We start from the raw sequence: 144,179 nt of genomic DNA on the forward strand, positions 1-144,179 counted from the left end.
TTTATAGAGAGAGCGGTTTAGATATTTCATATTTATACAGATAGCGGTGTAGATATTTTCATGTGTATACAGATTGCGGTGTAGATATTTCCGTTTATTCAGATGACTGTCTAGATATTTCCATGTTTTTACAGATGGCAGTGTAGATATTTCAATGTTTATAGAGATGGCGCTGTAGATATTTCCATGTTTATAGAGATAACGGTGGAGACATTTCCATGTTTATACAGAGAGCAGTGGAGATATTTCCAGGTTTACACACATAGCGGTGTACATATTTCCATGTTTATAGAGACAGCGGTGTAGGTATTTCCATGTTTATAGAGATAGCGGTGCAGATATTTCCATGTTTATTCAGATGCCTATGCAGATATTTCCATATTTATACAGAGGGCTGTGTAGATATTTCTATGTTTATACAGATGGCAATGTAGATATTTCCATGTTCCTACACATGACTGTGTAGGTATTTCCATGTTTATACAGATGTCTTTGTAGATATTTCCATGTTTATAGAGATAGCGGTGCAGATATTTCATGTTTATACAGATAGCGGTGTATATATTTCCATGTTTATACAGATCGTGGTGTAGATTTTCATGTTTATACAGATAGCGGTGTAGATATTTCCATGTTTATACAGACTGCAGTGTAGATACTTCCATGTTTATAGAGATAGCAGTGTAGATATTTCCATGTTTGTACAGATGGCGCTGTTGATGTTTAGATCTGTACACAGATTGCCGTGTAGGTATTTCCATGTGTAAACAGATGGCATTGTAGATATTTCCATGTTTATACAGATTGCAGTGTAGTTATTTCCATGTTTATACACATCGTCGTGTTGATATTACCATGTTTGTAGTGATAGCGGTGCAAATATTTCCACATTTATACAGATAGCGGTGTAGTTATTAGCATGTTTATACAGATAGCGGTGTAGATATTTCCATGTTTATACAGATGGCAGTGAAGATATTTCCATTTTTATAGAGATAGCGGTTTAGATATTTCATATTTATACAGATAGCGGTGTAGATATTTCCATGTTTATACAGATAGCGGTGTAGATAATTCCATGTTTATACAGATGGCAGTGTAGATATTTCGAGGTTTATAGAGATAGCAGTGGAGATATTTCCATGTTTATACAGATAGCGGTGTAGATATTTCCATGTTTATACTGATCGTGGTGTAGATATTTCCATGTTATAGAGATGGCGGTGTAGATATTTCCATGTTCATAGAAATAGCGGTGTTCATTTTTCCATGTTAATAGAGAGAGCTGTGTGGATATTTCCATGTTTATACAGATAGGGGTGTAGATATTTCCATGCTTACAAAGATGGCGGTGTAGATATTTCCATATTTATACAGATCACGGTGTCGATTTTTCCTTATTTATACAAATAGCAGTGTAGTTATTTCCATGTTTATACAGATAGCGGTGTAGAAATTTCCATGTATATACAGATGGCAGTGTAGATATTTCCATGTTTATACAGATGGCCGTGTAGATATTTCCATATTTATACAGATGTCTGTGTAGATATTTCCATGTGTTTACAGTTGGTATTGTAGGTATTTCCATGTTTATACAGATGGTGGTGTAGATATTTCCATGTTTATTCAGATGACTGTGTAGATATTTCCATGTTTTTACAAATGGCAGTGTAGATATTTCAATGTTTATAGAGATGGCCCTGTAGATATTTCCATGTTTAAATAGATAACGGTGGAGATATTTCCATGTTTATACAGACAGCAGTGAAGATATTTCCATGTTTATACACATAGCGGTGTACATATTTCCATGTTTATGGAGACAGTGGTGTAGGTATTTCCATGTTTATACAGATAGCGTTGCAGATATTTCCATGTTTACACAGATGCCTATGCAGATATTTCCATATTTATTCAGAGAGCTGTGTAGATATTTCTATGTTTATTCAGATGGCAGTTTAGATATTTCCATGTTGCTACACATGAATGTGTAGCTATTTCCATGTTTATACAGATGTCTTTGTAAATATTTCCATGTTTATAGAGATAGCGGTGCAGATATTTCCATGTTTATACAGATAGCGGTGTATATATTTCCATGTTTATACAGATCGTGGTGTAGATATTTCCATGTTTATACAGATACCGGTATAGATATTTGCATGTTTATACAGACCGCAGTTTAGATATTTCCATGTTTATAGAGATAGCAGTGTAGATATTTCCATGTTTGTACAGATGGCGGTGTTGATGTTTCCATCTGTACACAGATTGCCGTGTAGGTATTTCCATGTGTATACAGATGGCATTTCAGATATTTCCATCTTTATGCAGATGGTGGTGTAGATATTTCAATGTTTACACAGATGACTTTATAGGTATTTCCATGTTTATACAGATGGCAGTGTAGATATTTCCATGTTTATACAGATAGCGGTGTAGATATTTCCATGTTTATACAGATAGCGGTGTAGATATTTCCATGTTTTTACAGATATCGGTGTAGATATTTCCATGTTTACACAGATTGCGGTGTAGATATTTCCATCTTTCTACAGATGTCATTGTAGATATTTCCATGTTTATACAGATGGCGGTGTAGCTATTTCCATGTTTATACAGATGGTGGTGTAGATATTACCATGTTTATACAAACAGCGGTGTAGATATTTCCATGTTTATACAGATTGCGGTGTACATATTTCCATGTTTATACAGATAGCGGTGTAGATATTTCCATGTTTATACAGATAGCGCTATAGATATTTCCATGTTTATACAGAGTGGAGGAGATATTTCCATGTTTATACAGATAGCGGTGGAGATATTTCCATGTTTCTAGAGATGGTGGTGTAGATATTTCCAAGTATATGCAGGTATCGGTGTAGATATTTCCATGTTTATAGAGATAGCTGTGTAGATATGTCCATGTTTATACCGGTAGCGGTGTAGAAATTTCCATGTTTACAGAGATATCGGTGTAGATATTTCCATATTTATACAGATAGCGGTTTAGATATTTGTATGTTTATTCAGATGGTGGTGTAGATATTTTCAGGTTTATACAGATAGCGGTGTGGCTATTACCATGTTTATACAGATGGCAGTGTAGATATACCCATGTTTATACAGATAGTGGAGAAGATATTTCCATGTTTATAAAGATAGCGGTGAAGATATTTCCAAGTTAATAGAGATAGCGGTGGAGATATTTCCATGTTTGTACACATAACGATGTAGATATTTCCAAGTCTATGCAGATAGCGGTGTAGATATTTCCATGTTTATAGAGATAACCATGTAGATATTTCCATGTTTATACAGATAGTGGTGTAGACATTTCCATGTTTATAGGGATAGCAGTGTGGATATTTCCATATTTATACAGATAGCGGTGTAGATATTTCCATGTTTACACGGGTAGCGGTGTAGGTATTTCCATGTTTATACAGATAGCGGTGTAGTTATTTCCATGTTTGTACAGATGACTTTGTACATATTTCCATGTTTATACAGATGGCGGTGTAGATATTTCCATGTTTATAAAGATAGCGGTTTAGATATATACATGTTTATACCGATAGCTGTGTAGATATTTCCATGTTTATAGAGGTGGCAGTGTAGATATTTCCATATTTATACACATAGCCGTGTAGATATTTCCATGTTTATTCAGATGGCGGTGTAAATATTTCCATATTTATACAGATAGCATGGTGGCTATTTCCATGTTTATACAGATGGCAGTGAAGATAATTCCATGTTTATACAGATAGCGGTGTAGATATTTCCTTGTCTATACAAATAGCGGTGTAGATATTTCCATGTTTATACAGATAGCGGTGTAGATATTTCCATGTCAATACAGATAGCGGTGGAGATATTTCCATGTGTATACAGATGGCGGTGTAGATATTTCCATGTTTCTACAGATGACTGTGTAGATATTTCCATATTTTTACAGATCGCGTTGTAGATATTTCCATATTTATAGAAATAGCCATGCAGATATTTCCATGTTTATACAGATAGCGGTGTAGACATTTCCATGTTTATAGAGATAGCGGTGTAGATATTTCCATATTAATACAGATTGCGGTGTAGATATTTCCATGTTTATACAGTTAGCGGTGTAGTTGTTTCCTGGTTTATACAGATAGCAGTGTGGATATATCCATTTTTATACATATCGTGGTGTAGATATTTCCATGTTTATACAGACAGCGGTGTAGATATTTCCATGTTTATGTAGATAGCGGAGTAGATATTTCCATATTTACTGAGATAGATGTGTAGATATTTCCATATTTCCACAGATTGCAGTGTAGCTATTTCCACCTTTTTACAGATAGCGGTGTAGATATTTCCATGTGTACACAAATAACGGTGTAGATATTTCCATTTTTATACAGATGACTGAGTAGACATTTCCATGTTTATAGAGATGGCGGTGTAGAGATTTCCATGTTTATACAGATAGCGGTGGAGATATTTCCTTATTTATAGAGATCGTGTTGTAGATGTTTCTATGTTTATACAGAGAGCCATGTAGATATTTCCATGTTTATACAGGTAGCGGTGTTCATATTTCCATGTTTATACAGATCGTGGTGTTGATATTTCCATTTTCCTCTGATGGCAGTTTAGATATTTCCATGTTTATACAGATGGCGGTGGAGATATTTCCATGATCATTCAGAAGGCGGTATAGATATTTCCATGTTTACAGAGATGGCGGTGTTGATATTTCTATGTTTATAGAGATAGCGGGGTAAATATTTCCATGTGTATAGAGATGGTGGTGTAGGTATTTCCATGTTTATAATGACATTGGTGTAGATATTTCCATGTTTATTCAGATAGTGGTGTAGGTATTTCCATGTTTATACAGATGTCGGTGTAGATAGTTCCATGTTTATGGAGACGGCCATGTAGATATTTTCATATTTATAGAAATAGCGGAGTAGATATTTCCATGTCTACACAGATAGTGGTGTAGATATTTCCATGTTTATACAGATAGCTGTGTAGATATATCGATGTTTATACAGATTGCGGTTTACATATTTCCATGTTTAAACAGACAGCTGTGTACATATTTCCATGTTTACACAGATAGCGGTGTAGATATTTCCATGTTTATACAGATAGCTGTGTAGATATTTCCATGTTTATACAGACAGCGTTGTAGATATTTCCATGTTTATACAGAGAGTGGTGGAGATATTTCCATGTTTATACAGATAGCGGTGGAGATATTTCCATGTTTCTAGAGATGGTGGTGTAGATATTTCCAAGTTTATGTAGGTAGCGGTGTAGATATTTCCATGTTTATAGAGATAGCGGTGTAGTTATGTCCATGTTTATACAGGTAGCGGTGTAGATATTTCCATGTTTACAGAGATAGCGGTGTAGATATTTCCATGTTTACACAGACAGAGTTGTAGATATTTCCATGTTTATACAGATAGTGGTGTGACTATTACCATGTTTATACAGATGGCAGTGTAGACATATCCATGTTTATACAGAGAGTGGAGTATATATTTCCATGGTTATGAAGATAGCGGTGAAGATATTTCCAAGTTTATAGAGATAGCGGTGGAGATATTTTCATGTTCATAGAGATAGCGATGGAGATATATCCATGTTTGTACAGACAACGATGTAGATATTTCCATGTCTATGCAGATAGCGGTGTAGATATTTCCGTGTTTATGCAGATAGCGGTGTTGATATTTCCATGTTTATAGAGATAGCCATGTAGATATTTCCATGTTTATACAGATAGCGGTGTAGACATTTCCATGTTTATAGGGATAGCGGTGTGGATATTTCCATATTTATACAGATAGCGGTGTAGATATTTCCATGTTTATACGGGTAGCGGTGTAGGTATTTCCATGTTTATACAGATAGCGGTGTAGTTATTTCCATGTTTATACAGATGACTGTGTATATATTTCCATGTTTACACAGATGGCGGTGTAGATATTTCCATGTTTATAGAGATAGAGGTGTAGATATATCCATTTTTATACAGATAGCTGTGTAGATATTTCCATGTTTATAGAGGTAGTGGTGTAGATATTTCCATCTTTATACAGATAGCCATATAGATATTTCCATGTTTATTCAGATGGCGGTGTAGATATTTCCATATTTATACACATAGCGGTGTGGCTATTTCCATGTTTATACAGATGGCAGTGTAGATATTTCCATGTTTACACAGATAGCGGTGTAGATATTTCCAAGTGTATAAAGATAGCAGTGTAGATACTTCCGTGTTTATACAGATAGCGGTGCAGGTATTTCCATGTCTATACAAATAGCGGTGTAAATATTTCCATATTTATACAGATAGCGGTGTAGATATTTCCATGTTTATACAGATAGCGTTGGAGATATTTCCATGTGTATACAGATGGCGGTGTAGATATTTCCATGTTTCTACAGATGACTGTGTAGATATTTCCATATTTTTACATATGGCGGTGTAGATATTTCCATGTTTATACAGATAGCGGTTTAGATATTTCCATGTTTATTCAGTTAGTGATGTAGATATTTCCATGTTTATAGAGATGGCTATGTAGATATTTCCATGGTTATACAGATGGCAGTGTAGATATTTCCGTGTTTATACAGATAGTGGTGTGGATATTTCTATGTTTACAGATGACTGTGAAGGTATTTCCATGTTTATACAGATGGAAGTGTATATATTTCCATATTTATAGAAATAGCCATGTAGATATTTCCATGTTTATACAGATAGCGGTGTAGACATTTCCATGTTTATAGAGATAGCGGTGTAGATATTTCCATATTTATACAGACAGCGGTGTAGATATTTCCATGTTTATACAGATAGCGGTGTAGATGTTTCCATGTTTATACAGATAGCGGTGTAGATATATCCATGTTTATACAGATCGTGGTGAAGATATTTCCATGTTTATACAGACAGTGGTGTAGATATTTCCATGTTTATATAGATAACGGAGTAGATATTTCCATATTTACAGAGATAGATGTGTAGATATTTCCATATTTCCACAGATTGTGGTGTAGATATTTCCACCTTTATACTGATAGCGGTGTAGATATTTCCATGTTTATACAGATAACAGTGTAGATATTTCCATCTTTATACAGATGACTGTGTAGATATTTCCATGTGTATACAGATGGCAGTGTAGATATTTCCATGTTTATGCAGATAGCGGTGTGGCTATTTCCATGTTTATAGAGGTAGCGTTGTAGATATTTCCATGTTTATAGAGATGGCTGTGTAGATATTTCCATGTTTATAGAGATGGCTTTGTAAATATTTCCATGTTTATACAGATGGCAGTGTACATATTTCCACGTTTATACAGATAGTGGTGTAGATGTTTCCATGTTTATACAGATGACTGTGTTGCTATTTCCATGTATATACAGATGGCAGTGTAGATATTTCCATGTTTATAGAGATAGCGGTGTAGTTATTTCCATGTTTATACAGATGGCAGTGTAGATATTTTCATGTTTATACAGAAGGCGGTGTAGACATTTCCATGTTTATAGAGATCGCGGTGTAGATATTTCCATATTTATACAGATAACGGAGTAGATATTTACATGTTTATACAGATCGCGGTGTAGATATTTCCATGTTTATGCAGATCGTGGTGTAGATATTTCCATGTTTACAGAGATAGAGCTGTAGATATTTCCATATTTGCACAGATTGCGGTGTAGATATTTCCATCCTCACACAGATTCCGTTGTACATATTTCCATGTTTACACAGACAGCTGTGTAGATATTTCCTTGTTTACACAGATAGTGTTGTAGGTATTTCCATGTTTATAGAGATTGAGTTGTAGATATTTCCATGTTTATAAAGATAGCAGTGTAGATATTTCCATGTTTATACAGATAGCGGTGGAGATATTTCCATGTTTATACAGATAGCGCTGTAGATATTTGCATGTTTATACAGATAGCGGTGTAGATATTTCCATGTTTATACAGATAGCGGTGTAGGTATTTCCATGTTTATACAGAGAGCACTGGAGATATTTCCATGTTTATACAGATAGCGGTGGAGATATTTCAAAGTTTATAGAGATGGTGGTGTAGATGTTTTCAAGTATATGCAGATAGCGGTGTAGATATTTCCATGTTTATAGAGATAGTGGTGTAGATATTTCCATATTAATACAGGTAGCGGTGTAGATATTTCCATGTTTACAGAGATAGAGGAGAAGATACTTCCATATTTATAGAGATAGCGGTGTAGATATTTGTATGTTTATTCAGATAGCGGTGTCGATATTTCCATGCTTATACAGAGAGTGGTGTAGATATTTCCATGTTTACAGAGATAGAGGTGTAGATATTTCCATATTTACACAGATTTTGCTGTAGATATTTCCATCTTCACAGAGATTGCCGTGTACATATTTCCATGTTTACACAGACAGCGTGGTAGGTATTTCCATGTTTACACAGATAGTGTTGTAGGTATTTCCATGTTTATACAAATTGCAGTGTAGATATTTACATGTTTATAAACATAGCGGTGTAGATATTTCCATGTTTATACAGATAGCAGTGTAGATATTTCCATGTTTATACAGACAGCGTTGTAGATATTTCCATGTTTATACAGAGAATGGTGGAGATATTTCCATGTTTATACTGATAGCGGTGGAGATATTTCCATGTTTCTAGAGATGGTGGTGTAGATATTTCCAAGTTTATGCAGGTAGCCGTGTAGATATTTCCATGTTTATAGAGATAGCGGTGTATATATGTCCATGTTTATACAGGTAGCGGTGTAGATATTTCCATGTTTACAGTGATAGCGGTGTAAATATTTCCATATTTATAGAGATAGCGGTTTAGATATTTGTATGTTTATTCAGATGGTGGTGTAGATATTTCCATGTTTATACAGATAGCGGTGTGGCTATTACCATGTTTATACAGATGGCAGTGTAGATATATCCATGTTTATACAGATAGTGGAGTAGATATTTCCATGGTTATAAAGATAGCGGTGAAGATATTTCCAAGTTTATAGAGATAGCGGTTGAGATATTTCCATGTTCATGGAGATAGCGATGGAGATATTTCCATGTTTGTACAGATAACGATGTAGATATTTCCATGTCTATGCAGATAGCGGTGTAGATATTTCCGTGTTTATGCAGATAGCGGGGTAGATATTTCCATGTTTATAGAGATAGCCATGTAGATATTTCCATGTTTATACAGATAGCGGTGTAGAAATTTCCGTGTTTATATGGATAGCGGTGTGGATATTACCATATTTACACAGATAGCCGTGTAGATATTTCCATCTTTATACGGATAGCAGAGTAGATATTTCCATGTTTATACAGATAGCGGTGTAGTTATTTCCATGTTTGTACAGATGACTTTGTACATATTTCCATGTTTATAAAGATGGCGGTGTACATATTTCCATGTTTATAGAGATAGCGGTGTAGATATATCCATGTTTATACAGATAGCTGTGTAGATATTTCCATGTTTATAGAGATAGCGGTGTAGATATTTCCATATTTATACAGATAGCCGTGTAGATATTTCCATGTTTATTTAGATGGCGGTGTAGATATTTCCATATTTACATAGATAGCGGTGTGGCTATTTCCATGTTTATACAGACGGCAGTGTAGATATTTCCATGTTTATAGAGATGGCGGTGTTGATGTTTCCATGTTTATACAGACAGCGGTGTAGCTATTTCCATGTTTATAGACATAGGGTGTAGATATTTTCATATTTATACAGATAGCGGTGTAGGTATTTCCATGTTTATACAGATGGCGGTGTAGATATTTCCATGTTTGTAGTGATAGTGGTGTAGATATTTCCATCTTTGCACAGTTTACGGTGTAGATATTTCCATCTTTGTACAGATGACGGTGTAGATATTTCCATGTTTATACAGATGACGGTGTAGATATTTCCATGTTTAAAGAGATAGCGGTGTAGATATTTCCATGTTTATACAGATGGCTGTGTAGATATTTCCATGTGAATATAGATGGCTGTGTTGCTATTTCCATGTGAATACAGATGACATTGTAGATATTTCCATGTTTATACAGATGGCAGTTTAGATATTTCCATGTTTATAGAGATAGTGGTGTAGATATTTCCTTGTTTATACAGATGACTGTGTAGGTATTTCCATGTTTATAGAGATGTCAGTGTAGATATTTTCAGGTTTATTGAGGTAGCGATGTAGATATTTCCATGTTTATACAGATAGCGGTGTAGATACTTCCATGTTTACAGAGATAGAATTGTAGATATTTACATATTTATACAGATAGCGGTGTAGGTATTTCCATGTTTATACAGATAGCAGTGTAGATATTTCCATGTTTATAGAGATGGCGGTGAAGTTATTTCCATGTTTATAGTGATAGCGTTGTAAATACCTCCATGTTTATAGAGATGGTGGGGTAAGTATTTTCATGTTTGTAGAGATATCGGTGAAGATATTTCCATGTTTATACTGATAACGGTGTTGTTATTTCCATATTTATACAGATAGTGGTGTAGATATTTCCATGTTTATACAGCTCGCGGTGTAGATATTTCCATCTTTATACAGATGGCAGTGTAGATATTTCCTTGTTTATACAGATAGCGGTGAAAATATTTCCATGTCTATAGAGATAGCGGTGTAGGTATTTCCATATTTATACAGATTGCGGTGTAGATATTTCCATGTTTATACACATGGCAGTGTAGATATTTCCATGTTTATACAGATAGTGGTGTAGATATTTCCACGTTTATACAGATGGCGGTGTAGATACATCCATGTTTCTGAAGATGGCGGTGCAGCTATTTTCATGTTTATAGACATGGCGGTGTAGATATTTCCATGTATATAGAGATTGCAGTGAAGATATTTCCATGTTTATACAGATAGTGGTGTAGATATTTCCACTTTTATACAGATGACGGTGTAGATACATCCATGTTTCTGAAGATGGCGGTGTAGATATTTTCATGTTTATAGAGATGGCGGTGTAGATATTTCCATGTATATAGAGATTGCAGTGTAGATATTTCCATGTTTATAGAGAAAGCGGTGTACGTATTTCCATGTTTATAGAGATAGCGGTGTGGATATTTCCATCTTTATACAGATAGCGGTGTAGGTATTTCCATGTTTATACAGATGGCGTTGTAGATATTTCCATGTTTATACAGATAGCGGTTTAGATATTTCCATGTTTATACAGATATCGGTGTAGATATTTCCATGTTTATACAGAGAGCGGTGAAGATATTTCCACGTTTTACAGATAGTGGTGTAGATATTTCCATCTTTATACAGATAGCGGTGCAGATATTTCCATGTTTACACAAATAGCCGTGTAGATATTTCTATGTTTCACAGATAGAGTTGCAGATATTTCCATGTTTATAAAGATAGCGGTGCAGATATTTCCATCTTTATACAGATAGCGGTGCAGATATTTCCATCTTTATACAGACAGCGGTGTGGGTATTTCCATGTTTATACAGAAAGCGGTATAGATATTTCCATGTTTATAGAGATGACTGTCTAAATATTTCCATGTTTATACAGCTTTCCGTGTAGATATTTCCATGTTTATACAGATAGCGGTGTAGATATTTCCATGTTTATACAGATAGCTGTGTAGATATTTCCATGTTTATACAGACAGCAATGTAGATATTTCTATGTTTATAGAGATAGCGGTGTAGATATTTTCATGTTCATACAAACAACAGTGAAGATATTTTCATGTTTATGGAGATAGCGGTGTAGATATTTCCATTTTTATAGACATAGCGGTGTAAATATTTCCAAGTTTTTACAGATAGCGGTGTAAATATTTCCATGATTATACAGATACCGGTGTAAATATTTCCAGGTTTATAGAGATAGCAGTGTAGATATTTCCATGTTTATACAGATGGCTGTGTAGATATTTCCATGTTTATAGAGATAGCGGTGTATATATTTCCATCTTTATACAGATAGTGATGTAGATATTTCCATGTTTATACAGATGGCGATGTAGATAGTTCCATGTTTATGGAGATGGTGGTGTAGATATTTTCATGTTTATACAGATGGCGGTGTAGATATTTCCATGTTTGTACAGATTGTGCTGTTGATATTTCCATGTTTATACAGATAGCACAGTAGGTATTTCCTTGTTTATACAGATAGATTTGCAGATACATCCATGTTTATACAGATGGCTGTGTAGATATTTCCATGTGTATACAGATGACTCTGTAGTTATTTGTATGTTTACACAAAAGACGGTGCAGATATTTCCATATTTATACAGATAGCGGTGTAGATATTTCCATGTTTTCAGAGAAAGCGGTGTAGATATTTCCCACTTTGCACAGATTGCCGTGTAGATATTTCCATTTTTACACAGATAACTGTGTAGATATTTCCAAGTTTACACAGATAGATGTGTATATATTTCCATGTTTACACAGATAGCGTTGTAGATATTTCCATGTTTATACAGATAGCGGTGTAGATATTTCCATGTTTATGCAGATAGCAGTGTAGATATTTCCATGTTTATAGAGATAGCGGTGTAGATATTTCCATGTTTGTACAGATGGCGGTGTTGATATTTCCATCTGTACACAGATGACCGTGTAGATATTTCCATGTTTATGCAGACGGCGGCGCAGATATTTCCATGGATATGTAGATGACGGTGTAGATAATTCCATGTTTATACAGATAGCCGTGTAGTTATTTCCATGTTTATATAGATAGCGGTGTAGATATTTTCATGTATATACATATGGCTGTGTAGATATTTCCATATTTATACAGATGGCGGTGTTGATATTTCCATGTTTATACCGATAACTTTGTAAGTATTTCCATGTTTATACAGATGGCGTTGTAATAATTTCGATGTTTATAGAGATTGCTGTGTAGATATTTCCACGTTTATACTGATCGTGGTGTAGATATTTTCACGTTTATAGAGATGGCGGTGTAGATATTTCCATGTTCATAGAGATAGCGGTGTTGATTTTTCCATGTTTATAGAGATAGCGGTGTGGATATTTCCATGTTTATACAGATAGGGTTGTAGATATTTCCATGTTTATAGAGATGGCGGTGTAGATATTTCCATGTTTTTTCAGATCACGGTGTAGATATTTCCACGTTTATACTGATCGCGGTGTAGATATTTTCATGTTTATAGAGATGACGGTGTAGATATTTCCATGTTCATAGAGATAGAGGTGTTGATTTTTCCATGTTTATAGAGATAGCGGTGTGGATATTTCCATGTTTATACAGATAATGGCTTAGATGTTTCCATATTTATTCAGATGGCGGTGTAGATATAACCTTGTTTATACAGATCGTGGTGAAGATATTACCATGTTTATACAGATAGCTGTGTAGATATTTCCATGTTTATACAGATGGTGGTGAAGATATTTCCATGTTTATACAGATTGCGGTGTAGATATTTCCATGTTTACACAGATCGCAGTGTAGATATTTCCATGTTTATACAGATAGCGGTGTAGATATTTCCATGTTTATACAGATAATGGCTTAGATGTTTCCATATTTATTCAGATGGCGGTGTAGATATAACCTTGTTTATACAGATCGTGGTGAAGATATTTCCATGTTTATACAGATCGCGGTGTAGATATTTTCATGTTTACACAGATCGCAGTGTAGATATTTCCATGTTTATACAGATACCGGTGTAGATATTTCCACGTTTATGCAGATGGCGGTGTAGATATTTCCATCTTCCTACAAATGGCTGTGTAGATATTTCCAAGTTTATAGAGATGGCGGTGTAGATATTTCCATGTTTATATAGATGGCGGTATAGATATTTCCATGGATAGACAGATGGCAGCAGAGATATTTCCATGGATATGTAGATGGCGGTGTAGATATTTCCATGTTTACAGAGATATCAGTGTAGATATTTCAATCTTTGCACAGATGGCTGTGTAGATATTTCCATTTTTACACAGATAGCTGTGTAGATATTTCCAAGTTTACACAGATAGCTGTGTAGATATTTCCATGTTTACACAGATAGCGTTGCAGATATTTCCAAGTTTATACAGATAGCGGTGTAGATATTTCCATGTTTATACAGATAGCAGTGTAGATATTTCCATGTTTATACAGATAGCGGTGGAGATATTTCCCTGTTTATACAGATAGCGATGTAGACATTTCCGTGTTTATAGAGATAGCGGTGTAGATATTTCAATGTTTATACAGATGGCTATTTAGATATTTCCATGAGTGTACAGATGGCGGTGTAGATATTTCCATGTTTATACAGAAGGCAGTGTAGATATTTCCACGTTTACACAGATAGTGGTGTAGATATTTCCATGTTTATACAGCAGGCAGTGTAGATATTTCCACGTTTACACAGATAGTGGTGTAGATGTTTCCATGTTTATACAGGTGACTGTGTATCTATTTCCATGTATATACAGATGGCAGTGTAGATATTTCCATTTTTATAGAGATAGCGGTGTAGTTATTTCCGTGTTTATACAGACGGCAGTGTAGATATTTTTATGTTTATACCGAAGGCGGTGTAGACATTTCCATGTTTATAGAGATAGCGGTGTAGATATTTCCATATTTATACAGATAGCGGAGTAGATATTTCCATGTTTATACAGATAGTGGTGTAGATATTTCCATGTTTATACATATTGTGATGTAGATATTTCCATGTTTACAGAGATAGAGGTGTAGATATTTCCATCTTCACACAGATTGCGGTGTACATATTTCCATGTTTAAACAGACAGCTGTGTACATATTTCCATGTTTACACAGATAGTGTTGTAGATATTTCCGTGTTTATACAGATTGCGGTGTAGATATTTACGTGTTTATAAAGATAGCGGTGTAGATATTTCCATGTTTATACAGACAGCGGTGTAGATATTTCCATGTTTATACAGGCAGCATTGTAGATATTTCCATGTTTATACAGAGAGTGGTGGAGATAATTCCATGTTTATTCAGATAGCGGTGGAGATATTTCCATGTTTCTAGAGATGGTATTGTAGATATTTCCAAGTTTATGCAGGTAGCGGTGTTGATATTTCCATGTTTATAGAGATAGCGGTGTACATATGTCCATGTTTATACAGGTAGCGGTGTAGATATTTCCATGTTTACAGAGATAGTGTTGTAGATATTTCCATATTTATACAGATAACGGTTTAGATATTTGTATGTTTATTCTGATGGTGGTGTAGATATTTCCATGTTTATAGAGATAGCGGTGTAGTTATTTCCGTGTTTATACCGACGGTAGTGTAGATATTTTTATGTTTATACAGAAGGCGGTGTAGACATTTCCATGTTTATAGAGATAGCGGTGTAGATATTTCCATATTTATACAGATAGCGGAGTAGATATTTCCATGTTTATACAGATAGTGGTGTAGATATTTCCATGTTTATACATATTGTGGTGTAGATATTTCCATGTTTACAGAGATAGAGGTGTAGATATTTCCACCTTCACACAGATAGCGGTGTACATATTTCCATGTTTAAACAGACAGCTGTGTACATATTTCCATGTTTACACAGATAGTGTTGTAGATATTTCCGTGTTTATACAGATTGCGGTGTAGATATTTACGTGTTTATAAAGATAGCGGTGTAGATATTTCCATGTTTATACAGATAGCGGTGTAGATATTTCCATGTTTATACAGGTAGCATTGTAGATATTTCCATGTTTATACAGAGAGTGGTGGAGATATTTCCATGTTTATTCAGATAGCGGTGGAGATATTTCCATGTTTCTAGAGATGGTATTGTAGATATTTCCAAGTTTATGCAGGTAGCGGTGTTGATATTTCCATGTTTATAGAGATAGCGGTGTACATATGTCCATGTTTATACAGGTAGCGGTGTAGATATTTCCATGTTTACAGAGATAGCGGTGTAGATATTTCCATATTTATACAGATAGCGGTTTAGATATTTGTATGTTTATTCAGATGGTGGTGTAAATATTTCCATGTTTATAGAGATAGCGGTGTGGCTATTTCCGTGTTTATACAGATGGCCGTGTAGATATTTCCATGTTTATACAGATAGCGGTGTAGTTATTTCCATGTTTATAGAGATAGCGGTGTAGATATATCCATGTTTATACAGATAGCTGTGTAGTTATTTCCATGTTTATAGAGATAGCGGTGTAGATATTTCCATATTTATACAGATAGCCGTGTAGATATTTCCATGCTTATTCAGATGGCGGTGTAGATATTTCCATATTTATACAGATAGCGGTGTGGCTATTTCCATGTTTATACAGATGGCCGTGTAGATATTTCCATGTTTAAAAAGATAGTGGTGAAGATATTTCCATGTGTATACAGATAGCAATGTAGACATTTCCATGTTTGTACAGATTGCGGTGTAGATATTTCCATGTTTATGCAGATAGCGGTGTAGATATTTCCATGTTTATAGAGATAGCGGTGTAGATATTTCCATGTTTGTACAGATGGCGGTGTTGCTATTTCCATCTGTACACAGATGACCGTGTAGATATTTCCATGTTTATACAGACGGCGGCGCAGATATTTCCATGGATATGTAGATGGCGGTGTAGATATTTCCGTGTTTATACAGATAGCGGTGTAGTTATTTCCATGTTTATATAGATAGCGGTGTAGATATTTCCATGTATATACACATGGCTGTGTAGATATTTCCATGTTTATACAGATGGCGGTGTTGATATTTCCATGTTAATACCGATAACTTTGTAAGTATTTCCAAGTTTATACAGATGGCTGTGTAGATATTTCGATGTTTATAGAGATAGCTGTGTAGATATTTCCACGTTTATACTGATCGCGGTGTAGATATTTTCACGTTTATAGAGATGGCGGTGTAGATATTTCCATGTTCATAGAGATAGCGGTGTTGATTTTTCCATGTTTATAGAGATAGCGTTGTGGATATTTCCATGTTTATACAGATAGGGTTGTAGATATTTCCATGTTTATAGAGATGGCGGTGTAGATATTTCCATGTTTATACAGATCACGGTGTAGATATTTCCACGTTTATACTGATGGCGGTGTAGATATTTTCATGTTTATAGAGATGACGGTGTAGATATTTCCATGTTTATACAGATCATGGTGTAGATATTTCCATATTTACACAGATCGCGGTGTTGATATTACCATGTTTATAGGGATAGCGGTGCAAATATTTCCACATTTATGCAGACAGCGGTGTATTTATTAGCATGTTTATACTGATAGCGGTGTAGATATTTCCATGTATAAACAGATGTCTGTGTATATATTTCCATGTTTAAACAGATGGCGGTGTAGATATTTCCTTGTTTATAGAAATAGCGGTGTAGTTATTTCCATGTTTATACAGATAGCGCCGTAGATATTTCCTTGTTTATACATATAGCGGTGTAGATATTTCCATGTTTATTCAGACCACGGTGTAGATATTTCCTTTTTTATACAAATAGCGGTGTAGTTATTTCCATGTTTATACAGATAGCGGTGTAGATATTTCTATGTACATACAGATGGCTGTGTAGATATTTCCATGTTTATACAGATGGCTGTGTAGATATTTCCATGTTTATACAGATGACTTTGTAGGTATTTCCATGTTTATACAGATAGCGGTGTAGATATTTCCATGTTTATAGAGACAGCTCTGTAGATATTTCCATGTTTATACAGATAGCGGTGTAGAGATTTCCATGTTTATACAGATCGCGGTGTAGATATTTCCATGTTTATACAGATCGCTGTGTAGATATTTCCATATTTATACAGATAGCGGTGTAGATATTTCCATGATTTTACAGATATTGGTGTAGATATTTCCATGTTTACACAGATTGCGGTGTAGATATTTCCATCTTTCTACAGATGGCATTGTAGATATTTCCATGTTTATGCAGATGGAGGTGCAGATATTTCCATGTTTTTATAGATGGTGGTGTAGATATTACCATGTTTATACAGATAGCGGTGTAGATATTTCCATGTTTATACAGATCGTGGTGAAGATATTTCCATGTTTATACAGATCGCGGTGTAGATATTTCCATGTTTACACAGATCGCAGTGTAGATATTTCCATGTTTATACAGATAGCGGTGTAGATATTTCCATGTTTATACAGATAATGGCTTATACGTTTCCATGTTTATTCAGATGGCGGTGTAGATATAACCTTGTTCATACAGATCGTGGTGAAGATATTTCCAGGTTTATACAGATAGCGGTGTAGGTATTTCCATGTTTATACAGAGAGTGGTGTAGATATTTCCATGTATACAGAGATAGATGTGTATATATTTCCATGTTTGCAAAGATTGCGGTGTAGATATTTCCATCTTCACACAGATTGCGGTGTATATATTTCCATGTTTAAACAGACAGCTGTGTACATATTTCCATGTTTACACAGATAGTGTTGTAGGTATTTCCATGTTTATACAGATTGCGGTGTAGATATTTACATGTTTATAAGATAGCGGTGTAGATATTTACATGTTTATACAGATAGCAGTGTAGATAATTCCATGTTTATACAGACAGCATTATAGATATTTCCATGTTTATACAGAGAGTGTTGGAGATATTTCCATGTTTATACAGATAGCGGTGGAGATATTTCCATGTTTCTAGAGATGGTGGTGTAGATATTTCCAAGTTTATGCAGGTAGCTGTGTAGATATTTCCATGTTTATAGAGGTAGCGGTGTAGATATTTCCATATTTATACAGATAGCGTTGTAGATATTTCCATGTTTATTCAAATGGCAGTGTAGATATTTCCATATTTATACAGATAGCCGTGTGGCTATTTCCATGTTTATACAGATGGCAGTGTAGATGTTTCCATGTTTATACAGATAGCGGTGTAGATGTTTCCATGTGTATACAGATAGCAGTGTAGATATTTCCATGTTTATACAGATAACGGTGTAGATATTTCCATCTTTATACAGATGACTGTGTAGATATTTCCATGTTTATACAGAGGGCAGTGTATATATTTCCATGTTTATGCAGATAGCGGTGTGGCTATTTCCATGTTTATAGAGGTAGCGTTGCAGATATTTCCATGTTTATAGAGATGGCTGTGTAGATATTTCCATGTTTATACAGATGGCAGTGTAGATATTTCCACGTTTATACAGACAGTGGTGTAGATTTTTCCATGTTTATACAGATGACTGTGTAGCTATTTCCATGTATATACAGATGGCAGTGTAGATATTTCCATGTTTATAGAGATAGCGGTGCAGTTATTTCCGTGTTTATACAGATGGCAGTGTAGATATTTTCATGTTTATACAGAAGGCGGTGTAGACATTTCCATGGTTATAGAGATAGAGGTGTAGATATTTCCATATTTGCAAAGACGGCGGTGTAGATATTTCCATCTTCACACAGATTGTGGTGTACATATTTCCATGTTTAAACACACAGCTGTGTACATATTTCCATGTTTACACAGATAGTGTTGTACATATTTCCTTGTTTATACAGATTGCGGTGTAGATATTTACATGTTTATAAAGATAGCGGTGTAGATATTTCCATGTTTATACAGATAGCGGTGTAGATATTTCCATGTTTATACAGACAGCATTGTAGATATTTCCATGTTTATGCAGAGAGTGGTGGAGATATTTCCATGTTTATACAGATAGCGGTGGAGATATTTCCATGTTTCTAGAGATGGTGTTGTAGATATTTCCAAGTTTATGCATGTAGCGGTGTAGATATTTCCATGTTTATAGAGATAGCGGTGTAGATATGTCCATGTTTATACAGGTAGCTGTGTAGATATTTCCTTGTTTGCAGAGATAGCTGTGTAGATATTTCCATATTTATACAGATAGCTTTTTAGATATTTGTATGTTTATTCAGATGGTGGTGAAGATAATTCCATGTCTATACAGATAGCGGTGTGGCTATTACCATGTTTATACAGATGGCAGTGTAGATATATCCACGTTTTTACAGATAGTGGAGTAGATATTTCCATGGTTATAAAGATAACGGTGAAGATATTTTGAAGTTTATAGAGATAGCGGTGGAGATATTTCCATGTTCATAGAGATAGCGATGGAGGTATTTCCCTGTTTGTACAGATGACAATGTAGATATTTCCATGTTTATGCAGATAGCAGTGTAGATATTTCCGTGTTTATGCAGATAGCGGTGTTGATATTTCCATGTTTACAGAGATAGCCATGTAGATATTTCCATGTTTATACAGATAGCGGTGTAGACATTTCCATGTTTATTGGGATAGCGGTGTGGATATTTCCATATTTATACAGATAGTGGTGTAGATATTTCCATGTTTATACGGATAGCGGTGTAGGTGTTTCCACGTTTATACAGATAGCGGTGCAGTTATTTCCATGTTTATACAGATGACTGTGTACATATTTCCATGTTTACACAGATGGCGGTGTAGATATTTCCATGTTTATAGAGATCGCGGTGTAGTTATATCCATGTTTATACAGATAGCTGCGTAGATATTTCCATGTTTATAGAGGTAGCGGTGTAGATATTTCCATATTTATACAGATATCCCTGTAGATATTTCCAGGTTTATTCAGATGGCAGTGTAGATATTTCCATATTTATACAGATAGCCATGTGGCTATTTCCATGTTTATACAGATGGCAGTGTAGGTATTTCCATCTTTATAGAGATAGCGGTGTAGATATTTCCATGTGTATACAGATAGCAGTGTAGATATTTCCATGTTTGTACAGATTGCGGTGTAGATATTTCCATGTCTATACAAATAGCGGTGTAGATATTTCCATGTTTATACAGATAGCGGTGGAGATATTTCCATGTGTATACAGATGGCGGTGTAAATATTTCCATGTTTCTACAGATGACTGTGTAGATATTTCCATATTTTAACAGATGGCGGTGTAGATATTTCCATGTTTATACAGAGAGCGGTTTCTCTATTTCCATGTTTTTTCAATAGCGATGTAGGTATTTCCATGTTTATAGAGATGGCTGTGTAGATATTTCCATGTTTATACAGATGGCAGTGTAGATATTTCCGTGTTTATTCAGATAGTGGTGTGGATATTTCTATGTTTATACAGATGGCAGTGCAGATATTTTCGTGTTTATACAGAAGGCAGTGTAGATATTTCCATATTTATAGAAATAGCCTTGTAGATATTTCCATGTTTATTAAGATAGCGGTGTAGACATTTCCATGTTTATAGAGATAGTTGTGTAGGTATTTCCATATTTATACAGATAGTGGAGTAGATATTTCCATGTTTATACAGATATTGGTGTAGATATTTCCATGTTTCTACAGATTGTGGTGTAGGTATTTCCATGTTTACAGAGATATAGGTGTAGATATTTCCATATTTGCACAGATTGCAGTGTAGATATTTCCATCTACACACAGATTGCCGTGTACATATTTCCATGTTTAAACAGACAGCTGTATACATATTTCCATGTTTACACAGATAGTGTTGTAGATATTTCCATGTTTATACAGATTGCGTTGTATATATTTCCATGTTTATACAGACTGCGTTGTAGATATTTCCATGTTTATACAGAGAGTGGTAGAGATATTTCCATGTTTATACAGATAGCGGTGGAGATATTTCCATGTTTCTAGAGATGGTGGTGTAGATATTTCCAAGTTTATGCAGGTAGCGGTGGAGATATTTCCATGTTTATAGAAATAGCGGTGTAGATATTTCCATGTTTATACAGGTAGCAGCATAGATATTTCCATGTTTACAGAGATAGCAGTGTAGATATTTCCATATTTATACAGATAGCGGTTTAGATATTTGTATGTTTATACAGATCGTGGTGTAGATAATTCCATGTTTATACAGATAGCGGTGTGGCTATTACCATGTTTATACAGATGGCAGAGTAGATATATCCATGTTTACAGATAGTGGAGTAGATATTTCCATGGTTATAAAGATAACGGTGAAGATATTTCCAAGTTTATAGAGATAGCGGTGGAGATATTTCCATGTTCATAGAGATAGCGATGGAGTTATTTCCATGTTTGTACAGGTAACGATGTAGATATTTCCATGTCTATGAAGATAACGGTGTAGATATTTCCGTGTTTATGCACATAGCGGTGTTGATATTTCCATGTTTATAGAGATAGCCATGTAGATATTTCCATGTTTATACAGATAGCGGTGTAGACATTTCCATGTTTATAGGGATTGCGGTGTGGATATTTCCATATATATACAGATAGCGGTGTAGATATTTCCATGTTTATACGGATAGCGGTGTAGGTATTTCCATGTTTATACAGATAGCGGTGTAGTTCTTTCCATGTTTATACAGATGACTGTGTACATCTTTCCATGTTTACACAGATGGCGGTGTAGATATTTCCATGTTTATAGATATAGCGGTGTAGATATATCCATGTTTTTACAGATAGCTGTGTAGATATTTCCATGTTTATAGAGGTAGCGGTGTAGATATTTCCATGTTTATAGATATAGCGGTGTAGATATATCCATGTTTATACAGATAGCTGTGTAGATATTTCCATGTTTATAGAGGTAGCGGTGTAGATATTCCCATAGTTATACAGATAGCCGTGTAGATATTTCCATGTTTATTCAGATGGCGGTGTAGATATTTCCATATTTATACAGATAGCAGTGTGGCTATTTCCATGTTTATACAGATGGCAGTGTAGATATTTCCATGTTTATACAGATCGCGGTGTAGATATTTCCATGTGTATACAGATAGCAGTGTATATATTTCCATGTTTGTACAGATTGCGGTGTAGATATTTCCACGTCTATACAAATAGCGGTTTAGATATTTCCATGTTTATACAGATAGCGGTTTAGCTATTTCCATATTTATACAGATAGCGGAGTAGATATTTCCATGTTTATACAGATAGTTGTGTAGATATTTCCATGTTTATACAGATTGCGGTGCAGATATTTCCATGTTTACAGAGATAGAGGTGTAGATATTTCCAAATTTGCACGGATTGCGGTGTAGATATTTCCATCCTCACAAAGATTGCGGTGTACATATTTCCATGTTTACACAGACAGCTATGTAGATATTTCCTTGTTTAAACAGCGTTGTAGGAATTTCCATGTTTATAGAGATTGAGGTGTAGATATTTCCATGTTTATAAAGATAGCAGTGTAGATATTTCCATGTTTATATAGATAGCGGTGGAGATATTTACATGTTTATACAGATAGCGCTGTAGATATTTGCATGTTTATACAGATAGCGGTGTAGATATTTCCATGTTTATACAGATAGCGGTGTAGATATTTCCATGTTTATACAGATCGTGGTGTAGATTTTCCATGTTTATACAGATACCGGTGTAGATATTTCCATGTTTATACAGGTAGCGGTGTAGATATTTCCGTGTATACAGAGATAGCTGTGTTGATACTTCCATATATATATAGATAGCGGTGTAGATATTTGTATGTTTATTCAGATGGCGGTGTAGATATTTCCATGTTTATACAGAGAGCGGTGTAGACATTTCCATGTTTATAGAGATAGCGGTGTAGATATTTCCATATTTATACAGAGAACAGAGGAGATATTTCCATGTTTATACAGATATTGGTGTAGATATTTCCATGTTTACACAGATAGCGGTGCAGATATTTCCATGTTTATACAGATGCCTATGCAGATATTTCCATATTTATACAGAGGGCTGTGTAGATATTTCTATGTTTATACAGATGGCAGTGTAGATATTTCCATGTTCCTACACTTGACTGTGTAGCTATTTCCATGTTTATACAGATGGCTTTGTAGATATTTCCATGTTTATAGAGATAGCGTTGCAGATATTTCCATGTTTATACAGATAGCGGTGTATATATTTCCATGTTTATACAGATCGTGGTGTAGATTTTCCACGTTTATACAGATACCGGTGTAGATATTTCCATGTTTATACAGACCGCAGTGTCGATATTTCCATGTTTATAGAGATAGCAGTGTAGATATTGCCATGTTTGTACAGATGGCGGTGTTGATGTTTCCATCTGTACACAGATTGCCGTGTAGGTATTTCCATGTGTATACAGATGGCATTGTAGATATTTCCATGTTTATACAGATTGCGGTGTAGTTATTTCCATGTTTATACAGATCGCGGTGTTGATATTACCATGTTTGTAGGGATAGCGGTGCAAATATTTCCAACTTTATACAGATAGCGGTGTAGTTATTAGCATGTTTATACAGATAGTGGTGTAGATATTTCCAAATATAAACAGATGTCTGTGTATATATTTCCATGTTTAAACAGATGGCGGTGTAGATATTTCCTTGTTTATACAAATAGCGGTGTAGTTATTTCCATGTTTATACAGATAGCGGTGTAGATATTTCCATGTATATGCAGATGGCTGTGTAGATATTTCCATATTTATACATATGGCTGTGTAGATATTTCCATGTTTATACAGATGACTTTGTAGGTATTTCCATGTTTATACAGATGGCGGTGTAGGTATTTCCATGTTTATAGAGATAGATGTGAAGTTATTTCCATGTTTATACAGATAGCGGTGTAGATATTTCCATGTTTACACCGATCGCGGTGTAGATATTTCCATGTTTATACAGATGGCAGTGTAGATATTTCCATTTTTATAGAGAGAGCGGTTTAGATATTTCATATTTATACAGATAGCGGTGTAGATATTTTCATGTTTATACAGATTGCGGTGTAGATATTTCCGTTTATTCAGATGACTGTCTAGATATTTCCATGTTTTTACAGATGGCAGTGTAGATATTTCAATGTTTATAGAGATGGCGCTGTAGATATTTCCATGTTTATAGAGATAACGGTGGAGACATTTCCATGTTTATACAGAGAGCAGTGGAGATATTTCCAGGTTTACACACATAGCGGTGTACATATTTCCATGTTTATAGAGACAGCGGTGTAGGTATTTCCATGTTTATAGAGATAGCGGTGCAGATATTTCCATGTTTATTCAGATGCCTATGCAGATATTTCCATATTTATACAGAGGGCTGTGTAGATATTTCTATGTTTATACAGATGGCAATGTAGATATTTCCATGTTCCTACACATGACTGTGTAGGTATTTCCATGTTTATACACATGTCTTTGTAGATATTTCCATGTTTATAGAGATAGCGGTGCAGATATTTCATGTTTATACAGATAGCGGTGTATATATTTCCATGTTTATACAGATCGTGGTGTAGATTTTCATGTTTATACAGATAGCGGTGTAGATATTTCCATGTTTATACAGACTGCAGTGTAGATACTTCCATGTTTATAGAGATAGCAGTGTAGATATTTCCATGTTTGTACAGATGGCGCTGTTGATGTTTAGATCTGTACACAGATTGCCGTGTAGGTATTTCCATGTGTAAACAGATGGCATTGTAGATATTTCCATGTTTATACAGATTGCAGTGTAGTTATTTCCATGTTTATACACATCGTCGTGTTGATATTACCATGTTTGTAGTGATAGCGGTGCAAATATTTCCACATTTATACAGATAGCGGTGTAGTTATTAGCATGTTTATACAGATAGCGGTGTAGATATTTCCATGTTTATACAGATGGCAGTGAAGATATTTCCATTTTTATAGAGATAGCGGTTTAGATATTTCATATTTATACAGATAGCGGTGTAGATATTTCCATGTTTATACAGATAGCGGTGTAGATAATTCCATGTTTATACAGATGGCAGTGTAGATATTTCGAGGTTTATAGAGATAGCAGTGGAGATATTTCCATGTTTATACAGATAGCGGTGTAGATATTTCCATGTTTATACTGATCGTGGTGTAGATATTTCCATGTTATAGAGATGGCGGTGTAGATATTTCCATGTTCATAGAGATAGCGGTGTTCATTTTTCCATGTTAATAGAGAGAGCTGTGTGGATATTTCCATGTTTATACAGATAGGGGTGTAGATATTTCCATGCTTACAAAGATGGCGGTGTAGATATTTCCATATTTATACAGATCACGGTGTCGATTTTTCCTTATTTATACAAATAGCAGTGTAGTTATTTCCATGTTTATACAGATAGCGGTGTAGAAATTTCTATGTATATACAGATGGCAGTGTAGATATTTCCATGTTTATACAGATGGCCGTGTAGATATTTCCATATTTATACAGATGTCTGTGTAGATATTTCCATGTGTTTACAGTTGGTATTGTAGGTATTTCCATGTTTATACAGATGGTGGTGTAGATATTTCCATGTTTATTCAGATGACTGTGTAGATATTTCCATGTTTTTACAAATGGCAGTGTAGATATTTCAATGTTTATAGACATGGCCCTGTAGATATTTCCATGTTTAAATAGATAACGGTGGAGATATTTCCATGTTTATACAGACAGCAGTGAAGATATTTCCATGTTTATACACATAGCGGTGTACATATTTCCATGTTTATGGAGACAGTGGTGTAGGTATTTCCATGTTTATACAGATAGCGTTGCAGATATTTCCATGTTTACACAGATGCCTATGCAGATATTTCCATATTTATTCAGAGAGCTGTGTACATATTTCTATGTTTATTCAGATGGCAGTTTAGATATTTCCATGTTGCTACACATGAATGTGTAGCTATTTCCATGTTTATACAGATGTCTTTGTAAATATTTCCATGTTTATAGAGATAGCGGTGCAGATATTTCCATGTTTATACAGATAGCGGTGTATATATTTCCATGTTTATACAGATCGTGGTGTAGATATTTCCATGTTTATACAGATACCGGTATAGATATTTGCATGTTTATACAGACCGCAGTTTAGATATTTCCATGTTTATAGAGATAGCAGTGTAGATATTTCCATGTTTGTACAGATGGCGGTGTTGATGTTTCCATCTGTACACAGATTGCCGTGTAGGTATTTCCATGTGTATACAGATGGCATTTCAGATATTTCCATCTTTATGCAGATGGTGGTGTAGATATTTCCATGTTTACACAGATGACTTTATAGGTATTTCCATGTTTATACAGATGGCAGTGTAGATATTTCCATGTTTATACAGATAGCGGTGTAGATATTTCCATGTTTATACAGATAGCGGTGTAGATATTTCCATGTTTTTACAGATATCGGTGTAGATATTTCCATGTTTACACAGATTGCGGTGTAGATATTTCCATCTTTCTACAGATGTCATTGTAGATATTTCCATGTTTATACAGATGGCGGTGTAGCTATTTCCATGTTTATACAGATGGTGGTGTAGATATTACCATGTTTATACAAACAGCGGTGTAGATATTTCCATGTTTATACAGATTGCGGTGTACATATTTCCATGTTTATACAGATAGCGGTGTAGATATTTCCATGTTTATACAGATAGCGCTATAGATATTTCCATGTTTATACAGAGTGGAGGAGATATTTCCATGTTTATACAGATAGCGGTGGAGATATTTCCATGTTTCTAGAGATGGTGGTGTAGATATTTCCAAGTATATGCAGGTATCGGTGTAGATATTTCCATGTTTATAGAGATAGCTGTGTAGATATGTCCATGTTTATACCGGTAGCGGTGTAGAAATTTCCATGTTTACAGAGATATCGGTGTAGATATTTCCATATTTATACAGATAGCGGTTTAGATATTTGTATGTTTATTCAGATGGTGGTGTAGATATTTTCAGGTTTATACAGATAGCGGTGTGGCTATTACCATGTTTATACAGATGGCAGTGTAGATATACCCATGTTTATACAGATAGTGGAGAAGATATTTCCATGTTTATAAAGATAGCGGTGAAGATATTTCCAAGTTAATAGAGATAGCGGTGGAGATATTTCCATGTTTGTACACATAACGATGTAGATATTACCAAGTCTATGCAGATAGCGGTGTAGATATTTCCATGTTTATAGAGATAACCATGTAGATATTTCCATGTTTATACAGATAGTGGTGTAGACATTTCCATGTTTATAGGGATAGCAGTGTGGATATTTCCATATTTATACAGATAGCGGTGTAGATATTTCCATGTTTACACGGGTAGCGGTGTAGGTATTTCCATGTTTATACAGATAGCGGTGTAGTTATTTCCATGTTTGTACAGATGACTTTGTACATATTTCCATGTTTATACAGATGGCGGTGTAGATATTTCCATGTTTATAAAGATAGCGGTTTAGATATATACATGTTTATACCGATAGCTGTGTAGATATTTCCATGTTTATAGAGGTGGCAGTGTAGATATTTCCATATTTATACACATAGCCGTGTAGATATTTCCATGTTTATTCAGATGGCGGTGTAAATATTTCCATATTTATACAGATAGCATGGTGGCTATTTCCATGTTTATACAGATGGCAGTGAAGATAATTCCATGTTTATACAGATAGCGGTGTAGATATTTCCTTGTCTATACAAATAGCGGTGTAGATATTTCCATGTTTATACAGATAGCGGTGTAGATATTTCCATGTCAATACAGATAGCGGTGGAGATATTTCCATGTGTATACAGATGGCGGTGTAGATATTTCCATGTTTCTACAGATGACTGTGTAGATATTTCCATATTTTTACAGATCGCGTTGTAGATATTTCCATATTTATAGAAATAGCCATGCAGATATTTCCATGTTTATACAGATAGCGGTGTAGACATTTCCATGTTTATAGAGATAGCGGTGTAGATATTTCCATATTAATACAGATAGCGGTGTAGATATTTCCATGTTTATACAGTTAGCGGTGTAGTTGTTTCCTGGTTTATACAGATAGCAGTGTGGATATATCCATTTTTATACATATCGTGGTGTAGATATTTCCATGTTTATACAGACAGCGGTGTAGATATTTCCATGTTTATGTAGATAGCGGAGTAGATATTTCCATATTTACTGAGATAGATGTGTAGATATTTCCATATTTCCACAGATTGCAGTGTAGGTATTTCCACCTTTTTACAGATAGCGGTGTAGATATTTCCATGTGTACACAAATAACGGTGTAGATATTTCCATTTTTATACAGATGACTGAGTAGACATTTCCATGTTTATAGAGATGGCGGTGTAGAGATTTCCATGTTTATACAGATAGCGGTGGAGATATTTCCTTATTTATAGAGATCGTGTTGTAGATGTTTCTATGTTTATACAGAGAGCCATGTAGATATTTCCATGTTTATACAGGTAGCGGTGTTCATATTTCCATGTTTATACAGATCGTGGTGTTGATATTTCCATTTTCCTCTGATGGCAGTTTAGATATTTCCATGTTTATACAGATGGCGGTGGAGATATTTCCATGATCATTCAGAAGGCGGTATAGATATTTCCATGTTTACAGAGATGGCGGTGTTGATATTTCTATGTTTATAGAGATAGCGGGGTAAATATTTCCATGTGTATAGAGATGGTGGTGTAGGTATTTCCATGTTTATAATGACATTGGTGTAGATATTTCCATGTTTATTCAGATAGTGGTGTAGGTATTTCCATGTTTATACAGATGTCGGTGTAGATAGTTCCATGTTTATGGAGACGGCCATGTAGATATTTTCATATTTATAGAAATAGCGGAGTAGATATTTCCATGTCTACACAGATAGTGGTGTAGATATTTCCATGTTTATACAGATAGCTGTGTAGATATATCGATGTTTATACAGATTGCGGTTTACATATTTCCATGTTTAAACAGACAGCTGTGTACATATTTCCATGTTTACACAGATAGCGGTGTAGATATTTCCATGTTTATACAGATAGCTGTGTAGATATTTCCATGTTTATACAGACAGCGTTGTAGATATTTCCATGTTTATACAGAGAGTGGTGGAGATATTTCCATGTTTATACAGATAGCGGTGGAGATATTTCCATGTTTCTAGAGATGGTGGTGTAGATATTTCCAAGTTTATGTAGGTAGCGGTGTAGATATTTCCATGTTTATAGAGATAGCGGTGTAGTTATGTCCATGTTTATACAGGTAGCGGTGTAGATATTTCCATGTTTACAGAGATAGCGGTGTAGATATTTCCATGTTTACACAGACAGAGTTGTAGATATTTCCATGTTTATACAGATAGTGGTGTGACTATTACCATGTTTATACAGATGGCAGTGTAGACATATCCATGTTTATACAGAGAGTGGAGTATATATTTCCATGGTTATGAAGATAGCGGTGAAGATATTTCCAAGTTTATAGAGATAGCGGTGGAGATATTTTCATGTTCATAGAGATAGCGATGGAGATATATCCATGTTTGTACAGACAACGATGTAGATATTTCCATGTCTATGCAGATAGCGGTGTAGATATTTCCGTGTTTATGCAGATAGCGGTGTTGATATTTCCATGTTTATAGAGATAGCCATGTAGATATTTCCATGTTTATACAGATAGCGGTGTAGACATTTCCATGTTTATAGGGATAGCGGTGTGGATATTTCCATATTTATACAGATAGCGGTGTAGATATTTCCATGTTTATATGGGTAGCGGTGTAGGTATTTCCATGTTTATACAGATAGCGGTGTAGTTATTTCCATGTTTATACAGATGACTGTGTATATATTTCCATGTTTACACAGATGGCGGTGTAGATATTTCCATGTTTATAGAGATAGAGGTGTAGATATATCCATTTTTATACAGATAGCTGTGTAGATATTTCCATGTTTATAGAGGTAGTGGTGTAGATATTTCCATCTTTATACAGATAGCCATATAGATATTTCCATGTTTATTCAGATGGCGGTGTAGATATTTCCATATTTATACACATAGCGGTGTGGCTATTTCCATGTTTATACAGATGGCAGTGTAGATATTTCCATGTTTACACAGATAGCGGTGTAGATATTTCCAAGTGTATAAAGATAGCAGTGTAGATACTTCCGTGTTTATACAGATAGCGGTGCAGGTATTTCCATGTCTATACAAATAGCGGTGTAAATATTTCCATATTTATACAGATAGCGGTGTAGATATTTCCATGTTTATACAGATAGCGTTGGAGATATTTCCATGTGTATACAGATGGCGGTGTAGATATTTCCATGTTTCTACAGATGACTGTGTAGATATTTCCATATTTTTACATATGGCGGTGTAGATATTTCCATGTTTATACAGATAGCGGTTTAGATATTTCCATGTTTATTCAGTTAGTGATGTAGATATTTCCATGTTTATAGAGATGGCTATGTAGATATTTCCATGGTTATACAGATGGCAGTGTAGATATTTCCGTGTTTATACAGATAGTGGTGTGGATATTTCTATGTTTACAGATGACTGTGAAGGTATTTCCATGTTTATACAGATGGAAGTGTATATATTTCCATATTTATAGAAATAGCCATGTAGATATTTCCATGTTTATACAGATAGCGGTGTAGACATTTCCATGTTTATAGAGATAGCGGTGTAGATATTTCCATATTTATACAGACAGCGGTGTAGATATTTCCATGTTTATACAGATAGCGGTGTAGATGTTTCCATGTTTATACAGATAGCGGTGTAGATATATCCATGTTTATACAGATCGTGGTGAAGATATTTCCATGTTTATACAGACAGTGGTGTAGATATTTCCATGTTTATATAGATAACGGAGTAGATATTTCCATATTTACAGAGATAGATGTGTAGATATTTCCATATTTCCACAGATTGTGGTGTAGATATTTCCACCTTTATACTGATAGCGGTGTAGATATTTCCATGTTTATACAGATAACAGTGTAGATATTTCCATCTTTATACAGATGACTGTGTAGATATTTCCATGTGTATACAGATGGCAGTGTAGATATTTCCATGTTTATGCAGATAGCGGTGTGGCTATTTCCATGTTTATAGAGGTAGCGTTGTAGATATTTCCATGTTTATAGAGATGGCTGTGTAGATATTTCCATGTTTATAGAGATGGCTTTGTAAATATTTCCATGTTTATACAGATGGCAGTGTACATATTTCCACGTTTATACAGATAGTGGTGTAGATGTTTCCATGTTTATACAGATGACTGTGTTGCTATTTCCATGTATATACAGATGGCAGTGTAGATATTTCCATGTTTATAGAGATAGCGGTGTAGTTATTTCCATGTTTATACAGATGGCAGTGTAGATATTTTCATGTTTATACAGAAGGCGGTGTAGACATTTCCATGTTTATAGAGATCGCGGTGTAGATATTTCCATATTTATACAGATAACGGAGTAGATATTTACATGTTTATACAGATCGCGGTGTAGATATTTCCATGTTTATGCAGATCGTGGTGTAGATATTTCCATGTTTACAGAGATAGAGCTGTAGATATTTCCATATTTGCACAGATTGCGGTGTAGATATTTCCATCCTCACACAGATTCCGGTGTACATATTTCCATGTTTACACAGACAGCTGTGTAGATATTTCCTTGTTTACACAGATAGTGTTGTAGGTATTTCCATGTTTATAGAGATTGAGTTGTAGATATTTCCATGTTTATAAAGATAGCAGTGTAGATATTTCCATGTTTATACAGATAGCGGTGGAGATATTTCCATGTTTATACAGATAGCGCTGTAGATATTTGCATGTTTATACAGATAGCGGTGTAGATATTTCCATGTTTATACAGATAGCGGTGTAGGTATTTCCATGTTTATACAGAGAGCACTGGAGATATTTCCATGTTTATACAGATAGCGGTGGAGATATTTCAAAGTTTATAGAGATGGTGGTGTAGATGTTTTCAAGTATATGCAGATAGCGGTGTAGATATTTCCATGTTTATAGAGATAGTGGTGTAGATATTTCCATATTAATACAGGTAGCGGTGTAGATATTTCCATGTTTACAGAGATAGAGGAGAAGATACTTCCATATTTATAGAGATAGCGGTGTAGATATTTGTATGTTTATTCAGATAGCGGTGTCGATATTTCCATGCTTATACAGAGAGTGGTGTAGATATTTCCATGTTTACAGAGATAGAGGTGTAGATATTTCCATATTTACACAGATTTTGCTGTAGATATTTCCATCTTCACAGAGATTGCCGTGTACATATTTCCATGTTTACACAGACAGCGTGGTAGGCATTTCCATGTTTACACAGATAGTGTTGTAGGTATTTCCATGTTTATACAAATTGCAGTGTAGATATTTACATGTTTATAAACATAGCGGTGTAGATATTTCCATGTTTATACAGATAGCAGTGTAGATATTTCCATGTTTATACAGACAGCGTTGTAGATATTTCCATGTTTATACAGAGAATGGTGGAGATATTTCCATGTTTATACTGATAGCGGTGGAGATATTTCCATGTTTCTAGAGATGGTGGTGTAGATATTTCCAAGTTTATGCAGGTAGCCCTGTAGATATTTCCATGTTTATAGAGATAGCGGTGTACATATGTCCATGTTTATACAGGTAGCGGTGTAGATATTTCCATGTTTACAGTGATAGCGGTGTAAATATTTCCATATTTATAGAGATAGCGGTTTAGATATTTGTATGTTTATTCAGATGGTGGTGTAGATATTTCCATGTTTATACAGATAGCGGTGTGGCTATTACCATGTTTATACAGATGGCAGTGTAGATATATCCATGTTTATACAGATAGTGGAGTAGATATTTCCATGGTTATAAAGATAGCGGTGAAGATATTTCCAAGTTTATAGAGATAGCGGTTGAGATATTTCCATGTTCATGGAGATAGCGATGGAGATATTTCCATGTTTGTACAGATAACGATGTAGATATTTCCATGTCTATGCAGATAGCGGTGTAGATATTTCCGTGTTTATGCAGATAGCGGGGTAGATATTTCCATGTTTATAGAGATAGCCATGTAGATATTTCCATGTTTATACAGATAGCGGTGTAGAAATTTCCGTGTTTATATGGATAGCGGTGTGGATATTACCATATTTACACAGATAGCCGTGTAGATATTTCCATCTTTATACGGATAGCAGAGTAGATATTTCCATGTTTATACAGATAGCGGTGTAGTTATTTCCATGTTTGTACAGATGACTTTGTACATATTTCCATGTTTATAAAGATGGCGGTGTACATATTTCCATGTTTATAGAGATAGCGGTGTAGATATATCCATGTTTATACAGATAGCTGTGTAGATATTTCCATGTTTATAGAGATAGCGGTGTAGATATTTCCATATTTATACAGATAGCCGTGTAGATATTTCCATGTTTATTTAGATGGCGGTGTAGATATTTCCATATTTACATAGATAGCGGTGTGGCTATTTCCATGTTTATACAGACGGCAGTGTAGATATTTCCATGTTTATAGAGATGGCGGTGTTGATGTTTCCATGTTTATACAGACAGCGGTGTAGCTATTTCCATGTTTATAGACATAGGGTGTAGATATTTTCATATTTATACAGATAGCGGTGTAGGTATTTCCATGTTTATACAGATGGCGGTGTAGATATTTCCATGTTTGTAGTGATAGTGGTGTAGATATTTCCATCTTTGCACAGTTTACGGTGTAGATATTTCCATCTTTGTACAGATGACGGTGTAGATATTTCCATGTTTATACAGATGACGGTGTAGATATTTCCATGTTTAAAGAGATAGCGGTGTAGATATTTCCATGTTTATACAGATGGCTGTGTAGATATTTCCATGTGAATATAGATGGCTGTGTTGCTATTTCCATGTGAATACAGATGACATTGTAGATATTTCCATGTTTATACAGATGGCAGTTTAGATATTTCCATGTTTATAGAGATAGTGGTGTAGATATTTCCTTGTTTATACAGATGACTGTGTAGGTATTTCCATGTTTATACAGATGTCAGTGTAGATATTTTCAGGTTTATTGAGGTAGCGATGTAGATATTTCCATGTTTATACAGATAGCGGTGTAGATACTTCCATGTTTACAGAGATAGAATTGTAGATATTTACATATTTATACAGATAGCGGTGTAGGTATTTCCATGTTTATACAGATAGCAGTGTAGATATTTCCATGTTTATAGAGATGGCGGTGAAGTTATTTCCATGTTTATAGTGATAGTGATGTAGATATTTCCATGTTTATACTGATAGCGGTGTTGGTATTTCCATGTTTATACAGATAGCGGTGTAGATATTTCCATCTTTATACAGCTCGCGGTGTAGATATTTCCATATTTATACAGATGGCAGTGTAGATATTTGCATGTTTATAAAGATATTGGTGTAGATATTTCCATTTTTATACAGTTAGCGGTGTAGATATTTCCATGTTTACGCAGGTAGTGGTGTAGAAATTTCCATGTTTATACAGATCGTGGTGTAGATACTTCCATCTTTCCAGAGATGGCAGAGTGGAAATTTCCATGTTTATACAGATGGCGGTGTAGATATTTCCATGTTTATACAGATGGCGGTGTAGTTATTTTCATGTTTATACAGATGGGGGTGTAGATATTTCCATCTATACACAGATGACCGTGTAGATATTTCCATGTTTATACAGATGGCGGCGCAGATATTTCTATGGATATGTAGATGGCGGTGTAGATATTTCCATGTATATACAGATAGCAGTGTAGTTATTTCCATGTTTATATAGAGAGTGGTGTAGATATTTCCATGTATGCACACATGGCTGTGTAGATATTTCCATGTTTATACAGATGGCGGTGTAGATATTTCGATGTTTATAGAGATAGCAGTGGAGATATTTCCATGTTTATACAAATAGCGGTGTAGTTATTTCCATATTTATATAGATAGCAGTGTAGATATTTCCATGTATATACACATGGCTGTGTAGATATTTCAATGTCTATACAGATGGCGGTGTAGATATTTCCATGTTTATACAGATAACTTTGTAAGTATTTCCATGTTTATACAGATGGCGGTGTAGGTATTTCGATGTTGATACAGATAGCAGTGGAGATATTTCCATGTTTATACAGGTAGCGGTGTAGATATTTCCATGTTTATACTGATCGCGGTGTAGATATTTCCATGTTTATAGAGATGGCGGTGTAGATATTTCCATGTTCATAGAGATAGCGGTGTTGATTTTTCCATGTTTATAGAGATAGCTGTGTGGATATTTCCATGTTTATACAGATGGGGTGTAGATAGTTCCATGTTTATAGAGATGGCGTTGTAGATATTTCCATGTTTATACAGATCACGGTGTAGATATTTCCATGTTAATACAGACCGCGGTGTAGATATTTCCATGTTTATACAGATCAGGGTGTAGATATTTCCATGTTTATACAGATCGCGGTGTTGAAATTACCATGTTTATAGGGATAGCGGTGCAAATATTTCCACATTTATACAGATAGCGGTGTAGTTATTAGCATGTTTATACAGATAGCGGTGTAGATATTTCCATGTACAAACAGATGTCTGCACATATATTTCCATGTTTAAACAGATGGCGGTGTAGATATTTGTTTGTTTATACAAATAGCGGTGTAGTTATTTCCATGTTTATACAGATAGCGGTGTGGATATTTCCATGTATATACAGATGGCTGTGTAGATATTTCCATGTTTATACAGATGGCTGTGTAGATATTTCCATGTTTATACAGATGACTTTGTAGGTATTTCCATGTTTATACAGATGGCGGTGTAGGTATTTCCATGTTTATAGAGATAGCTGTGTAGATATTTCCAAGTTTATACAGATAGCGGTGTAGATATTTCCATGTTTATACAGATCACGTTGTAGATATTACCATGTTTATACAGACAGCAGTGGAGATATTTCCATGTTTATACACATAGCGGTGTACATATTTCCATGTTTATAGAGACAGTGGTGTAGGTATTTCCATGTTTATACAGATAGCGGTGCAGATATTTCCATGTTTATACAGATGCCTATGCAGATATTTCCATATTTATACAGAGGGCTGTGTAGATATTTCCATGTTCATTGAGATAGCGGTGTAGATATATCCATGTTCATAGAGATAGTAGTGAAGATATTTCCATGTTTATACAGATAGCAGTGTAGATATTTCCATTTTTATACAGATAACGGTTTTGATATTTCATATTTATACAGATAGCGGTGTAGATATTTCCATGTTTATACAGATTGCGGTGTAGATATTTCCATGTTTATACACATAGCGGTGTAGATATTTCCACATTTATACAGATGGCGGTGTAGATATTTCCATCTTTTTACAAATGGCAGTGTAGATATTTCCATGTTTATAGAGATGGCGGTGTAGGTATTTCCATGTTTATATAGATGGCAATGTAGATATTTTCTTGTTTCTATTGATGGCATTGTAGATATCTCCATGTTTAAAGAGATGGCAGTGTATATATTTCCATGTTGATGGAGATAGCGGTGTAGATATTTACATGTTTATAGAGATAGCGGTGTAGTTATTTCCATGTTTATAGAGATTGCGGTGTAGATATTTCCATATTTCTACAGATGACTGTGTAGTTATTTCCATGTTTGTACAGATGGCACTGTAGATATTTCCATGTTTATAGAGATAGCGCTGTAGATATTTTCATGTTTATACAGATTGGGGTGGAGATATGTCCATGTTTATACAGATAGGAATGGAGATATTTCCACGTTAATACACATAGCGGTGTAGATATTTCCATGTTTATACAGATAGCGGTGTAGATATTTCCATGTTTATACAGATGGCTGTGCCGATATTTCCATGTTATACAGAGTTCTCTGTAGATATTTCCATGTTTATATAGATGACAGTGTAGATATTTCCAGGTTTATACAGATGACTGTGAAGATATTTCCATGTTAATACAGATAGCGGTGTAGATATTTCCATGTTTATAGAGATAGTGGTGTAGATATTTCCATGTTTATTGAGATAGCGGTGTAAATATTTCCATATTTATACAGATACTGGTGGAGATATTTCCATGTTTTTACAGATAGCGGTGTAGATATTTCCATCTTTATTCAGAGAGTGCTGTACATATTTCCATGTTTATACAGATCACTGTGTACATATTTCCATGTTAATACAGATAACGTTGTAGATATTTCCATCTTTATACAAACGGTGGTGTAGATATTTACATGTTCCTTCACATGACTGTGTAGTTATTTCCATGTTTATACAGATGGCAGTGTAAATATTTCCATATGTATGGAGATAGCAGTGTAGACATTTCCAGGTTTATACAGATAGCGGTGTAAATACTTCCATGTTTATCCAAATCGTGGTGAAGATATTTCCATGTTTATAAAGATACCGGTGTGGATATTTCCATGTTTATACAGACTGCAGTGTAGGTATTTCTATGTTTATACAGATAGCAGTGTAGATATTTCCATGTTTGTACAGATGGCGGTGTTGATATTTCCAGCTATACACAGATGGCCTTGTAGATATTTCCATGTTGATACAGATGGCAACACAGATATTTCCATGGACATGCAGATGGCGGTGTAGTTATTTCCATGTTTATACAGATAGCGGTGTAGATATTTCCATGTTTACACAGATGGTGGTGTAGATATTACCGTGTTTATACACATGGCGGAGTAGATACTTCCATCTTTATGGAGATGGCAGTGCAGATATTTTCATGTTTATAGAGATGGTGGTGTAGATATTTCCATATTTATAGAGATAGCGGTGTAGATATTTCCATCTTTATACAGATAACGGTGTAGAAATTTCCATGTTTATACAGATATCGGTGTAAATATTTCCATGTTTATACAGATCACGGTGTAGATATTTCCATGTTTATAGAGATAGCGGTGTATATATTTCCATGTTTATACAGTAGCGGTGTAGATATTTCCATGTTTATACAGACCGCGGTGTAGATATTTCCATGTTTATACAGATTGCGGTGCAGATATTTCCATGTTTGTACAGATGGCGGTGTTGACACTTCCATCTATACTCAGATGACCGTGTAGATATTTCCATGTTTATACAGATGTTGGCGCAGATATTTCTATGGATATGTAGATGGCGGTGTAGATATTTCCATGTATATACAGATAGCAGTGTAGTTATTTCCATGTTTATATAGAGAGCGGTGTAGATATTTCCATGTATGTACACATGGCTGTGTAGATATTTCCATGTTTATACAGACGGCGGTGTAGATATTTCCATGTTTATACAGATAACTTTGTAAATATTTCCATGTTTATAAAGATGGCGGTGTAGATATTTCGATGTTTATAGAGATAGCATTGGAGATATTTCCATGTTTATACAAATAGCGGTGTAGTTATTTCCATGTTTATATAGATAGCAGTGTAGATATTTCCATGTATATACACATGGCTGTGTAGATATTTCCATGTTTATACAGATGGCGGTGTAGATATTTCCAAGTTTATGGAGATAGTGGTGTAGATATTTCCATGTTTATTGAGATAGCGGTGTAAATATTTCCATATTTATACAGATACTGTTGTAGATATTTCCATGTTTTTACAGATAGCGGTGAAGATATTTCCATCTTTATTCAGAGAGAGCTGTACATATTTCCATGTTTATACAGATCACTGTGTCGATATTTCCATGTTAATACAGATAACATTGTAGATATTTCCATCTTTATACAAACGGTGGTGTAGATATTTCCATGTTCCTTCAAATGACTGTGTAGTTATTTCCATGTTTATACCGATGGCGGTGTAAATATTTCCATATTTATGGAGATAGCAGTGTAGATATTTCCAGGTTTATACAGATAGCGGTGTAAATACTTCCATGTTTATACAAATCGTGGTGTAGATATTTCCATGTTTATAAAGATGCCGGTGTAGATATTTCCATGTTTATACAGACTGCAGTGTAGCTATTTCTATGTTTATACAGATAGCAGTGTAGATATTTCCATGTTTATACAGATAGCAGTGTAGATATTTCCATGTTTGTACAGATGGCGGTGTTGATATTTCCATCTGTACACAGATTGCCGTGTAGATATTTCCATCTTTATACAGATGGCGTTGTAGATATTTCCATGGATATGCAGATGGCGGTGTTGATATTTCCATGTTTTAGAGATAGCCATGTAGATATTTCCATGTTTATACAGCTAGCGGTGTAGACATTTCCATGTGTATAGACATAGCTGTGTAGATATTTCCATGTTTATACAGACTGCGGTGTAGCTATGTCCATGTTTATAGAGATAGCGGTGTCGATATTTCCATGTTTATACAGATGGAGGTGTAGATATTTCCATGTTTATACTGATGACAGTTAACATATATACATGTTTTCACAGATGGCGGTGTAGATATTTCCATGTTTATACAGATAGCAGTCTGGTTATTTCCATGTTTATACAGATAGCAGTGTAGATATATCCTTGTTTATAGAGATGGCTGTGTAGATATTTCCATGTTTATAGAGATGGCGGTGAAGATATTTCCATGTTTATACAGATGACTGTGTAGATATTTCCATGTTTTTACAGATGGCGGTGTAGATATTTCCATGTTTATACAGAAAGCCTTGTGGCTATTTCCATGTTTATACAGATAGCGGTGTAGATATTTCCATGTTTACTGAGATGGCTGTGTAGATATTTACACGTTTATACAGATGGCAGTGTAGATATTTCCATGTTTATAGAGACGGTGATTTAGATATTTCCAAGTTTATAAAGATAGCGGTTTAGATATTTCCATCGTTGCACAGATTGAGCTGTAGATATTTCCATCTTTACACAGATAGTGGTGTAGATATTTCCATGTTTCCACAGACAGTGGTGTAGATATTTCCATGTTTACACAGATAGCATTTTATATATTTGCATGTTTATACAGAGAGCAGTGAAGATATTTCCATGTTTATACAGATAGCGGTGTAGATGTTTCCATGTTTATACAGATAGTGGTGTAGATATTTCCATGTTCATACAGATAGCGGTGTAGATTATTCAATGTTTATACAGATATAGGTGGAGATATTTCCATGTTCATACAGATAGCGGTGTAGATATTTCCATGTTTATAGAGATAGTGGTGTAGATATTTCCATATTTATACAGATGGCTGTGTAGATATGTCCATTTTTATTCATATGTCGGTGTAGATATTTCCATATTTATACAGATGGCGGTGTAGATATTTCCTTGTTTATACAGATAGAGGTGTAGATATTTCCATGTTTACACAGATAGCGGTGTAGATATTACCATGTTTACAGAGATAGCGGTGTTGATATTTCCATCATTGCAGAGATTGCGGTGTAGATATTTCCATTTTTACACAGATAGCGGTGTACATATATCAGTCGTTGCACAGATTGTGCTGTAGATATTTCCATCTTTACACAGATAGTGGTGTAGATATTTCCATGTTTACACAGACAGCGGTGTAGATATTTCCATGTTTACACAGATGCCGTTGTATATATTTGCATGTTTATACAGATAGCAGTGTAGATATATCCATGTTTATACAGATAGCGGTGTGGCTGTTTCCATGTTTATACAGATAGCGGTGGAGATAGTTCCATTTTTATACAGATATCGATGGAGATATTTCCATGTTTATACAGATTGAGGTGTAGATATTTCCAAGTTTATACAGATAGTGGTGTAGATATTTAAATATTTTTATAGATAGCGGTGAAGTCATTTCCATGTTTATACAGGTAGCGGTGTAGATATTTCCATATTTATACAGACAGCGGTGTAGATATTTACATGTTTATGCAGATGGCCGTGTAGATATTTCCATGTTTATAGAGATGGTGGTGTAGAAATTTCCATGTGTATACAGAGAGCAGTGCAGATATTTCCATGTTTATAGAGATGGTGGTGTAGATATTTCTATGCTTATATAGATGACTGTGTAGCTATTTCCATGTTTATTCAGATAGCAGTGTAGCAATTTCCATCTTTATAGACATAGCGGTGTAGATATTTCCATATTTATACAGAGCGGTGTAGATACTTCCATGTTTATACAGATGGCGGTGTAGAGATTTCCATGTTCATAGAGATGTCGGTGTAGATATTTACAAGTTTATACAGATAGCGGTGTAGATATTTCCTTGTATATACTGTTACTGGTGTAGATATTTCCATGTTTACTCAGATAGCGGTGTAGATATTTCCATATTTGCACAGATTGCGGTGTAGATATTTCCATCTTTACAGAGATAGCGGTGTAGATATTTCCATGTTTACACAGATAGCTCTGTAGATATTTCCATGTTTACACAGATAGTGTTGTAGATGTTTCCACGTTTATAGAGATAGCGGTTTAGATATTTCCATCTATCTACAGATAGCGGTGTAGACATTTCCATTTTTACAGGGATAGCGGTTTACATACTTCCATGTTTATACAGATAGCTGTGTAGATATTTCCATGTTTATACAGATAGCGGTGAATATATTTCCTGGTTTATACAGATAGTGGTGTAGATATTTCCATGTTTATACAGACCGTGGTGTAGATATTTCCACGTTTATACAGATAGCGGAGAAGATATTTCCATGTTTACAAAGGTAGCGGTGTAGAAATTTCCAAGTTTATACAGATCGCGGTGTAGATATTTCCATCTTTCTATAGATGGCAGTGTAGATATTTCCAAGTTTATAGAGATGGTGGTGTAGATTGTTCCATGTTTATACAGATAGCGTTGTAGATATTTCCATGTTAATCTGATGGCGGTGTAGATATTTCCATGTTTATAGAGATGGCGGTGTAGATATTTCTATGTTTATAGAGATAGCGGTGTAGGTATTTCTATGTTTATAGAGATGGCATTGTAAGTATTTCCATGTTTATAGAGATAGCAGTGAAGATATTTCCATCTTTATACATATAGCTGTGTAGATATTTCCATGTTTATTCAGATAGCGGTGTTGGTATTTCCATGTTTATACAGAGAGCGGTTTATATATTTCCATGTTTATACAGCTCGCGGTGTAGGTATATCCATCTTTATACAGATGGCAGTGTAGATATTTCCATGTTTACACTGATATCAGTGTAGATATTTCCATCTTTATACAGATTCGGGTGTAGATAGTTCCATGTTTATGGAGAGAGTGGTGTAGATATATTCATGTTTACAGACATGGCGGTGTAGATATTTCCATGTTCATAGAGATGACAGTGTAGATGATTCCATGTTTATAGAGATGGTGTAGTAGATATTTCCATGTTTTTACAGATGACAGTGTAGCTATTTCCATGTTTATGCAGACGACAGTGTAGATATTTCCATGTTATACAGATAACGGAGTAGACATTTCCATGTTTACAGAGATAGCTGTGTAGATATTTCCATCTTTGCACAGATTGTGGTGTAGATATTTCCATCTTTACACAGATAGCGGTGTAAATATTTCCAAGTATACACAGACAGATTGCTGTGTAGATATTTCCATGTTTACACAGATATCATTGTAGGTATTTCCATGTTTACACAGATAGCTCAGTAGATATTTCCATGTTTATAGATATAGCAGTGTAGATATTTCCATGTTTATACAGATGGCTGTGTAGATATTATCAGGTGTATACAGATGGCAGTGTAGACATTTCCATATATATAGACATGGTGGTGTAGATATTTCCATGCTTATGCAGATGAGTGTGTAGATATTTCCATGTTTATACCGATGGCGGTGTAGATATTTCCATGTTTATAGAGATAGCGGTGTAGCTATTTCCATGTTTATACAGATAGCAGTGAAGCTATTTCCATGTTTATAGAGATAGTGGTGTAGATATTTCCATATTTATACAGATAGCAGTGTAAATATTTCCATGTTTATGCAGATGGCAGTGTAGATATTTCCATGTTTATAGACATGGCGGTGTAGAAATTTCTATGTTTATACAGATAGCAGTGTAGATATTTCCATGTATATACTGATAGCGGTGAAGATATTTCCATGTTTACACAGATTGCAGTGTAGGTATTTCCATCTTTACACAGATAGCGGTGTAGATATTTCCATGTTTATAGAGATAGCGGTTTAGATATTTCCATGTTTACACAGATAGCGGTGGAGATATTTCCATGTTTGTACAGATAGCGGTGAAGATATTTCAATGTTTACACAGATCGTGGTGGAGATATTTCCATGTTTATACAGAGAGTGGTGGGGATATTTCCCTGTTTATACAGATGGCGGTGTAGATATTTCCAAGTTTATAAAGATAGCGGTTTAGATATTTCCATGTTTATACAGATAGCGGTGTAGATATTTCCAGGTTTATACAGATTGCGGTGCAGGTATTTCCATGTTTATAGAGATGGCGGTGTAGACATTTCCATGTTTATACAGATGGCTGTGTAGATATTTCCATGAGTATACGAATGGCAGTGTAGGTTTTTCAATGTTTATACAGATGACTGTGTACATGTTTTCATGATTTTACACATGGCGGTGTAGATATTTCCTTGTTTATACAGATAGCGGTGTCGTTTTTCTATGTTTATACATACAGCAGTGTAGATATTTCCATGTTTATAGAGATAGCTGTGTAGATATTTCCATGTTTGTACAGATAGCGGTGTAGATATTTCCATGTTTATACAGATATCAGTGTAGATATTTCCATGTTTATACAGATAGTGGTGTAGATGTTTCCATGTTTATACAGATAACTGTGTAGGTATTTCCATGTTTATACAGATGGCGGTGTAGATATTTCCATGTTTACACAGATAGCGTTGTATATATTTGCATGTTTATACAGGTAGCAGTGTGGATATTTCCATGTTTATAAAGATAGCGGTGTAGATATTTCCGTGTTTATACAGATCGTGTTGTAGATATTTCCATGTTTATACAGATAGCGGTGTAGATATTTCCATGTTTATGCAGATGGCGGTGTAGATATTTGCATGTTTATACAGATATTTGTGTAGATATGTCCATGTTTATACAGACGGCCTTTGTAGATATTTCCATGTTTATTCAGATGGCTATGTAGATATTTCCACGTTTATACAGATAGAGGTGAAGAGATTTCCATGTTTATACAGATAGTGGTGTAGATATTTCCATGTTTTCAGAGATAGCGGTGAAGTTGTTTCCATCTTTGCACAAATTGCGGTGTATATATTTCCATGTTTTCAGAGATAGCGGTGAAGGTGTTTCCATCTTTGCACAAATTGCGGTGTAGACATTTCCATGTTTACACAGATAGCTGTGTAGATATTTCCATGTTTAAAAAGATAGCTGTGTAGATATTTCCTTGTTTACACAGATAGCATTGTAGATATTTCCATGTCTAAACAGATAGCAGTCTAGATATTTCCATGTTTATACAGATAGCGGTGTAGATATTTCCACGTTTTTACAGATAGCACTGTAGATATTTCGACATTTATACAGATAGCGTTGTAGATATTTCCACGTTTATACAGATAGCGTTGTAGATATTTCCATGTTCACTCAGATAACGGTGTACATATTTCCATGTCTACACAGATAGCGGTGTAGATATTTCCATGTTTACACAGATAGTGTTGCAGATAATTCCATGTTTATACGGATAGCCGTGGAGAAATTTCCATGTTTATGCAGATGGCAGTGCAGATATTTCCATGTTTACGCAGATGGCGGTGTAGATATTTCCAAGTTTGTAGACATGGCGGTGTAGATATTTCCTTGTTTATAGAGATAGCGGTGTAGTTATTTCCATGTTTATACGGATAGCGGTGTTGATATTTCCAAGTTTAGAGGGATAGCCGTGTAGATATTTCCTTGTTTATTCAGATAGCGGTGCAGGTATTTCCATGTTTATGCAGAGAGCAGTGTAGATATTTCCACGTTTATAGAGATGGCTGTGTAGGTATTTCCATGTTTATACAGATGGCGGTGTAGGTATTTCCATGTTTATACAGGTGGTGGTGTAGATATTTCCATGTTTATAGAGATAGCTGTGTAGATATTTCCATATTTATACAGAGAGCTGAGTAGATAATTCCATGTTTATACAGGTATGGGTGTAGATATTTCCATGTTTATGCAGATCTCGGTGTAGATATTTCCATCTTTCTACAGATGGCAGTGTAGATGTTTGTAGGTTTATAGAGATGGCGGTGTAGATATTTCCATGTTTATACAGATGGAGGTGTAGTTATATCCATGTTTATGCTGATGGCGGTGTAGATACTTAAATGTTTATAGAGATGGCGTTGTAGATATTTCTATGTTTATAGAGATTGCGGTGTAGATAATTCCATGTTTATAGAGATGTCGGTGTAGGTATTTGCATGTTTAAAGAGATAGTGGAGGAGATATTTCCATGTTTATAGAGATAGTAGTGTTGGTATTTCTATCTTTATACAGATAGCCCTGTAGATATTTCCATGTTTATACAGATATCGGTGTAGATATTTCCACGTTTATACAGATAGCGGTGTAGTTATTTCCATGTTTATAGAGATAGCTGTGTAGATATTTCCATGTTCATACAGATGGCTGTGTAGATATTTCCATTTGTATACTGATGGCAGTGTAGATATTTCCATGTTTATACAGATGGAGTTGTAGATATTTCCATGTTTATACAGCTGACTCTGTAGATATTTTCAAGTTTTTACAGATGGCGGTGTAGATATTTCCATGTATATACAAATAGCGGTGTCGCTATTTCCATGTTTATACAGATAGCAGTGTAGATATTTCCATGTTTCTAGAGATATCTGTGTAGATATTTCCATGTTTATACAGATTGCAGTGTAGATATTTCCATGTTTATACAGATGGCAGTGTAGATATTTCCATGTTTATACAGATAGTGGTGTAGATGTTGCCATGTTTATACAGATGACTGTGTTGCTATTTCTATGTTTATACAAACGGCGGTGTAGATATTTCCATTTTTATAGAGATAGCGGTGTAGATATTTCCATATTCATACAGATAGCGGTGTAGATATTTCCATGTTTATACAGATAGCGGTGTAGATATTTCCATGTTTATACACATAGCGGTGGAGATATTTCCATGTTTATACGGATAGTGGTGTTGGTATTTCTATCTTTATAGAGATATCTGTGTAGATAATTCCATGTTTATAGAGATGTTGGTGTATGTATTTCCACGTTTTTAGAGATAGTGGTCTAGATATTTCCATGTTTATACAAATAGCGGTGGAGATAATTACATGTTTATACAGATAGTGGTGTTGTTATTTCTATCTTTATACAGATAGCGGTGTAGATATTTCCATTTTTATACAGATGGCGCTGTAGACATTTCCATGTTTATAGACATAGCGGTGAAGGTATTTCCATGTGTATAGAGATAGCGGTGCAGATGTTTCCATGTTTATACTGATGGCTGTGTAGATATTTCCATTTGTATACAGATGGCAGTGTAGATATTTCCATGTTTATAGAGATGGTCATGTAGATATTTCCATGTTTATACAGATTGCAGTGCAGATATTTCCATGTTCATACAAGTAGCATTGTAGATTTTTCCAACTTTGCACAGATTGCGGTGTAGATATTTCCATCTTTACACAGATAGCGGTGAAGATATTTCCATGTTTACACAGATAGCTGTGTAGATATTTCCATGTTTACACAGATAGCCTTCTAGATATTTCCATGTTTATAGAGATAGCGGTTTAGATATTTCCATGTTTATAGAGATGGCGGTGTTGGTATTTCCATGTTTATACAGATACCAGTGGAGATATATCCATCTTTATACAGCTGGCGGTGTAGATATTTCCATCTTTATACAGATGGCAGTGGAAATATTTCCATGTTTATACAGATAGCGGTGTAGATATTTCCATGTTTATACAGATGGCGGTGTAGATAGTCCCATGTTTATGGAGATGGCAGTGTAGATATTTTCAAGTTTATAGAGATGGCGTTGTAGACATTACCATGTCTACAGAGATAGCGTTGAAGATATTTCCATGTTTATACAGATGGCTCTGTAGATATTTCTATGTGTATACAGATGGCCGTGTAGTTATTTCCATGTATATTGAGATGATGGTGTAGGTATTTCCATGTTTATACACATGACTCTGTAGATATTTCCATGTTTATGCAGATGGCGGTGTTGATATTTCCATGTTTATACAGATAGCGGTGTAGATATTTCCGTGTTTATACAGATAGCGGCGTAGATATTTCTATGTTCATACTGATCGCGGTATATATATTTCCATATTTACAGAGATAGCGGTGTAGGTATTTCCATCTTTGCACAGATTGCGGTGTAGATATTTCCAAGTTTATGCAGATGGCGGTGTAGATTTATCCATCTTTCTACAGATGGCAGTGTAGATATTTCCAGGTTTGTACAGATGGCGGTGTAAATATTTCCAAGTTTATGCATATGGCGGTGTAGATATTTCCATGTTTATAGAGATGGCGTTGTAGATATTTCTACGTTTATAGAGATAGCGGTGTAAGTATTTCCATGTTTATAGAGATAGCGGTGTAGATATTTCCATGTTTATACAGATAGCGGTGTAGATATTTCCATGTTTACACAGATGGTGGTGTTGGTATTTCCATGTTCATACAGATAGTGGTGTAGATATTTCCATGTTTGTACAGCTTGCGGTGCAGATAGTTCCATGTTTATGGAGATGGCGATTTTGATATTTTCATGTTTGTACTGATGGCGGTGTAGATATTTCCATGTTTATAGAGACTGCAGTGTAGATACTTCCATGTTTATACAGATGGCTGTGTAGATATTTCCATGGGTATACAGATGGCCGTGTAGATATTTCCATGTTTATAGAGATGATGGTGTAGTTATACCCATGATAATGGAGATGACTGTGTAGATATTTCCATGTTTATGCAGACGGTGGTGGAGATATTTCCATGTTTATACAGCTCGCGGTGTAGATATTTCCATCTTTATACAGATGGCAGAGTAGATATTTCCATGTATATACAGATAGCGGTGTAGATATTTCCATGTCTACAGAGGTAGCGGTGTATGTATTTCCACATTTATACAGATTGCGGTGTACATATTTCCATCTTTATACAGATCGCGGTGTAGATATTTCCATGTTTATACAGATCGCAGTGTAGATATTTCCATGTTCCTACACATGACTGTGTTGGTATTTCCATGTTTATACAGATGGCTTTGTAGATATTTCCATGTTTATAGAGATAGCGGTGTAGATATTTCCATGTTTATACAGATAGCGGTGTAAATATTTCCATGTTTATACAGATCGTGGTGTAGATATTTCCATGTTTATAAAGACACCGGTGTAGAAATTTCCATGTTTATACCGACCGCAGTGTAGATATTTCCGTGTTTATACAGATAGCGGTGTAGATATTTCCATGTTTGTACAGATGGCGGTGTTGTTGTTTCCATCTATACACAGATTGCCTTGTAGGTATTTCCATGTGTATACAGATGGCATTGTAGATATTTCCATGTTTATACAGATGGTGGTGTAGATATTTCCACGATTATACTGATGACTGCATAGGTATTTCCATGTTTTTACAGACGGCATTGTAGATATTTCCATGTTTATAGAGATAGCAGTGTAGATATTTCCATGTTTATACAGATGGCGGTGTAGATACTTCCATGTTTATAGAGATAGCGGTGTAGGTATATCTATATTTATACAGATAACGGTGTAGATATTTCCATGTTTATACAGATAGCGTTGTAAATATTTCCATGTTTATACAGATCACGGTGTAGATATTTCCATGTTTATAGAGATAGCGATGTAGTTCTTTCCATGTTTATACAGATAGCGGTTTAGATATTTCCATGTTTATATAGACTGCAGTTTAGATATTTCCAAGTTTATACAGATAGCGGTGTAGATATTTCCATGTTTGTACAGATGGCGGTGTTGATATTTCCATCTATACACAGATGACCGTGTAGATATTTCCATGTTTATACACACGGCGGCGCAGATATTTCCATGGATATGTAGATGGCGTTGTAGATATTTCCATGTTTATACAGATAGCGGTGTAGTTATTTCCATGTTTATATAGATAGCGGTGTAGATATTTCCATGTATATACAGACGGCTGTGTAGATATTTCCATGTTTATATAGATGGATGTGTAGATATTTCCATATTTATACAGATGACTTTGTAGGTATTTTCATGTTTATACAGATTGCGGTGTAGATATTTCCATGTTTATAGAGATAGCTGTGCAGATATTTCCATGTTTATACAGATAGCAGTGAAGTCATTTCCATGTTTATAGAGATAGCGTTGAAGATATTTCCATATTTAAACAGATAGCGGCACAGATATTTCCATGTGTATACAGATAGTGGTGTAGCTATTTCCATGTTTATACAGATTGTGGTATGGATATTTCCATGTTTACACAGATAGCGTTGTAGATATTTCCGTGTTTATACAGATATTGGTGTAGATATTTCCATGTTTACAGAGATAGAGGTGTAAATATTTCCATATTTGCACAGATTGCGTTGTAGATATTTCCATCCTCACACAGATTGCGTTGTAGATATTTCCATGTTTACACAGCTGTGTAGATATTTCCATGTTTACACAGATAGTGTTGAAGATATTTCCATGTTTATAGTGATTGCGGTGTAGATATTTCCATGTTTATAAAGATAGCGGAGTAAATATTTCCATGTTTATACAGATAGCGGTGGAGATATTTTCATGTTTATACAGATAGTGCTGTAGATATTTGCATGTTTATACAGATAGCGGTGTAGATATTTCCATGTTTATACAGATAGCGGTGTGGACATTTCCATGTTTATACAGATAGCGGTGTAGATATTTCCATGTTTATACAGAGAGCGGTGGAGATATTTCCATGTTTATATAGATAGCGCTGTAGATATTTGCATGTTTATACAGATAGCGGTTTAGATATTTACATGTTTATACAGATGGCGGTGTAGATATTTCCGTGTTTATACAGATATCGGTTTATATATTTCCATGTTTATACAGATAGCTGTGTTGTTATTTCCATGTTTATACAGATAGCGGTGTAGATTGTTCCATGTTTATGGAGATGGCGATGTAAATATTTTCATGTTTACAGAGATGGTGGTTTAGATATTTCCATGTTTATACAGATGACTGTGTAGATATTTCCATGTATGTACAGATGGCGGAGTAGATATTTCCATGTTTATACAGATAAAGGTGGAGATATTTCCTTGTTTATACAGATCGTTGTGTAGATATTTCCATTTTCCTCAGATGGCAGTTTAGATATTTCCATGTTTATTCAGATGGCGGTGTAGAAATTTCCATGCTTATACAGACAGCAGTGTAGATATCTCCATGTTCATTCAGAAGGCGGTGTAGATATTTCCATGTTTACAGAGATGGCGGTGTAGATATTTCTATGTTTATAGAGATAGCGGTGTAGTTATTTCCATGTGTATAGAGATAGTGGAGTAGGTAATTCCATGTTTATAGAGATAGTGGTGTAGATATTTTCATGTTTATTCTGATAGCGTAGAAGTTATTTCCATGTTTATATAGATGGCGGTGTAGATAGTTTCATGTTTATGGAGATGGCCGTGTAGATATTTTCACGTTTATAGAGATGGCGGTGTAGATATTTCCATGTTTATAGAGATAGCGGTGTAGATATTTCCATGTTTATACAGATGGCAGTGTAGATATTTCCATGCCTATACAGATGGCAGTGTAGATATATCCATGTTTATACAGATAGCGGTGGAGATATTTCCATATTTATAAAGATAGCGTTGTAGATATTTCCATGTTTATACAGATAACGGTGTAGATATATCCATGTTTATAAAGATAGCGGTGTAGATATTTCCATGTTTATACAGAAAGTGGTGTTGGTATTTCCATGTTTATACAACTAGCATTGTAGATATTTCCATGTTTATCCAGCTCGCGGTGTTATTTCCATCTTTATAGAGATGACAGTGTAGATAATTCCATGTTTTTACAGATAGCGGTGTAGATACTTCCGTGTTTATACAGATGGTGGTGTAGATATTTCCATTTTTATACTGATAGTGGTGTAGATATTTCCATGTTTATACAAATGACTGTGTAGGTAGTTACATGTTTATATAGATGGCGGTGTGGTTATTTCCATGTTTATAGAGATAGTGGTGTAGGTATTTCCGTGTTTATAGAGATGGCGGTGAGGATATTTCCATGTCAATGCAGATGGCTGTGTAGATATTTCCATGTGCATACATATGGCAGTGTAGATATTTCCATGTTTAAGCAGATGGTGGTGTCGATATTTCCATGTTTATAGAGATGTCTGTGTAGATATTTCCATGTTTATACAGATGGTGGTGTAGGTATTTCCATGTTTATAGAGATAGTGGTGTAGATATTTCCATGTTTACACAGATAGCGGTGAAGGTATTTCCATGTTTATAGAAATAGCGGTGCAGATATTTCCATATTTATACAGATAGCTTTGTAGATATTTCTATGTTTATACAGATCACGGTGTAGATATTTCCATGTTTATAGAGATGGCGGTGTAGATATTTCTATGTTTTTACAGATATCGGTGTAGATATTTCCATGTTTATACAGATATCGGTGTAGATATTACCATGTTTACACAGATAGCGGTGTAGTTATTTCCATCTTTGAACAGATTGCAGTGTGGATATTTCCATGTTTATTCAGATAGCGTTGTAGATATTTCCATGTTTATACAGATAGCTCTGTAGACATTTCCATGTTTACACAGATAGCATTATAGATATTTCCATGTTTATAGAGATAGTTGTTTAGGTATTTCCATGTTTATACAGATAGCTATGTTGTTATTTCCATGTTTATACAGATAGCGGTGTAGATTGTTCCATGTTTATGGAGATGGCGGTGTAGATATTTTCATGTTTATAGACATGGTGGTGTAGATATTTCCCTTTTTATAGAGATGACTGTGTAGATATTTCCATGTTTATACAGATGGCGGTGTAGATATTTCCAAGTTTATATAGATAGCGGTGGAGATATTTCCTTGTTTATAGAGATCGTTTTGTAGATGTTACTATGTTTATACAGAGAGCCGTGTAGATATTTCCATGTTTATACAGGTAGCGGTGTTCATATTTCCATGTTTATACAGATTGTGGTGTAGACATTTCCATCTTTATAGAGATAGCGGTGTAGATATATCCATATTTATACAGATAGCGGAGTAGATATTTCCATGTTTATACAGATAGGGGTGTAGATATATCCATGTTTATACAGATAGCGGTGTAGATATTTCCATGTTTATACAGAAAGTGGTGTTGGTATTTCCATGTTTATACAACTAGCATTGTAGATATTTCCATGTTTATCAAGATCGCGGTGTTATTTCCATCTTTATAGAGATGACAGTGTAGATAATTCCATGTTTTTACAGATAGTGGTGTAGATACTTCCGTGTTTATACAGATGGTGGTGTAGTTATTTCCATTTTTATACAGATAGTGGTGTAGATATTTCCATGTTTATACAAATGACTGTGTAGGTAGTTACATGTTTATGCAGATGGCGGTGTGGTTATTTCCATGTTTATAGAGATAGCGGTGTAGGTATTTCCGTGTTTATAGAGATGGCGTTGAGGATATTTCCATGTCAATGCAGATGGCTGTGTAGATATTTCCGTTTGCATACAGATGGCAGTGTAGATATTTCCATGTTTAAGCAGATGGTGGTGTTGATATTTCCATGTTTATAGAGATGTCTGTGTAGATATTTCCATGTTTATACAGATGGTGGTGTAGCTATTTCCATGTTTATAGAGATAGTGGTGTAGATATTTCCATGTTTACACAGATAGCGGTGTAGGTATTTTCATGTTTATAGAAATTGCGGTGCAGATATTTCCATATTTATACAGATAGCTTTGTAGATATTTCTATGTTTATAGAGATCACGGTGTAGATATTTCCATGTTTATAGAGATGGCGGTGTAGATATTTCCATGTTTATACAGATATCGGTGTAAATATTTCCATGTTTATACAGATATCGGTGTAGATATTACCATGTTTACACAGACAGCGGTGTAGTTATTTCCATCTTTGAACAGATTGCAGTGTGGATATTTCCATGTTTATTCAGATAGCATTGTAGATATTTCCATGTTTACACAGATAGCTCTGTAGACTTTTCCATGTTTACACAGATAGCATTATAGATATTTCCTTGTTTATAGAGATAGTTGTTTAGGTATTTCCATGTTCATACAGATAGCTGTGTTGTTATTTCCATGTTTATACAGATAGCGGTGTAGATTGTTCCATGTTTATGGAGATGGCGGTGTAGATATTTTCATGTTTATAGAGATGGTGGTGTAGATATTTCCCTTTTTATAGAGATGACTGTGTAGATATTTCCATGTTTATACAGATGGCGGTGTAGGTATTTCCATGTTTATACAGATAGCAGTGGAGATATTTCCTTGTTTATAGAGATCGTTTTGTAGATGTTACTATGTTTATACAGAGAGCCGTGTAGATATTTCCATGTTTATACAGGTATCGGTATTCATATTTCCATGTTTATACAGATTGTGGTGTAGACATTTCCATGTTTATAGAGATAGCGGTGTAGATATTTCCATATTTATACAGATAGCGGAGTAGATATTTCCATGTTTATACAGATAGGGGTGTAGATATTTCCATATTTATACAGATTGTGGTGTAGATATTTCCTTGTTTATACATATTTTGGTGTGGATATTTCCATGTTTATACAGATAGCAGTGTAGATATTTCCATGTTTATACAGATAGTGGTGTAGATATTTCCATGTTTACAGAGATAGAGGTGTAGATATTTCCATATTTGCACCGATTGCGGTGTAGATATTTCCATTCTTATACAGATAGCGGTGTAGATATTTCCATGTTTATACAGATAGCGGTGTAGATATTTCCATGTTTATAGAGATAGTGGTGTAGATATTTCCATGTTTATACAGACAGCGGTGTAGGTATTTCCATGTATGTAGAGTTAGCGGTGTAGATATTTCCATGTTTATACAGAAGGCTGTGTAGATATTTCCATGTGTGTGCAGATGGCAGTGTAGATATTTCCATGTTTATACAAATGGAGGTGTAGATATTTCCATGTTTATAAAGATGGCTTTGTAGATATTTCCATGTTTTTACAGATAGCTGTGCAGATATTTCCATATTCATTTAGATTGCGGTGTAGTTATTTCCTTGTTTATTCAGATGGTGGTGTATATATTTCCATGTTTATACAGATGGCGGTGTAGATATTTCCATGTTTATAGAGATAGCTGTGTAGATATTTCCATATTTATACAGACAGCAGTGTAGACATTTCAATATTTAGACAGATAGCCTTGTAGATATTTCCATGTTTATTCAGATGGCGGTGTAGATATTTCCATGTTTTTACAGATAGCGGTGTAGATATTTCCATGATTATACAGATAGCAGTTTAGACATTTCCATGTTTATAGAGATGGCGGTGTAGATATTTCCAAATGTTTGCAGATAGCGGTCTAGTTATTTAAAAGTTTAAACAGATAGCAGTGTAGATATTTCCATGTTTATACAGATAGCGGTGGAGATATTTCCATGTTTATACTGATAGCGGTGGATATATTTCCATGTTTATAGAGATGGCGGTGTAGATATTTCCAAGTTTATGCAGACAACGGTGTAGATATTTCCATGTTTATTCAGATAGAAGTGTAGATAATTCCATGTTTATACACATAGCGGTGTAGGTATTTCCATGTTAATAATGATAGCGTTGTAGATATTTCCAGGTTTATACCGATGGCTGTGTAGATATTTCCATGTGCATACCGATGGCAGTGTAGATATTTCCATGTTTATACAGATAGTGGTGTAGGTATTTCCATGTATATAGAGATAGCTGTGTAGATATTTCCATGTTTATACAAATGGCTCTGTAGATATTTCCATGTGTATACAGATGGCAGTGCGGATATTTCCATGTTTATACAGATGGAGGTGTAGATATTTCCATGTTTATACAGATGACTGTGTAGATATTTCCATGTTTTTACAGATGGCGGTGTCAATATTTCCATGTGTATACAGATAGTGTTGTAGATATTTCCATGTTTATACAGATGACAGTGCAGGTATTTCCAAGTTTATACAGATGGCGTTGTTGATATTTCCATATATATAGAGATACCCATGTGGATATATCCATGTTTATACAGATAGCGGTGTAGATATTTCCACGTTTATACAGATGATGATGTAGATATTTCCATGTTAATACACATGGCAGTGTTGATATTTCCATGTTTATACAGATAGTGGTGTAGATATTTCCATGTTTATACAGATCGTGGTGTAGGAATTTTCTTGTTTATATAGATAGTGGTGTAGATATTTCCATGTTTATACTGATGGCTGTGTAGGAATTTGCAAGTTTATAGAGATAGTGGTGTAGATATATCCATGTTTATACTGATGGCTGTGTAGATATTTCCATGTGTATACAGAAGGCAGTGTAGATATTTCCATGTTTATACTCACGGAGGTGTAGATATTCCCATGTTTATACAGATGACTGTGTAGATATTTCCATGTTTTCACAGATGACGGTGTAGATATTTCCATGTTTATACAGATGGCTGTGAAGTTATTTCCACGTGTATACAGATGGCAGTGTAGATATTTACATGTTTATACAGATGGTGTTGTAGATATTTCCATGTTTATACAGATGACTGTGTAGATATTCCCATGTTTTTACAGATGACAGTGTAGATATTTCCATGTATATAGTGATAACGGTGTAGATATCTTCATGTTTATACAGATAGCGGTGTAGATATTTCCATGAGTATGAAGATAGCAGTGTAGATATTTCCATATTTATACAGATAGCGGTGTAGATATTTCCATGTTTATAAAGATAGCGGTGTACATTATTCCATCTTTAAACAGATGGCTTTGTAGATATTTCCATGTTTATACAGATGGCTGTGCAGATATTTCCATGATTATACAGATGGCAGTGTAGTTATTTCCATGTTTATACAGATGGCGGTGTAGATATTTCTATTTTTATACAGATGGCGGTGTAGATAGTTCCATGATTATGGAAATGGCAGTGTAGATATTTTCATATTTATAGACATGGCGGTGTAGATATTTCCATGTTTATAGAGATATCGCTGTAGATATTTCCAGGTTTATACAGAAAGCGCTGTAGGTATTTCCATGTTTTTACAGATAGCAGTGTAGGTAATTCCATGTTTCTACAGATGGCTGTGTAGATATTTCCATGTGTATACAGATGGCAGTGTAGATAGTTCCATGTTTATACAGATGGCGGTGGAGATATTTCCATGTTTATAGAGGTAGCTGTGTAGGTATTTCCATGTTTATACACATGGTTTTGTAGATATTTCCATGTATATAAAGATGGTGGTGTAGATAGTTCCATGTTTATGGAGATGGCAGTGTACATATTTTCATGTTTATAGAGATGGCTGTGTAGATATTTCCATGTTTATAGAGATAGCGGTGTAGATATTTCCATGTTTATAGAGATAGCGGTGTAGATATTTCTATGTTTATAGAGATAGCGATGTAGATATTTCCAATTTTATACAGATGGTTTTGTAGATATTTCCATATTTATACAGATTATTCTGTAGATATTTTCATATTTTTACAGTTGGCGGTATAGATATTTCCATGTTTCTACAGATAGCGGTGTGGCTATTTCCATGTTTATACAGATAGCGGTGTAGGAATTTCCACGTTTATAGAGATGACTGTGTAGATATTTCCATGTTTATACAGATGGCAGTGTAGATATTTCTATGTTTATTCAGATATTGGTGTAGATATTTCCATGTTTATACAGATGACTCTGTAGATATTTCCATGTTTATACAGATGGCCGTGTAGATATTTACATGTTTATAGAGATAGCCAGGTAGATATTTCCATGTTTATACAGATAGTGGTGTAGATAATTCCATGTTTATACAGATGACCGTGTAGGTATTTCCATGTTTATTCAGATGGCGTTGTAGATATTTCCATGTTCATAGAGATAGCCATGTAGGTATTTCCATGTTTATACAGATATTGTTGTTGATATTTCCATGTTTATGCAGATAGCGGTGTAAATATTTCCATGTTTATAAAGTTAGTGGTGTAGATATTTCCATGCTTATACAGATAGCGGTGGAGATATTTCCATGTTTATACAGACAGCGATGTAGATATTTCCATGTTTATACAGACAGCGGTGTAGATCTTTCCATGTTTATAGAGACAGCATTGTAGATATTTCCATGTTTACACAGATAGTGGTGTAAGTATTTCCATGTTTACACAGATAGCGATGTAGATATTTGCATGTTTGTACAGATAGCAGGGTAGATATTTCCATGTTTATACAGATAGCGGTGTAGATATTTCCATATTTATAGAGATAGCGGTGTAGATATTTCCATGTTTATTCAGATAGAGGTGGTGATATTTCCATGTTTATACAGATTGCGGTGTAGGTATTTCCATGTTTACAGAGATAGCGGTTTAGGTATTTCCAAGTTTATACAGATGGCTGTGTAGATATTTCCATGTGTATACAGATGGAAGTTTAGATATTTCCATGTTTATACAGATGGAGGTGTAGATATTTCCATGTTTATACAGATAGCGGTATAGATATTTCCACGATTATACAGATAGCGGTGTAGATATTTCCACGTTTATACAGATAGCGGTATAGATATTTAAATGTTTATACAGGTAGCGGTGTATATATTTCCATCTTTATTGAGATAGCGGTGTAGATATTTCCATGTTTATTCAGATAGCGGTGGGGATATTTCCATGTTTATACAGATAGCGGAGGAGATATTTCCATGTTTATACAAATGGCGGTGTAGATATTTCCAGGTTTATACAGATACTGGTATAGATATTTCCATGTTTATACAGAGAGCGGTGTAGATATTTCCATGTTTCTACAGATGGCTGTGTAGATATTTCCATGTGTATACAGATGGGAGTGTAGATATTTCCATGTTTATACAGATGGAGGTGTAGATATTTCCATGTTTAAACAGATAGCGGTGGAGATATTTCCATGTTTACCCAGATGGCGGTGTAGATATTTCCATGTTTATACAGATAGTGGTTTAGTTATATCCATGTTTATACAGATAGCGGTGGATATTTCCATGTTGATACAGATTGCGGGGTAGCTATTTCCATGTTTATAGAGATAGCTGTGTAGATATTTCCATGTTTATAGAGATAGCGGTGTAGGTATTTCCATGTTTATACAGACAGCGATGGGGATATTTCCATGTTTATACAGATAGCGGTGGAGATATTTCCATGTTTATACAGATGGCGGTGTAGATATTTCCAGGTTTATAGAGATAGTGGTGTAGATATTTCCATGTTTATACTGATAGCGGTGTAGATATTTCCATGTTTATACAGATTGCGGTGTAGCTATTTCCATGTTTATACAGATAGCGGTGTAGATATTTCCATGTTTCTACAGATGGCTGTGTAGATATTTCCATGGGTATAGAGATGGCTGTGTAGATATTTCCATGTGTATACAGATGGGAGTGTAGATATTTCCAAGTTTATACAGATTGCGGTGTAGCTATTTCCATGTTTGTAGAGATAGCGGTGTAGATATTTCCATTTATCTACAGATGGCTGTGTTGATATTTCCATGAGTATACAGATGGCACTGTAGATATTTCCATGTTTATAAACTTGGTGGTGTAGATATTTCCCTGTTTATAGAGATGACTGTGTATATATTTCCATGTTTTTACAGATGGCGGTCTAGATATTTCCATGTTTATACAGATAGCAGTGTAGATATTTCCATGTTTATACAAATGGCTGTGTAGATATTTCCAAGTTTATACAGATGGCAGTGAAGTTATTTCCATGTTTATACACATAGTGGTGAAGATATTTCCATGTTTATACAGATGACTGTATAGATATTTCCATTTTTATGCAGATGGCGGTGTAGATATTTCCATGTTTATGGAGATAGCGGTGTAGATATTTCCAAGTTTATACAGATAGTGGTGTAGATATTTCCATGTTTGTACATATAGCTGTGTAGATATTTCCATGTTTATACAGATTGCGGTGTAGGTATTTCCATGTTTACAGAGATAGCGGTGTAGATATTTCCAAATTTATACAGATGGCTGTGTAGATATTTCCATGTGTATACAGATGGCAGTGTAGGTATTTCCATGTTTATACAGATGGAGGTGTTGATATTTCCATGTTTATACATATTACTCTTTAGGTATTTTCAATATTTTTACAGTTGGCGGTGTAGATACTTCCATGTTTCCACAGATAGCGGTGTGGCTATTTCCATGTTTATACAGATAGCGGTGTAGATATTTCCACGTTTATTGAGATGACAGTGTTTGTTTTTCCATGTTTATACAGATGGCAGTGTAGTTATTTCTATGTTTATTCAGATATTGGTGTGGATATTTCCATGTTTATACAGATGACTCCGTAGATATTTCCATGTTTTTACAGATGGCCGTGTAGATATTTCCATGTTTATAGAGATAGCCATGTAGATATTTCCATGTTTATACAGATAGTGGTGTAGATATTTCCATGTTTATACTGATGACCGTGTAGGTATTTCCATTTTTATTCAGATGGCGGTGTAGATATTTCCATGTTCATAGAGATAGCCATGTAGATATTATCATGTTTATACAGATATTGTTGTTGATATTTCCATGTTTATGCAGATAGCGGTGTAAATATTTCCATGTTTATAAAGATAGTGATGTAGATATTTTCATGCTAATACAGATAACGGTGGAGATATTTCCATGTTTATACAGACAGCGATGTAGATATTTCCATGTTTATATAGACTGCGGTGTAGATCTTTCCATGTTTATACAGATAGCTTTGTAGATATTTCCATGTTTACACAGATAGCGGTGTAGATATTTCCATGTTTACACAGATAGCGTTGTAGATATTTGCATGTTTGTACAGATAGCAGTGTAGATATTTCCATGTTTATACAGGTAGCGTTGTAGGTGTTTCCATGTTTATACGGATTGCAGTGTTGTTATTTCCATGTTTACAGAGATAGCGGTGTAGATATTTCCAAGTTTATACAGATGACTGTGGAGATATTTCCATGGGTATACAGATGGAAGTGTAGATATTTCCATGTTTATACAGATGGAGGTGTACATATTTCCATGTTTATACAGATAGCGGTGTAGACATTTCCACGATTATACAGATAGCGGTGTAAATATTTTCACGTTTATTCAGATAGCGGTGTAGATTTTTCCATGTTTATACAGACAGCATTGTAGATATTTCCATGTTTATAGAGATAGCGGTGTAGATATTTCCATGTTTATACAGATAGCGGTGGGGATATTTCCATGTTTATACAGATAGCTGTGGAGATATTTCCATGTTTACACAGATAGCGGTGTAGATATTTCCATGTTTCTACATATGGCTGTGTAGATATGTCCAAGGGTATACAGATGGCTTTGTAGATATTTCCATGTGTATACAGATGGGAGTGTAGATATTTCCATGTTTATATAGATGGAGGTGTAGATATTTCCATGTTTACATAGATAGCGGACTAGATATTTCCATGTTTAAACAGATAGCGGTGGAGATATTTCCATGTTTATACAGATGGAGGTGTAGATATTTCCATGCTTATAGAGATGGCTGTGGAGGTACTTCCGTGTTTATACAGATGGTTGTGTAGATATTTCCATGTTTATACAGAGGGTAGTGTAGATTTTCCCATGTTTACAGATAGTGTTGTGGAAATTTCCATGTTTATACAGATGTCCGTGTAGTTATTTCCATATTTATACAGATGGCGGTGTAGATATTTCCATGTTTATAGAGATAGCCATGTAGATATTTCCATGTTTACACAGATAGCGGTGTAGACATTTCCAGGTTTATAGAGATAGCGGTGTAGATATTTCCATATTTATACAGATAGAGGTGTAGATATTTCCATGTTTATTCAAATAGCGGTGTTGATCTTTCCATGTTTATACAGATCGTGGAGTAGATATTTCCATGTTTATGCAGATAGCGGTGAAGATATTTCCATGTTTATACAGATAGCGGTGTAGATCTTTCCATGTTTATACAGATCGTGGTGTAGATATTTCCATGTTTATACAGATAGCGGAGTAGATATTTCCATGTTTATACAGGTAGCGGTGTAGATTTTCCATGTTTCTACAGATCGTGGTGTAGATTTTTCCATGTTTATACAGATCGCGGGGTAGATATTTCCATGTTTATACAGATAGCGGTGTAGATATTTCCACGTTTACACAGATAGTGTTGTAGATATTTCCATGTTTATACAGATAGCGCAGTAGTTATTTCCACGTTTATAAAGATAGCGGTGTAGATATTTCCATGTTTATAGAGATAGCGGTGGAGCTATTTCCTTGCTTATACAGATAGCGATATAGTTATTTTCATGTTTATACAGATAGCGATGTAGGTATTTCCATGTTTATACAGATAGCCGTGTACATATTTCCATGATTACACAGACAGCGGTGTAGATATTTCCATGTTTAAACAGATAGCGGTCGAGATACTTCCATGTTTATACAGATTGTGGCGTAGATATTTCCAAGTTTATACATATAGCAGTGTAGATATTTCCATGTTCATAAAGATAACGGTGTAGATATTTCCATGTTTATAGAGATATCAGTGGAGATATTTCAATGTCTATACAGATAGCGATGTAGATATTTACATGTTTATACAGATGGCGGTGTAGGTATTTTCAAGTCTATACAGATAGCAGTGTAGATATTTCCATGTTTACAGATAAAGGTGAAGTTATTTCCGTGTCTATACAGATAGTGGTGTAGGTACTTCCATGTTTATAGAGATAGCGTTGTAGATATTTCCTTGTTTATACAGATGGCTGAGTAGATATTTCCATGTGTATGCAGATGGCAGTGTAGATATTTCCATGGTTATACAGATGGAGCCGTAGATATTTCCATGTTTATACAGATGAATGTGTAGATATTTCCATGTTTTAAAGATGGCGGTGTAGATATTTCCATGTTCATACAGATAACAGTGAAGATATTACCCTGTTTGCACAGATATCGGTGTAGATATCTCCATCTTTGCACAGATTGCGGTGTATTTATTTCCATCTTTACACAGATTGCGGTGTAGATATTTCCATCTTTACAGAGATAGTGGTGCGGATATTTCCATGTTTACACAGATAGCGTTGTAGATATTTGCATGTTTATAAAGACAGTGGTGTAGATATTTCCATGTTTATACAGACAGTGGTGTAGGTGTTTCCATGTTTAAAGAGATAGACGTTTAGATATTTCCATGTTTATACAGATAGCGATGTAGATATTTCCATGCTTATGGAGATGGCTGTGTAGATGCTTCCATGTTTATAAAGAAGGTTGTGTAGACATTTCCATGTTTTTACAGATGGCCGTGTAGATATTTCCATGTTTATACAGATAGCGGTGTAAATATTTTCATGTTTATACAGATAGCGGTGTAGATATTTCCATGTTCATACAGATCGTGGTGTAGATATTTCCATGTTTATACTGATAGCGGTGTAGATTTTTCCATATTTATAAAGATAGCAGTATAGATATTTCCATGTTTACAGAGATAGCGGTGTATGTATTTCCGTATTTGCACAGATTGCGGTGTAGATATTTCCATCATTACACAGAGAGCGGTGTACATATTTCCATGTTTACACAGATAGCTGTGTAGATATTTCCATGTTTACACAGATACTGCCGTAGTTTTGTCCATGTTTATACAGATAGCGGTGGAGATATTTCCATGTTTATACAGATAGCAGTGTAGATATTTCCAAGTTCTTTGAGATAGCCATGTAGATATTTCCATGTTTATACAGATAGTGTTGTTGATATTTCCATGTTTATGCAGATAGCGGTGTAAATACTTCCATGTTTATAAAGAAAGATGTGTAGATATTTCCATGTTTATACAGATAGTGGTGTAGTTATATCCATGTTTATACAGATAGCGGTGTAGATATTTCCATGTTGATACAGATTGCGGTGTAGATATTTCCATGTTTATAGAGATAGCGGTGTAGATATTTCCATGTATCTACAGATGGCTGTGTAGATATTTCCATGAGTATACTGATGGCAGTGTAGATATTTCCATGTTTACAAACACGGTGGTGTAGATATTTCCCTGTTTATACAGATGACTGTTTAGATATTTCCATTTTTATGAAGATGGCGGTGTAGATATTTCCATGTTTATAGAGATAGCCGTGTAGATATTTCCAAGTTTATACAGATAGTGGTGTAGATATTTCCATGTTTATACAGATGGCGGTGTATTTCCATGTTTATACAGATAGCAGTGTAGATATTTCCATGTTTACAGAGAAAGAGTTGTAGATATTTCCGCCTTTGCACAGATTGCAGTGTAGATATTTCCATCTTTACACAAAGAGCGGTGCAGATATTTCAAAGTTTACACAGATAGCTTGGTAGATATTTCCATGCTTACACAGATAGCGTTGTAGATATTTCCATGTTTATAGAGATAACGGTGTAGCTATTTCCATGTTTATACAGATAGCGGTGGAGATATTTCCATGTTTATACAGATAGCGATGTAAACATTTCCATGTTTATGCAGATAGCGGTGTAGATATTTCCATGTTTATGCAGATGGCTGTGTAGATATTTCCATGTGTTTACAGATGGCAGTGTAGCTATTTCCATGTTTATTGAGATGGTGGTGTAGATATTTCCGGGTTTATACAGACGACTGTGTAGATATTTCCTTGTTTTTCCAAATGGCGGTGTAGATATTTCCATGTTTATAGAGATAGCGGTGTAGATACTTCCATGTTTATGCAGATAGCGGTGTAGATATTTCCATGTTTATAGAGATATCTGTGTAGATATTTCCATGTTTATACAGATTGCGGTGTAGGTATTTCCATGTTTACAGAGATAGCGGTGTAGATATTTCAACGATTATACAGATAGCTGTGTAGATATTTCCACGTTTATACAGATAGCGGTGTAGATATTTCATGTTTATATAGATAGCGGTGTAGATATTTCCATGTTTATAGAGATAGCGGTGTAGTTATTTCCATGTTTATACAGCTAGCAGTGGGGATATTTCCATGTTTATACAGATAGTGGTGGAGATATTTCCATGTTTATACAGATGGCGGTGTAAATATTTCCAGGTTTATACAGATAGTGGTGTAGATATTTCCATGTTCATACAGTTAGTGGTGTAGATATTTCCATGTTTATACAGATTGCGGTGTAGCTATTTCCATGTTTATACAGATAGCGGTGTAGATATTTCCATGTTTCTACAGATGGCTGTGTAGATATTTCCATGGGTATACAGATGGCTGTGTTGATATTTCCATGTGTATACAGATGGGAGTGTGGATATTTCCATGTTTATACAGATGGAGGTGTAGATATTTCCATGTTTACACAGATAGCGGAGTAGATATTTCCATGTTTAAACAGATAGCGTTGGATATATTTCCATGTTTATACAGATGGCCATGTAGATATTTCCATGAGTATACAGATGGCAGTGTAGATATTTCCATGTTTATAAACATGGTGGTGTAGATATTTCCCTGTTTATAGAGATTACTGTGTATATATTTCCATGTTTTTACAGATGGCGGTCTAGATATTTCCATGTTTATACAGATAGCAGTGTAGATATTTCCATGTTTATAGAAATGGCTGTGTAGATATTTCCAAGTTTATACAGACGGCAGTGAAGATATTTCCATGTTTATACAGATTACTCTGTAGGTATTTTCATATTTTTACAGTTGGCGGTGTAGATATTTACATGTTTCTACAGATAACGGTGTGGCTATTTCCATGTTTATACAGATAGCGGTGTAGATATATCCACGTTTATTGAGATGATTGTGTAGATATTTCCATGTTTATACAGATGGCAGTGTAGCTATTTCTATGTTTATTCAGATATTGGTGTGGATATTTCCATGTTTATACTGATGACTCTGTAGATATTTCCATGTTTATACAGATGGCCGTGTAGATATTTCCATATTTATTGAGATAGCCATGTAGATATTTCCATGTTTATACAGATAGTGGTGTAGATATTTCCAGTTTTATACAGATGACCGTGTAGATATTTCCATGTTTATTCAGATGGCGGTGTAGATATTTCCATGTACATAGAGATAGCCAAGTAGATATTTCCATGTTTATACAGATATTGTTGTTGATATTTCCATGTTTATGCAGATAGCGGTGTAAATGTTTCCATGTTTATAAAGATAGAGGTGTAGATATTTCCATGCTTATACAGATAGCGGTGGACATATTTCCATGTTTATACAGACAGCGATGTAGATATTTCCATGTTTATACAGACAGCGGTGTAGATCTTTCCATGTTTATACAGATAGCGTTGTAGATATTTCCATGTTTACACAGTTAGCGGTGTAGGTATTTCCATGTTTACACAGATAGCGTTGTAGATATTTGCATGTTTGTACAGATAGCAGTGTAGATATTTCCATGTTTATACAGATAGCGGTGTAGATATTTCCATGTGTATACAGATGGGAGTGTGGATATTTCCATGTTTATACAGATGGAGGTGTTGATATTTCCATGTTTACACAGATAGCGGAGTAGATATTTCCATGTTTAAACAGATAGCGTTGGATATATTTCCATGTTTATACAGATGGCCATGTAGATATTTCCATGAGTATACAGATGGCAGTGTAGATATTTCCATGTTTATAAACATGGTGGTGTAGATATTTCCCTGTTTATAGAGATGACTGTGTATATATTTCCATGTTTTTACAGATGGCGGTCTAGATATTTCCATGTTTATACAGATAGCAGTGTAGATATTTCCATGTTTATAGAAATGGCTGTGTAGATATTTCCAAGTTTATACAGACGGCAGTGAAGATATTTCCATGTTTATACACACAGTGGTGTAGATATTTCCATGTTTATACAGATGACTGTTTAGATATTTCCATTTTTATGCAGATGGCCGTGTAGATATTTCCATGTTTATAGAGATAGCGGTGTAGATATTTCCAAGTTTATACAGATAGTGATGTAGATATTTCCATGTTTATACAGATCGCGGTGTATTTCCATGTTTATACAGATAGCAGTGTAGATATTTCCATGTTTACAGAGATAGAGTTGTAGATATTTCCGTCTTTGCACAGATTGCAATGTAGATATTTCCATCTTTACACAAAGAGCGGTGCAGATATTTCAAAGTTTACACAGATAGCTGGGTAGATATTTCCATGTTTACACAGATAGCGTTGTAGATATTTCCATGTTTCTACAGATAACGGTGTGGCTATTTCCATGTTTATATAGATAGCGGTGTAGATATTTCCACGTTTATTGAGATGATTGTGTAGATATTTCCATGTTTATACAGATGGCAGTGTAGGTATTTCTATGTTTATTCAGATATTGGTGTGGATATTTCCATGTTTATACTGATGACTCTGTAGATATTTCCATGTTTATACAGATGGCCGTGTAGATATTTCCATATTTATTGAGATAGCCATGTAGATATTTCCATGTTTATACAGATAGTGGTGTAGATATTTCCAGTTTTATACAGATGACCGTGTAGATATTTCCATGTTTATTCAGATGGCGGTGTAGATATTTCCATGTACATAGAGATATCCAAGTAGATATTTCCATGTTTATACAGATATTGTTGTTGATATTTCCATGTTTATGCAGATAGCGGTGTAAATGTTTCCATGTTTATAAAGATAGAGGTGTAGATATTTCCATGCTTATACAGATAGCGGTGGACATATTTCCATGTTTATACAGACAGCGATGTAGATATTTCCATGTTTATACAGACAGCGGTGTAGATCTTTCCATGTTTATACAGATAGCGTTGTAGATATTTCCATGTTTACACAGTTAGCGGTGTAGGTATTTCCATGTTTACACAGATAGCGTTGTAGATATTTGCATGTTTGTACAGATAGCAGTGCAGATATTTCCATGTTTATACAGATAGCGGTGTAGATATTTCCATGTGTATACAGATGGGAGTGTGGATATTTCCATGTTTATACAGATGGAGGTGTTGATATTTCCATGTTTACACAGATAGCGGAGTAGATATTTCCATGTTTAAACAGATAGCGTTGGATATATTTCCATGTTTATACAGATGGCCATGTAGATATTTCCATGAGTATACAGATGGCAGTGTAGATATTTCCATGTTTATAAACATGGTGGTGTAGATATTTCCCTGTTTATAGAGATGACTGTGTATATATTTCCATGTTTTTACAGATGGCGGTCTAGATATTTCCATGTTTATACAGATAGCAGTGTAGATATTTCCATGTTTATAGAAATGGCTGTGTAGATATTTCCAAGTTTATACAGACGGCAGTGAAGATATTTCCATGTTTATACACACAGTGGTGTAGATATTTCCATGTTTATACAGATGACTGTTTAGATATTTCCATTTTTATGCAGATGGCGGTGTAGATATTTCCATGTTTATAGAGATAGCGGTGTAGATATTTCCAAGTTTATACAGATAGTGGTGTAGATATTTCCATGTTTATACAGATCGCGGTGTATTTCCATGTTTATACAGATAGCAGTGTAGATATTTCCATGTTTACAGAGATAGAGTTGTAGGTATTTCCGTCTTTGCACAGATTGCAATGTAGATATTTCCATCTTTACACAAAGAGCGGTGCAGATATTTCAAAGTTTACACAGATAGCTGGGTAGATATTTCCATGTTTACACAGATAGCGTTGTAGATATTTCCATGTTTATAGAGATAACGGTGTAGATATTTCCATGTTTATAAAGATAGCGGTGGAGATATTTCCATGTTTATACAGATAGCTAAGTAGACATTTCCATGTTTATACAGATAGCGGTGTAGATATTTCCATGTTTATAGAGATAGCGGTGTAGATATTACCATGTTTATGCAGATGGCTGTGTAGATATTTCCATTTGTATACAGATGTCAGTGTAGCTATTTCCATGTTTATTGAGATGGTGGTGTAGATATTTCCAGGTTTATACAGACGACTGTGTAGATATTTCCTTGTTTTTACAAATGGCGGTGTAGATATTTCCATGTTTATAGAGATAGCTGTGTAGATACTTCCATGTTTATGCAGATAGCGGTGTAGATATTTCCATGTTTATAGAGATAGCTGTGTAGATTTTCCATGTTTATACAGATTGCGATGTAGGTATTTCCATGTTTACAGAGGTAGCGGTGTAGATATTTCCACGAATATACAGATAGCGGTGTAGATATTTCCACGTTTATACAGATAGCGGTGTAGATATTTCCATGTTTATAGAGATAGCTGTACAGATATTTCCATGTTTATAGAGACAGCAGTGTAGTTATTTCCATGTTTATGCAGATAGCGGTGGGGATATTTCCATGTTTATACAGATAACGGTGGAGATATTTCCATGTTTATACAGATGGCGGTGTAGATATTTCCAGGTTTATACAGAGAGTTGTGTAGATATTTCCATGTTTATACAGATAGCGGTGTAGATATTTCCATGTTTATACAGATTGCGGTGTAGCTATTTCCATGTTTATACAGATAGCGGTGTAGATATATCCATGATTCTACAGATGGCTGTGTAGATATTTCCATGGTTATACAGACGGCTGTGTAGATATTTCCATGTGTATACTGATGGGAGTGTAGATATTTCCATATTTATACAGATGGAGGTGTAGATATTTCCATGTATACACAGACAGCGGAGTAGATATTTCCATGTTTAAACAGGTAGCGGTGGAGATATTTCCATGTTTATACAGATGGCCGTGTAGATATTTCCATGTTTATACAGATAGTGGTGTAGATATATCCATGTTTATACAGATAGCGGTGTAGGTATTTCCATGTTGATAAAGATTGCAGTGTAGCTATTTCCATGTTTATAGAGATAGCGGTGTAGGTATTTCCATTTATCTACAGATGGCTGTGTAGATATTTCCATGAGTATACAGATGGCAGTGTAGATATTTCCATGTTTATAAACATGGTGGTGTAGATATTTCCCTGTTTATACAGATGACTGTGTATATATTTCCATGTTTTTACAGATGGCGGTCTAGATATTTCCATGTTTATACAGACAGCAGTGTAGATATTTCCATGTTTATAGAAATGGCTGTGTAGATATTTCCAAGTTTATACAGACGGCACTGAAGATATTTCCATGTTTATACACACAGTGGTGTAGATATTTCCATGTTTATACAGATGACTGTTTAGATATTTCCATTTTTATACAGATGGCAGTTTAGATATTTCCATGTTTATAGAGATAGCGGTGTAGATATTTCCAAGTTTATACAGATAGTGGTGTAGATATTTCCATGTTTGTACAGATAGCTGTGTAGATATTGCCATGTTTATACAGATTGCGGTGTAGGTATTTCCATGTTTACAGAGATAGCGTTGTAGATATTTCCAAGGTTATACAGATGGCTGTGTAGATATTTCCATGTGTATACAGATGGCAGTGTAGATTTTCCATGTTTATACAGACGGAGGTGTAGATATTTCCATGTTTATACAGATTACTCTGTAGGTATTTTCATATTTTTACAGTTGGCGGTGTAGATATTTCCATGTTTCTACAGATAACGGTGTGGCTATTTCCATGTTTATACAGATAGCGGTGTAGATATATCCACGTTTATTGAGATGATTGTGTAGATATTTCCATGTTTATACAGATGGCAGTGTAGGTATTTCTATGTTTATTCAGATATTGGTGTGGATATTTCCATGTTTATACTGATGACTCTGTAGATATTTCCATGTTTATACAGATGGCCGTTTAGATATTTCCATATTTATTGAGATAGCCATGTAGATATTTCCATGTTTATACAGATAGTGGTGTAGATATTTCCAGTTTTATACAGATGACCGTGTAGATATTTCCATGTTTATTCAGATGGCGGTGTAGATATTTCCATGTACATAGAGATAGCCAAGTAGATATTTCCATGTTTATACAGATATTGTTGTTGATATTTCCATGTTTATGCAGATAGCGGTGTAAATGTTTCCATGTTTATAAAGATAGAGGTGTAGATATTTCCATGCTTATACAGATAGCGGTGGACATATTTCCATTTTTATACAGACAGCGATGTAGATATTTCCATGTTTATACAGACAGCGGTGGAGATCTTTCCATGTTTATACAGATAGGGTTGTAGATATTTCCATGTTTACACAGTTAGCGGTGTAGGTATTTCCATGTTTACACAGATAGCGTTGTAGTTATTTGCATGTTTGTACAGATAGCAGTGTAGATATTTCCATGTTTATACAGATAGCGGTGTAGATATTTCCATGTGTATACAGATGGGAGTGTGGATATTTCCATGTTTATACAGATGGAGGTGTTGATATTTCCATGTTTACACAGATAGCGGAGTAGATATTTCCATGTTTAAACAGATAGCGTTGGATATATTTCCATGTTTATACAGATGGCCATGTAGATATTTCCATGAGTATACAGATGGCAGTGTAGATATTTCCATGTTTATAAACATGGTGGTGTAGATATTTCCCTGTTTATAGAGATGACTGTGTATATATTTCCATGTTTTTACAGATGGCGGTCTAGATATTTCCATGTTTATACAGATAGCAGTGTAGATATTTCCATGTTTATAGAAATGGCTGTGTAGATATTTCCAAGTTTATACAGACGGCAGTGAAGATATTTCCATGTTTATACACACAGTGGTGTAGATATTTCCATGTTTATACAGATGACTGTTTAGATATTTCCATTTTTATGCAGATGGCAGTTTAGATATTTCCATGTTTATAGAGATAGCGGTGTAGATATTTCCAAGTTTATACAGATAGTGGTGAAGATATTTCCATGTTTGTACAGATAGCTGTGTAGATATTGCCATGTTTATACAGATTGCGGTGTAGGTATTTCCATGTTTAGAGAGATAGCGTTGTAGATATTTCCAAGGTTATACAGATGGCTGTGTAGATATTTCCATGTGTATACAGATGGCAGTGTAGATTTTCCATGTTTATACAGACGGAGGTGTAGATATTTCCATGTTTATACAGATTACTCTGTAGGTATTTTCATATTTTTACAGTTGGCGGTGTAGATATTTCCATGTTTCTACAGATAGCGGTGTGGCTATTTCCATGTTTATACAGATAGCGGTGTAGATATTTCCACGTTTATTGAGATGACTGTGTAGATATTTCCATGTTTATACAGATGGCAGTGTAGGTATTTCTATGTTTATTCAGATATTGGTATGGATATTTCCATGTTTATACAGATGACTCTGTAGATATTTCCATGTTTATACAGATGGCCGTGTAGATATTTCCATGTTTATTGAGATAGCCATGTAGATATTTCCATGTTTATACAGATAGTGGTGTAGATATTTCCTGGTTTATACAGATGACCGTGTAGATATTTCCATGTTTATTCAGATGGCGGTGTAGATATTTCCATGTACATAGAGATATCCAAGTAGATATTTCCATGTTTATACAGATATTGTTGTTGATATTTCCATGTTTATGCAGATAGCGGTGTAAATGTTTCCATGTTTATAAAGATAGAGGTGTAGATATTTCCATGCTTATACAGATAGCGGTGGAGATATTTCCATGTTTATACAGACAGCGATGTAGATATTTCCATGTTTATACAGACAGCGGTGTAGAACTTTCCATGTTTATACAGATAGCGTTGTAGATATTTCCATGTTTACACAGATAGCGGTGTAGGTATTTCCATGTTTACACAGATAGCGTTGTAGATATTTGCATGTTTGTACAGATAGCAGTGTAGATATTTCCATGTTTATACAGATAGCGGTGTAGATATTTCCAGGTTTATACAGATTGTGGTGTATTTATATCCATGTTTATACAGATATCGGTGTAGATATTTCCATGTTGATACAGATTGCGGTGTAGCTATTTCCATGTTTATAGAGATAGCGGTGTAGATATTTCCATGTATCTACAGATGGCTGTGTAGATATTTCCATGAGTATATAGATGGCAGTGTAGATATTTCCTTGTTTATAAAGATGGTGGTGTAGATATTTCCCTGTTTATACAGATGACTGTGTATATATTTCCATGTTTTTACAGATGGCGGTCTAGATATTTCCATGTTTATACAGATAGCAGTGTAGATATTTCCATGTTTATAGAAATGGCTGTGTAGATATTTCCAAGTTTATACAGATGGCATTGAAGTTATTTCCATGTTTATACACATAGTGGTGTAGATATTTCCATGTTTATACAGATGACTGTTTAGATATTTCCATTTTTATGCAGATGGCGGTGTAGATATTTCCATGTTTATAGAGATAGCGGTGTAGATATTTCCAAGTTTATACAGATAGTGATGTAGATATTTCCATGTTTATACAGATCGCGGTGTATTTCCATGTTTATACAGATAGCAGTGTAGATATTTCCATGTTTACAGAGATAGAGTTGTAGATATTTCCGTCTTTGCACAGATTGCAATGTAGATATTTCCATCTTTACACAAAGAGCGGTGCAGATATTTCAAAGTTTACACAGATAGCTGGGTAGATATTTCCATGTTTACACAGATAGCGTTGTAGATATTTCCATGTTTATAGAGATAACGGTGTAGATATTTCCATGTTTATAAAGATAGCGGTGGAGATATTTCCATGTTTATACAGATAGCTAAGTAGACATTTCCATGTTTATACAGATAGCGGTGTAGATATTTCCATGTTTATAGAGATAGCGGTGTAGATATTACCATGTTTATGCAGATGGCTGTGAAGATATTTCCATTTGTATACAGATGTCAGTGTAGCTATTTCCATGTTTATTGAGATGGTGGTGTAGATATTTCCAGGTTTATACAGACGACTGTGTAGATATTTCCTTGTTTTTACAAATGGCGGTGTAGATATTTCCATGTTTATAGAGATAGCTGTGTAGATACTTCCATGTTTATGCAGATAGCGGTGTAGATATTTCCATGTTTATAGAGATAGCTGTGTAGATTTTCCATGTTTATACAGATTGCGATGTAGGTATTTCCACGTTTACAGAGATAGCGGTGTAGATATTTCCACGAATATACAGATAGCGGTGTAGATATTTCCACGTTTATACAGATAGCGGTGTAGATATTTCCATGTTTATAGAGATAGCTGTACAGATATTTCCATGTTTATAGAGACAGCAGTGTAGTTATTTCCATGTTTATACAGATAGCGGTGGGGATATTTCCATGTTTATACAGATAACGGTGGAGATATTTCCATGTTTATACAGATGGCGGTGTAGATATTTCCAGGTTTATACAGATAGTTGTGTAGATATTTCCATGTTTATACAGATAGCGGTGTAGATATTTCCAAGTTTATACAGATTGCGGTGTAGCTATTTCCATGTTTATACAGATAGCGGTGTAGATATATCCATGATTCTACAGATGGCTGTGTAGATATTTCCATGGGTATACAGACGGCTGTGTAGATATTTCCATGTGTATACTGATGGGAGTGTAGATATTTCCATATTTATACAGATGGAGGTGTAGATATTTCCATGTATACACAGACAGCGGAGTAGATATTTGCATGTTTAAACAGGTAGCGGTGGAGATATTTCCATGTTTATACAGATGGCCGTGTAGATATTTCCATGTTTATACAGATATTGGTGTAGATATATCCATGTTTATACAGATAGCGGTGTAGGTATTTCCATGTTGATAAAGATTGCAGTGTAGCTATTTCCATGTTTATAGAGATAGCGGTGTAGGTATTTCCATTTATCTACAGATGGCTGTGTAGATATTTCCATGAGTATACAGATGGCAGTGTAGATATTTCCATGTTTATAAACATGGTGGTGTAGATATTTCCCTGTTTATACAGATGACTGTGTATATATTTCCATGTTTTTACAGATGGCGGTCTAGATATTTCCATGTTTATACAGACAGCAGTGTAGATATTTCCATGTTTATAGAAATGGCTGTGTAGATATTTCCAAGTTTATACAGACAGCAGTGAAGATATTTCCATGTTTATACACACAGTGGTGTAGATATTTCCATGTTTATACAGATGACTGTTTAGATATTTCCATTTTTATGCAGATGGCAGTTTAGATATTTCCATGTTTATAGAGATAGCGGTGTAGATATTTCCAAGTTTATACAGATAGTGGTGTAGATATTTCCATGTTTGTACAGATAGCTGTGTAGATATTGCCATGTTTATACAGATTGCGGTGTAGGTATTTCCATGTTTACAGAGATATCGTTGTAGATATTTCCAAGGTTATACAGATGGCTGTGTAGATATTTCCATGTGTATACAGATGGCAGTGTAGATTTTCCATGTTTATACAGACGGAGGTGTAGATATTTCCATGTTTATACAGATTACTCTGTAGGTATTTTCATATTTTTACAGTTGGCGGTGTAGATATTTCCATGTTTCTACAGATAGCGGTGTGGCTATTTCCATGTTTATACAGATAGCGGTGTAGATATTTCCACGTTTATTGAGATGACTGTGTAGATATTTCCATGTTTATACAGATGGCAGTGTAGGTATTTCTATGTTTATTCAGATATTGGTGTGGATATTTCCATGTTTATACAGATGACTCTGTAGATATTTCCATGTTTATACAGATGGCCGTGTAGATATTTCCATGTTTATTGAGATAGCCATGTAGATATTTCCATGTTTATACAGATAGTGGTGTAGATATTTCCAGGTTTATACAGATGACCGTGTAGATATTTCCATGTTTATTCAGATGGCGGTGTAGATATTTCCATGTACATAGAGATATCCAAGTAGATATTTCCATGTTTATACAGATATTGTTGTTGATATTTCCATGTTTATGCAGATAGCGGTGTAAATGTTTCCATGTTTATAAAGATAGAGGTGTAGATATTTCCATGCTTATACAGATAGCGGTGGAGATATTTCCATGTTTATACAGACAGCGATGTAGATATTTCCATGTTTATACAGACAGCGGTGTAGAACTTTCCATGTTTATACAGATAGCGTTGTAGATATTTCCATGTTTACACAGATAGCGGTGTAGGTATTTCCATGTTTACACAGATAGCGTTGTAGATATTTGCATGTTTGTACAGATAGCAGTGTAGATATTTCCATGTTTATACAGATAGCGGTGTAGATATTTCCAGGTTTATACAGATTGTGGTGTATTTATATCCATGTTTATACAGATATCGGTGTAGATATTTCCATGTTGATACAGATTGCGGTGTAGCTATTTCCATGTTTATAGAGATAGCGGTGTAGATATTTCCATGTATCTACAGATGGCTGTGTAGATATTTCCATGAGTATATAGATGGCAGTGTAGATATTTCCTTGTTTATAAAGATGGTGGTGTAGATATTTCCCTGTTTATACAGATGACTGTGTATATATTTCCATGTTTTTACAGATGGCGGTCTAGATATTTCCATGTTTATACAGATAGCAGTGTAGATATTTCCATGTTTATAGAAATGGCTGTGTAGATATTTCCAAGTTTATACAGATGGCATTGAAGGTATTTCCATGTTTATACACATAGTGGTGTAGATATTTCCATGTTTATACAGATGACTGTTTAGATATTTCCATTTTTATGCAGATGGCGGTGTAGATATTTCCATGTTTATAGAGATAGTTGTGTAGATATTTCCAAGTTTATACAGATAGTGATGTAGATATTTCCATGTTTATACAGATCGCGGTGTATTTCCATGTTTATACAGATAGCAGTGTAGATATTTCCATGTTTACAGTGATAGAGTTGTAGATATTTCCGTCTTTCCACAGATTGCAATGTAGATATTTCCATCTTTACACAAAGAGCGGTGCAGATATTTCAAAGTTTACACAGATAGCGGGGTAGATATTTCCATGTTTACACAGATAGCGTTGTAGATATTTCCATGTTTATAGAGATAACGGTGTAGATATTTCCATGTTTATAAAGATAGCGGTGGAGATATTTCCATGTTTATACAGATAGCTAAGAAGACATTTCCATGTTTATACAGATAGCGGTGTAGATATTTCCATGTTTATAGAGATAGCGGTGTAGATATTACCATGTTTATGCAGATGGCTGTGTAGATATTTCCATTTGTATACAGATGTCAGTGTAGCTATTTCCATGTTTATTGAGATGGTGGTGTAGATATTTCCAGGTTTATACAGACGACTGTGTAGATATTTCCTTGTTTTTACAAATGGTGGTGAGGATATTTCCATGTTTATAGAGATAGCTGTGTAGATACTTCCATGTTTATGCAGATAGCGGTGTAGATATTTCCATGTTTATAGAGATAGCTGTGCAGATATTTCCATGTTTATAGAGATAGCGATGTAGTTATTTCCATGTTTATACAGATAGTGGTGGGGATATTTCCATGTTTATACAGATAACGGTGGAGATATTTCCATGTTTATACAGATGGCGGTGTAGATATTTCCAGGTTTATACAGATAGTTGTGTAGATATTTCCATGTTTATACAGATTGCGGTGTAGCTATTTCCATGTTTATACAGATAGCGGTGTAGATATATCCATGATTCTACAGATGGCTGTGTAGATATTTCCATGGGTGTACAGACGGCTGTGTAGATATTTCCATGTGTATACTGATGGGAGTGTAGATATTTCCATATTTATACAGATGGAGGTGTAGATATATCCATGTGTACACAGACAGCGGAGTAGATATTTCCATGTTTAAACAGGTAGCGGTGGAGATATTTCCATGTTTATACAGATGGCCGTGTAGATATTTCCATGTTTATACAGATAGTGGTGTAGATATATCCATGTTTATACAGATAGCGGTGTAGGTATTTCCATGTTGATACAGATTGCGGTGTAGCTATTTCCATGTTTATAGAGATAGCGGTGTAGGTATTTCCATTTATCTACAGATGGATGTGTAGATATTTCCATGAGTATACAGATGGCAGTGTAGAAATTTCCATGTTTATAAACATGGTGGTGTAGATATTTCCTTGTTTAAAGAGATGACAGTGCATATATTTCCATGTTTTTACAGATGGTGGTGTAGATATTTCCACGTTTATACAGATAGCGGTGTAGATATTTCCATGTTTATACACATAGCGGTGTAGATATTTCCATGTTTATAGACATAGAAGTGTAGGTGTTTCCTTGTTTATAGAAATAGCGGTGTAGATATTTCCATGTTTATACAGATGGCTGTATAGATATTTCCAAGTGTGTACAGATCGCAGTGTGGATATTTCCGTGTTTATAGAGATGGTATTGTAGATATTTCCATGTTTATTCAAATGACTGTGTATATATTTGCATGTTTATACAGATGGAGGTGTAAATATTTCCATGTTTATGCTGATGGCGGTTTAGATATTTCCAAGTCTATAGAATGGCGGTGTAGATAGTTCCATGTTTATAGAGATAGCGGTGTATTTATTTCTATGTTCATAGAGATATCGGTGTAGGTATTTCCATGTTTATAGTGATAACGGTGTAGATATTTCCATGTTTATATCGATAGTTGTGTAGATATTTCCAAGTTTATACCGATAGCAATGCAGATATTTCCATAATTAAACAGATAGCTGTGTAGATATTTCCATGTTTATAGAGATAGCGGTGTAGATATTTCCATGTTCATACAGAGAGCGGTGTAGATATTTCCATGTTTATAAGAGATAGCAGTGTAGATATTTCCATATTTATACAGATAGCGGTGTAGTTATTTCCATGTTTATACAGATGGCGGTGTAGGTTTTTCCATGTTTATACAGATGGCGGTGTAGATATTTCCGTGTTCATACAGGTGGCAGCGTAGATAATTCCATGTTTATAGGGATAGCGGTGTAGGTGTTTCCATGTTTACAGAGATACTGGTGTAGATATTTCCATATTTGCGCACATTGCAGTGTAAATATTGCTATCTTTACACAGATAGCAGTGTAGATATTTCCAAGTTTAGACAGATAGCTGTGTAAATATTTTCATGTTTACACAGATAGCAGTGTAGATATTTCCATGTTTCTACAGATAGCGGTGTAGATATTTCCTTGTTGATAAAGATAATGGTGTAGATATTACCAGGTTTATACAGATAGTGGTTTAGTTATATCCACGATTATAAAGATAGTGATGAAGATATTTCCACGTTTATACAGGTAGCATTGAAGGTATTTCCACGTTTATGCAGATAGCGGTGTAGATATTTCCACATTTTACAGATAGCGGTGTAGATATTTCCATCTTAATACAGATAGCGGTGTAGATATTTCCATGTTTATAGAGATGGCGGTGTAGATAATTACATCTTAAAACAGATGGCAGTGTAGATATTTCCTTGTTTATACAGATAGCGGTGTAGATATTTCCATGTTTATACAGATAGCCTTGTAGATATTTCCATGTTTACACAGATAGCGGTGGAGATATTTCCATGTTTATACAGATAGCGGTGTAGATATTTCAACGTTTATACAAATGGCTGTGTAGATATTTCCATGTGTATACAGATGGCAGTGTAGATATTGCCATGTTTATACAGATGGAGGTGTAGATATTTCCATGTTTATACAGATGACTGTGTAGATATTTCCTTGTTTTTACATATGGCAGTGTAGATATTTCCATGTTTATACAGATGGAGGTGTAAATATTTCCGTGAATATACAGATGACTCTGCAGATATTTTCATGTTTTCACAGATGGCGGTGTAGATATTTCCATGTTTATACAGATGGCGGTGTAGGTTTTCCATGTTTATACAGATGGCGGTTTAGATATTTCCGTGTTTATACAGGTGGCAGTGTAGATATTTCCATCTTTATAGGGATAGCGGTGTAGGTATTTCCATGTTTACAGAGATACCGGTGTAGATATTTCCATATTTGCGCAGAGTGCAGTGTAGATATTGCCATCTTTACACAGATAGCAGTGTAGATATTTCCAAGTTTAGACTGATAGCGGTGTAAATATTTCCATGTTTACACAGATAGCATTGTAGATATTTCCATGTTTCTACAGATAGCGGTGTAGAAATTTCCTTGTTGATACAGATAACGGGGTAGATATTTCCAGGTTTATACAGATAGCGGTATAGATATATCCACGATTATAAAGATAGCGATGTAGATATTTCCACGTTTATACAGGTAGCGTTGAAGATATTTCCACGTTTATACAGATAGCGGTGTAGATATTTCCATGTTTTACAGATAGCGGTGTAGATATTTCCATCTTTATGAAGATAGCGGAGTAGATATGTCTATGTTTATACAGATGGCGGTGTAGATAATTCCATGTTAAAACAGATGGCGGTGTAGATATTTCCTTGTTTAAATAGATAGCGGTGTAGATATTTCCATGTTTATACAGATAGCAGTGTATATATTTCCATGTTTATACAGATAGCGGTGTAGATATTTCCATGTTTATAGAATTAGCAGTGTAGATATTTCCATATTTATAAAGATAGCGGTGTAGATATTTCCATGTTTATACAGATAGCGTTTTAGATATTGCCATGTTTATACAGATGGCGGTGTAGATAATTCCATGTTAATACAGATGTCGGTGTAGATATTTCCTTGTTTATACAGATAGCGGTGTAGATATTTCCATCTTTATACAGATAGCGGTGTAGAGATTTCCATGTTTATACAGATAGCGGTGTAGATATTTCCATGTTTATACAGATAGCAGTGTACATATTTCCAAATTTATAAAGATAGCGGTGTAGATATTTCCGTTTGTACAGATAGCGGTGTAGATATTGCCATGTTTATACAGATGGCGGTGTAGATATTTCCATGTTTATACTGATAGCGCTGTAGCTATTTCCATGTTTACAGAGATAGCGGTGTAGATATATCCATCTTTGCACAGATTTCGGTGCAGATATTTCCAACTTTACACAGATAGCACTGTACATATTTCCAAATTTACACAGATAGCTGTGTAGATATATACATGTTTACACAGATAGCCTTGTAGATATTTCCATGTTTATACAGATGGCGGTGTAGATATTTTCATGTTTATAGAGATGGCGGTGTAGATATTTCCATGTTTTTAGAGATTGCGGTGTAGATATTTCCATGTTTATACATACAGCGGTGTAGATATGTCCATGTTTAAAGAAATGGCGGTGTACGTATTTCCATGTTTATAGAGATACTGGTGTAGATATTTCCATGTATATACAGATAGCGATGTAGATATTTCCATGTTTATACAGATGGCGGTGTAGATATTTTCATGTTTATAGAGATGGCGGTGTAGATATTTCCATGTTTATAGAGATAGCGGTGTAGATATTTCCATGTTTATACAGACAGCGGTGTAGATATTACCATGTTTATTAGAGATAGCGGTGCAGATATTTCCATATTTGTACAGATAGCGGTGTAGATATTTCCATGTTTATACAGATGGCGGTGTAGGTATTTCCATATTTATACAGATGGCGCTGTAGATATTTCCGTGTTTATACAGGTGGCAGTGTAGATATTTCCATCTTTATAGGGATAGCGGTGTAGGAATTACCATGTTTACAGAGATACCGGTGTAGATATTTCCATATTTGCGCAGATTGCAATGTAGGTATTGCCATCTTTACACAGATTGCGGTGTAGATATTTCCAAGTTTAGACAGATAGCGCTATAAAAATTTCCATGTTTACACAGATAGCATTGTAGATATTTCCATGTTTCTACAGATAGCGGTGTAGTTATTTCGTTGTTGATACAGATAACGGTGTAGATATTTCCAGGTTTATAGAGATAGCGGTTTAGATATATCCACGAGTATAAAGATAGCGATGTAGATATTTCCACGTTTATACAGATAGCGTTGAAGATATTTCCACGTTTATACAGATAGAGGTGTAGATATTTCCACGTTTTACAGATAGCGGTGTAGATATTTCCATTTTTATACAGATAGCAGTGTAGATATTTCTATGTTTATACAGATAGCGGTGTAGCTATTTCCATGTTTATACAGATAGCGGTGTAGATATTTCCATATTTATAGAGATACCGGTGTAGATATTTCCATGTTTATACAAATGGCGTTGTAGGTATTTCCATGTTTATACAGATGGTTGTGTAGATATTTCCATGTTTATATACATAGCGGAGTTGGTATTTCCATGTTTATACATACGGCGGTGTAGATATTTCCATGTTTACACAGATAGCGATGTAGATATTTCCAAGTTTACACACATATCTGTGTAGATATTTCCATGTTTACACAGATAGCGTTGTAGACATTTGCATGTTTATACAGATAACCGTGTAGATATTTCCAAGTTTATACAGATAGCGGTATAGATATTTCCATGTTTATACAGATGGCAGTGTAGATATTTCCATGTTTATACAGATGGCGGTGTAGATATTTTCATGTTTATATAGATAGCGGTGTAGATATTTCCAAGTTTATACAGATAGCGGTGTAGTTATTTCCATACATATACAGATAGTGTTGTAGATATTTCCATGTTTATACAGATGGTGTTGTAGATACTTCCATGTTTACACAGATGGCGGTGTAGATAATTCCATGTTAAAACAGATGGTAGTGTAGATATTTCCTTGTTTATACAGATAGCGGTGTAGATATTTCCATGGTCATACATATAGCCTTGTAGATATTTCCATGTTTACACAGATAGCGGTGGAGATATTTCCATGTTTATAGAGATAGCGGTGTATATATTTCAACGTTTATACAAATGGCTGTGTAGATATTTCCATGTGTATACAGATGGCAGTGTAGATATTTCCATGTTTATACAGATGGAGGTGTAGATATTTCCATGTTTATACAGATGACTGTGTAGATATTTCCTTGCTTTTACAGATGGCAGTGTAGATATTTCCATGTTTATACAGATGGAGGTGTAAATATTTCCATGAATATACAGATGACTCTGTAGATATTTTCATGTTTTCACAGATAGCGGTGTAGATATTTCCATGTTTATACAGATGGCGGTGTAGGTTTTCCATGTTTATGGAGATGGCGGTGTAGATATTTCCATGTTTATAGAGATAGCGGTGTAGATATTTCCATGTTTATACAGACAGCGATGTAGATATTACCATGTTCATTAGAGATAGTGGTGCAGATATTTCCATATTTGTACAGATAGCGGTGTAGATATTTCCATGTTTATATAGATGGCGGTGTAGGTATTTCCATGTTTATACAGATGGCGGTGTAGATATTTCCGTGTTTATACAGGTGGCAGTGTAGTTATTTCCATGTTTATAGGGATAGCGGTATAGGAATTACAATGTTTACAGAGATACCGGTGTAGATATTTCCATATTTGCGCAGATTGCAATGTAGGTATTGCCATCTTTACACAGATTGCGGTGTAGATATTTCCAAGTTTAGACAGATAGCGGTGTAAAAATTTCCATGTTTACACCGATAGGATTGTAGATATTTCCATGTTTCTACAGATAGCGGTGTAGTTACTTCGTTGTTGATATAGATAACGGTGTAGATATTTCCAGGTTTATAGAGATAGCGGTTTAGATATATCCACGATTATAAAGATAGCGATGTAGATATTTCCACGTTTATACAGATAGCGTTGAAGATATTTCCACGTTTATACAGATAGCGGTGTAGATATTTCCACGTTTTACAGATAGCGGTGTAGATATTTCCATTTTTATACAGATAGCGGTGTAGATATTTCCATGTTTATACAGATAGCGGTGTAGCTATTTCCATGTTTATAGAGATAGCGGTGTAGATATTTCCATATTTATAGAGATACCGGTGGAGATATTTCCATGTTTATACAAATGGCGTTGTAGGTATTTCCATGTTTATACAGATGGTTGTGTAGATATTTCCATGTTTATATACATAGCGGAGTTGGTATTTCCATGTTTATACATACGGCGGTGTAGATATTTCCATGTTTACACAGATAGCTATGTAGATATTTCCAAGTTTACACACATATCTGTGTAGATATTTCCATGTTTACACAGATAGCGTTGTAGACATTTGCATGTTTATACAGATAACGGTGTAGATATTTCCAAGTTTATACAGATAGCGGTATAGATATTTCCATGTTTATACAGATGGCAGTGTAGATATTTCCATGTTTATACAGATGGCGGTGTAGATATTTTCATGTTTATATAGATAGCGGTGTAGATATTTCCAAGTTTATACAGATAGCGGTGTAGTTATTTCCATACTTATACAGATAGTGTTGTAAATATTTCCATGTTTATACAGATGGTGGTGTAGATATTTCCATGTTTATACAGATGGCGGTGTAGATAATTCCATGTTAAAACAGATGGTAGTGTAGATATTTCCTTGTTTATACAGATAGCGGTGTAGATATTTCCATGTTTATACATATAGCCTTGTATATATTTCCATGTTTACACAGATAGCAGTGGAGATATTTCCATGTTTATAGAGATAGCGGTGTATATATTTCAACGTTTATACAAATGGCTGTGTAGATATTTCCATGTGTATACAGATGGCAGTGTAGATATTTCCATGTTTATACAGATGGAGGTGTAGATATTTCCATGTTTATACAGATGACTGTGTAGATATTTCGTTGCTTTTACAGATGGCAGTGTAGATATTTCCATGTTTATACAGATGGAGGTGTATATATTTCCGTGAATATACAGATGACTCTGTAGATATTTTCATGTTTTCACAGATGGCGGTGTAGATATTTCCATGTTTATACAGATGGCGGTGTAGGTTTTCCATGTTTATACAGATGGCGGTGTAGATATTTTCGTGTTTATACAGGTGGCAGTGTAGATATTTCCATCTTTATAGGGATAGCGGTGTAGGTATTTCCATGTTTACAGAGATACCGGTGTAGATATTTCCATATTTGCGCAGATTGCAGTGTAGATATTGCCATCTTTACACAGATAGCAGTGTAGATATTTCCAAGTTTAGACTGATAGCAGTGTAAATATTTCCATGTTTACACAGATAGCATTGTAGATATTTCCATGTTTCTACAGATAGCGGTGTAGAAATTTCCTTGTTGATACAGATAACGGGGTAGATATTTCCAGGTTTATACAGATAGCGGTATAGATATATCCACGATTATAAAGATAGCGATGTAGATATTTCCACGTTTATACAGGTAGCGTTGAAGATATTTCCACGTTTATACAGATAGCGGTGTAGATATTTCCACGTTTTACAGATAGCGGTGTAGATATTTCCATCTTTATACAGATAGCGGTGTAGATATTTCCATGTTTATACAGATGGCGGTGTAGATAATTCCATGTTAAAACAGATGGCGGTGTAGATATTTCCTTGTTTAAATAGATAGCGGTGTAGATATTTCCATGTTTATACAGATAGCAGTGTAGATATTTCCATGTTTATACAGATAGCGGTGTAGATATTTCCATGTTTATAGAGATAGCAGTGTAGATATTTCCATATTTATAAAGATAGCGGTGTAGATATTTCCATGTTTGTACAGATAGCGTTTAAGTTATTGCCATGTTTATACAGATGGCGGTGTAGATAATTCCATGTTAATACAGATGTCGGTGTAGATATTTCCTTGTTTATACAGATAGCGGTGTAGATATTTCCATCTTTATACAGATAGCAGTGTAGAGATTTCCATGTTTATACAGATAGCGGTGTAGATATTTCCATGTTTATACAGATAGCAATGTACATATTTGCATATTTATAAAGATAACGGTGTGGATATTTCCATGTTTGTACAGATAGCGGTGTAGATATTGTCATGTTTATACAGATGGCGGTGTAGATATTTCCATGTTTATACTGATAGCGCTGTAGGTATTTCCATGTTTACAGAGATAGCCGTGTAGATATATCCATCTTTGCACAGATTGCGGTGCAGAGATTTCCAACTTTACACAGACAGCACTCTAGATATTTCCAAATTTACACAGATAGCTGTGTAGATATTTACATGTTTACACAGATAGCCTTGTAGATATTTCCATGTTTATACAGATGGCGGTGTAGATATTTTCATGTTTATAGAGATGGCGGTGTAGATATTTCCATGTTTATAGAGACTGCGGTGTAGATATTTCCATGTTTATAGAGATAGCGGTGTAGGTATTTCCATGTTTATAGAGATAGCGGTGTAGATATTTCCATGTTTATACATACAGTGGTGTAGATATGCCCATGTTTAAAGAAATGGCAGTGTAGGTATTTCCATGTTTATAGAGATAGTGGTGTAGATATTTCCATGTATATACAGATAGCGATGTAGATATTTCCATGTTTATACAGATGGCGGTGTAGATATTTTCATGTTTATAGAGATGGCGGTGTAGATATTTCCATGTTTATAGAGATAGCGGTGTAGATATTTCCATGTTTATACAGACAGCGGTGTAGATATTACCATGTTTATTAGAGATAGCGGTGCAGATATTTCCATATTTGTACAGATAGCGGTGTAGATATTTCCATGTTTATACAGATGGCGGTGTAGGTATTTCCATATTTATACAGATGGCGGTGTAGATATTTCCGTGTTTATACAGGTGGCAGTGTAGATATTTCCATCTTTATAGGGATAGCGGTGTAGGAATTACCATGTTTACAGAGATACCGGTGTAGATATTTCCATATTTGCGCAGATTGCAATGTAGGTATTGCCATCTTTACACAGATTGCGGTGTAGATATTTCCAAGTTTAGACAGATAGCGCTATAAAAATTTCCATGTTTACACAGATAGCATTGTAGATATTTCCATGTTTCTACAGATAGCGGTGTAGTTATTTCGTTGTTGATACAGATAACGGTGTAGATATTTCCAGGTTTATAGAGATAGCGGTTTAGATATATCCACGAGTATAAAGATAGTGATGTAGATATTTCCACGTTTATACAGATAGCGTTGAAGATATTTCCACGTTTATACAGATAGCGGTGTAGATATTTCCACGTTTTACAGATAGCGGTGTAGATATTTCCATTTTTATACAGATAGCAGTGTAGATATTTCTATGTTTATACAGATAGCGGTGTAGCTATTTCCATGTTTATACAGATAGCCGTGTAGATATTTCCATATTTATAGAGATACCGGTGTAGATATTTCCATGTTTATACAAATGGCGTTGTAGGTATTTCCATGTTTATACAGATGGTTGTGTAGATATTTCCAAGTTTATATACATAGCGGAGTTGGTATTTCCATGTTTATACATACGGCGGTGTAGATATTTCCATGTTTACACAGATAGCGATGTAGATATTTCCAAGTTTACACACATATCTGTGTAGATATTTCCATGTTTACACAGATAGCGTTGTAGACATTTGCATGTTTATACAGATAACCGTGTAGATATTTCCAAGTTTATACAGATAGCGGTATAGATATTTCCATGTTTATACAGATGGCAGTGTAGATATTTCCATGTTTATACAGATGGCGGTGTAGATATTTTCATGTTTATATAGATAGCGGTGTAGATATTTCCAAGTTTATACAGATAGCGGTGTAGTTATTTCCATACTTATACAGATAGTGTTGTAGATATTTCCATGTTTATACAGATGGTGTTGTAGATATTTCCATGTTTACACAGATGGCGGTGTAGATAATTCCATGTTAAAACAGATGGTAGTGTAGATATTTCCTTGTTTATACAGATAGCGGTGTAGATATTTCCATGTTCATACATATAGCCTTGTAGATATTTCCATGTTTACACAGATAGCGGTGGAGATATTTCCATGTTTATAGAGATAGCGGTGTATATATTTCAACGTTTATACAAATAGCTGTGTAGATATTTCCATGTGTATACAGATGGCAGTGTAGATATTTCCATGTTTATACAGATGGAGGTGTAGATTTTTCCATGTTTATACAGATGACTGTGTAGATATTTCCTTGCTTTTACAGATGGCAGTGTAGATATTTCCATGTTTATACAGATGGAGGTGTAAATATTTCCATGAATATACAGATGACTCTGTAGATATTTTCATGTTTTCACAGATAGCGGTGTAGATATTTCCATGTTTATACAGATGGCGGTGTAGGTTTTCCATGTTTATACAGATGGCGGTGTAGATATTTCCGTGTTTATACAGGTGGCAGTGTAGATATTTCCATCTTTATAGGGATAGCGGTGTAGGTATTTCCATGTTTACAGAGATACCGGTGTAGATATTTCCATATTTGCGCAGATTGCAGTGTAGATATTGCCATCTTTACACAGATAGCAGTGTAGATATTTCCAAGTTTAGACAGATAGCGGTGTAAATATTTCCATGTTTACACAGATAGCATTGTAGATATTTCCATGTTTCTACAGATAGCGGTGTAGAAATTTCCTTGTTGATACAGATAACGGGGTAGATATTTCCAGGTTTATACAGATAGCGGTATAGATATATCCACGATTATAAAGATAGCGATGTAGATATTTCCACGTTTATACAGGTAGCGTTGAAGATATTTCCACGTTTATACAGATAGCGGTGTAGATATTTCCACGTTTTACAGATAGCGGTGTAGATATTTCCATCTTTATACAGATAGCGGTGTAGATATTTCCATGTTCATACAGATGGCGGTGTAGATAATTCCATGCTAAAACAGATGGCGGTGTAGATATTTCCTTGTTTAAATAGATAGCGGTGTAGATATTTCCATGTTTATACAGATAGCAGTGTAGATATTTCCATGTTTATACAGATAGCGGTGTAGATATTTCCATGTTTATAGAGATAGCAGTGTAGATATTTCCATATTTATAAAGATAGCGGTGTAGATATTTCCATGTTTATACAGATAGCGTTTAAGATATTGCCATGTTTATACAGATGGCGGTGTAGATAATTCCATGTTAATACAGATGTCGGTGTAGATATTTCCTTGTTTATTCAGATAGCGGTGTAGATATTTCCATCTTTATACAGATAGCAGTGTAGAGATTTCCATGTTTATACAGATAGCGGTGTAGATATTTCCATCTTTATACAGATAGCAGTGTACATATTTCCATATTTATAAAGATAGCGGTGTACATATTTCCATGTTTGTACAGATAGCGGTGTAGATATTGTCATGTTTATATAGATGGCGGTGTAGATATTTCCATGTTTATACTGATAGCGCTGTAGGTATTTCCATGTTTACAGAGATAGCCGTGTAGATATATCCATCTTTGCACAGTTTGCGGTGCAGATATTTCCAACTTTACACAGACAGCACTCTAGATATTTCCAAATTTACACAAATAGCTGTGTAGATATTTACATGTTTACACAGATAGCCTTGTAGATATTTCCATGTTTATACAGATGGCGGTGTAGATATTTTCATGTTTATAGAGATGGCGGTGTAGATATTTCCATGTTTATAGAGACTGCGGTGTAGATATTTCAATGTTTATAGAGATAGCGGTGTAGGTATTTCCATATTTATAGAGATAGCGGTGTAGATATTTTCATGTTTATAAATACAGCGGTGTAGATATGTCCATGTTTAAAGAAATGGCGGTGTAGGTATTTCCATGTTTATAGAGATAGTGGTGTAGATATTTCCATGTATATACAGATAGCGATGTAGATATTTCCATGTTTATACAGATGGCGGTGTAGATATTTTCATGTTTATAGAGACGGCGGTGTAGATATTTCCATGTTTATAGAGATAGCGGTGTAGATATTTCCATGTTTATACAGACAGCGGTGTAGATATTACCATGTTTATTAGAGATAGCGGTGCAGATATTTCCATATTTGTACAGATAGCGGGGTAGATATTTCCATGTTTATACAGATGGCGGTGTAGGTATTTCCATGTTTATACAGATGGCGGTGTAGATATTTCCGTGTTTATACAGGTGGCAGTGTAGATATTTCCATCTTTATAGGGATAGCGGTGTAGGAATTACCATGTTTACAGAGATACCGGTGTAGATATTTCCATATTTACGCAGATTGCAATGTAGGTATTGCCATCTTTACACAGATTGCGGTGTAGATATTTCCAAGTTTAGACAGATAGCGCTATAAAAATTTCCATGTTTACACAGATAGCATTGTAGATATTTCCATGTTTCTACAGATAGCGGTGTAGTTATTTCGTTGTTGATACAGATAACGGTGTAGATATTTCCAGGTTTATAGAGATAGCGGTTTAGATATATCCACGAGTATAAAGATAGTGATGTAGATATTTCCACGTTTATACAGATAGCGTTGAAGATATTTCCACGTTTACACAGATAGCGGTGTAGATATTTCCACGTTTTACAGATAGCGGTGTAGATATTTCCATTTTTATACAGATAGCAGTGTAGATATTTCTATGTTTATACAGATAGCGGTGTAGCTATTTCCATGTTTATACAGATAGCCGTGTAGATATTTCCATATTTATAGAGATACCGGTGTAGATATTTCCATGTTTATACAAATGGCGTTGTAGGTATTTCCATGTTTATACAGATGGTTGTGTAGATATTTCCAAGTTTATATACATAGCGGAGTTGGTATTTCCATGTTTATACATACGGCGGTGTAGATATTTCCATGTTTACACAGATAGCGATGTAGATATTTCCAAGTTTACACACATATCTGTGTAGATATTTCCATGTTTACACAGATAGCGTTGTAGACATTTGCATGTTTATACAGATAACCGTGTAGATATTTCCAAGTTTATACAGATAGCGGTATAGATATTTCCATGTTTATACAGATGGCAGTGTAGATATTTCCATGTTTATACAGATGGCGGTGTAGATATTTTCATGTTTATATAGATAGCGGTGTAGATATTTCCAAGTTTATACAGATAGCGGTGTAGTTATTTCCATACTTATACAGATAGTGTTGTAGATATTTCCATGTTTATACAGATGGTGTTGTAGATATTTCCATGTTTACACAGATGGCGGTGTAGATAATTCCATGTTAAAACAGATGGTAGTGTAGATATTTCCTTGTTTATACAGATAGCGGTGTAGATATTTCCATGTTCATACATATAGCCTTGTAGATATTTCCATGTTTACACAGATAGCGGTGGAGATATTTCCATGTTTATAGAGATAGCGGTGTATATATTTCAACGTTTATACAAATAGCTGTGTAGATATTTCCATGTGTATACAGATGGCAGTGTAGATATTTCCATGTTTATACAGATGGAGGTGTAGATATTTCCATGTTTATACAGATGACTGTGCAGATATTTCCTTGCTTTTACAGATGGCAGTGTAGATATTTCCATGTTTATACAGATGGAGGTGTAAATATTTCCATGAATATACAGATGACTCTGTAGATATTTTCATGTTTTCACAGATAGCGGTGTAGATATTTCCATGTTTATACAGATGGCGGTGTAGGTTTTCCATGTTTATACAGATGGTGGTGTAGATATTTCCGTGTTTATACAGGTGGCAGTGTAGATATTTCCATCTTTATAGGGATAGCGGTGTAGGTATTTCCATGTTTACAGAGATACCGGTGTAGATATTTCCATATTTGCGCAGATTGCAGTGTAGATATTGCCATCTTTACACAGATAGCAGTGTAGATATTTCCAAGTTTAGACAGATAGCAGTGTAAATATTTCCATGTTTACACAGATAGCATTGTAGATATTTCCATGTTTCTACAGATAGCGGTGTAGAAATTTCCTTGTTGATACAGATAACGGGGTAGATATTTCCAGGTTTATACAGATAGCGGTATAGATATATCCACGATTATAAAGATAGCGATGTAGATATTTCCACGTTTATACAGGTAGCGTTGAAGATATTTCCACGTTTATACAGATAGCGGTGTAGATATTTCCACGTTTTACAGATAGCGGTGTAGATATTTCCATCTTTCTACAGATAGCGGTGTAGATATTTCCATGTTCATACAGATGGCGGTGTAGATAATTCCATGCTAAAACAGATGGCGGTGTAGATATTTCCTTGTTTAAATAGATAGCGGTGTAGATATTTCCATGTTTATACAGATAGCAGTGTAGATATTTCCATGTTTATACAGATAGCGGTGTAGATATTTCCATGTTTATAGAGATAGCAGTGTAGATATTTCCATATTTATAAAGATAGCGGTGTAGATATTTCCATGTTTATACAGATAGCGTTTAAGATATTGCCATGTTTATACAGATGGCGGTGTAGATAATTCCATGTTAATACAGATGTCGGTGTAGATATTTCCTTGTTTATTCAGATAGCGGTGTAGATATTTCCATCTTTATACAGATAGCAGTGTAGAGATTTCCATGTTTATACAGATAGCGGTGTAGATATTTCCATCTTTATACAGATAGCAGTGTACATATTTCCATATTTATAAAGATAGCGGTGTACATATTTCCATGTTTGTACAGATAGCGGTGTAGATATTGTCATGTTTATATAGATGGCGGTGTAGATATTTCCATGTTTATACTGATAGCGCTGTAGGTATTTCCATGTTTACAGAGATAGCCGTGTAGATATATCCATCTTTGCACAGATTGCGGTGCAGATATTTCCAACTTTACACAGACAGCACTCTAGATATTTCCAAATTTACACAAATAGCTGTGTAGATATTTACATGTTTACACAGATAGCCTTGTAGATATTTCCATGTTTATACAGATGGCGGTGTAGATATTTTCATGTTTATAGAGATGGCGGTGTAGATATTTCCATGTTTATAGAGACTGCGGTGTAGATATTTCAATGTTTATAGAGATAGCGGTGTAGGTATTTCCATATTTATAGAGATAGCGGTGTAGATATTTTCATGTTTATAAATACAGCGGTGTAGATATGTCCATGTTTAAAGAAATGGCGGTGTAGGTATTTCCATGTTTATAGAGATAGTGGTGTAGATATTTCCATGTATATACAGATAGCGATGTAGATATTTCCATGTTTATACAGATGGCGGTGTAGATATTTTCATGTTTATAGAGACGGCGGTGTAGATATTTCCATGTTTATAGAGATAGCGGTGTAGATATTTCCATGTTTATACAGACAGCGGTGTAGATATTACCATGTTTATTAGAGATAGCGGTGCAGATATTTCCATATTTGTACAGATAGCGGGGTAGATATTTCCATGTTTATACAGATGGCGGTGTAGGTATTTCCATGTTTATACAGATGGCGGTGTAGATATTTCCGTGTTTATACAGGTGGCAGTGTAGATATTTCCATGTTTATAGGGATAGCGGTGTAGGAATTACCATGTTTACAGAGATACCGGTGTAGATATTTCCATATTTACGCAGATTGCAATGTAGGTATTGCCATCTTTACACAGATTGCGTTGTAGATATTTCCAAGTTTAGACAGATAACGCTGTAAAAATTTCCATGTTTACACAGATAGCATTGTAGATATTTCCATGTTTCTACAGATAGCGGTGTAGTTATTTTGTTGTTGATACAGATAACGGTGTAGATATTTCCAGGTTTATAGAGATAGCGGTTTAGATATATCCACGATTATAAAGATAGCGATGTAGATATTTCCACGTTTATACAGATAGCGTTGAAGATATTTCCACGTTTATACAGATAGCGTTGTAGGTATTTCCACGTGTTTACAGATAGCGGTGTAGATATTTCCATTTTTATACAGATAGCGGTGTAGATATTTCCATGTTTATACAGATAGCGGTGTAGCTATTTCCATGTTTATACAGATAGCGGTGTAGATATTTCCATATTTATAGAGATACCGGTGTAGATATTTCCATGTTTATACAAATGGCGTTGTAGGTATTTCCATGTTTATACAGATGGTTGTGTAGATATTTCCATGTTTATATACATAGCAGAGTTGGTATTTCCATGTTTATACATACGGCGGTGTAGATATTTCCATGTTTACACAGACAGCGATGTAGATATTTCCAAGTTTACACACATATCTGTGTAGATATTTCCATGTTTACACAGATAGCGTTGTAGACATTTGCATGTTTATACAGATAGCGGTGTAGATATTTCCAAGTTTATAGAGATAGCGGTATAGATATTTCCATGTTTATAGAGACTGCGGTGTAGATATTTCCATGTTTATAGAGATAGCGGTGTAGGTATTTCCATGTTTATAGAGATAGCGGTGTAGATGTTTCCATGTTTATACATACAGCGGTGTAGATATGTCCATGTTTAAAGAAATGGCGGTGTAGGTATTTCCATGTTTATAGAGATAGTGGTGTAGATATTTCCATGTATATACAGATAGCGATGTAGATATTTCCATGTTTATAGAGATGGCGGTGAAGATATTTCCATGTTTATACAGATAGCAGTGTAGATATTTCCATGTTTATACAGATAGCGGTGTAGATATTTCCATGTTTATAGAGATAGCAGTGTAGATATTTCCATATTTATAAAGATAGCGGTGAAGATATTTCCATGTTTATACAGATAGCGTTTTAGATATTGCCATGTTTATACAGATGGCAGTGTAGATAATTCCATGTTAATACAGATGTCGGTGTAGATATTTCCTTGTTTATACAGATAGCGGTGTAGATATTTCCATCTTTATACAGATAGCGGTGTAGAGATTTCCATGTTTATACAGATAGCGGTGTAGATATTTCCATGTTTATACAGATAGCAGTGTACATATTTCCATATTTATAAAGATAGCGGTGTAGATATTTCCATGTTTGTACAGATAGCGGTGTAGATATTGCCATGTTTATACAGATGGCGGTGTAGATATTTCCATGTTTATACTGATAGCGCTGTAGATATTTCCATGTTTACAGAGATAGCGGTGTAGATATATCCATCTTTGCACAGATTGCGGTGCAGATATTTCCAACTTTACACAGATAACACTGTAGAGATTTCCAAATTTACACAGATAGCTGTGTAGATATTTACATGTTTACACAGATAGCCTTGTAGATATTTCCATGTTTATACAGATGGCGGTGCAGATATTTTCATGTTTATAGAGATGGCGGTGTAGATATTTCCATGTTTATACATACAGCAGTGTAGGTATGTCCATGTTTAAAGAATTGGCGGTGTAGGTATTTCCATGTTTATAGAGATAGTGGTGTAGATATTTCAATGTATATACAGATAGCGTTGTAGATATTTCCATGTTTATACAGATGGCGGTGTACATATTTTCATGTTTATAGAGATGGCGGTGTAGATATTTCCATGTTTATAGAGATAGCGGTGTAGATATTTCCATGTTTATACAGACAGCGGTGTAGATATTACCATGTTTATTAGAGATAGCGGTGCAGATATTTCCATATTTGTACAGATAGCGGTGTAGAGATTTCCATGTTTATACAGATGGCGGTGTAGGTATTTCCATGTTTATACAGATGGCGGTGTAGATATTTCCGTGTTTATACAGGTGGCAGTGTAGATATTTCCATGTTTATAGGGATAGCGGTGTAGGAATTACCATGTTTACAGAGATACCGGTGTAGATATTTCCATATTTGCGCAGATTGCAATGTAGATATTGCCATCTTTACACAGATTGCGGTGTAGATATTTCCAAGTTTAGACAGATAGCGGTGTAAAAATTTCCATGTTTACACAGATAGCATTGTAGATATTTCCATGTTTCTACAGAGAGCGGTGTAGTTATTTCGTTGTTGATGCAGATAACGGTGTAGATATTTCCAGGTTTATAGAGATAGCGGTTTAGATATATCCACGATTATAAAGATAGCGATGTAGATATTTCCACGTTTATACAGATAGCGTTGATGACATTTCCACGTTTATACAGATAGCGGTGTAGATATTTCCACGTTTTACAGATAGCGTCGTAGATATTTCCATTTTTATACAGATAGCGGTGTAGATATTTCCATGTTTATACAGATAGCGGTGTAGGTATTTCCATGTTTATACAGATAGCGGTGTAGATATTTCCATATTTATAGAGATACCGGTGTAGATATTTCCATGTTTATACAAATGGCGTTGTAGGTATTTCCATGTTTATACAGATGGTTGTGTAGATATTTCCATGTTTATATACATAGCGGAGTTGGTATTTCCATGTTTATACATACGGCGGTGTAGATATTTCCATGTTTACACAGATAGCGATGTAGATATTTCCAAGTTTACGCACATATCTGTGTAGATATTTCCATGTTTACACAGATAGCGTTGTAGACATTTGCATGTTTATACAGATAGCGGTGTAGATATTTCCAAGTTTATACAGATAGCGGTATAGATATTTCCATGTTTATACACATGGCAGTGTAGATATTTCCATGTTTATACAGATGGCGGTGTGGCTATTTTCATGTTTATATAGATAGCGGTGTAGATATTTCCAAGTTTATACAGATAGCGGTGTAGTTATTTCCATACTTATACAGATAGTGTTGTAGATATTTCCATGTTTATACAGATGGCGGTGTAGATATTTCCATGTTTATACAGATGGCGGTGTAGATAATTCCATGTTAAAACAGATGGTAGTGTAGATATTTCCTTGTTTATACAGATAGCGGTGTAGATATTTCCATGTTTATACAGATAGTCTTGTAGATATTTCCAAGTTTACACAGATAGCGGTGGAGATATTTCCATGTTTATACAGATAGCGGTGTAGATATTTCCATTTTTATACAGATAGCGATGTACATATTTCCATGTTTATAGAGATAGCAGTGTAGATATTTCCATATTTATAAAGATAGCGGTGTAGATATTTCCATGTTTATACAGATATCGTTTTAGATATTGCCATGTTCATACAGATGGCGGTGTAGATAATTCCATGTTAATACAGATGTCGGTGTACATATTTCCTTGTTTATACAGATAGCGGTGTAGATATTTCCATCTTTATACAGATAGCGGTGTAGAGATTTCCATGTTTGTACAGATAGCGGTGTAGATATTGCCATGTTTATACAGATGGCGGTGTAGATATTTCCATGTTTATACTGATAGCGCTATAGATATTTCCATGTTTACAGAGATGGCGGTGTAGATATATCCATCTTTGCACAGATTGCGGTGCAGATATTTCCAACTTTACACAGATAGCACTGTAGATATTTCCAAATTTACACAGATAGCTGTGTAGATATTTACATGTTTACACAGATAGCCTTGTAGGTATTTCGATGTTTATACAGATGGCGGTGTAGATATTTTCATGTTTATAGAGATGGCGGTGTAGATATTTCCATGTTTATAGAGACTGCGGTGTAGATATTTCCATGTTTATAGAGATAGCGGTGTAGGTATTTCCATATTTATAGAGATAGCGGTGTAGATATTTCCATGTTTATAAATACAGCGGTGTAGATATGTCCATGTTTAAAGAAATGGCGGTGTAGGTATTTCCATGTTTATAGAGATAGTGGTGTAGATATTTCCATGTATATACAGATAGCGATGTAGATATTTCCATGTTTATACAGATGGCGGTGTAGATATTTTCATGTTTATAGAGACGGCGGTGTAGATATTTCCATGTTTATAGAGATAGCAGTGTAGATATTTCCATGTTTATACAGACAGCGGTGTAGATATTACCATGTTTATTAGAGATAGCGGTGCAGATATTTCCATTTTTGTACAGATAGCGGGGTAGATATTTCCATGTTTATAGAGATGGCGGTGTAGGTATTTCCATGTTTATACAGATGGCGGTGTAGATATTGCCATGTTTATACAGACAGCGGTGTAGATATTACCATGTTTATTAGACATAGTGGTGTAGATATTTCCATGTTTATTCAGATGGCGGTGTAGATATTTTCATGTTTATACAGATAGCAGTGTGGCTATTTCCACGTTTATACAGATGGCAATGTAGATATTTCCATGTTTATACAAATAGCGATGTAGATATTTGCATGTTTATACAGATGGCTTTGTTGATATTTCCGTGTGTATACAGATGGCAGTCTAGATATTTCCATGTTTATACAGATGGCAGTGTAGATATTTCCATGTTTATACAGATAGCGGTGGAGATATTTCCATGTTTATACAGATAGCGGCGGAGATATTTCCATGTTTATGTGGATAGCGCTGTAGATATTTCCATGTTTATACATATAGCAGTGTAGATATTTCCATGTGTGTAGAGATAGCAGTGTAGATATTTCCATATTTATACCGATAGCGGTGTAGATATTTCCATGTTTACTCAGATGGAGGTATAGGTATTTCCATGTTTATACAGATATCGGTGTGGCTATTTCCATGTTTATACAGATGGCAGTGAAGATATTTCCGTGTTTATACAGATAGTGGTGTAGATATTTCCTTGTTCATAAAGATAGCGGTGTAGGTATTTCCATGCTTATAGAGGTAGTGGTGGAGATATTTCCATGTTTATACAGATAGTGGTGGGGACATTTCCATGTTTATACAGATAACGATGTAGATATTTCCATGTTTATACAGATAGCGGTGTAGATATTTCCATGTTTATAAATACAGCGGTGTAGGTTTTTCCATGTTTATAGAGATAGCGGTTGAGTTATTTCCATGTTTATACAGATAGCGCTGTAGATATTTCCATGTTTATTCAGATGGCGGTATGGATATTTCCATGTTTATACAGATATCGGTGTGGCTATTTCCATGTTTGTACAGATGGCAGTGTAGATATTTCCATGTTTATACAGATAGCGGTGTAGATATTTCCATGTTTGTACAGATATCGTTGTAGATATTTTCATGTTTATACAGATAGCGGTGTAGATATTTCCATATATGTACAGATAGAGGTGTAGATATGTCCATGTTTATAGAGATAGCGGTGAAGATATTTCCATGTTTATAGAGACAGTGAGGTAGATATTTCCATGTATACACAGGTAGCGATGTAGATATTTCCATGTTTATACAGATAGCGGTGTAGATATTTTCATGTTTATACAGGTAGCGGTGTAGATATTTCCATATATATGCAGAGAGAGGTGTAGATATGTCCATGTTTATAGAGATAGTGGTGTAGATATTTCCATGTTTATACAGATAGCGGTGTAGCTATTTCCATGTTTATACAGATATCGGTGTTGGTATTTCCATGTTTTTACAGATAGCGGTGTAGATACTTCCATGTTTATACAGATGGCTGTGTAGATATTTCCATGTTTATAAGGATGGCAGTGTCGATATTTCCATGTTTCTAGAGATGACTGTGTCGATATTTCCATGTTTATACAGATGGCGGTGTAGGTATTACCATGTTTATAGTTTTAGCGGTGGAGATATTTCCACGTTTATACAGATTGCGGTGTAGGTATTTCCATGTTTATAGAGATAGCGGTGTAGACCTTTCCTTGTTTATACAGATGGCTGTGAAGATATTTCCATGTGTATACAGATGTCAGTGTCGATATTTCCATGTTTATACAGATGGAGGTGTAGATATTTCCATGTGTATACAGATGGCAGTGTAGATAGTTCTATGTTTATACAGATGGTGGTGTAGATATGTCCATGTTTATACACATGTCTGTGTCGATATTTCCATGTTTTTACAGATGGCGGTGTAGTTATTTCCTCATATAGAGATAGCGGTGTAGATATTTCCATGTTTATACACATAGCGGTGTAGATATTTCCATGTATATACAAATAGCGGTGGAGATATTTCCATCTTTATGCAGATAGCGGTGTAGATATTTGCATGTTTATACAGATAACGGCGTAGATATTTCCATGTATATATAGATAGCGGTGTAGATATTTCCATGTTTATAGAGATAGCGGTGTAGATATTTCCATGTTTATACTGATGGCTGGGTAGACATTTCCATGTGTATACAGATGTCGGTGTAGATATTTCCATGTTTATACAGATGGAGGTGTAGATATTTCCATGTTTATACAGATGACTGTGTAGATATTTCCACGTTTATAATTATGGAGGTGTAGATATTTCCATGTTCATACAGATGACTCTGTAGATATTTCCCGGTTTTTACAGATGGCGGTGTAGATATTTCCATGTTTACAGATGGCGGTGCAGATACTTCCATGTTTATACAGACAGCGGTGTAGATATTTCCTTGTTTATACAGATTACGGTGGAGATATTTCCATGTTTATACTGATAGCGGTGTAGATATTTCCATGTTTATACAGATAGCTGCGTAGATATTTCCTTGTTTATAGAGATAACGGTGTAGGTAATTCTTATTTATACAGATGGCGGTGTAGATATTTCTATGTTTATACAGATAGCGGTGTAGATATTTCCATGTACATACAGATAGCGGTGTAGATATTTCCATTTTTATAGAGATAGTCGTGTAGTTATTTCCATGTTTATACTGATGGCTGCGTAGATATTTCCATGTTTATACAGATATTGGTGTTGATATTTCAATGTGTATACAGATAGTGGTGTAGATATTTCTATGTTTATACAGATGGCTGTGTAGATGTTTCCATATTTACACAGATGGCGGTGTCGATATTTTCATGTTTCAAGAGATGACTGTGTAGATATTTCCACGTATATACAGATGGCTGTGTAAATATTTCCGTGTGTATACAGATGGCAGTGTAGATATTTCCACGTTTATACAGATGGTGGTGTAGATATTTTCATGTTTATACAGATGACTGTGTAGATATTTCCATGTTTTTACAGGTGGCGGTGTAGATATTTCCATGTTTATATAGATAGCTGTGTTTATATTCCCATGTTTATTGAGATTGCGGTGAAGATATTTCCATGTTTATAGAGATAGCGAGGTAGATATTTCCATATTTACAGAGACAGCGGTATAGATATTTCCATCTTTGCACAGATTGCGACGTAGATATTGCCATCTTTACATAGACAGATATGTAGATATATCCAAGTTTACACTGATAGCTGTGTAGATATTTCCATGTTTATATAGATAGCTGTGTTTATATTCCCATGTTTATTGAGATTGCGGTGAAGATATTTCCATGTTTATACTGATAGCGATGTAGATATTTCCATGTTTATAGAGATGGGGGTGTAGATATTTCCAAGTTTATAGAGATTGCGGTGTAGATATTTCCATGCTTATAGAGATAGCGGTGTAGGTATTTCCATGTTTATACGGTTAGCAGAGTAGATATTTCCATGTTTATAGAGATGGCTGTGTAGGAAATTCCATGCTTATACATATGGCAGTGTAAATATTTCCATGTGTATAGAGATGGTTGTGTGGATATTTCCATGTTTTTACAGATAACTGTGTAGATATTTGCATGTTTATACAGATGGTGGTGTAGATATTTAAATGTTTATTGAGATAGTGGTGTAGGTATTTCCTTGATTATACAGATAGCGGTGTAAATATTTCCATGTTTATACAGGTGGCGGTGTAGGTATTTCCATGTGTATACACATGATGGTGTAGATATTTCCTTGTTTATAGAGATAGCTGTGTAGATATTTCCATGTTGATACAGATAGCGGTGTAGATATTTCCACGTTTCCAGAGATAGCGGTGTAGATATTTCCGTCTTTGCACAGATTGCGGTGTAGATATTTCCATTCTTATACAGATAGCGGTGTAGATATTTCCATGTTTAAACAGGTAGCTGTGTAGATATTTCCATGTTTACAGAGATAGCATTGTAGATATTTCCATGTTTATACAGATAGCGGTGTAGATATTTCCATGTTTATAAGGATAGCGGTGCAGATATTTCCATGTTTATACAGATAGCGGTGTAGATATTTCCATGTTTATGCAGATGGCGGTGTAGATATTTGCAAGTTTATAGAATGGCGGTGTAGATATTTCCATGTTTATAGAGGTAGCGGTGTAGATATTTCCACGTTTATATAGATAGCGATGAAGATATTTTTACGTTTATACAGATAGCGTTGTAGATATTTCCAGGATTATACATATAGCGGTGTAGATATTTCCACGTTTATACAGATAGCGGTGCAGATAATTCCATGTTTATGCAGATGGCGGTGTAGATATTTCCAAGTTTATAGAATGGCGGTTTAGATATTTCCATGTTTATAGAGGTAGCGGTGTAGATATTTCCATGTTTATAGAGATAGCGGTGTATGTATTTCCGTGTCTATAGTGATAGGGGTGTGGATGTTTCCATGTTTATACAGGTAGCGGTGTAAATATTTCCATGTTTATACAGATAGTGGTGGAGATGTTTCCTTGTTTATACAGACCGTGGTTTAGATATTTCCATCTTTCCCCAGATGGCAGTGTAGATATTTCCATGTTAATACAGATGTCGGTTTAGATATTTCCATGTTTATACAGATAGCGTTGTAGATATTTCCATGTTCATGCATATGGCGGTGTAGATATTGCCATGTTTCTAGAGATTGCGGTGTAGATATTTCTGTTTATACAGATAGCAGTGTAGATATTTCCATCTGTATAGAGATGGTGGTGGAGGTATTTCTATGTTTATAGAGATAGTTTTGAAGATTTTTCCATGTTTATACACATAGCTGTGTACATATTTCCGTGTTTATACAGAGAGCGGTGTTGTTATTTCCATGTTTATACAGATGGCAGTGTAGATAGTTCCATCTTTCTGGAGATGGCGGTGTAGATATTTTCATGTTTATAGAGATGGCCGTGTAGATAATTCCATGTTCATACAGATGGCGGTGTAGATATTTCCATGTTTATACCGACGGCGGTGTAGATATTTCCATGTTTATAGAGATAGCGGAGTAGATATTTCCCTGTATGTACACACGGCTGTGTAGATATTTCCATGTTTATACAGATGGCGGTGTAGATATTTCCATGTTTATACACATGGCTGTGTAGATATTTCCATGTTTACACAGATTGGAATGTAGATATTTCCATCTTTCTACAAATGGCATTGTAGATATTTCCATGTTTATACAGATGGCGGTGTAGATATTTCCATGTTTATATAGATGGTGGTGTAGATATTTCGATGTTTATAGAGATAGCAGTGGAGATATTTTCATGTTTATACAGATAGCGGTGTAGATATTTCCATTTTTATACAGATAACGGTGTAGAAATTTCCATGCTTATACAGATAGCGGTGTAAATATTTCCAGGTTTATACAGATCACGGTGTAGATATTTCCATGTTTACACAGATGGCTCTGTAGATATTTCCATGTGTCTACAGATGGCATTGTAGACATTTCCATGTTTATACAGATGACTGTATAGGTATTTCCATGTTTTTACAGATGGCAGTGCAGATATTTCCATGTTTATAGAGATAGCGGTGTAGATATTTCCATGTTTCTACAGATGGCGGTGCTGATATTTCCATCTATACACAGATGGCCGTGTAGATATTTCCATGTTTATACAGATGGCGGTGTAGATATTTCCATGTTTATAGAGATAGCGGTGTAGATATTTCCATGTTTATACAGATGGCGGCACAGATATTTCCATGGATATGTAGGTGGTGGTGTAGATATTTCCATGTTTATACAGATAGCGGTGTAGTTTTTTCCATGTTTATACAGATAGCGGTGTAGATATTTCCATGTATATACACATGGCTGTGTAGATATTTCCATGTTTATACAGATGGCGGTGTAGACATTTCCATGTTTATACAGATCGCGGTGTAGATATTTCCATGTTTAAACAGAAAACGGTGTAGAAATTTCCATGTTTATACAGATAGCGGTGTAAATATTTCCATGTTTATACAGATCACGGTGTAGATATTTCCATGTCTATAGAGGTAGCGGTGTAGATATTTCCATGTTTATACAGATAGCGGTGTATATATTTCCATGTTTATACAGATAGCGGTGCAGAAATTTCCATGTTTGTACACATGGCGGTGTTGATATTTCCATCTATAATCAGATGACCGTGTAGATATTTCCATGTTTATACAGATGGCGGCGCAGATATTTCCATGGATATGTAGATGGCGGTGAAGGTATTTCCATGTTTATACAGATTGTGGTGTAGTTATTTCCATGTTTATATAGATAGCGGTGTAGATATTTCCCTGTATGTACACACGGCTGTGTAGATATTTCCATGTTTATACAGATGGTGGTGTAGATATTTAGATGTTTATACAGATAATTTGTAAGTATTTCCATGTTTATACAGATGGCGGTGTAGATATTTCGATGTTTATAGAGATAGCAGTGGAGATATTTTCATGTTTATACAGATAGCGGTGTAGATATTTCCATTTTTATACAGATAACGGTGTAGAAATTTCCATGTTTATACAGATAGCGGTGTAAATATTTCCAGGTTTATACAGATCACTGTGTAGATATTTCCATGTCTATAGAGATAGCGGTGTAGATATTTCCATGTTTATACAGACCGCGTTGTAGATATTTCCATGTTAATACAGGTAGCGGTGCAGATATTTCCATGTTTGTACAGATGGCGGTGTTGATATTTCCATCTATACACAGATGACCGTGTAGATATTTCCATGTTTATACAGATGGCGGCGCAGTTATTTCCATGGATATGTAGATGGCGGTGTAGATATTTCCATGTTTATACAGATAGCAGTGTAGTTATTTCCGTGTTTATATAGATTGCGGTGTAGATATTTCCATGTATATACACATGGCTGTGTAGATATTTCCATGTTTACACAGATTGGAATGTAGATATTTCCATCTTTCTACAAATGGCATTGTAGATATTTCCATGTTTATACAGATGGCGGTGTAGATATTTCCATGTTTATATAGATGGTGGTGTAGATATTACCTTGTTTATACAGATAGCGGTGTAGATATTTCCATGTTTATACAGATCGTGGTGAAGATATTTCCATGTTTATACAGATCTCGGTGTAGATATTTCCATGTTTATACAGATGGCTCTGTAGATATTTCCATGTGTCTACAGATGGCATTGTAGACATTTCCATGTTTACACAGATGACTGTATAGGTATTTCCATGTTTTTACAGATGGCAGTGCAGATATTTCCATGTTTATAGAGATAGCGGTGTAGATATTTCCATGTTTCTACAGATGGCGGTGCTGATATTTCCATCTATACACAGATGGCCGTGTAGATATTTCCATGTTTATACAGATGGCGGTGTAGATATTTCCATGTTTATAGAGATAGCGGTGTAGATATTTCCATGTTTATACAGATGGCGGCGCAGATATTTCCATGGATATGTAGGTTGTGGTGTAGATATTTCCATGTTTATACAGATAGCGGTGCAGTTATTTCCATGTTTATACAGATAGCGGTGTAGACATTTCCATGTATATACACATGGCTGTGTAGATATTTCCCTGTTTATACAGATGGCGGTGTAGACATTTCCATGTTTATACAGATAACTTTGTAAGTATTTCCATGTTCATACAGATGGCGGGGAAGATATTTTAATGTTTATAGAGATAGCAGTGGAGATATTACCATGTTTATACAGATAGCGGTGTAGATATTTCCATGTTTATACAGATCGTGGTGTAGATATTTCCATGTTTATGGAGATGGCGGTGTAGATATTTCCATGTTTATATAGATAGCGTTGTTGATTTTTCCATGTTTATAGAGATAGCGGTGTGGATATTTCCATGTTTATACAGAGAGGGGTGTAGATATTTCCATGTTTATAGAGATGGCGGTGTAGATATTTCCATGTTTATACAGATCACGGAGTAGATATTTGCTTGTTTATACAAATAGCGGTGTAGTTTTTTCCATGTTTATACAGATAGCGGTGTAGATATTTCCATGTATATACAGATGGCTGTGTAGATATTTCCATGTTTATACAGATGGCTGTGTAGATATTTCCATGTTTATACAGACGACTTTGTAGGTATTTCCATGTTTATGCAGATGGCGGGGTAGATATTTCCATATTTATAGAGGTAGCTGTGTAGATATTTCCATGTTTATACAGATCACAGTGTAGATATTTGCTTGTTTATACAAATAGCGGTGTAGTTATTTCCATGTTTATATAGATAGCGGTGTAGATATTTCCATGTATATACACACGGCTGTGTAGATATTTCCATGTTTATACAGATGGCGGTTTGGATATTTCCATGTTTATACAGATAACTTTGTAGGTATTTCCATGTTTATACAGATGGCGGTGTAGATATTTCAATGTTTATAGAGATAGCAGTGGAGATATTTGCATGTTCATACAGATAGCGGTGTAGATATTTCCATGTTTATACATATAACGGTGTAGAAATTTCCATGTTTTTACAGATAGCGATGTAAATATTTCCATGTTTATACAGATCACGATGTAGATATTTCCATGTTTATAGAGATAGCGGTGTAGATATTTCCATGTTTATACAGATAGCGGTGTAGATATTTCCATGTTTATACAGACCGCGGTGTAGATATTTCCATGTTCATACAGATATCGGTGCAGATATTTCCATGTTTGTACAGATGGCGGTGTTGATATTTCCATCTATACACAGATGACCGTGTAGATATTTCCATGTTTATACAGATGGCGGCGCAGATATTTCCATGGATATGTAGATGGCGGTGTAGATATTTCCATGTTTATACATATAGCGGTGTAGTTATTTCCATGTTTATATAGATAGTGGTGTAGATATTTCCGTGTATATACACATGGCTGTGTAGATATTTCCATGTTTATACAGATGGCGGTGTAGATATTTCCATGTTTATACAGATAACTTTGTAAGTATTTCCATGTTTATACAGATGGCGGTGTAGATATTTCGATGTTTATAGAGATAGCAGTGGAGATATTTCCATGTTTATACAGATAGTGGTGTAGACATTTCCATGTTTATACTGATCGTGGTGTAGATATTTCCATGTTTGGAGAGATGGCGGTGTAGATATTTCCATGTTCATAGAGATAGCGGTGTTGATTTTTCCATGTTTATAGAGATAGCGGTGTGGATATTTCCATGTTTATACAGATAGGGGTGTAGATATTACCATGTTTTTACAGATTTCGGTGTAGATATTTCCATCTTTACACAGATTGCGGTGTAGATATTTCCCTCTATCTACAGATGGCATTGTAGATATTTCCATGTTTATACAGATGGCGGTGTAGATATTTCCATGTTTATATAGATGGTGTTGTAGATATTACCATGTTTATACAGATAGCGGTGTAGATATTTCCATGTTTATACAGATCGTGGTGAAGATATTTCCATGTTTATACAGATCGCAGTGTAGATATTTCCATGTTTATATAGATGGCTCTGTAGATATTTCCATCTGTATACAGATGGCATTGTAGATATTTCCATGTTTATACAGATGACTTTGTAGGTATTTCGATGTTTTTACAGATGGCAGTGCAGATATTTCCATGTTTATAGAGATAGCGGTGTAGATATTTCCATGTTTCTACAGATGGCGGTGCTGATATTTCCATCTATACACAGATGGCCGTGTAGATATTTCCATGTTTATACAGATCGTGGTGAAGTTATTTCCATGTTTATACAGATCGCGGTGTAGATATTTCCATGTTTATACAGATCGCGGTGTAGATATTTCCATGTTTAAACAGATAACGGTGTAGAAATTTCCATGTTTATACAGATAGCGGTGTAAATATTTCCATGTTTATACAGATCACGGTGTAGATATTTCCATGTCTATAGAGGTAGCGGTGTAGATATTTCCATGTTTATACAGATAGCGGTGTATATATTTCCATGTTTATACAGGTAGCGGTGCAGAAATTTCCATGTTTGTACAGATGGCGGTGTTGATATTTCCATCTATACTCAGATGACCGTGTAGATATTTCCATGTTTATACAGATGGCGGCGCAGATATTTCCATGGATATGTAGATGGCGGTGAAGGTATTTCCATGTTTATACAGATTGCGGTGTAGTTATTTCCATGTTTATATAGATAGCGGTGTAGATATTTCCCTGTATGTACACACGGCTGTGTAGATATTTCCATGTTTATACATATGGCGGTGTAGATATTTCCATGTTTATACAGATAATTGTTAAGTATTTCCATGTTTATACAGATGGCGGTGTAGATATTTCGATGTTTATAGAGATAGCAGTGGAGATATTTTCATGTTTATACAGATAGCGGTGTAGATATTTCCATTTTTATACAGATAACGGTGTAGAAATTTCCATGTTTATACAGATAGCGGTGTAAATATTTCCAGGTTTATACAGATCACGGTGTAGATATTTCCATGTCTATAGAGATAGCGGTGTAGATATTTCCATATTTACACAGACCGCGTTGTAGATATTTCCATGTTAATTCAGGTAGCGGTGCAGATATTTCCATGTTTGTACAGATGGCGGTGTTGATATTTCCATCTATACACAGATGACCGTGTAGATATTTCCATGTTTATACAAATGGCGGCGCAGATATTTCCATGGATATGTAGATGGCGGTGAAGGTATTTCCATGTTTATACAGATTGCGGTGTAGTTATTTCCATGTTTATATAGATAGCGGTGTAGATATTTCCCTGTATGTACACACGGCTGTGTAGATATTTCCATGTTTATACAGATGGCGGTGTAGATATTTCCATGTTTATACACATGGCTGTGTAGATATTTCCATGTTTACACAGATTGGAATGTAGATATTTCCATCTTTCTACAAATGGCATTGTAGATATTTCCATGTTTATACAGATGGCGGTGTAGATATTTCCATGTTTATATAGATGGTGCTGTAGATATTACCTTGTTTATACAGATAGCGGTGTACATATTTCCATGTTTATACAGATCGTGGTGAAGATATTTCCATGTTTATACAGATCTCGGTGTAGATATTTCCATGTTTATACAGATGGCTCTGTAGATATTTCCATGTGTCTACAGATGGCATTGTAGACATTTCCATGTTTATACAGATGACTGTATAGGTATTTCCATGTTTTTACAGATGGCAGTGCAGATATTTCCATGTTTATAGAGATAGCGGTGTAGATATTTCCATGTTTCTACAGATGGCGGTGCTATTTCCATCTATACACAGATGGCCGTGTAGATATTTCCATGTTTATACAGATGGCGGTGTAGATATTTCCATGTTTATAGAGATAGCGGTGTAGATATTTCCATGTTTATACAGATGGCGGCGCAGATATTTCCATGGATATGTAGGTGGTGGTGTAGATATTTCCATGTTTATACAGATTGCGGTGCAGTTATTTCCATGTTTATACAGATAGCGGTGTAGACATTTCCATGTATATACACATGGCTGTGTAGATATTTCCATGTTTATACAGATGGCGGTGTAGATATTTCCATGTTTATACAGATAACTTTGTAAGTATTTCCATGTTCATACAGATGGCGAGGAAGATATTTTAATGTTTATAGAGATAGCAGTGGAGATATTACCATGTTTATACAGATAGCGGTGTAGATATTTCCATGTTTATACAGATCGTGGTGTAGATATTTCCATGTTTATGGAGATGGCGGTGTAGATATTTCCATGTTTATATAGATAGCGTTGTTGATTTTTCCATGTTTATAGAGATAGCGGTGTGGATATTTCCATGTTTATACAGAGAGGGGTGTATATATTTCCATGTTTATACAGATAGCGGTGCAGAAATTTCCATGTTTGTACAGATGGCGGTGTTGATATTTCCATCTATACTCAGATGACCGTGTAGATATTTCCATGTTTATACAGATGGCGGCGCAGATATTTCCATGGATATGTTGGTGGCGGTGAAGATATTTCCATGTTTATACAGATAGCGGTGTATTTATTTCCATGTTTATATAGATAGCGGTGTAGATATTTCCATGTATATACACACGGCTGTGTAGATATTTCCATGTTTATACAGATGGCGGTGTAGATATTTCCATGTTTATACAGATAACTTTGTAAGTATTTCCATGTTTATACAGATTGCGGTGTAGATATTTCGATGTTTATAGAGATAGCAGTGGAGATATTTTCATGTTTATACAGATAGTGGTGTAGATATTTCCATGTTTATACAGATAACGGTGTAGAAATTTCCATGTTTATACAGATAGCGGTGTAAATATTTCCATGTTTATACAGATCACGGTGAAGATATTTCCATGTCTATAGAGATAGCGGTGTAGATATTTCCATGTTTATACAGACCGTGGTGTAGATATTTCCGTGTTAATACAGATAGCGGTGCAGATATTTCCATGTTTGTACAGATGGCGGTGTTGATATTTCCATCTATGCACAGATGACCGTGTAGATATTTCCATGTTTATACAGATGGTGGCGCAGATATTTCCATGGATATGTAGATGGCGGTGTAGATATTTCCATGTTTATACAGATAGCAGTGTAGTTCTTTCAATGTTTATATAGATAGCGGTGTAGATATTTCCATGTTTATACAGATAAATTTGCAAGTATTTCCATGTTTATACAGATGGCGGTGTAGATATTTCGATGTTTATAGAGATAGCAGAGGAGATATTTCCATGTTTATACAGATAGCGGTGTAGATATTTGCATGTTTATACTGATCGTGGTGTAGATATTTCCATGTTTATAGAGATGGTGGTGTAGATATTTCCATGTTCACCGAGATAGCGGTGTTCATTTTTCCATGTTTATAGAGATAGCTGTGTGGATATTTCCATGTTTATACAGATAGGGGTGCAGATATTTCCATGTGTTTACAGATATCGGTGTAGATATTTCCATGTTTACACAGATTGCGGTGTAGATATTTCCAGCTTTCTACAAAGGGCATTGTAGATATTTCCATGTTTATACAGATGGCGGTGTAGATATTTCCATGTTTATATAGATGGTGGTGTAGATATTACCATGTTTATACAGATAGCGGTGTAGATATTTCCATGTTTATACAGATCGTGGTGAAGATATTTCCATGTTTATACAGATCTCGGTGTAGATATTTCCATGTTTATACAGATGGCTCTGTAGATATTTCCATGTGTCTACAGATGGCATTGAAGATATTTCCATGTTTATACAGATGACTGTATAGGTATTTCCATGTTTTTACAGCTGGCAGTGCAGATATTTCCATGTTTATAGAGATAGCGGTGTAGATATTTGCATGTTTCTACAGATGGCGGTGCTGATATTTCCATCTATACAGAGATGGCCGTGTAGGTATTTCCATGTTTATACAGATGGCGGTGTAGATATTTCCATGTTTATAGAGATAGCGGTGTAGATATTTCCATGTTTATACAGATGGCGGCGCAGATATTTCCATGGATATGTAGGTGGCTTGTAGATATTTCCATGTTTATACAGATAGCGGTGCAGTTATTTCCATGTTTATACAGATAGCGGTGTAGACATTTCCATGTATATACACATGGCTGTGTAGATATTTCCATGTTTATACAGATGGCGGTGTAGATATTTCCATGTTTATACAGATAACTTTGTAAATATTTCCATCTTCATACAGATGGCGGGGAAGATATTTTGATGTTTATAGAGATAGCAGAGGAGATATTACCATGTTTATACAGATAGCGGTGTAGATATTTCCATGTTTATACTGATCGTGGTGTAGATATTTCCATGTTTATAGAGATGGCGGTGTAGATACTTCCATGTCTTTATAGATAGCGGTGTTGATTTTTCCATGTTTATAGAGATAGCGGTGTGGATATTTCCATGTTTATACAGAGAGGGGTGTAGATATTTCCATGTTTATAGAGATGGCGGTGTAGATATTTCCATGTTTATACAGATCACGGTGTAGATATTTGCTTGTTTATACAAATAGCGGTGTAGTTATTTCCATGTTTATACAGATAGCGGTGTAGATATTTCCATGTATATACAGATGGCTGTGTAGATATTTCCATGTTTATACAGATGGCTGTGTAGATATTTCCATGTTTATACAGACGACTTTGTAGGTATTTCCATGTTTATGCAGATGGCGGTGTAGATATTTCCATGTTTATAGAGGTAGCTGTGTAGATATTTCCATGTTTATACAGATAGCGGTGTAGATATTTCCAAGTTTATACAGATAACTTTGTAAGTATTTCCATGTTTATACAGATGGCGGTGTAGATATTTCGATGTTTATAGAGATAGCAGTGGAGATATTTGCATGTTTATACAGATAGCGGTGTAGATATTTCCATGTTTATACATATAACGGTGTAGAAATTTCCATGTTTTTACAGATAGCGGTGTAAATATTTCCTTGTTTATACAGATCACGGTGTAGATATTTCCATGTCCATAGAGATAGCGGTGTAGATATTTCCCTGTTTATACAGACCGTGGTGTAGATATTTCCATGTTAATACAGATAGCGGTGCAGATATTTCCATGTTTGTACAGATGGCGGTGTTGATATTTCCATCTATACACAGATTACCGTGTAGATATTTCCATGTTTATGCAGATGGCCGCGCAGATATTTCCATGGATATGTAGATGGCGGTGTAGATATTTCCATGTTTATACATATAGCATTGTAGTTATTTCCATGTTTATATAGATAGCGGTGTAGATATTTCCAAGTTTATACAGATAACTTTGTGAGTATTTCCATGTTTATACAGATGGCGGTGTAGATATTTCGATGTTTATAGAGATAGCAGTGGAGATATTTCCATGTTTATACAGATAGCGGTGTAGATATTTCCATGTTTATACTGATTGTGGTGTAGATATTTCCATGTTTATAGAGATGGCGGTGTAGATATTTCCATGTTCACCGAGATAGCGGTGTTCATTTTTCCATGTTTGTAGAGGTAGCGGTGTGGATATTTCCATGTTTATACAGATAGGGGTGCAGATATTTCCATGTTTTTACAGATATCGGTGTAGATATTTCCATGTTTACACAGATTGCCGTGTAGATATTTCCATCTTTCTACAAATGGCATTGTAGATATTTCCATGTTTATACAGATGGCGGTGTAGATATTTCCATGTTTATATAGATGGTGGTGTAGATATTACCATGTTTATACAGATAGCGGTGTAGATATTTCCATGTTTATACAGATCGTGGTGAAGAGATTTCCATGTTTATACAGATCTCGGTGTAGGTACTTCCATGTGTATACAGATGGCTCTGTAGATATTTCCATGTGTCTACAGATGGCATTGTAGATATTTCCATGTTTATACAGATGACTGTATAGGTATTTCCATGTTTTTACAGATGGCAGTGCAGATATTTCCATGTTTATAGAGATAGCGGTGTAGATATTTCCATGTTTCTACAGATGGCGGTGCTGATATTTCCATCTATACGCAGATGGCCGTGTAGATATTTCCATGTTTATACAGATGGCGGTGTAGATATTTCCATGTTTATAGAGATAGCGGAGTAGATATTTCCATGTTTATACAGATGGCGGCGCACATATTTCCATGGATATGTATGTGGCTGTGTAGATATTTCCATGTTTATACAGATAGCGGTGTAGTTATTTCCATGTTTATACAGATAGCGGTGTAGATATTTTCATGTATATACACATGGCTTTGTAGATATTTCCATGTTTATACAGATGGCGGTGTAGATATTTCCATGTTTATACAGATAACTTTGTAAGTATTTCCATGTTTATACAGATGGCGGGGAAGATATTTTGATGTTTATAGAGATAGCAGTGGAGATATTACCATGTTTATACAGATAGCGGTGTAGATATTTCCATGTTTATACTGATCGTGGTGTAGATATTTCCTTGTTTATAGAGATGGCGGTGTAGATATTTCCATGTTTATATAGATAGCGGTGTTGATTTTTCCATGTTTATAGAGATAGCGGTGTGGATATATCCATGTTTATACAGAGAGGGGTGTAGATATTTCCATGTTTATAGAGATGGCCGTGTAGATATTTCCAAGTTTATACAGATCACGGTGTAGATATTTGCTTGTTTATACAAATAGCGGTGTAGTTATTTCCATGTTTATACAGATAGCGGTGTAGATATTTCCATGTATATACAGATGGCTCTGTAGATATTTCCATGTTTATACAGATGGCTGTGTAGATATTTCCATGTTTATACAGACGACTTTGTAGGTATTTCCATGTTTATGCAGATGGCGGTATAGATATTTCCATATTTATAGAGGTAGCTGTGTAGATATTTCCATGTTTATACAGATAGCGGTGTAAATATTTCCATGCTTATACAGATAACTTTGTAAGTATTTCCATGTTTATACAGATGGCGGTGTAGATATTTCGATGTTTATAGAGATAGCAGTGGAGATATTTGCATGTTTATACAGATAGCGGTGTAGATATTTCCATGTTTATAGACATAGCGGTGTAGATATTTCCATGTTTATATAGATGGCGTTGTAGATATTTCCATGTTTATACCGATAGCGGTGTTGGTATTTCCACGTTTATACAGATAGCGATGTAGATATTTCCATGTTTATACAGCTCGTGGTGCAGATGTTTATATCTTCATACAGATGGCATTGTAGATATTTCCTTATTCACAGAGATGGCGGTGTAGATCTTTCCATGTTTATACAGATGGCGGAGAAGTTAGTTCCATGTTTATGGAGATGGCAGTGTAGATATTTTCATGTTTATAGAGAAGGCGCTGTAGATATTTCCATGTTTATACAGATCGCGGTGTAGATATTTCCATGTTTATACAGATGGCGGTGTAGATATTTCCATATTTTTACAGATATCGGTGTAGATATTTCCATGTTTACAAAGATTGCGGTGTAGATATTTCCTTCTTTCTACAGATGGCATTGTAGATATTTCATTCTTTCTACAGATGGCATTGTAGATATTTCCATGTTTATACAGATGGCGGTGTAGATATTTCCAAGTTTATATAGATGGTGGTGTAGATATTACCATGTTTATACAGATAGCGGTGTAGATATTTCCATGTTTATACAGATTGTGGTGTAGATATTTCCATCTTTTTACAGATTTCAGTGTAGATATTTCCATGTTTATACAGATGGCGGTGTAGATATTTCCGTATTTATACAGATGTCTGTGTAGAAATTTCCATGTGTATACTGATGGTATTGTAGGTATTTCCATGTTATACAGATGGTGGTGTGGATATTTCCATGTTTATTCAGGTGACTGTGTAGATATTTCCATGTTTTTGCAGATGGCCGTGTAGATATTTCAATGTTTATAGAGATGGCGCTGTAGATATTTCCATGTTTATACAGTTCGCGGTGTAGACATTTCCATGTTTTTACAGATATTGGTGTAGATATTTCCATGTTTACACACATTGCGGTGTAGACATTTCCATCTTTCTACAGATGGCATTGTAGATATTTCCATGTTTATACAGACGGCAGTGTAGATATTTCCATGTTTATATAGATGGTGGTGTAGATATTACCATGTTTATACAGATAGCGGTGTAGATATTTCCACGTTTATACAGATCGTGGTGAAGATATTTCCATGTTTATACAGATCGTGGTGTAGATATTTCCACGTTTATACAGATCGTGGTGAAGATATTTCCATGTTTATACAGATCGTGGTGTAGATATTTCCACGTTTATACAGATCGCGGTGCAGATATTTCCATGTTTATCGACAGAGCGGTGTAGATATTTCCATGTTTATACAGATAGCGGTGTAGATATTTCCATGTTTATAGAGATAGCGGTGTAGGTATTTGCATGTTTATAGACATAGCGGTGTAGATATTTCCATGTTTATATAGATGGCGTTGTAGATATTTCCATGTTTATACCGATAGCGGTGTTGGTATTTCCACGTTTATACAGAAAGCGATGTAGATATTTCCATGTTTATACAGCTCGCGGTGCAGATATTTATATCTTTATACAGATGGCATTGTAGATATTTCCTTATTCTCACCGATGGCGGTGTAGATGTTTCCATGTTTATACAGATGGCGGAGTAGTTAGTTCCATGTTTGTGGAGATGGCAGTGTAGATATTTCCATGTTTATAGAGATAGCAGTGTAGATATTTACATGTTTATACAGATGGCTGTGTAGATATTTCCATGTGTATACAGATGGCATTTTAGATATTTCCATGTTTATACAGATGACTGTTTAGGTATTTCCATGTTTTAACAGATGGCAGTGCAGGTATTTCCATGTATATAGAGATAGTGGTGTAGGTATTTCCATGTTTGTACAGATCGCGGTGTAGATATTTCCATGTTTATCGACAGAGCGGTGTAGATATTTCCATGTTTATACAGATAGCGGTGTAGATATTTCCATGTTTATAGAGATAGCGGTGTAGGTATTTCCATGTTTATAGACATAGCGGTGTAGATATTTCCATGTTTATATAGATGGCGTTGTAGATATTTCCATGTTTATACCGATAGCGGTGTTGGTATTTCCACGTTTATACAGAAAGCGATGTAGATATTTCCATGTTTATACAGCTCGCGGTGCAGATATTTATATATTTATACAGATGGCATTGTAGATATTTCCTTATTCTCACCGATGGCGGTGTAGATGTTTCCATGTTTATACAGATGGCGGAGTAGTTAGTTCCATGTTTGTGGAGATGGCAGTGTAGATATTTTCATGTTTATAGAGATGGCGCTGTAGATATTTCCATGTTTATAGAGATAGCAGTGTAGATATTTACATGTTTATACAGATGGCTGTGTAGATATTTCCATGTGTATACAGATGGCATTTTAGATATTTCCATGTTTATACAGATGACTGTATAGGTATTTCCATGTTTTAACAGATGGCAGTGCAGATATTTCCATGTTTATAGAGATAGTGGTGTAGATATTTCCATGTTTGTACAGATGGCGGTGTTGATATTTCCATCTATACACAGATGGCCGTGTAGATATTTCCATGTTTATACAGATGGCGGCGTAGATATTTCCATATTTATACAGAGGGCTGTGTAGATATTTCTATGTTTATACAGATGGCAGTGTAGATATTTCCATGTTCCTACACATGACTGTGTAGGTATTTCCATGTTTATACAGATTGCTTTGTAGGTATTTCCATGTCTATATAGATAGCGGTGCAGATATTTCCATGTTTATACAGATAGCGGTGTATATATTTCCATGTTTATACAAATCATGGTGTAGATATTTCCATGTTTATACAGATACCGGTGTAGATATTTCCATGTTAATACAGACCGCAGTGTAGATATTTCCATGTTTATAGAGATAGCAGTGAAGATATTTCCAAGTTTGTAGAGATTGCGGTGTTGATGTTTCCATCTATACACAGATTGCCGTGTAGGTATTTTCATGTGTATGCAGATGGCATTGTAGATATTTCCATGTTTATGCAGATGGCGGTGTAGATATTTCCATGTTTATAGAGATAGCGGTGTAGGTATTTCCATATTTATACAGATAACGGTGTAGAAATTTCCATGTTTATACAGATAGCGGTGTAAATATTTCCATGTTTATACAGATCACGGTGTAGATATTTCCTTGTTTATACAAATAGCGGTGTAGTTATTTCCATGTTTATACAGATAGCGGTGTAGATATTTCCATGTATATACAGATGGCTGTGTAGATATTTCCATGTTTATACAGATGGCTTTGTAGATATTTCCATGTTTATACAGATGACTTTGTAGGTATTTCCATGTTTGTACAGATGGCGGTGTAGATATTTCCATGTTTATAGAGATATCTGTGTAGATATTTCCATGTTTATACAGATAGCGGTGATGATATTTCCATGTTTATACAGATCGCGGTGTAGATTTTCCATGTTTATACAGATCGCGGTGTAGATATTTCCATGTTTTTACAGATATCGGTGTATGTATTTCCATGTTTACACAAATTGCGGTGTAGATATTTCCATCTTTCTACAGATGGCATTGTAGATATTTCCATGTTTATACAGATGGTGGTGTAGATATTTCCATGTTTATTCAGATGACTGTGTAGATATTTCCATGTTTTTACAGATGGCGGTGTAGATACTTCAATGTTTATAGAGATGGCGCTGTAGATATTTCCATGTTTATACAGATGGCTGTGTAGATATTTTCATGTTTTTACACATATCGGTGTAGATATTTCCATGTTTACACAGATTGCGGTGTTGATATTTCCTTCTTTCTACAGATGGCATTGTAGATATTTCCATGTTTATACAGATGGCGGTGTAGATATTTCCATGTTTATATAGGTGGTGGTGTAGATATTACCATGTTTATACAGATGGCGGTGTAGATATTTCCATGTTTATACAGATCGTGGTGAAGATATTTCCATGTTTATACAGATAGAGGTGAAGGTATTTCCATGTTTATAGAGATCGCGGTGTAGATATTTCCATGTTTATACAGATCGCGGTGCAGATATTTCCATGTTTATACAGATCACGGTGTAGATATTTCCATGTTTATACAGATATCGGTGTAGATATTTCCATGTTTATACAGATAGCGGTGTAGGTATTTCCATGTTTATAGAGATAGCGGTGTAGGTATTTCCATGTTTTTACAGATGGCAGTGTAGATATTTCAATGTTTATAGAGATGGCGCTGTAGATATTTCCATGTTTATACAGATGGCGGTGTAGATATTTTCATGTTTTTACAGATATCGGTGTAGATATTTCCATGTTTACACAGATTGCGGTGTTGATATTTCCATCTTTCTACAGATGGCATTGTAGATATTTCCATGTTTATACAGATGGCGGTGTAGATATTTCCATGTTTATATAGATGGTGGTGTAGATATTTCCATGTTTATACAGATAGAGGTGAAGGTATTTCCATGTGTATAGAGATCGCGGTGTAGATATTTCCATGTTTATACAGATCACGGTGTAGATATTTCCATGTTTATACAGATATCGGTGTAGATATTTCTATGTTTATACAGATAGCGGTGTAGGTATTTCCATGTTTATAGAGATCGTGGTGTAGGTATTTCCATGTTTATAGACATAGCGGTGTACATATTTCCATGGTTATATAGATGGCGTTGTAGATATTTCCATGTTTATACCGATAGCGGTGTGGGTATTTCCACATTTATACAGATAGCGATGTAGATATTTGCATGTTTATACAGCTCGCGGTGCTGATATTTATATCGTTATACAGATGGCATTGTAGATATTTCCTTTTTCACACAGATGGCGGTGTAGCTGTTTCCATGTTTATTCAGATGGCGGAGTAGTTAGTTCCATGTTTATGGAGATGGCAGTGTAGATATTTTCATGTTTATAGAGATGGCGCTGTAGATATTTCCATGTTTATTGAGATAGCAGGTTAGATATTTACATGTTTATACAGATGGCTGTGTAGATATTTCCATGTGTATACAGATGGCATTGTAGATATTTCCATGTTTATACAGATGACTGTATAGGTATTTCCATGTTTCTACCGGTGGCAGTGCAGATATTTCTATGTTTATAGAGATAGTGGTGTAGATATTTCCATGTTTGTACAGATGGCGGTGTTGATATTTCCATCTATACACAGATGGCCGTGTAGATATTTCCATGTTTATACAGATGGCAGCGTAGATATTTCCATGGATATGCAGATGGCGGTGTAGATATTTCCATGTTTATACAGATAGCGGTGTAGATATTTCCATGTTTTCACAGATGGTGGTGTAGATATTTCCGTGTTTATACACATGGAGGAGTAGATACTTCCATCTTTATGGAGATGGCAGTGTAGATATTTTCATGTTTATAGAGATGGCGCTGTAGATATTTCCATATTTATAGAGATAGCGGTGTAGATATTTCCATCTTTCTACAGATGGCAGTGTAGATATTTCCATGTTTATACAGATGACGGTGTACATATTTCCATATTTATACAGATGTCTGTGTAGGTATTTCCATGTGTATACAGATGGTATTGTAGGTATTTCCATGTTTATACACATGGTGGTGTAGATATTTCCATGTTTATTCAGATGACTGTGTAGATATTTCCATGTTTTTACAGATGGCAGTGTAGATATTTCAATGTTTATAGAGATGGCGCTGTAGATATTTCCATGTTTATACCGATTGCGGTGTAGATATTTCCATGTTTATACAGATGGCGGTGTAGATATTTCCATGTTTTTACAGATATCGTTGTAGATATTTCCATGTTTACACAGATTGCGGTGTAGATATTTCCTTCTTTTTACAGATGGCATTGTAGATATTTCCATGTTTATACAGATGGCGGTGTAGATATTTCCATGTTTATATAGATGGTGGTGTAGATATTACCATGTTTATACAGATAGCGGTGTAGATATTTCCATGTTTATACAGATCGTGGTGAAGATATTTCCATGTTTATACAGATAGCGGTGAATGTATTTCCATGTTTATACAGATCGTGGTGTAGATATTTCCATGTTTATACAGATTGCGGTGCAGATATTTCCATGTTTATACAGATCACGGTGTAGATATTTCCATGTTTATACAGATAGCGGTGTAGATATTTCCATGTTTATGCAGATAGCGGTGTAGGTATTTCCATGATTATAGAGATAGCGGTGTAGGTATTTCCATGTTTATAGACATAGCGGTGTAGATATTTCCATGTTTATACCGATAGCGGTGTGGGTATTTCCATGTTTATACAGATAGCGGTGTAGATATTTCCATGTTTTCACAGATGGTGGTGTAGATATTTCCGTGTTTATACACATGGCGGAGTAGATACTTCCATCTTTATGGAATTGGCAGTGTAGATATTTTCATGTTTATAGAGATAGCGGTGTAGATACTTCCATATTTATAGAGATAGCGGTGTAGATATTTCCATCTTTCTACAGATGGCAGTGTAGATATTTCCATGTTTATACAGATGGCGGTGTAGATATTTCCGTATTTATTCAGATGTCTGTGTAGAAATTTCCACGTGTATACAGATGGTATTGTAGGTATTTACATGTTATACAGATGGTGGTGTAGATATTTCCATGTTTATTCAGATGACTGTGTAGATATTTCCATGTTTTTACAGATGGCAGTGTAGATATTTCAATGTTTATAGAGATGGCAGTGTAGATATTGCCGTGTTTATACAGATGACTGTGTAGATATTTCCATGTTTACACAGATTGCGGTGTAGATATTTCCATCTTTCTACAGATGGCATTGTAGATATTTCCATGTTTATACAGATGGCAGTGTAGATATTTCCATGTTTATATAGATGGTGGTGTAGATATTACAATGTTTATACAGATAGCGGTGTAGATATTTCCATGTTTATACAGATCGTGGTGAAGATATTTCCATGTTTATACAGATCGTGGTGTAGATATTTCCACGTTTATACAGATCGCGGTGTAGATATTTCCATGTTTATACAGATAGCGGTGTACATATTTCCATTTTTATACAGATAGTGGTGTAGATAATTCCATGTTTACAGAGATAGCGGTGTAGGTATTTCCATATTTATAGACATAGCGGTGTAGATATTTCCATGTTTATATAGATGGCGTTGTAGATACTTCCATGTTTATACCAATAGAGGTGTTGGTATTTCCACGTTTATACAGATAGCGATGTAGATATTTCCATGTTTATACAGCTCGCGGTGCTGATATTTATATCTTTATACAGATGGCATTGTAGATATTTCCTTATTCACACTGATGGTGGTGTAGATGTTTCCATGTTTATACAGATGGCGTAGTAGTTAGTTCCATGTTTATGGCAATGGCAGTGTAGATATTTTCATGTTTATAGAGATGGCGGTGTAGATATTTCCATGCTTATAGAGATAGCAGTGTAGATATTTACATGTTTATACACATGGCTGTGTAGATATTTCCATGTGTATACAGATGGCATTGTATATATTTCCATGTTTATACAGATGGCTGTATAGCTATTTCCATGTTTTTACAGATGGAAGTGCAGATATTTCCATGTTTATAGAGATAGCGGTGTAGATATTTCCATTTTTGTACATATGGCGGTGTTGATATTTCCATCTATAAACAGATGGCCGTGTAGATATTTCCATGTTTATACAAATGGCGGCGTAGTTATTTCCATGGACATGCAGATGGCGGTGTAGATATTTCCATGTTTATACAGATAGCGGTGTAGATATTTCCATGTTTTCAGAGATGGTGTTGTAGATATTTCCGTGTTTATACACATGGCGCAGTAGATACTTCCATCTTTATGGAGATGGCAGTGTAGATATTTTCATGTTTATAGAGATGGCGGTGTAGATATTTCCATATTTATAGAGATAGCGGTGTAGATATTTCCATCTTTCAACAGATGGCAGTGTAGATATTTCCATGTTTATACAGATGGCGGTGTAGATATTTCCATATATATACAGATGTCTGTGTAGATATTTCCATGTGTATAGAGATGGTATTGTAGTTATTTCCATGTTTATACAGATGGTTGTGTAGATATTTCCATGTTTATTCAGATGGCTGTGTAGGTATTTCCATGTTTTTACAGATGGCAGTGTAGATATTTCAATGTTTATAGAGATGGCGCTGTAGATATTTCCATGTTTATACAGATAACGGTGGAGATATTTCCATGTTTATACAGACAGCAGTGGAGATATTTCCATGTTTATACACATAGCGGTGTACATATTTCCATGTTTATAGAGACAGCGGTGTAGGTATTTCCATGTTTATACAGATAGCAGTGCAGATATTTCCATGTTTATACAGATGCCTATGCAGATATCTCCATATTTATACTGAGGGCTGTGTAGATATTTCTATGTTTATACAGGTGTCAGTGTAGATATTTCCATGTTCCCACACATGACTGTGTAGGTCTTTCCATGTTTATACAGATGGCTTTGTAGATATTTCCATGTCTATAGAGATAGCGGTGCAGATATTTCCATGTTTATACAGATAGCGGTGTATATATTTCCATGTTTATACAGATCGTGGTGTAGATATTTCCATGTTTATACAGATACCGGTGTAGATATTTCCATGTTTATACTGACCGCAATGTAGATATTTCCATGTTTATAGAGATAGCAGTGTAGATATTTCCAAGTTTGTACAGATGGCGGTGATGATGTTTCCATCTATACACAGATTGCCGTGTAGGTATTTCCGTGTGTATACAGATGGCATTGTAGATATTTCCATGTTTATACAGATGGTGGTGTAGATATTTCCATGTTTACACAGATGACTGTTTAGGTATTTCCATGTTTATACAGATGGCGGTGTAGATATTTCCATGTTTATGGAGATAGCGTTGTAGATATTTCCATATTTATACAGATAACGGTGTAGAATTTTCCATATTTATACAGATAGCGGTGTAAATATTTCCATGTTTATACACATCATGGTGTAGATATTTCCTTGTTTATACAAATAGCGGTGTAGTTATTTCCTTGTTTATACAGATAGCGGTGTAGATATTTCCATGTATATACAGATGGCTGTGTAGATATTTCCATGTTTATACAGATGACTTTGTAGATATTTCCATGTTTATAAAGATGACTTTGTAGGTATTTCCATGTTTATACAGATGGCAGTGTAGATATTTCCATGTTTATAGACATAGCTGTGTAGATATATCCATGTTTATAGAGATAGCGGTGTAGATATTTCCATGTTTATACAGACCGTGGTGTAGATATTTCCATGTTTATACAGATAGCGGTGCAGATATTTCCATGTTTGTACAGATGGCGCTGTTGATATTTCCATCTATACACAGATGACCGTGTAGATATTTCCATGTTTATACAGATGGCGATGCAGATATTTCCATGGATATGTAGATGGCGGTGTAGATATTTCCATATTTATACAGATAGCGGTGTAGTTATTTCCATGTTTATATAGATAGCGGTGTAGATATTTCCAAGTATAAACTGATGTCTGTGTATATATTTCCATGTTTAAACAGATGGCGGTGTAGATATTTCCTTGTTTATACAAATAGCGGTGTAGTTATTTCCATGTTTATACAGATCACGGTGTAGATATTTCCTTGTTTATACAAATAGCGGTGTAGTTATTTCCATGCTTATACAGATAGCGGTGTAGATATTTCCTTGTTTATACAAATAGCGGTGTAGATATTTCCATGTTTATAGAGATACCTGTGTAGATATTTCCTTGTTTATACAAATAGCGGTGTAGTTATTTCCATGTTTATACAGATCGCGGTGTAGATATTTCCATGTTTAAACAGATAGCGGTGTAGATATTTCCATGTTTTTACAGATATCAGTGTAGATATTTCCATGTTTACACAGATTGCGGTGTAGATATTTTCATCTTCCTACAGATGGCATTGTAAGTATTTCCATTTTTATACAGATCGTGGTGTAGATATTTCCATGTTTATACAGATAGCGGTGTAGGTATTTCCATGTTTATACAGATAGCGGTGTAGATATTTCCATGTTTATAGAGATAGCGGTGTAGGTATTTCCATGTTTATAGACATAGCGGTGTAGATATTTCCATTTTTATGTAGATGGCTTTGTAGATATTTCCATGTTTATAACGATAGCGGAGTTGGTATTTCCACGTTTATACAGATAGCGATGTAGATATTTCCATATTTATACAGCTCGTGGTGCAGATATTTATATCTTTATTCAGATGGCATTGTAGATATGTCCTTATTCACACAGATGTCGGTGTAGATGTTTCCATGTTTATACAGATAGCAGAGTAGTTAGTTCCATGTTTATGGAGATGGCAGTGTGGATATTTTCATGTTTACAGAGATGACGATGTAGATATTTCCATGTTTATAGCGATAGCATTGTAGATATTTTCATGTTTATACAGAGGGCTGTGTAGATATTTCCATGTGTATACAGATGGCATTGTAGATATTTCCATGCTTATACAGATGACTGTATAGGTATTTCCATGTTTTACAGATGGCAGTGCAGATATTTCCATGTTTATAGAGATAGTGGTGTAGATATTTCCATGTTTGTACAGATGGCGGTGTTGATATTTCCATCTATACACAGATGGCCGTGTAGATATTTCCATGTTTATACAGATGGCGGCGTAGATATTTCCATGGACATGCAGATGGCGGTGTAGATATTTCCATGTTTTTACAGATACCGGTGTAGATATTTCCAAGTTTATACAGACCGCAATGTAGAGATTTCCATGTTTATAGAGATAGCAGTGTAGATATATCCATGTTTGTACAGATGGCGGTGTTGATGTTTCCATCTATACACAGATTTCCGTGTAGGTATTTCCATGTGTATACAGATAGCGATGTAGATATTTCCATGTTCATACAGACCGCCGTGTAGATATTTCCATGTTTATACAGATAGCGGTGTAGATATTTCCATGTTTATACTGATCGTGGTGAAGATATTTCCATGTTTATACAGATCGCGGTGAAGATATTTCCATGTTTATACAGATCGCGGTGTAGATATTTCCATGTTTATACAGATAGCGGTGTAGATATTTCCATGTTTTTAGAGCTACTTGTGGAGGTATTTCCATGTTTATCGACATAGCGGTGTAGATATTTCCATGGTTATATAGATGGCGTTGTAGATATTTCCATGTTTATACCGATAGCAGTGTTGGTATTTCCACGTTTATACAGATAGCGATGTAGATATTTCCATGTTTATACAGCTCGTGGTGCAGATGTTTATATCTTTATACAGATGGCATTGTAGATATTTACTTATTCACAGAGATGGCGGTGTAGATGTTTCCATGTCTATACAGATGGCGGAGTAGTTATTTCCATGTTTATGGAGATGGCAGTGTAGATATTTTCATGTTTATAGAGATGGCGCTGTAGATATTTCCATGTTTATTGAGATAGCAGGTTAGATATTTACATGTTTATACAGATGTCTGTGTAGAAATTTCCATGTGTATACTGATGGTATTGTAGGTATTTCCATGTTATACAGATGGTGGTGTAGATATTTCCATGTTTATTCAGATGACTGTGTAGATATTTCCATGTTTTTACAGATGGCAGTGTAGATATTTCAATGTTTATAGAGCTGGCGCTGTAGATATTTCCATGTTTATACAGTTCGCGGTGTAGATATTTCCATGTTTATACAGATAGCGGTGTAGATATTTCCATGTTTTTACAGATATTGGTGTAGATATTTCCATGTTTACACAGATTGCGGTGTAGATATTTCCATCTTTCTACAGATGGCATTGTAGATATTTCCATGTTTATACAGACGGCAGTGTAGATATTTCCATGTTTATATAGATGGTGGTGTAGATATTACCATGTTTATACAGATAGCGGTGTAGATATTTCCATGTTTATACAGATCGTGGTGAAGGTATTTCCATGTTTATACAGATCGTGGTGTAGATATTTCCACGTTTGTCCAGATGGCGGTGTTGATATTTCCATCTATACACAGATGACCGTGTAGATATTTCCATGTTTATACAGATGGCGGCACAGATATTTCCATGGATATGTAGATGGCGGTGTAGATATTTCCATGTTTATACAGAGAGCGGTGCAGTTATTTCCATGTTTATATAGATAGCGGTGTAGATATTTCCATGTATATACACATGTCTGTGTAGATATTTCCATGTTTATACAGATGACTTTGTAAGTATTTCCATGTTTATACAGATGGCGGTGTAGATATTTCGATGTTTATAGAGATAGCAGTGGAGATATTTCCATGCTTATACAGATAGCGGTGTAGATATTTCCATGTTTATACTGATCGTGGTGTAGATATTTCCATGTTTATAGAGATGGCGGTGTAGATATTTCCATGCCCATAGAGATAGCGGTGATGATTTTTCCATGTTTATAGTGATAGTGGTGTGGATATTTCCATGTTTATACAGATTGGTGTGTAGATATTTCCATGTTTTTACAGATATCGGTGTAGATATTTCCATGTTTACACAGTTTGCGGTGTAGATATTTCCATTTTTATACAGATGGCATTGTACATATTTCCATTTTTATACAGATGGTGGTGCAGATATTTCCATGTTTATATATATGCGTTGTAGATATTTCCATGTTTATACCGATAGCGGTGTTGGTATTTCCACGTTTATACAGATAGCGATGTAGATATTTCCATGTTTATTCAGCTCACGGTGCAGATATTTATATCTTTATACAGATGGCATTGTAGATATTTCCTTATTCACACAGATGGCGGTGTAGATGTTTCCATGTTTATACAGATGGCGGAGTAGTTAGTTCCATGTTTATGGAGATGGCAGTGTAGATATTTTCATGTTTATAGAGATGGCGGTGTAGATATTTCCATGTTTATAGAGATAGCAGTGTAGATATTTACATGTTTGTACAGATGGCTGTGTAGATATTTCCATGTGTATACAGATGGCATTGTAGATATTTCCATGTTTGTACAGATGGCGGTGCTGATATTTCCATCTATACACAGATGGCCGTGTAGATATTTCCATGTTTATACAGATGGCTCTGTAGATTTTTCCATGTGTCTACAGATGGCATTGTAGATATTTCCATGTTTATACAGATGACTGTATAGGTATTTCCATATTTTTACAGATGGCAGTGCAGATATTTCCATGTTTATAGAGATGGTGGTGTAGATATTTCCATGTTTATTCAGATGACTGCGTAGATATTTCCATGTTTTTACAGATGGCTGTGTAGATATTTCAATGTTTATAGAGATGGCCCTGTAGATATTTCCATGTTTATACAGATAACGGTGGAGGTATTTCCATGTTTATACAGACAGCAGTGGAGATATATCCATCTTTATAAACATAGTGGTGTACATATTTCCATGTTTATAGAGACAGCGGTGTAGGTATTTCCATGTTTATACCGATAGCGGTGCAGATATATCCATGTTTATACAGATGCCTATGCAGATATCTCCATGTTTATACAGATGGCAGTGTAGATATTTCCATGTTCCTACACATGACTGTGTAGGTATTTCCATGTTTATACATAAGGCTTTGTAGATATTTCCATGTCTATAGAGATAGCGGTGCAGATATTTCCATGTTTATACAGATAGCGGTGTATATATTTCCATGTTTATACAGATCGTGGTGTAGATATTTCCATATTTTTACAGATACCGGTGTAGATATTTCCATGTTTATACAGACCGAAGTGTAGATATTTCCATGTTTATAGAGATAGCAGTGTAGATATTTCCAAGTTTGAACAGATGGCGGTGTTGATGTTTCCATCTATACACAGATTGCCGTGTAGCTATTTCCATGTGTATACAGATGGCATTGTAGATATTTCCATGTTTATACAGATGGTGGTGTAGATATTTCCATGTTTACACAGATGACTGTATAGGTATTTCCATGTTTACACAGATGGCGGTGTAGATATTTCCATGTTTATAGAGATAGCGGTGTAGGTATTTCCATATTTATATAGATATCTTTGTAGAAATTTCCATGTTTATACAGATAGCGGTGTAAATATTTCCATGTTTATACAGATCACGGTGTAGATATTTCCTTGTTTATACAAATAGCGGTGTAGTTATTTCCATGTGTACACAGATAGCGGTGTATATATTTCCATGTATATACATATGGCTGTGTAGATATTTCCATGTTTATACAGATGTCTGTGTAGATATTTCCATGTTTATACAGATGACTTTGTAGGTATTTCCATGTTTCTACAGATGGCGCTGTAGATATTTACATGTTTAACGAGATAGCTCTGTAGATATTTCCATGTTTATACAGATAGCGGTGTAGATATTTCCATGTTTATACAGATCACGGTGTAGATATCTCCATGTTTATACAGATCACGGTGTAGATATTTCCATGTTTTTACAGATATCGGTGTAGATATTTCCATGTTTACACAGATTGCAGTGTAGATATTTCCATCTTTCTACAGATGGCATTGTAGATATTTCCATGTTTATACAGATGGCGGTGTAGATATTTCCATGTTTATATAGATGGTGGTGTAGATATTACCATGTTTATACCGATAGCGGTGTAGATATTTCCGTGTTTATACAGATCGTGGTGAAGATATTTCCATGTTTATACAGATCGCGGTGTAGGTATTTCCATGTTTATACTGATCACGGTGTAGATATTTCCATGTTTATACAGATAGCGGTGTAGATATTTCCATGATTATACAGATAGCGGTGTAGATATTTCCATGTTTATACCGATAGCGGTGTTGGTATTTCCACGTTTATACAGATAGCGATGTAGATATTTCCATGTTTATACAGCTCGCGGTGCAGATAATTATATCTTTATATATATGGCATTGTAGATATTTCCTTATTCACACAGATGGCGGTGTAGATGTTTCCATGTTTATACAGATGGCGGAGTAGTTAGTTCCATGTTTATGGAGATGGCAGTGTAGATATTTTCATGTTTATAGAGATGGCGGTGTAGGTATTTCCCAGATTATAGAGATAGCAGTGTAGATATTTACATGTTTATACAGATGGCTATGTAGATATTTCCATGTGTATACAGATGGCATTGTAGATATTTCCATGTTTATACAGATGACTGTATAGGTATTTCCATGTTTTTACAGATGGCAGTGCAGATATTTCCATGTTTATTGAGATAGCGGTGTAGATATTTCCCTGTTTTACCGACAGCGGTGTTGGTAATATCGTTTATACCGATAGCGATGTAGATATTTCCATGTTTATACAGATATCGGTGTAAATATTTCCATGTTTATACAGATCACTGTGTAGATATTTCCATGTTTATAGAGATAGCGGTGTATATATTTCCATGTTTATACAGATAGCGGTGTAGATATTTCCAAGTTTATACAGAACGTGGTGTAGATATTTCCATGTTTATACAGATAGCGGTGCAGATATTTCCATGTTTGTACAGATGGCGGTGTTGATATTTCCATCTATACACAGATGACTGTGTAGATATTTCCATGTTTATACAGATGGCGGCGCAGATATTTCTATGGATATGTAGATGGCAGTGTAGATATTAACATGTATATACAGATGGCGGTGTAGTTATTTCCATGTTTACATAGAGAGCGGTGTAGATATTTCCATGTAGGTACACATGGCTGTGTAGATATTTCCATGTTTATACAGATGGCGGTGTAGCTATTTCCATGTTTATACAGATAACTTTGTAAGTATTTCCATGTTTATACAGATGGCGGTGTGGATATTTCGATGTTTATAGAGATAACAGTGGAGATATTTCCAAGTTTATACAAATAGCGGTGTAGTTATTTCGATGTTTATATAGATAGCGGTGTAGATATTTCTATGTAGATACACATGGCTGTGTAGATATTTCCATGTTTATTCAAATGGCGGTGTAGATATTTCCATGTTTATACAGATAAATTGGTAAGTATTTCCATGTTTATACAGATGGCGGTGTAGATGTTTCGATGTTTATAGAGATAGCAATGGACATATTTCCATGTTTATATAGATAGCGGTGTAGATATTTCCATGTTTATACTGATCACGGTGTAGATATTTACATGTTTATAGAGATGGCGGTGTAGATATTTCCAGTTCATAGAGATAGCGGTGTTGATTTTTCCATGTTTATAGAGATAGCTGTGTGGATATTTCCAAGTTTATACACATAGGGGTGTAGATATTTCCATGTTTATAGATATGGCGGTGTAGTTATTTCTGTGTTTATACAGATCACGGTGTAGATATTTCCATGTTCATACAGATCGCGGTGTAGATATTTCCATGTTTATACAGATCATGGTGTAGATGTTTCCATGTTTATACAGATCGCGGTGTTGACATTACCATGTTTATAGGGATAGCGGTGCAAATATTTCCACATTTATACAGATAGCGGTGTAGTTATTAGCATGTTTATACAGATAGCGGTGTAGATATTTCCATGTATAAACAGATTTCTGTGTATATATTTCCATGTTTAAACAGATGGCGATGTAGATATTTCCTTGTTTATACAAATAGCGGCATAGTTATTTCCATGTTTATACAGATAGGGGTGTAGATATTTCCATGTATATACAGATGGCTGTGTAGATATTTCCATGTTTATACAGATGGCTGTGTAGGTATTTCCATGTTTATAGAGATAGCTGTGAAGATATTTCCATGTTTATACAGATAGCAGTGTAGATATTTCCATGTTTATACCGATAGCGGTGTAGATATTTCCATGTTTATACAGACAGCAGTGGAGATATTTCCATGTTTATACACATAGCAGTGTACATATTTCCATGTTTATAGAGACAGCGGTGTAGGTATTTCCATGTTTATACAGAGAGCGGTACAGATATTTCCATGTTTATACAGATGCCTATGCGGATGTTTCCATATTTATACAGAGGGCTGTGTAGATATTTCAATGATTATACAGATGGCAGTGTAGATATTTCCATGTTCCTATACATGACTCTGTAGGTATTTCCATGTTTAAACAGATGGCTTTGTAGATATTTCCATGTTTATAGAGATAGCGGTGCAGATATTTCCATGTTTATACAGATAGCGGTGTAAATATTTCCATGTTTATACAGATCGTGGTGTAGATATTTCCGTGTTTATAGAGATAGCGGTGTAGATATTTCCATATTTATACGGACCGCAGTGTAGATATGTCCATGTTTATACAGATAGCGTTGTAGATATTTCCATGTTTGTACAGATGGCGGTGTTGATGTTTCCATCTATACACAGATTGCCGTGTAGGTATTTCCACGTGTATACAGATGGCATTGTAGATATTTCCATGTTTATAGAGATAGCGGTGTAGATATTTCCATATTTATACAGATATCGCTGTAGATATTTCCAAGTTTATACAGATAGCCGTGTAAATATTTCCATGTTTATACAGATCACGGTGTAGATATTTCCATGTTTATAGAGATAGCGGTGTAGATATTTCCATGTTTATACAGATAGCGATGTAGATATTTCCATGTTTATACAGACTGCGGTGTAAATATTTCAATGTTTATACAGATAGCATTGCAGATATTTCCATGTTTGTATGGATGACGGTGTTGATATTTGCATCCATACACAGATGACCGTGTAGATATTTCCATGTTTATACAGATGGCAGCGCAGATATTTCTATGGATATGTAGATGGCGGTGTAAATATTTCCATGTTTATACAGAAAGCGGTGTAGTTATTTCCATGTTTATATAGATAGCGGTGTAGATATTTCCATGTATATACACATGGCTGTGTTGATATTTCCATGTTTATACAGATGTCGGTATAGATATTTCGATGTTTATAGAGATGGGAGTGGAGATATTTCCATGTTTATACAGATAGCGGTGTAGATATTTCCATGTTTCTACTGATCGCGGTGTAGATATTTCCATGTTCATAGAGATAGCGGTGTTGATTTTTCCATGTTTATAGAGATAGCGGTGTGGATATTTCCATGTTTATACAGATAGGGGTGTAGATATTTCCATGTTTATAGAGATGGCGGTGTAGATATTTCCATGTTCATACAGATCACGTTGTTGATGTTTCCATGTTTATACAGATCATGGTGTAGATATTTCCATGTTTATACAGATCGCGGTGTTGATATTACCATGTTTATAGGCATAGCGGTGCAAATATTTCCACATTTATTCAGAGAGCGGTGTAGTTATTAGCATGTTTATACAGATAGCAGTGTAGATATTTCCATGTATAAACAGATGTCTGAGTATATATTTCCATGTTTAAACAGATGGCGGTGTAGATATTTCCTTGTTTATACAAATAGCAGTGTAGTCATTTCCATGTTTATACAGATTGCGGTGTAGATATTTCCATGTATACACAGATGGCTGTGTAGATATTTCGATGTTTATACAGATGACTGTGTAGATATTTCCATGTTTACACAGATCACTTTGTAGTTATTTCCATGTTTATAGAGATGGCAGTGTAGATATTTCCATGTTTATAGAGATAGCTTTGTAGATAATTCCATCTTTATACAGATGATTTTGTAGATATTTCCATGTTTATACAGATCGCGGTGTAGATATTTCCATGTTTATACAGATCGTGGTATAGAAATTTCCATGTTTATACAGATCGCATTGCAGATATTTCCATGTTTATACAGATAGCGGTGTAGATATTTCCATGTTTATACAGATACCGCTATAGATATTTCCATGTTTATACAGATGGCGGTGTAGATATTTCCTTGTTAATAGAGATGGTGGTGTAGATATTTCCATGTTTATAGAGAGAGCGGTGTAGATATATCCATGTTCATAGAGATAGCAGTGCGGATATTTCCATGTTTATACAGATTGCGGTGTATATATTTCCATGTTTATACACATGAGTGTGTAGCTATTTCCATGTGTATACAGATGGCATTGTAGATATTTCCATGTTTGTACAGATGGTAGTGTAGATATTTCCATGTTTATACAGATGACTGTAAAGGTATTTCCATGTTTTTACAGATGGCATTGTAGATATTTCCATGTTTATAGAGATAGCAGTGTAGCTATTTCAATGTTTATACAGACGGCGGTGTAGCTATTTCCATGTTTATAGGGATAGCGGTGTAGATATTTCCATATTTATACAGATAACTGTGTAGATATTTCCATGTTTACACAGATAGCGGTGTAAATATTTCCATCTTTACACAGATCGTGGTGTAGATATTTCCATGTTTATAGAGATAGCGTTGTAGATATTTCCATGTTTATAGAGATAGCGGTGTAGATATTTCCATGTTTATACAGACCGCGGTGTAAATATTTCCATGTTTATACAGATAGCAGTGCAGATATTTCTATGTTTGTACAGATGGCGGTGTTGATATTTCCATCTATACGCAGATGACCGTGTAGATATTTCCATGTTTATACAGATAGCGGTGTAGATATTTCCATGTTTATACAGACCGCGGTGTGGATATTTCTATGTTTATACAGATAGCAGTGCATATATTTCCATGTTTGTACAGATGGCGGTGTTGACATTTCCATCTATACGCAGATGACCGTGTAGATATTTCCATGTTTATACAGATGGCGGCACAGATATTTCTATGGATATGTAGATGGCGGTGTAGATATTTCCATGTTCATAGAGATAGCGGTGTTGATTTTTCCATGTTTATAGAGATAGCGGTGTGGATATTTCCATGTTTATACAGATAGGGGTATAGATATTATCATGTTTTTACAGATATCGGTGTAGATATTTCCATGTTTACACAGATTGCGGTGTAGATATTTCCATCTTTCTACAGATGGCATTGTAGATATTTCCATGTTTATACAGATGGCGGTGTAGATATTTCCATGTTTATATAGATGGTGGTGTAGATATTACCATGTTTATACAGATAGCGGTGTAGATATTTCCATGTTTATACAGATCATGGTGAAGATATTTCCATGTTTATACAGATCGCGGTGTAGATATTTCCATGTTTATACAGATGGCTCTGTAGTTATTTCCATGTGTATACAGATGGCACTGTAGATATTTCCATGTTTATACAGATGACTTTATAGGTATTTCCATGTTTTCACAGATGGCAGTGCAGATATTTCTATGTTTATAGAGATAGCGGTGTATATATTTCCATGTTTCTACAGATGGCGGTGCTGATATTTCCATCTATACACAGTTGGCCGTGCAGATATTTCCATGTTTATACAGATGGCAGTGTAGGTATTTCCATGTTTATAGAGATAGCGGTGCAGATATTTCCATGTTTGTACAGATGGCGGTGTTGATATTTCCATCTATACACAGATGAACGTGTAGATATTTCCATGTTTATACAGATGGCGGCGCAGATATTTCCATGGATATGTAGATGGCAGTGTAGATATTTCCATGTGTACACAGATAGCGGTGTAGTTATTTCCATGTTTATATAGATAGCGGTGTAGATATTTCCATGTATATACACATGGCTGTGTAGATATTTCCATGTTTATACAGATGGCGGTGTAGATATTTCCATGTTTATACAGAAAAATTTGTAAGTATTTCCATGTTTATACATATGGCGGGGAAGATATTTCGATGTTTATAGAGATAGCAGTGGAGACATTACCATGTTTATACAGATAGCGGTGCAGACATTTCCATGTTTATATTGATCTTGGTGTAGATATTTCCATGTTTATAGAGATGGTGGTGTAGATATTTCCATGTTTATATAGATAGCGGTGTTGATTTTTCCATGTTCATAGAGATAGCGGTGTGGATATTTCCATGTTTATACAGAGAGGGGTGTAGATATTTCCATGTTTATAGAGACGGCGGTGTAGATATTTCCATGTTTATACAGATCACGGTGTAGATATTTGCTTGTTTATACAAATAGCGGTGAAGTTATTTCCATGTTTATATAGATAGCGGTGTAGATATTTCCATGTATATACACACGGCTGTGTAGATATTTCCATGTTTATACAGATGGCGGTGTAGATATTTCCATGTTTATACAGATAACTTTGTAAGTATTTCCATGATTATACATATGGCGGTGTAGATATTTCGATGTTTATAGAGATAGCACTGGAGATATTTCCATGTTTATACAGATAGCGGTGTAGATATTTCCGTGTTTATACAGATAAAGGTGTAGAAATTTCCATGTTTATACAGATAGCGGTGTAAATATTTCCATGATTATACAAATCACGTTGTAGATATTTCCATGTTTATAGAGATAGCGGTGTAGATATTTCCATGTTTATTCAGTTAGCGGTGTAGATATTTCCATGTTTATACAGACCGCGGTGTAGATATTTCCAAGTTTATACAGATAGCGGTGCAGATATTTTCATGTTTGTACAGATGGCAGTGTTGATATTTCCATCTATACACAGATGACCGTGTAGATATTTCCATGTTTATACAGATGGCGGCGCAGATATTGCCATGGATATGTAGATGGCGGTGTAGATATTTCCATGTTTATACAGATAGCGGTGTAGATATTTCCATGTTTATATAGATAGCGGTGTAGATATTTCCATGTATATACACATGGCTTTGTAGATATTTCCATGTTTATACAGATGGCGGTGTAGATATTTCCACGTTTATACAGATAACTTTGTAAGTATTTCCATGTTTAAACAGATGGCGGTATAGATATTTCGATGTTTATAGAGATAGCAGTGGAGATATTTCCATGTTTATACAGATAGCGGTGTAGATATTTCCATGTTTATACTGATCGTGGTGTAGATATTTCCATGTTTATAGAGATGGCGTTGTAGATATTTCCATGTTCGTAGAGATAGCGGTGTTGATTTTTCCATGTTTATAGAGATAGCGGTGTGGATATTTCCATGTTTATACAGATAGGGGTGTAGATATTTACATGTTTTTACAGATATCGATATAGATATTTCCATGTTTACACAGATTGCGGTGTAGATATTTCCATCTTTCTACAGATGGCATTGTAGATTTCCATGTTTATACAGATTGCGGTGTAGATATTTCCATGTTTATATAGATGGTGGTGTAGATATTACCATGTTTATACAGATAGCGGTGTAGATATTTCCATGTTTATACAGATCGTGGTGAAGATATTTCCATGTTTATACAGATCGCGGTGTAGATATTTCCATGTTTATACAGATGGCTCTGTAGATATTTCCATGTGTATACAGATGGCATTGTAGATATTTCCATGTTTATACAGAAGACTGTATAGGCATTTCCTTGTTTTTACAGATGGCAGTGCAGATATTTCCATGTTTATAGAGATAGCGGTGTACATATTTCCATGTTTCTACAGATGGCGGTGCTGATATTTCCATCTATACACAGATGGCCGTGTAGATATTTCCATATTTATACATATCGTGGTGAAATTATTTCCATGTTTATACAGATCGTGGTGTAGATATTTCCATGTTTATACAGATAGCGGTGTAGAAATTTCCATGTTTATACAGATCACGGTGTAGATATTTAAATGTCTATAGAGATAGCGGTGTAGATATTTCCATGTGTATACAGATAGCGGTGTAGTTATTTCCATGTTCATACAGATAGCGGTGCAGAAATTTCCATGTTTGTACAGATGGCGGTGTTGATATTTCCATCTATTCTCAGATGACCGTGTAGATATTTCCATGTTTATACAGATGGCGGCGCAGATATTTCCATGGATATGTAGATGGCGGTGAAGATATTGCAATGTTTATACAGATTGCGGTGTAGTTATTTACATGTTTATATAGACAGCGGTGTAGATATTTCCATGTATATACACACGGCTCTGTAGATATTTCCATGTTTATACAGATGGCAGTGTAGATATTTCCATGTTTATACAGATAACTTTGTAAGTATTTCCATGTTTATACAGATGGCGGTGTAGATATTTCGATGTTTATAGAGATAGCAGTGGAGATATTTCCATGTTTATACAGATAGCGGTGTAGATATTTCCATGTTTATACTGATCGTGGTGTAGATATTTCCATGTTTATACAGATGGCGGCGCAGATATTTCCATGGATATGTAGATGGCGGTGTGGTTATTTCCATGTTTATACAGATAGCAGTGTAGTTATTTCCATGTTTATATAGATAGCGGTGTAGATATTTCCATGTTTATACAGATAACTTTGTAAGTATTTCCATGTTTATACAGATGGCGGTGTAGATATTTCGATGTTTATACAGATAGCAGTGGAGATATTTCCATGTTTATAAAGATAGCGGTGTAGATATTTCCATGTCTATAGAGATAGCGGTGTAGATATTTCCATGTTTATACAGACGACGTTGTATATATTTCCATGTTAATACAGATAGCGGTGCAGATATTTCCATGTTTGTACAGATGGCGGTGTTGATATTTCCATCTATACACAGATGACCGTGTAGATATTTCCATGTTTATACAGACGGCGGTGCAGATATTTCCATGGATATGTAGATGGCGGTGTAGATATTTCCATGTTTATACAGATAGCAGTGTAGTTATTTCCATGTTTATATATATAGCGGTGTAGATATTTCCATGTATATACACATGGCTGTGTAGATATTTCCATGTTTATACAGATGGCGGTGTAGATATTTCCATGTTTATACAGATAACTTTGTAAGTATTTCCATGTTTATACAGATGGCGATGTAGATATTTCGATGTTTATAGAGATAGCAGTGGAGATATTTCCATGTTTATACAGATAGCGGTGTAGATATTTCCATGTTTATACTGATCGTGGTGTAGATATTTCCATGTTTATACAGATGGCGGCGCACATATTTCCATGGATATGTAGATGGCGGTGTAGTTATTTCCATGTTTATACAGATAGCAGTGTAGTTATTTCCATGTTTATATAGATAGCGGTGTAGATATTTCCATGTTTATACTGATCGTGGTGTAGATATTTCCATGTTTATAGAGATGGCGGTGTAGATATTTCCATGTTCACCGAGATAGCGGTGTTCATTTTTCCATGTTTATAGAGATAGCGGTGTGTATATTTCCAAGTTTATACAGATAGGGGTGCAGATATTTCCATGTTTTTACAGATATCGGTGTAGCTATTTCCATGTTTACACAGATTGCGGTGTAGATATTTCCATCTTTCTACAGATGGCATTGTAGATATTTCCATGTTTATACAGATGGCGGTGTAGGTATTTCCATGTTTATATAGATGGTGGTGTAGATATTACCATGTTTATACAGATAGCGGTGTAGATATTTCCATGTTTATACAGATCGTGGTGAAGATATTTCCATGTTTATACAGATCGTGGTGTAGATATTTCCATGTTTATACAGATGGCTCTGTAGATATTTCCATGTGTATACAGATGGCATTGTAGATATTTCCATGTTTATACAGATGACTGTATAGGTATTTCCATGTTTTTACAGATGGCAGTGCAGATATTTCCATGTTTATAGAGATAGCGGTGTAGATATTTCCATGTTTCTACAGATGGCGGTGCTGATATTTCCATCTATACACAGATGGCCGTGTAGATATTTCCATGTTTATACAGATGGCGGTGTAGATATTTCCATGTTTATACAGATCGTGGTGTAGATATTTCCATGTTTATAGAGATGGCGGCACAGATATGTCCATGGATATGTAGATAGCGGTGTAGATATTTCCATGTTTATACAGATAGCGGTGTAGTTATTTCCATGTTTATACAGATAGCGGTGTAGATATTTCCATGTATATACACATGGCTGTGTAGATATTTCCATGTTTATACAGATGGCGGTGTAGATATTTCCATGTTTATACAGATAACTTTGTAAGTATTTCCATGTTTATACAGATGGTGGGGAAGATATTTCGATGTTTATGGAGATAGCAGTGGAGATATTACCATGTTTATACAGATAGCGGTGTAGATATTTCCATGTTTATAGAGATGGCGGTGTAGATATTTCCATGTTCATAGAGATAGCGGTGTTGATTTTTCCATGTTTATAGAGATAGCGGTGTGGATATTTCCATGTTTATACAGATAGGGGTGTAGATATTACCATGTTTTTACAGATATCGGTGTAGATATTTCCATGTTTACACAGATTGCGGTGTAGATATTTCCATCTTCCTACAGATGGCATTGTAGATATTTCCATGTTTATACAGATGGCGGTGTAGATATTTCCATGTTTATATAGATGGTGGTGTAGATATTACCATGTTTATACAGACAGCGGTGTAGATAATTCCATGTTTATACAGATCGTGGTGAAGATATTTCCATGTTTATACAGATCGCGGTGTAGATATTTCCATGTTTATACAGATGGCTCTGTAGATATTTCCATGTGTATACAGATGGCATTGTGGATATTTCCATGTTTATACAGATGACTGTATAGGTATTTCCATGTTTTTACAGATGGCAGTGCAGATATTTCCATGTTTATAGAGATAGCGGTGTAGATATTTCCATGTTTCTACAGATGGCGGTGCTGATATTTCCATCTATACACAGATGGCCGTGTAGATATTTCCATGTTATACAGATCTTGGTGAAGTTATTTCCATGTTTATACAGATCGCGGTGTAGATATTTCCATGTTTATACAGATCGCGGTGTAGATATTTCCATGTTTATACAGAAAACGGTGTAGAAATTTCCATGTTTATACAGATAGCGGTGTAGGAATTTCCATGTTTATACAGATAGCGGTGTAAATATTTCCATGTTTATACAGATCATGGTGTAGATATTTCCATGTTTATAGAGATAGCGGTGTAGGTATTTCCATGTTTATAGTCATAGCGGTGTAGGTATCTCCATGTTTACATAGATGGCATTGTAGATATTTTCATGTTTATACCAATAGCGGTGTTGGTATTTCCATGTTTATACAGATAGCGATGTAGATATTTCCATGTTTATACAGCTCGTGGTGGAGATATTTATATCTTTATACAGATGGCATTGTAGATATATCCTTATTCACACAGATGGCGGTGTAGATGTTTCCATGTTTATACAGATGGCGAATTAGTTCGTTCCATGTTTATGGAGATGGCAGTGTAGATATTTTCATGTTTATAGAGATGGCGGTGTAGATATTTCCATGCTTATAGAGACAGCTGTGTAGATATTTACATGTTTATACAGATGGCTGTGTAGATATTTCCATGTGTATACAGATGGCATTGTAGATATTTCCATGTTTATACAGATGACTGTATAGGTATTTCCATGTTTTTACAGATGGCAGTGCAGATATTTCCATGTTTATAGAGATAGCGATGTAGACATTTCCATGTTTGTACAGATGGCGGTGTTGATATTTCCATCTATACACAGATGGCCGTGTAGATATTTCCATGTTTATACAGATGTCGGCGTAGATATTTCCATGGACATGCAGATGGCGGTGTAGATATTTCCATTTTATACAGATAGCGGTGTAGATATTTCCATGTTTACACACATGGTGGTGTAGATATTTCCGTGTTTATACACATGGCGGAGTAGATACTTCCATCTTTATGGAGATGGCAGTGTAGATATTTTCACGTTTATAGAGATGGCGGGGTAGATATTTCCAAGTTTATAGAGATAGCGGTGTATATATTTCCATCTTTCTACAGATGGCAGTGTAGATATTTCCAGGTTTATACAGATCGTGGTGAAGTTATTTCCATGTTTATGCAGATCGCGGTGTAGATATTTCCATGTTTATACAGATCGCGGTGTAGATATTTCCATGTTTATACAGATAACGGTGTAGAAATTTCCATGTTTATACAGATAGCGGTGTAAATATTTCCATGTTTATACAGATCACGGTGTAGATATTTCCATGTCTATAGAGATAGCGGTGTAGATGTTTCCGTGTTTATACAGATAGCGGTGTAGATATTTCCATGTTTATACAGATCGTGGTGAAGATATTTCCATGTTTATACAGATCGCAGTGTAGATATTTCCATGTTTATACAGATGGCTCTGCAGATATTTCCATGTGTCTACAGATGGCATTGTAGATATTTCCATGTTCATACAGATGACTGTATAGTTATTTCCATGTTTTTACAGATGGCAGTGCAGATATTTCCATGTTTATAGAGATAGCGGTGTAGATATTTCCATGTTTCTACAGATGGCGGTGCTGATATTTCCATCTATACACAGATGGCCGTGCAGATATTTCCATGTTAATACAGATCGTGGTGAAGTTATTTCCATGTTTATACAGATCGCGGTGTAGATATTTCCATGTTTATACAGATCGCGGTGTAGATATTTCCATGTTTAAACAGATAACGGTGTAGAAATTTCCATGTTTATACAGATAGCGGTGTAAATATTTCCATGTTTATACAGATCACGGTGTAGATATTTCCATGTCTATAGAGATAGCGGTGTAGATATTTCCATGTTTATACAGATAGCGGTGTATATATTTCCATGTTTATACAGATAGCGGTGCAGAAATTTCCATGTTTGTACAGATGGCGGTGTTGATATTTCCATCTATACTCAGATGACTGTGTAGATATTTCCATGTTTATACAGATGGCGGCGCAGATATTTCCATGGATATGTTGATGGCGGTGAAGATATTTCCATGTTTATACAGATAGCGGTGTATTTATTTCCATGTTTATATAGATAGCGGTGTAGATATTTCCATGTATATACACACGGCTGTGTAGATTTTTCCATGTTTATACAGATGGCGGTGTAGATATTTCCATGTTTATACAGATAACTTTGTAAGTATTTCCATGTTTATACAGATTGCGATGTAGATATTTCGATGTTTATAGAGATAGCAGTGGAGATATTTTCATGTTTATACAGATAGCGGTGTAGATATTTCCATGTTTACACAGATTGCGGTGTAGATATTTCCATCTATCTACAGATGGCATTGTAGATATTTCCAAGTTTATACAGATGGCGGTGTAGATATTTCCATGTTTATATAGATGGTGTTGTAGATATTACCATGTTTATACAGACAGCGGTCTAGATATTTCCATGTTTATACAGATCGTGGTGAAGATATTTCCATGTTTATACAGATCGCGGTGTAGATATTTCCATGTTTATACAGATGGCTCTGTAGATATTTCCATGTGTATACAGATGACATTGTAGATATTTCCATGTTTATACAGATGACTTTATAGGTATTTCGATGTTTTTACAGATGGCAGTGCAGATATTTCCATGTTTATAGAGATAGCGGTGTAGATATTTCCATGTTTCTACAGATGGCGGTGCTGATATTTCCATCTATACACAGATGGCCGTGTAGATATTTCCATGTTTATACAGATCGTGGTGAAGTTATTTCCATGTTTATACAGATCGCGGTGTAGATATTTCCATGTTTATACATATAGCGGTGTAGATATTTCCATGTTTATACAGACCGCGGTGTAGATATTTCCATGTTTGGAGAGATGGCAGTGTAGATATTTCCATGTTCATAGAGATAGCGGTGTTGATTTTTCCATGTTTATAGAGATAGCGGTGTGGATATTTCCATGTTTATACAGATAGGGGTGTAGATATTACCATGTTTTTACAGATATCGGTGTAGATATTTCCATGTTTACACAGATTGCGGTGTAGATATTTCCATCTATCTACAGATGGCATTGTAGATATTTCCAAGTTTATACAGATGGCGGTGTAGATATTTCCATGTTTATATAGATGGTGTTGTAGATATTACCATGTTTATACAGATAGCGGTGTAGATATTTCCATGTTTATACAGATCGTGGTGAAGATATTTCCATGTTTATACAGATCGCGGTGTAGATATTTCCATGTTTATACAGATGGCTCTGTAGATATTTCCATGTGTATACAGATGGCATTGTAGATATTTCCATGTTTATACACATGACTTTATAGGTATTTCGATGTTTTTACAGATGGCAGTGCAGATATTTCCATGTTTATAGAGATAGCGGTGTAGATATTTCCATGTTTCTACAGATGGCGGTGCTGATATTTCCATCTATACACAGATGGCCGTGTAGATATTTCCATGTTTATACAGATCGTGGTGAAGTTATTTCCATGTTTATACAGATCGCGGTGTAGATATTTCCATGTTTATACAGATCGCGGTGTAGATACTTCCATGTTTAAACAGATAACGGTGTAGAAATTTCCATGTTTATACAGATAGCGGTGTAAATATTTCCATGTTTATACAGATCACGGTG

Source organism: Pan troglodytes, chromosome 23 (genome assembly GCF_028858775.2).
Source record: "Pan troglodytes isolate AG18354 chromosome 23, NHGRI_mPanTro3-v2.0_pri, whole genome shotgun sequence".
NCBI classification, from domain to species: Eukaryota; Metazoa; Chordata; class Mammalia; order Primates; family Hominidae; genus Pan; species Pan troglodytes.